At 35.7% G+C, this 143,222-nt stretch overlaps 5 protein-coding genes and 1 long non-coding RNA gene across 6 annotated transcripts; 5 read left to right on the top strand and 1 right to left on the bottom strand.

Annotated features, from left to right (window-relative positions):
• The first annotated feature begins 2,481 nt into the window (after window positions 1-2,481).
• On the top strand, window positions 2,482-11,307 carry LOC126968005 (keratin, type II cytoskeletal 4-like). The gene is made up of 9 exons (XM_050812781.1): window positions 2,482-2,630; window positions 2,773-2,946; window positions 3,029-3,183; window positions 3,446-3,706; window positions 4,135-4,227; window positions 4,755-5,137; window positions 5,367-5,546; window positions 10,017-10,179; window positions 11,179-11,307. Exons 2-9 carry the CDS (start codon window positions 2,937-2,939, stop codon window positions 11,272-11,274), a joined length of 1,341 nt encoding a protein of 446 aa, XP_050668738.1. The 5' UTR covers window positions 2,482-2,630; window positions 2,773-2,936; the 3' UTR covers window positions 11,275-11,307.
• An 18,702-nt stretch (window positions 11,308-30,009) lies between these two features.
• Window positions 30,010-37,831, top strand: LOC126968040 (lysozyme-like). Its single transcript, XM_050812826.1, has 3 exons — window positions 30,010-30,169; window positions 31,422-31,580; window positions 37,645-37,831. Exons 1-3 carry the CDS (start codon window positions 30,040-30,042, stop codon window positions 37,773-37,775), a joined length of 420 nt encoding a protein of 139 aa, XP_050668783.1. The 5' UTR covers window positions 30,010-30,039; the 3' UTR covers window positions 37,776-37,831.
• Window positions 37,832-42,482: 4,651 nt separating this feature from the next.
• Window positions 42,483-117,222, top strand: LOC126968017 (START domain-containing protein 10-like). Its single transcript, XM_050812799.1, has 6 exons — window positions 42,483-42,680; window positions 79,866-80,013; window positions 96,438-96,570; window positions 103,890-104,006; window positions 104,264-104,414; window positions 112,058-117,222. Exons 1-6 carry the CDS (start codon window positions 42,510-42,512, stop codon window positions 112,418-112,420), a joined length of 1,083 nt encoding a protein of 360 aa, XP_050668756.1. The 5' UTR covers window positions 42,483-42,509; the 3' UTR covers window positions 112,421-117,222.
• On the top strand, window positions 47,064-49,197 carry LOC126968025 (uncharacterized). Its single transcript, XM_050812808.1, has 2 exons — window positions 47,064-47,390; window positions 48,471-49,197. Exons 1-2 carry the CDS (start codon window positions 47,064-47,066, stop codon window positions 49,077-49,079), a joined length of 936 nt encoding a protein of 311 aa, XP_050668765.1. The 3' UTR covers window positions 49,080-49,197.
• On the bottom strand, window positions 47,183-49,840 carry LOC126968010 (putative nuclease HARBI1). Its single transcript, XM_050812791.1, has 2 exons — window positions 49,213-49,840; window positions 47,183-48,222 (listed from the first exon to the last, which is right to left on the bottom strand). The coding sequence occupies exons 1-2, from the start codon at window positions 49,618-49,620 to the stop codon at window positions 47,413-47,415; spliced, it is 1,218 nt and encodes a 405-aa protein (XP_050668748.1). The 5' UTR covers window positions 49,621-49,840; the 3' UTR covers window positions 47,183-47,412.
• A 3,513-nt stretch (window positions 117,223-120,735) lies between the features above and the next one.
• LOC126968046 (uncharacterized) lies at window positions 120,736-133,988 on the top strand. Its single transcript, XR_007730125.1, has 3 exons — window positions 120,736-120,934; window positions 132,335-132,448; window positions 133,579-133,988. It is a non-coding gene; the product is annotated as an uncharacterized LOC126968046 (long non-coding RNA).
• Window positions 133,989-143,222: the final 9,234 nt, after the last annotated feature.

Genomic DNA, 143,222 nt, shown 5'->3' with positions numbered 1-143,222 from the left:
TTACTTGTTCAATATTACTTTGTTGTGTTTTCGATAAAAAAAAAGCCCGCTGAGTTTGTTGCACCTATTCTTCTCAGGCCTGAGGCATTCGTTTTGGAATGGGTGGTAGTTTTTGACTTTCAGTAAGTGATGTCACATCCTATTTTGAATAATAATATTTGAATTTGAATTTATCCTTACATAAAAACCTAGGTGTGAGAAAGAGACGAAATAGATTAATACCAGGAAACCGTTTTAAAACAATATAGTGTCTAATAGACTCCTGTCATTGAAAACTTAGAGTAGTACTATTGTAATAGATGATCCCTCTGTGAAAGTGAGATAGCTATCCTTACTTTAAAACCTATTTGTTAGAAATACACGGAATAGATGAGGACCATGAAACCATTTTGAAACAGTTTAATGTCCATTACTCTCCTGTCAAGTTGGACTGTGTTTTAAACATTGTAATAGTTGAGGTATGATGATTGTAAATTTTAGGTTATCACAAGAAATTTTAGGCTAAATGCGTTTGTGTAAAGCATTTATCCCGATATCATGGGTGCTCAAACTTTTTTAAATAATTATAATAGTTTTTATTTGTATTATACGTTTCTGTAAGAAACATAAATAGCGCGTGCTAATTTAGAATAATTTGTAAATCATGTTTGTATTTAACTGTAATAATTGTATCAAGCCTGTGTAATTCGACGCTCACAGTAGTATATATAATATGTTGTCCCGCCTAGATCATAGATGGCGCTGTAAATGTAGTTGCTTAAGAATGAAACGCGCTTTTAGTATTTTATAGCTTTTATTAGCATGAAGCCTTAAGCATAAATATGGACGAATAAAAGTTTGTGATTTGACATGTGTGTGTGCGTATTATTTACATCTCGCGTTAACAAAGCCGAAATTCAAAATTCTGTCTCGATATCAACCTAGAAAATTTTGAAACCTTTTTATGAGTTCCCTTTATTTTTAAATCCGTCCAGAAATGACCGAGAAACAATTTAACACAAAATGAATTGGAGTCAAGCCTCGCTTCGCTCAATAAAAGTCATAAAGGAAGACGAACAGACTTTATTTATTATAATCAAAAACTGATTCTAATATTTATATTTCCATAGATTCGTCTGAACTACTACTGGAACTATCACCCTGCACACTTAAGATCAATGATTTTATCTCTTCTTTTATTCCATCCCTCGTTTTGTTCTGAACTTCAACATGAAGAATATGCTCTGTCATTATCATTTAATGATCTCTTTCAAAAGCATCTTTTTTGACTGTTTCCATTAGAGCTGCTGAAATGTATGTTTCGTCAAGTTCGTCTGGAATACAATATAATATTCAATGCCTTCTATTGAACTGAACTAATGAACGCAAATAAACGTTACACAGAAACAATACTGTGCAAATAATTTGTGAATTATGTGAAACACAAGAAACATAAAATTTTGATTTACTATCTTCCTTGTGCGGTATTTCCGGGACAATACGACATGGGTACCTTCAAAAAAAGCGCGTACACCTTCCTTAAAGGCCGGCAACGCTCTTGTGATTCCTCTGGTGTTGCAAGAGAATGTGGGCGGCGGTGATCACTTAACACCAGGTGACCCGTACGCTCGTATGTCCTCCTATTCCATAAAAAAAAAGCAACGTCAAGTTGAAACTGCTTTGTTTTGCATTGAGCATTCACGCGAGTTTGCCGGAGGTTGTAATTGTGCTGGCCAGCGATCCTATGTGACGATCGTATTAGATTTCATTTTTAAAAATTTTGAATTACGAAAAACAAATGCGGTGTTTTGTGGTAAATAAGTACACCAATAATAATTCAAATCTTATAAAAATAAAAAATAAATGACGCGGGACCTTAATATAGTTTAGAAATCAATGTAATAAATAAATTTTGTGTCCTAAAATTATACATTCTATAAATTTTTATGACTAACTGCACGTCACTATTGACAATGAAGAACAGTAATTTGCTCCTTCAATGTAATAAGTAATTAATTCGAAACTCCATGAGTGGACAAACGTCAAAGCAGCCATCATAGCGAGCCGTACAATAATTTTTCAAATAAATTTCGCGTACTTCTTGTCCTGGAAGTTGACAGAATGACACTGACGCGGCGGGAAACGTATGTGGTCATAAAAGACCACATTGAAACTGCTTCATTTTGCTTGGGCCTACTCACGTTCTAAGCGTTATTATTTTAAGGTTTTACCCATGTTGGCTTAGAAATAGTCAATAAACTCAATGTAAACAAACTCCGATGTGACAGCAAGACACTTTAGATTGTTTGATATTGTTAGACTCTATCTATTACGCTAGTATGCTAGGTTGATGCAGTTGGTAATAATTACAGTTTAGTGTTTACATATTATTATACTCTTTTGTGAGCCTGTCCAGATGGACGAACAGAACCAAAAAAAAAAAACTCTTTGGTGTTTACTCTTTGGTTGTCGTTTTTTGTCGACTTTTGTTTGAATTTTCAATTTTGTATTTTGTAACAGATTTTAGCTTTGAGTTTGAAATTCCATATTCTAATAATTAAAATAAATTAATAAATAGTGTGCAGTAAATATGATTGATGATACTGCAGCGAAATATAATTTGATAAAGAAATAAGAACCAGTATTTACAAGTAAGAACTACATAAATTATATTAATACACCTCTAAGAAACTTTTGATTGTTGTTACTTGGAAAGAAATGTTAGTGATTTTCGAATCTTTCTCATCCCAAATTTTGGATTGTAAAATTGAATACTCTTGCATGTTGTAACAGGGGAGGTACTTAAATCCGAATTCGCACCGTGTTGCCGTTGGTTGATGAATAATTGAAGAGTTGAAGACCGAATGTTTCCATTTTAAAATTTGTGCTAATTCGACATTGGATCAGATTTCCTCAACTTGGTTGCAAGAAATTTAAAGAAGTTATAAAAGTTTAAAATGGAACAAAGTACGTATTTTATTACTAATTTTGCGATTAGATAATTTTATTAACAGACTAAACTTAATATTGCGCATATATTATTTTTCAGAATCGGACATAACTGATAATTTAATTGAGAATTGGAATGAATATTTTCCCCATTATCAGTTGAAGACTGCTGATTTAAAGTCAGCACAGAGATTGATGGGAGCTGTTTTTGAAATTTTTCATAAGCTCGGTATAGATGCAGACGTTATAGTAAACGTAAATGTTATTTTACTTTTATAAATCAAAATGCATGAAATTTACAATATGTATTTTCATACATCATCTTATATTTGTTCACATTACAATGTTATCAATATTGTAAGATCTAGTTAAATTATATATGTACTAAAAATTCAGTGATGAGTACTTAGATACTCTCGGATTCCTGCCAGTAAGCAAGGTCTAATGGAAGGGTGAGAGGTAGCAATATTTGTATTGTGAAAACTTTTTTTTATAAATTTTATATATTTTATTTCAGCCCTCTGATGAATGTGTCAATGATCACACTGTATACTACCAAGATCTTATTCCTGTTCTAAATATGACCCGTGTGATCAACCACTTGGTTAGAGGAATGCCAGCAATGACTACACCTATCTACATAGGCCATATCCTGCAACCCATTCCTAAGAGATCACGAGCCATTCTCCTTTTGCTGTTTAATTTATTGGTGTTTCAAGATCATCAAATGAATGAGGTTGCTATGTTTGAAGAGGAATTATTCTCTAAAGCGGAACAGGTAAATCTTTATAGCTTCACACTTCCACACTGCAAGAGAAGTTGACTTCTAAAAGTTGTCAGCATCTGTATACAAGTATTACAGTTGGCTTACAGCCATCTGCTGGTGTACATGTGGATATCACTGTTGTTAAGACACTGTAAATGTTATTTAGTTCATTAGGGATATAATTACAACAACAATAATTACAACAAAGTATCCAAATATTGTAAGTTTTCTTGAGTGTTAATTCTGCTGTGCATGAGACAAAATCACCAAAATTTTATTATAAACAAAAGACTAAAGTCTCCCGCTTCTAGTGCCAAGCACTTAATACTAAATCTTTACCTCTATGTATTAACCAAGTACTAAATTTTTACCTATATGTATTAACAATAGAATATAATTTGAAATTTATTATTTATTAATAAGTGTTTATTATTTTTCAGTTGCGAGCATTAGAAGATAAAAAAAATCATTTGTTGAATATCATGAATGAACAAGCTGCGGAGAAGGGTAGGAGAACAGAGAGATTAGAAAAGGTAAGCAATATTAAATTTGTTGTTAGAAGGAATTAGAAGCAACTTAATATTATCATGTAAACATATTTACAAGCTATTTTCTGCAACTCGACATCTGATGTGCAGCTTTTTTGCAAGCCCAGTTTCACTTGCTTAACTATACACACAATCTGAATTTCTTCACAGATGTGTGTAGGAATCCTCACTGTAAGAGTGTCATATAAACATTCCTATTATAAATTCTAAAGGTGAAAACACATTAAATACAACCAATACATCAAATAGTGTCTCCCAGATGAGAGTCAACACTGCTAGGCTTTGCAGAGTATATATATATATATAAAACATGGAAGCAGTCTTGTCATACTATCTAACATTAATTATAAGTGCAAAAAAGTAACATATTACACAATAAAGACAATATAGTAAACTTCACTAGTAACACTGTAAATGGAACCACTGCATATAATTATGATCATAACACACAGTGTTGCTTAACCCCATATTCAATTGAAAAAATACTTTTCTGTTATTTTTTTTTATTGCAGATTAATCATGAGATTAAAGTGTTTGAAAATGAACTACATCAAGAAAATGAGAGTTTAAAAGATGAAAAAGAGAAGTACAATATAGCACTAAAGGCTCATAATCAGATGGAATTGGTCTATGAACAGAAGAAGACCAATTTGGAATCACTGTTGGCTGAAGTAGAGAAAAAGCGCGCATTAATTGTCCATGATGAGGAAGATGTGAGGAGCCAGTTAGCAAAAGCTTTAAAGAATCAAGAGGAGATGGTAGAGAAGACAAAGTCTCTCAGTGCCACACTGATGGAGAAAGAGAATTGTGTGAAGAATTTACAAACAACTAAAGCCAATCTGGATTCAGCATATACTGAATTGGATGAGATTATGAAACTTACAGAGTCTTTAAAGTGAGTTTTATTACTAAACGGGAACCTTATGTTATTTTTTACTCTTCCAAATTTAAATGGGGTCCCCATATTGAAGCTGAATACTTAACAGCTAATCTAAGTGTGCATCTGAAATCAACCTCTAGTGTGGTATAATGATATTTTTAATATTATAATAAGATGGAATGTTTCACCTCTTGTTGTAATGTATAATTATAAAATACATTAAGAAGGTGCAATTTCATTTCAGTGATCAAGAGAACGATGATTTTGGAGGTGATGCTGAAGAAGGTGAGCTGTGTGTTCTTAAGGCAGAGATTAGCGACTTGGAGGCACAGTTTGCTGAGCTGAAGGCTACTCGGGAAGAAATTAATGCAAGGCGACAGGATACAATGTCTGCAAGATTGCAAGTGAAAAATCAATTGAAGAGGTAGACTTTTTTTGTTTTTTACTTATGTGTGTAGCTATAATCAGATGTATTCAGATTATATTTATTTATTTATTTATTCAATTTTACAATAAGCATATTTTACAATGCTGGGAGAGTTTCTTGCACCGTTTCTTCTCTCTCAGAGCGCAATTTGTTTTCGAGGCGGTGGTAGTGATTGAAATGACATCAAAAAGAATTCTAAAGAAATGAAGTTAAAGAAATTAATTGCGTTTTACAATAAATACCAGGCAGAATACTAGGACTCACTGAGCTCAAATTAAGGAAATATATAAAAGCTTCTTTGACAAAGAAGGCTTAATATAGTATAGTAGATTATATTACAGAAGTTGTATGGTTCCCGACTGATCCTGTGCAGGCTTCCTAAAATTTTATAATATTTTATTATGTAGGCTAAGAAATTAGGCTGGGAATTTCTTTATAGTTCTCCCTGTGTCTAAGCCCCTTTTACGAACTGATGTAGCTTCATTTTATTTACACAAGTGTTGTTGCAATATATATATGTTTTCCTATTATCGTGCGCAAAGTTCGAATTTGCGCATGCATTTGCGTTCGCAAAGTACCACTTTCCCACACGTTGACAAGAGAGCACAAATTAAGGAAATATATTAAAGCTTCTTTGACAAAGAAGGCTTAATATAGTATAGTAGATTATATTACAGAAGTTGTATGGTTCCCAACTGATCCTGTGCAGGCTTCCTAAAATTGTATAATATTTTATTATGTAGGCTAAGAAATTTGGCTGGGAATTTCTTTATAGTTCTCCCTGTGTCTAAGCCCCTTTTACGAACTGCTGTAGCTTCATTTCATTTACACAAGTGTTGTTGCAATATATATATGTTTTCCTATTATCGTGCGCAAAGTTCGATTTTGCGCATGCATTTGCGTTCGCAAAGTACCACTTTCCCACACGTTGACAAGAGAGCACAAATTAAGGAAATATATTAAAGCTTCTTTGACAAAGAAGGCTTAATATGGAATATTAGATTATATTACAGAAGATGTATGGTTTCTGACTGATCCTCTGCAGGGTACCTAAAATTGTATAATATTTTATTATGTAGGCTAAGAAATTTGGCTGGGAATTTCTTATCAGTTCTCCCCGTGTCTAAGCCCCTTTTACGACCTGATGTAGCTTCATTACTTGTTGCAATATACAGGGTGTCCCAAAGTTATGGGACATGAAGGGGAAGTACCTTAAATATCGTAGATAGGGTAGTTTACTGAAAGGAGACTTTATGTTATTTTTAAAAGTTAGTAACTCTGCATTCAAAGATTTTCTAAAAATTACTTGCCTCGTCTGGGACTCGAACCGACTTAAATGTACAAAAAAACATCCCTACTTTTATGATGCCAATCGAAAGAATGGACAAAAACTAATAGCTCTTCTTAAGTAACATAGTATTTTAAAAGGAAGGAGCAACGTAAAATGTTTGAGTCAAATTTCAAGAAAGTTATTTATTGCCGATGACGATGTTCGAAAAGTAGAGATCATATCATTCCATAGATAGCATTGATTATTCGTAAATAAGTAACCACTTTATAATCAAAATACTTTATAGCATAGTTTTTTTTGTTTAGTTTAAAAGCGATATGAGTATGTGGGCAAGTTACAAACAGAATTGTGCCATATCATATCGAGTATTCACCATAAATTTATAAGAAAATCAAAAAGCAGTGGACTCATTGCTTCGATTTGCGTAAGACAGGAGGGACCACATTTTGAGCATTTAATTAATTAATTTACAAAAAATACCCACTTAATTGACTACTTTCTCATATGTTCATATCATAAAAGTAGGGGTGTTTTTTTACATTTAAGTCGGTTCGATTCCCAGACGACGTAAGTAATTTTTAGAAAATCTTTGAATGCAGAATTACTAACTTTTAAAAATAACATAAAGTCTTCTTTCAGAAAAATACCCTATCTACGATATTTATGGTATTTTCGCTTCATGTCCCATAACTTTGATTCAACCTGTATATATGTTTTCCTATAATCGTGCGCAAAGTTCGATTTTGCGCATGCATTTGCGTTCGCAAAGTACCACTTTCCCACACGTTGATAAGAGCGTGCAAGAATGTAGCTGAGCTTGTTACTTTGCGCACTTGTATAATTGTATCGTAATTTACTTTATCTACACCCATGCTTTAAATCCTCTATTAAAGATTCTGAAACAGTTAGCTTATTGCCAACATTAAAACACCTAATGTTCTAATAACCATTACATCATCCAAAAGAGTGTTGTAATGTTGTACTGAATTTCATAACAACACTCCTATGTTTTTTTTTAATCCCTTCATGCGCAAACAGTTTCAACAGACACCGACATTCTTATTGCTCGATGCGTGGTATCTGTATGAATTTCAAAAAAAGAACATTTTCGTTTACGCGCGTTCCACACTACCAGAACGTCGCGCGCCGTAAAAAAATAGTAGGTTATTCGAATCCCCGCCATTTTTCTTCGATATTTTTATTGTTTAGTTTACAAAAAATGAGCGATTCATTTTACACGCTGCAAAAGAACATTATATTCGAGTGAATTTTAATTATTGCACTATACTAAATGTAAGTTCTACTAAAATAAAGAATTGTTTCATTAATACTTAGTTTATTTGTATATAATCAGTAATGAATGATATTAGGTTACTACTAGGACTGGCGTTTTAATGTTAGCAGTAAGCTAAATGTTCCAGAATCTTTTAGAGGATTCATATTCTGGGTGTAGATAAAATCTTGTATGCAACTGTTGATAATTAGGTATTAAAACACTCACCACATTCGTGTTTTAATACCCCTTATTACACAACAGTTGCATAAATAACTAATTCCATTCTTATTACAAGAGTGTAAACAACATTGAGGTTTGTCAACATTTGGTGCAAGTTCTCATTAATTAATTTTTTTGATCTATTTTTTCGTTCCATTTCTGGGATGATGTATTGGTATTTTTTATTTATTTTTGATCTAGCTAGATTTAGAAATTAAGATACAGGATTAATTGATGGATCACATAAAATCTAGATTCAAAATAATCTTAAACTAGAGATCGGCTGTTCGCAGTCTTTCTCAAAGTTGGTGATTTAGGTCTCCCAGAAAAAAATGGGGGGCATTGGCGGGTCGGGAGCGATGCTTGATTTGTAGTGTCATTTAGATACCTTATATTAAAAATTCGAATAATCGGCTATTGCAACTGACTATTATATATGTCGCAGGTATATTGCGACGATATTACAATTAAGTAGTGGTATTAGTGACATTGTAATGTCACGGGTACACTATTAGTGATATTATAATAAATCAAGGTATATTACAAATGAACTTAGCAGTGTGAGACGTAAAGCGTTGAAATTAAATTAAACTAGCAAATTATTAGTTTAAATTATATATTTTCAAAATAGTGACCATTCACTTCAGTTCATCACTGCATCCGATGAAACCACTGAGAAAGGCACATTGCCCACTCGCCCTTCGGGTTTCTTCGACGGTCCTTTAAAACGCATCCACAGCTGCCTCATCGACCATAAAAGCTTTTCGTCAAGTTTTTTATTTGTGGGAATAAATAAAAATCGTAAGGTGCGATGTTGGAGCTATACGGCGGGTGATCTAGTAATTTCATGTGTGACGTCACCAAATAGTCAGCCACGACCTGAAGAGTTGAACAAAGCATAGAAGATTTTATGACGATAAGTCACTCGAACGGTTAGCTCAGTTGGAAGAGCACTTGCACGAAACGGGAGAAGTCGTGCGTTTTGGCGTGGTGAAAAAGGATCCTACTGTCAGGTTGTTTCCCGAACATTTCCCTAAACCATTCTGAAAATCGGTGAGATTAGTGCTGCCATGTTTAAGCTCTTTATTAAAAAAATGCGGATTCATCGTTAAAGACCAATTGTAGTCTATCATAATAATTATAAGTCATATCACGAAAATTATCTCGCGTTAAGTTCATGCTAGCACGACAGACAAATTTCAATTTGCCGCCAAATTGAAAAACAAATGACAAATTAATAAAATACATCACCATATTGGCAGAGTTCCAATTGCAAATTTTAAGCTATATTTTTATTAAATTGCTTACTAGTGGCCAGTTCTAAAGACTTTCAGCGTTACCCTCGTAACTTAAAGGCCGGCAACGCTTTGTGATTCCTCTGGTGTTGCAAGAGAACAAAAAAAATAACTAAATTTAAAAACTAATAAACTAAATTCAAAAACTAATATCTTAAGTTTATGTGCATCGTTTTTTTAAGCAATATATCTAAGAACCACAGTGAGTAGCTTCTATATGATAAAAAAAATTTACGAAACCACACACAGATAAAAATAACAATTTTTACGTATTTCTCACTACTTCCAGTAATTTTTACAAAATTGTTAATGTACATATTATGTGAAAATCGTACGATTTTGTTGTATGTATAGATGATTGATAACTGATTTGATATTTGTTCCAGCGATGTCCACAACGCAAAAAAAAAGGAGAAGAAATGCCAGGAGGTATACAAAAGAGTGACAAAAGATATCGTTGAGATGAAGGAGTTATCGAAAAAAGCTGAGCAGGCGAAAGATGAATACTATAAAAATATTAGGACAGTTAAACATGAATTTGAAGAATCGGTGAGTTAACCTACTATTATTGTTCAGCTGATGGTCATTAATACGCCCTGCCCATTCCAATGCAATGCCGCTCAGGATTCTTGGAAAACCCTAAATTCTGAGCGACACTATAATTGTGCTCGTCACCTTGAAGAAGACATTCTGTCTGTCAATTTTTTGTATCATATGAACCGCAATAATAAGCTGAAATTTTGACAGATTGTTAATAATATTGCGTTTATTTTTAATAATACTAATAACACCATAAGTATAACAACAAATAATAAATATCAAGATTGCAAAATTTAATAAAGGATTTTTTTTTATAAAAATGTATAAAGTATATTATTGACTGGTTTTTGTTATTTGTCAAGGATGCTTCTTGCCTGATATTAAAGGACAATACTTCAATTTTCAAATATCTGTCGCCAATTATCGCATTTCCGAAGACAGCCTATGTCCTATATTCATTCATTTCATCATACGTATATAAATATGAAATTCGAAGTCAGTATTTTATTTTGATATCCTTCTGCAGTATATAGAGCTGTAAAATTTTTTCAAAATGACATCTACACCTATTCAATATGTATAATTTATCTAGCATGGAAATTAAAAATTAAAATACTTCTTCAGCCGACTTCTAAAAAAAGAAGTAAAAAAAACCTTCTTGATATGTAGGAAAATGAATATTTATCCGGTTATTAATCTTATCGGTTATAACTCTGTCTAAAATATCTAATGTGTTAAAAAAAACTATATAATGTTTTCTACAGCTTTACTGAAACACCATAAGCTTCAGAAAATTTTGAAAATAACCATTGGTTTCTTTCTTGAATGTAATAACAACTCTATATATATATATATATATATATATATATATATATATATTTCCAAGTCGATTGAGCAACTCATAGTAATCCAAGGACTGGTGAAATCCAAAGTTGGCAAATGTGTAATATCAGTACACAATAAAATAATAAGAAAAAAGAAACACTACATATATTTATTTTGTTTCAGCTGAAAGCAATGAATGAAGCTGTCATTGATCAAATTCTGAGAGCCGAGAAGAGAATTACAGCCCAAATAATGAACAGAGCTAATAATGATAAGTAATAATATACTGTAAATAAATAATACCAATTGTAATTTTGTTTTATTTTAATTAATTAACCTTTTAAACGTAGTAGTTTTTATTTTTTTATTTTTGTTATAATATAAAAAAATTGAAATTAAAATGGGAGTGGGCTGTCCATGTCGCCCGCAAGCATGGCTCGTTTTGCAAGGCAGTGATAGAATGGAGACCGTGGGGTGAGAAACGCCCGAGAGGAAGACCGCAGATGCGTTGTTACGACGATATCAAAAGACTGGCGGGAACAAAGTGGTTGGAAACTGCTCAAGACCGGAAAATATGGCATAAACTGAAGGACGCCTACACCTTAGAGGTTGAGAACGGCTAAAGAAGAAGATGAAGCTTATTTTGGTTGACAGTTAGTCGTTACATTTAAATAAAAAATTATATTACACTAGTTACACGCGTTTTATTCCTTTAAAAAGTACACAAATGATTTAAGTTTTCTTTAGTGTTAATTCCGCCAATATTTGTTTTTAAACAATTCGACACGTGTTTCGCCTCTACACGAGGCATCCTCAGGACGTGTTGTCTCGCCGAATTCTGGCACGAGTCGACTGTGTTGGCGAAACACATGTCGAATTGTTTAAAAACAAATATTGGCGGAATTAACACTAAAGAACACTTAAATCATTTGTATAATTATGGATTTCCGCAAAGTACTTCAATAAATTTTCCTTTAAAAAGTGTTTTATTTAAAAATATCATAAGTTGCAATTTTACTATCAATCGATACACGATTGTTAGAAACTTACATAATACGTCTAGATAGAGCCTCTTGTTGTTAGAAAACATAAAAACAGGTCAGGTTTAAAAGTTTAGTTTGCTTGCATTGTGCTACGTCTTACACTCGCGATTTGTATTACACTTTGTGTTAGTGTGCGTGCATTGCGCAAAATAGAGGTTAGTTTAAACTCAATTTTTTTCGACGTTTTCACAGCTGTCATAGTCTATATAGATGTATAAATGATCTAAGGTTAGGAATAAGGATGGCTGGTTTTAGTATTTCCACGAACGAGATAATCACACTCATGTTAGTCCGTCTACAATGTCCTTCTACTACGGAGCAAACATAAACTTGTTATGCCTACTACTCGGTTGGGTCGAGTTAGTAAGACTTTTGTTGGGCGATGTATATGCTTGTAAGTTATGATCCCAGAAAATGTACAAAACAAATGTGTTACGAAATTTAAAAGAATTGTTAAAAAACGTTTGTGTGGGAAAGGTTATTATAAACGATTTTCTTAATGACACCACGGACTGGGAATAAACCGAACACCCTCAGGCTCTTTATAAATGTTTATTGTACGATATTACATTGTAATCCATATTTTATTTTTAAAAAAACCCCTTGAGTTTCTTGCGCCCATTCTTCTCAGGTCTGAGGCAGTCTCTTTTGAATGGGTGGTAGTTTTTGACGTTCAGTAAGAGATTTTAAATCCTATTTTGAATAACAATATTTGAATCTATCGTTGCATACTACGATAGTTCCACCAGCGTATCTTCACGTCTCGCAAGCAATTCTTTTGACCACCACGGTTTGTTGCGCAATTACAGTGTGGGAGTTTCACGACGAACGTCAAACAAGAAATTATTTGAAAATAGAAATAATTATATTTTTTGAGTACGTGTTAAACTTAACTGAATCTGATTTAGGTTGGGTTGCACGAACTAGCTTTAGCAACAGGTAACAAATATGTTAAAGTACCGGTTAAGCAAAAAATGAGTTGCACCATTTAACAATTTGTTTATAGCTACTGTTAATGTTATTAGCTAAATAGCGAACTGTCAAAAGTTTCTAATAAATAATTGATATTGAATTGATACTCGTATTTCACTTTTTAACTTTGACTATGTCAAGGAATATGATGCTGCAACACATTCCGCAGTCTATGTTAAAGCCAGCGTTACATTTGACTTGAATCGTAACTATAACTGCTAATATGATGCAAATATAGATTCTAGCGTAAGGATTGCCAGCAATAAATTATGTTTCACCACACACAAACCCTGCTTACTGTGCTTCTTTTTTTATGGATAAGGAGGACAAACGAGCGTACGGGTCACCTGGTGTTAAGTGATCACCGCCGCCCACATTCTCTTGGAACACCAGAGGAATCACAGGAGCGTTGCCGGCCTTTGGTATACGCGATTTTTTTGAAGGTACCCATGTCAAATCATCCCGGAAACACCGTACAAGGAAGCTTTGTAGTTCGTGGATGAAAGCTCATTGAAAACCGCACTGTGGAGGAACGCCACACATCGAGATGGTGGGGATGATGTCCTAATTTGTGGCTTGTTATGCGATGGTAGAATTCGGCAGGAATCAGGTGAACCAGCTCTTCGGAACACCTCGCCACCTTCGCCATGATAAATGCGGTAGAAATTATACAATGACGTCTCTACGCAACAGGCTAACTGCCAGACCTTGCTTACGATTACCGCCTCCCATCTGTGTTAGGTATACCAGAATATCGCCTGCCGACCGACCATAGTGAAAGTCGTATTGTCGGTCGTTGATCAACTGGTAAACAAGTTGTACCAAGAGCATGCGGTTAATTATGCTCTCCATGATTTTGGAGAGCAGGGAGATAGAATCCAATCCAATCTAGTTTCGATTTATAAATTGCAGAATGATATAAAACCAAATCTACTTAAATTTATATTTAGGTACAAAGTGAAATGAATGATGCTTTAGGACGCATTATATTATTATAGGACGCATAAAACAATGCCGAGATCTATCTGAAATAAAACAGATTTATTTTCTTGTGTATAAGGTCCGGTTTGTTTCTGGCGCTCGCCGGCTGCTACCGCGGCACGCTACGCTCGGCTCGTGCATTGTGATTAAAAGTCTAAATTTGTGTTCGGGACCTATCAGTGAACAAGGGCCGACTCGGTTCTTTAATGACTAGGTTTTGAACGTACGAAATGTTTAAAAGTATCGCGACAAAAGCTTATCCATTTGAGTGAATATGTATTATATCGTACTAGATTTTGTCTGTGTATTTTCGTTGAAAATATCAAGGTATATTATGACTGTTTATTGTCAGTACATTTATGAAAATTTAATATATGTTCACAAAAATCGTCACCTTTTTGCTCTTAATAGTGATTTTCATTATAATAACACTAGAAATAAGGGATTGCTTGTAACTAATTCTAGTAGGCTTCATAAGATACATAATAGCTTTAAGGGTAAATGTATACACTTCTACAATAAAGTCCCAGCCACTGTTCAGGCATTATCTATAAATAAATTTAAATGTTTTATAAAAAAATGGCTCTGTCGTAAATCCTATTACTCCACTGCTGAATATCTAAATGATCGGACAGCCTGGGACTAGATTGTGATTATTTTATAGCGACTGTACAATATTGTATATTTTTATTGAAAAGAGCGCAAAAAAAAGAATGCTGGGAGAGTTTCTTGCGCCGCTTCTTCTCTCTCAGAGCGCCATTTGTTTCCGAAGCGGTAGTAGTATCTAGTAGTGTAAGAAATGACATCAAAAAGAATTCTAAAGGAATCAATTTTGAGAAAATAAATGCCTTTTATCCATTTGAGTAAATTTTTACTGAGATATATTAGGTATTGTCGAGTAATATGCATAAACACAAGCTCATCTATTAGAGTCTGACTCATGACTGAAATAGTATGTAATATATATACTGTGCTGTCGCCTGCATAGCAATGAATACTGCCGATATGCAGCATATCATTGATATGCTGCAAATTTTTGTTAATATGTGTTCTATATTATATGAATATTTAACTGCTTTGTTAAATGAATCTTATTTACAGTAGTGAGGTAATTTGTATCATTAGATGTTTACTCAGAGCAATATTGATGACGAGGTAAACAATGCACTCTCAAAGATAGTGCGTTGGTTCGAGACGATTAATCTGCACTTAAACAGTAAGAAAACAAAGTGTTTACGATTCATTACACCAAACACAGAGAAGGTACAAACCAGCGTACTTATGAATGTCTTCTTGGGTATCACGATAGATAAAAAGCTTCAGTGGGGTCCACATATTGCCTAATAAAATTTAGAGAAGTACACGACCGCTGCGACTGCTAGATTACTCGTGTAGTTCAGTTATTTTCACAGCATCATGACGTCCGGTATTTTACTGTGGGGTCATGCTGCTGACATTGATACAGTGTTTGCTCTGCATAAGATTGTTGTTCGTGCTATATATCAGCTTGGCTATAGACAGATTCTCAAAGAACAATTATCATGACTGTTCATTGTCAGTACATTTATGAAAATTTAATAGGTTCTAATCTAATAAGTTCACAAAATCGTCACCTTTTTGTTCTGAATAGTGATTTTCATTATTATAACACTAGAAATAAGAGATTACTTATATCTTATTTTAGTAGGCTACATAAGATACATAACAGCTTTAACCGTATTTATTAGGGCTTTCATAATAAAGTCCCAGCCACTGTTCATGCATTATCTATAAATATGTATAAATTAGTCGTAAATCCTACTACTCCACAGCCGAATATCTAAGTGATCCGACAGCCTGGGACTAGGTTATGATTATTTTATAGCAATAGCAATGAGAGTACAATAGTGTATATTTCGTTAAAAAGAGCACAAAAAAAAAGAATGATGGCAGAGTTTCTTGTGCCGCTTTTTATAATGTTGATGCGGACACTTTGTATTCTATTCTTCTAAATTATTGTGGCATCTGTGAAAGGTGCACGATAAATCAGCCAATGTCACGTTCAAGTAGACCACCAAGCTTAAGCCCGCACCACATTCAAGCGAGATCCTCGCCGATACTCTCAGCAGGAATCTTAGTAACATTCTCGGCGAGAGCTTCCTAGGGTCCTACACCCAAGGTTCTCAATACAGTTCTCTCGTTCGATGACGATGGGCTCAGACGTAACTGCAGTGACAAAACGTAAGACGTAACGGCCTTGAAGGCCCTGCCCGGCTTCGCTGCAAAAGCCTTTAGGGCTATCAGCACAGAGGGGTTTTAAGTCGGTAGGAAGTGTTTACGCCGGAGATATGGGGTCTATGGGGATATGGGGACCCCGTTTCGGGGTCTTCAATACATAAAGGTATATTCCTTCTATCGAAGAAAAAAGCTTATTTTTTTGTTTTTTTATGAATATATGGGTAATTCCGTCAAGGTACTAATATGTTTCCACGCATCGTGTATTTTTAGTTTATTTTTATAGTCTTTTAAACTTTTATTTCATAACATCCGTTCTGCTTGAGAATATTAAGTATAAGGGTGGAGTCAATAGAAGTTTTCAAGTTCTCAGCTCTTTTGTCTCGAGCCAAAAAACCGAAAAAAATTGGAGAACAAGGCGAGAACCTGCGAAGATTATGTGAATCGGTTCCACATTCGCAATTCTTGTGTTTTTCTCGCTTTTTCGCGAGATTCTTGCGTAAAGTGGAGCGGTCTTTTAGAGTAGGTATGTTGTTTGATCGGTGTAAACAATTAATTTATAAGTGTTTACGGTTAGTATTGGTGCCAAGATTGATTGTTAGATTATAATGGACAAACATATTTATTTATACTTCAAACATTTATTGCGTTAGTAAAACTAAATATTATTTTGTTTAATATTTTACGTAGAAAATTTACAAAAGCAGTCAAAACTAGGGAGAGGAGGAATTTGAAGGAGGTATGGCGGTGGATTTCAGGAGGTATTAAATTTTACTAGGAAGATTTTATTAAAAGGCAGGTAAAGAACAAATGGTCCACATATCTACAGTAGACATCCCCCATCTATCTGTCATACTAATAATAATCGTTTATTATACATTGCAGCAATTTTATATGAGTGTAAGATAAATCTCAGATGGATCATAAACTACGTAAGTAAGTCCCATCACCCATATGTTAGTGCCTTAAACAATAACTATATTTTCAATTTCAATTTATTTAATAAAAGATTATTAAATTACAAGTAAACACATACAAAGTATATAATATATAAAGTAAATTTCAAATTATGTTGCAGACAATATGGCCACGATTCCAATTCATACGTAAATTATTAATTGTATGAAACAAACGTATTATGAGACATTTCCCACTTATGAACTGTCACGATGATGTAGCTGTTGACAAAGGATATGAAACAGTACAAGTCCTCTGAGGTATTACATTAACAATCAACTTTTTTGCAGTCGGCTCTTGGTCTAAGTACGAAAAGAAAACACAATCATTGAACCTAATTAGTATATAGTCCGGTCAATTTAGACAATTGAAATACAGAAAATTCCGACAGAGCCAAATCTTCGTACAGACCTTAGGTTTACCACAAGGAATAAAGTGCCAAAAGTCACCATCAGTCCCATGTGAGCTTAGGGACTTATTCGGGGCCCAAGGTCAAAATTTTAGATTTTTTGGATTTTTCTCGAAAACACTAAGTTTTATCGAAAAAGTACCTCAGAGCAAAGTTGTAGATCTTAAAATTCTCTGTAAAAATGGTCTCTATGATTTTTTCTCTAAGACCCACTATTTCCCAGATATTGCGCTTGTAAGAATCATGTTCTACATAATATGCACACATATGCCACGTATATACATATTTAGCAAGCAATCAAAAATGCCTACTTGTGTCTCTTTTATGTATACATTATACTATTTTAAGAAAGTTTACTCTAAAATGACCGCCGGTCCCTTACCGAATCCCCTCTACTTGAAAAACATCTGCCTATTCTTTTGTCCATGTGGTGTCGTTCACGTATACTGCTTCTTTTAGAGTTGAACGAGCAGTCCGAGTGACTATACGTATTTATAGCAAGCGTCTACTATTGTAGTTAGTGCTGATTAATATTTAAAAAAAATGTCACAATTTTGCTTTATTTGTAATAAACTTTTGACTGAAGATGAAACTGTTGTGGTCAGTCGTGGAATGCCAACTTTAATCGATGCAAGTGTCGCGAGAAGTGATGAGTTTGCTGATTATTTAAGAAGCCAAAAGTCCGTTACAATTCACGTGGATTGCAGAAAATCATACACCCGGAAAACTTCAATCTCTGCATCAAAAAGACAACGTGAGGAAGAACAGGCCAGTACTTCAAAAGTAAGTTCACCTCATACTAGAGCGCGAATAAGTGAATCCAGCTTTTGTTTTAAAAACCACTGCTTATTTTGTGGCGATGAAGCGGATGAAGAAGCAGAAAAGAAGAAAGTGAAGATTTATCGCCGAAAAATTTATAAAGTTTCTACACTTACATTCAAAGATTCCATTTTAAAATTAGATAAAGATCGTTCTGATGATTTGTCAATAGCTGTCTTTGCGCGTATTAATTTTCAGAATGATTTAGTTGCTGCATAAAAAAAAGGCATAAAAAGGCATTTATTTTCTCAAAATTGATTCCTTTTGAATTCTTTTTGATGTCATTTCTTATACTACTAGATACTACTACCGCTTCGGAAACAAATGGCGCTCTGAGAGAGAAGAAGCGGCGCAAGAAACTCTCCAGCATTCTTTTTTTTTTGCGCTCTTTTCAATAAAAGTATACAATATTGTACAGTTGCTATAAAATAATCACAATCTAGTCCCAGGCTGTCCGATCATTTAGATATTCAGCAGTGGAGTAATAGGATTTACGACAGAGCCATTTTTTTATAAAACATTTAAATTTATTTATAGACAATGCCTGAACAGTGGCTGGGACTTTATTGTAGAAGTGTATACATTTGCCCTTAAAGCTATTATGTATCTTATGAAGCCTACTAGAATTAGTTACAAGCAATCCCTTATTTCTAGTGTTATAATAATGAAAATCACTATTAAGAGCAAAAAGGTGACGATTTTTGTGAACATATATTAAATTTTCATAAATGTACTGACAATAAACAGTCATAATATTTATTTCTTTAAATTTTTCTTTGAGAGACTGTCTATAACCAAGCTGATATATAGCACGAACAGCTCTCTTTTGCAGAGCAAACACTATATCAATGTCAGCAGCATGACCCCATAGTAATATACCGTACGTCATGATGCTGTGAAAATAACTAAAGTACACTAATCTAGCGGTCGCAACATTCGTGTACTCTCTAATCTTTCTAACTGCATATGCCGCAGAGCTGAGTCTATCTGCTAGATGGGTAATATGTGGACCCCACTGAAGCTTTTTATCTAACGTGATACCCAGGAAGACCGTAGTGTCCACAAGTTCCAATCTCTGGTCATTCATAAGTACGTTGGTTTGTACCTCCGCTGTGTTTGGTGTAATGAACCGTAAACACTTTGTTTTTTTACTGTTTAAGTGCAGATTATTCGTCTCAAACCAACGCACTATCTTTGAGAGTGCATTGCTTACCTCGTCATCAATATCCGCACGTCGCTTCACTTTAAAAATAAGTGAAGTATCATCAGCAAACAATACAATCTCATGGCTATCATCTACCCCAAACGGTAGATCGTTAATATATATAAGAAACAAGAAAGGACCGAGAATAGAACCCTGTGGAACACCTATTCCCACAGGTTTACCCGAAGACCGTTTGCCATTTACATCGACTATCTGAACTCTTTCGCTTAAATATGATTTTAACAGATTTAGGGCTCTATTTTTCACTCCATAATGCTTTAGTTTTAGGAGTAAAGTTTCATGGTGGACGCAGTCAAATGCTTTTGACAAATCACAAAAAATGCCCAATGCATCCTGTGACTCTTCCCAGGCGTCAAAGATGTGCTCAATGAGTCTAGTACCCGCATTAATTGTTGATAAACCCCTAGTGAAACCAAACTGATTTTTGTTCATTAATTTACAAAAATGCATTTGTAGCTGTTGAAGCAAAAGTTTTTCAAAAATTTTACTAAAAACAGGCAGCACTGAAATAGGTCTGAAATTAGCAGGGTCAAAAGAACTGCCCGATTTAAACAAAGGTATAACTTTGCTGTATTTCATGAGGTCAGGGAACACACCCTCATCTATGCATTCATTAAATATTATTGCTAATTCAGGTGCTATAATGTCAAGTATGTATTTAACAATATTAGTGGAATGGCCCCATAGGTCTTTTGTATTTTTTAGGTTAATTAATTTGAAGATTTTTATTATATCGCTACCTGTAACATACTTAAATTTCAAGTCAGTAGAAGATACTGGTACGTGTAATTTAAGCATATCATATGCTGCTTTTGGCGAAGAGTTAAGGTATTTGGTCGTGACAATCGGGATTTCGGAGAAGTATTTATCAAATGACGCTGACGCTGACGCTAAATACCATTACAGTTGTTACAAATCCTGAGACCTAATACTGGCGGTAATATTGGCCGTCCTGAAAGTGAGGCTATAAACTCTGCAATGGAGGAAATTTTCAATTTCATTGAAAGTAGCGATGACTGCCAGTTTTCGTTAGATGAACTGAAGAATGTCTGCCAAAATGTAGCTTTAGAAAACGGGATTATAAAAATACTATTGAAATTAAAGTATGGTAGTAGAATTATTATTACAGAGAAGCCTGGAAAATAAACATTTTTTTTTGTAGACAATTACCAAGACATTTTAAGTCAAGCCTGGTCTGATAACAAAAACTTGAATGAAAAGGAAAAACGGTGGAAAACTTTAAAAGCTGCGGCAGAAATTATTCGAGAAGATATTCAATCTTGTGTGTTTGATAATACTATGTACCCGCCACCGGGTAGAATGTTTGAAGATATATTATACAAATTGTAACTCCCAAAGATTCAGTATTACTAGAACAGCCGATGCCGCGAGTAACTGAAGTCCTTTCAGCTAAAGATTTTGCAGCCAAGGCTCATGTACCTATACAGGTTTATCAAAATACTGGCGTAGTAGGATATAGCAAAATAAATGTGCGAGATCTTGAATACGAAAATGAAACAAAAGTATCTTTTCTAAAAAAAGTTGATGTGATATGGTTCTATACCACGTTAAGAAAAACGCGCCGAGAACACTACCTCACAGGTGGTGTGGAAATGTGTGCATATTATGTCGAACGTGATTCTTACAAGCGCAATATCTGGGAAATAGTGGGTCTTAGAGAAAAAATCATAGAGATCATTTTTATAGAGAATTTTAAGATCTACAACCTTGCTCTAAGGTACTTTTTCGATAAAACTTACCGTTTTCGAGAAAAATCCAAAAAACCTAAAATTTTGACCTTGGGCCCCGAATAAGTCCCTAAGCTCACATGCGACTGATGGGGACTTTTGACACTTTATTCCTTGTGGTAAACCTAAGGTCTCCCTACGAAGATTTGGCTCTGTCGGAATTTTCTTTATTTGATTACTATTTTTATGTCTAAATTGACCGGACTAATAGTAAATAGGCAGCTATCATGAATGGTATTTTATAATAATAAGGTAATAGTCACTGTAAATTAGATTGTTTCAGCGTCTTTAGGAAGCATGCAAATTGAATTTGGATCGCAACGACCATAAAAGAGGAGAATGGAGAAACATAAAAAAGCAAATCATATTAAATGCTTTGCTTTTTTATGTTTCTCCATTTTTAAAAGATCGGTCGGATCGGTGAAGTAGGTGATGAACATGGCTCGCGCTTGCGTCACTGCTCGCTCGTAAGCAAAGAGTATAATAATATTATATAGGGAAAAGAGAGTCCTCTCTACGCATTATGAGTTGTCTATTTGAAAGCTGGCGCCATCTGGAGATTGGCCCCGAAAATAACTCTATATATATATATAAAATAAGCTATAAGCTCGTAATTATAAAATTCATTTTTAATGTTCTGACGCAATTAAATAACTACTTAACTCTACTTTTTAATGTAGTTATTGCAATTTTTTACCATGTTGAAATTGCTGGGCAAATGAGACTTGACATCTTATGTCTCAAGGTGTCGAGCGCAGTTGTAGGGCCGCTCAGAATTTTTGGGTATTTTAAGAATCCTGAGCGGCACTGCATTTTAATGGGCAGGGCGTATCAATTATCATCAGCTGAACGTCCTGCTCGGCTTGACCCTTATTTTCATAAAAAATGAATTATCTACTTAGAACACCATTAAAATATGGATTACCCAAATTTTCGGGTAATGTCCCTGTTTATTTTCCGGTCACACTAGATGTTACTATCACGCGTTGTGGAGGTTTTGTGTTCCAAACATCGAATTAATTTGTATTATGAAAAGAACAAAAAAAGTGTGATTTCTACTATTTTATCTGTAAAATGTAATTCCTTGACACATTTTATGTTTCGTAGTATTGTTTTTACATGTTTACACAACGCGCGACGGCATTTTTAAAATAATGTATTGAGATGACAATTCTCATAATGGCCGCCTGTCGGCTTGTATTAGTGTAAGTGTGTGCGTGGGGCTATGTATTTACACGTTAATCGGCTTGTTTTGCTGCTACATTGTTATGTAAGGTGACACGGAGTCCTTATCTTTTCACTAGTGACCGTGACCTTACCATACCCGGCATTTTAGTTTCAATTATTATCAAAGTTTAGCAGAACATGTGGCACATCAACGTCACACATTGTTCGAGACTGGCTCGAATACGCCCACTTGGGCGTAGCATTAGTTGCCGCACTTTCGGACTATCAACTGCGGGTTCCAGTTGGAGCGCAGCGGAGACCAGTCCTAAATGTTAGAGTCTGTCATATTTTTCTTAGCAGGATCTTCAGGATAAGCGATTTTTTTATGTCTTATACCCGGTAGTGTCTGTGCCAACTGTCGAAGCGTGGCGTGTTCCAAAACATCGATTATTAGTTACTATAATATAATTATTATTGTATTAAGGTATGGAAGGTAGGTTTAAAACGCATTTTATTTTAAACAAGCGTGGGGTTATTTTGAGATATCTTCTTGATTTTAAGACTGTACAACACTATATATTTAACAATATATTATAAGATGCAAATAAAACAATTGTAGCAAAAGTACATCTAATTCACCCCACACCATATGCTTTTTTTACTTAGTTTAGCTTTTTTTTAAAATAGTTTCTACTTTTTCGTTCTGGTTACCATAAAAGTTGCTGGTTTTGCGTTAAATCCAGTAGTTCCCCTAAAAATGTGAGCCTGCAGTGGTCACGTAACGTCGGCTTAGATAAATAAAAAGATAATATAAATTTAATATTAAAAACCTAATGTAATAACACAGTAACAACTACATGCGTTTTAATTCTTTAAAAAGTATTTTATTTACATGAATGAGCGTGCCAATAAAACATATTCTTCTTTTCCTTTTAGAAAACCATTTTAAGTGTCCCGCGACGCCACTATAAGCAAGAGTAGTATCATAATCATATCACTAATAATTAATTAATTAATCCCTACTAAAATTATAAATGTGAATGTAAGTTTGTTACGCTTTCACGCCTAAACCACTTAACCGATTTCGATGAAATTTAATACAGAGATATTTGAAAAGAACACAGTCTACCTTTAAATTAGAAAAAATATAAGGATGGGTTGGAATAGGGGATGGAAGTTTGTATGGAAATTCGTCATTATCGAAAACTATACCATTTAACTTTGTACCTAGGTCCTTGATAAGAAATAAATAAATATTTAGTCTAGCGTTTTTAAATTTCGACCTGTATAGGGTTGCAATTCTTCTCAATCGTTCACTCTTGTCAGAGTGGTCGTGGTTGCCAAGATGACGCAACATTAGTCGCCGTTGGTCTCCACAATTATGGGTCGCACTGCCTCCCTCGCGATGTTCTTCCACTTTTGACGATTTGCAGCATTGCGGGAGCACTCCACAACAGGTGTCTGGGTCACTGTTTTGATAAGGTCCGTCCATCGTGTGGGTGAGCGTCCACTCGCTCTTTTCCCCTCCACCTTGCCCTGCACTATCGACCGCTCAATCGATCCTTCATTTCTGGAGATGTGACCAAAGAATAGGGATGCAATAGGGGATGAAAATTCGTATGTACCTAAGTCCAAGTAACGTCTCGGTTTCAATTCGATTTTTATTATATTTGGTACAAAAATAAGCTAGACCTTGAGAAAGGACATGAGCTACCATTTTTTGTAAAAAGGACCTGAATGGGTTGAAATAAATGATGAAAGTTTGCATGGGAATTCATCGTTTTCGGAGATAAAACCATTAAACTTTGTATTAAGATTTTTGATAAGAAGTAATTTATTAAAATACGTTTGACCATTTTTGAAACTTTGACCTACATGGGGATGGAATAAGAGATTGAAGAAGAAGCAGGGAAATACTACTAAAGAGACTCCACATTGACCATGGACATCCGCTGTATCGTAAATGAGCACCACCAGCAGTGGAAGAGTTAAGGAAAGTTTGTATGTGTATTACTCTTATTATTTAAATGCTATCCAAAGTAACTATACCACGCGGACGAAGTTGCGAGTAAAAGCTAGTAAATTCATAAGGAAATGGGCCACAGTTTACTCATTGCATAGATTAATTGTCACGTTCCAGCTTAAATTTTACCTTTTTCAATGACTCAGTTATGCTGGCCTTATGTATTCGACTGCCAATTAATTATATTGATGTCATGGAGTTATCCAAAAAGGAGTGAACTTCACTTCTTTCAGTCATTTATTTATTTATTTATTACACTTTTTTGACACCACATTAACAAAATATAACTTAATTACTAACATACATAATTACATGATATGGTGCAAATGGCGGCCTTATCACTATAAAGTGATCTCTTCCAGGCAACCATTTGTAATACAATAAAAGAGAAAGGCAGTACATTAAAAGGGTAAGAAGTGTCAAAAATATAGACACACATAATATATACTACACTAAAATATAGATAAATTTATAAGAAAGTAAAATATGTAAAAAGTAGGAACAATAATTAACATTTCAGAATTGTTGAGTTATGTTGGTGGATACATACAGATAGATACTATCAAATAGAGGACAGATAATGTTTTTTTAGTTGATTTTTAAAGGATGCTAATGATTGTGCTTGACGGATAGTAAGCGGCAGTTGATTCCAAAGAGTGATGGCATTAATAGTGAAAGAAGAGTGATAGCTATCAAATTTATGGAAAGGAACATTTAGTATTTGTTTCGCGGCAGAGCGCAACGAAAGCTCATGCTGAGACCCTAGTAGCTCAAATCTGTCTTTAAGGTAAAGTGGAGTGTTTTGGTGAAAAATTATGGAGTAAAGAAGGTGTAGAATGTGGGAATTGCGACGTAGACGTATAGGAAGCCAGTTGAGTTTTTTTCGGTAGGAGGAGACATGATCGTATTTACGTAGGTTAAAAATGAAGCGAATACATAAATTTTGTAGGCGTTCAAGTTTATCCAGCTGAACCTCGGTAAGGTCGGGATAGCAAATATCTGCATAATCAAGAATGGAGAGCAGGCAAGTCTGCGCAAGACATATTTTACTAGGTACTGGGAGAAGATTACGTAACCGGCGCAGGGATCCATGTGCGGAGAAAACCTTATTTACTTAATTCATTCAGTTGCGTCTGCCAAGAAAAATTTGAATCTATATGTAAGCCTAGATTTTTGACATTACTACTAAAAGAGATTAAAACATCATTGACACGAGGTCTATGCAGTACATCCCAGTCAATTTTAGAGATCAGATGTTGCCTGCCTATGATAATTGCCTGCGTTTTTCCTGGATTTTTCATTACACCATAATTTTTACACCACTCGCATATGGTTGCGAGATCCTTATTAAGACTATGAACTGTAGATTGTAAATCAGATAACGTGGAGTGCCTATAAATTTGAACATCATCAGCATATAAGTGGAAAGAAGAATTTAGATTGCTAGTGATGGAGTTTATAAATATTGAAAAAAGCAAGGGAGAAAGGACACCTCCCTGTGGAACACCGGCAGAAACATGAACCCAGGATGATTGTATATCCGCAACTTTAATACGCTGTCGTCGCCCTATCAAATAGCTATGGAACCAACTTTTGGCATGTGCTGATAAATTTAAAGAAGATAGTTTCACTAAGATGTCGAAATCGACAGAACCAAATGCGTTACTAAAATCAAGTAAGGTTAAGATAGTAAGCTGTTGGTTATCCATAGCGAGACGAATATCGTCCGTAACTTTGACCAAAGCGTTATTCTTTATTACATACATAAAAGTTTAAGTATTGATACTTTATACTTTTTTTAAATAAATCAAATTGCAGTGTGATTTGTTAATATACAAGTAAAAAAGTCAAAAAAAAAATTAGTTAGCTTCACAATTGAGCCTCTGGGCCCCACGGGCCAAGTGTCTTGACACCAAACGACACTTTAATTAATTGATTAGATAATTTTTTTAATTATTTATTTATCGCGTTCGCCAGTCTTTAGCATGTCATTGACCCATAAGATTTTCCCCTACCAAAAAGTGCTCAACGAGACGAGTTTTCATTCAAAAATACAAAAAACACATGGAATCAATTAGTTTATTAAACAGGTTAGTAACATGTTTCGGTCTTTCATTCTCTGATATCTTTGAATGTTATCAATGTTTATATTATGTAGGTATGTACTTGAACCATGTTATGAACTCATGATACCGCACGGGGAACAAAAGTATTGATTATGGCAACTTTTACATGCCGGGGAATCCCGGTGACGACACCCTCTACAACTACAAGGGACGATCATAAAATATTAATTAACAATTAACAATAATTTATTTTTCAAATTTTTGAAGTCAATGTGTTTTGGTATTTTACACTTTTAAGTATAATATTGGTAGAGTAAATAACAAGTAGGCACAATTTTTTTATCACTATTTTAATTGTTAATGTTATATTTATTCGTCATTGCATTTTTTTTTGTATTAAAAATCCTTACTACTCTACGAATATTATAAATGTGAATGTATGTTTGTTATGCTATCACACTTAAACCACTGAAAAATTTCGATAAAATTAACTACAGAGATAGACTAGAACTTGGTAAAGGATATAAGCAACCTTTTATCAACCTTATATATATAAGAGGTTTGATGGAGTTGAAATAGGGGGTGGAAGTTTGTATGAATGTTCGTCATTATCAAAGGTTATACCGTGAAAATTTGTATTTAGGCACTTGATAAGAAATAAATAAATATTTGTTCTAGCATTTTTGAAATTTCGACCTCTGTGGTGTTGAAATAGGGGGTGAAAGTGAACAAAAAAGAACGCTAAAAAGTATCTAACAGGAGTAGGTGCTTTAAGAAAACAAAATTTTTCACATGGGATTTATGTGGCGAGTGTCATACCCACAATTTTTTTATGTTTTAGCAAAGGATGGAAAAGCAAAATAAAGTAGTTATTAAAAATGTATTAAAATAAGCAATTTCTAGTTAGCCGCAGCAATTTGTATGCAAATGTGTATTATTTGCAAATTATTCTAAAAAATGCAAGTTGCTGCCCAATTGAATTCGAATTGTTACAATTCCACGCGGACAAAGTCGTGGGTAAAAGATAGTTTTTTTTAATATAAAGTTAAGCTTTAATGCATAATATACATTTATGTATGTATAGACTGGAAAGCCAAAGGACTAAAAGTTAACAACAGCTATTTAAGTCATCTCAGGTTTGCTGATGATATAGTTATCCTGTCTGAAACATCTATGCGAAATGCTATGCACACTTGATCAAGAAAGCTCAAAAGTTGGATTACAAATGAATGCTACCAAAACCAAAATAATGACAAACAGCATCAAATTACCCACCAGAGTCAAAGAAAATAGTATAGAATATGTTAACAGCTACATCTACCTGGGTAAGCAGGTATCATTTAATAAAACAAATAACGAAGACGAAGTCGAACGCAGAACAAAAATAACCTGGAAAAAATTCTGGTCACTCAAAGAAATCTTAAAAGGAGACTATTCGCTGAATTTGAAAAAAACAGTATTTGATACCTGCATAATACCCTGTTTGTTATATGGCTGTCAAACATGGGTATTCACGACAAGAGCTAAACAGAAGATCAGGACAACACAAAGAGCCATGGAGCGAAGCATATTAAAAATAAGGAAAATACACAAAGTCAGAAGTGAAGAAATTAGACAAAAAACTAAGGTAACTGATGCCCTCATGCAAGCCCTTAAATTGAAATGTCAATGGGCTGGTCACGTAACTCGCTATAAAGACAGCAGGTGGACACTCAGAATCACGCAGTGGAAGGGACCTAAAGGAAAACGACGAGTAGGCAGACCGAAAAGTAGGTGGGCTGATGAAGTAATGGAAATAGCCGGGAACGACTGGCAAATAACGGGTAAAGACAGAGACGCGTGGAAAAAGTTGGAGGAGGCCTTCACCCGAGGAGGGGTTCATATCCAAATAAATAAATAACCCATACAAATAAGTAACACGTACTAACATATAGATATTAAGAAAAATATAAACTAACACTAAATAACAACATTTGAAATGTACATATATTAAGGATATGAAATAAAAAAAGGCTTTATTATATTATTATTATTATTATACATTTATGTACTTAAGCACATGAGCAAATTTTCTAGAAAGTGATAATTATAATATTGACACCAGAAACAAACAACAATTTGTTATACCTTTTAGTCGATCATCATATTAAGTTAACTTAGAGTAGTTATTTAGTCTTTCTTCTTCTTATTTTACAACATGATCCCAGAAGATGTTCAAAACTAATGTGTTACGAAATTAAAAAAAATAAATGTTAAAAGTCGTTTATGGGCGATGCGGGACTCGAGCTCATGATCTCTCACGTTCTGTGCGAGTGTTCTTCCGACAGAGCTAACCGTTCGAGTGACGATCGTCATAAAATCTTGTATGCTTTGTTCAACTCTCAGATTGAGGGTGTGTGGATTCGAGTCCCGCATCATTCATGACCGTGAAGGTTGGCGACCGAACTCAGGCCATTGTAAATTTGCCTGAAATTAAATTTTATAATAAAAAAGAAGAAACCCGCTAAGTTTCTTGCGCCCGTTCTTCTTAAGTCTGAGGCATTAATCTTAGAATGGGTGGTAGTTTTGACGTACAATAAGTGATTTCATATCCTTTTTGAATAAAAAATATCTGAATTTGTATTTCAGTTGAAGTACCAAGAGTATACAGAACGTCATTGGCATACATTCAAAATAGATTGAAACGGCATGGCCGTGAAATAAACGCGTGGATTTCAAAAAATTAAAGGAAATATACTTAACATTAGCGCCATATGATTTTGAAATTAGTGATTTAATCTATTAAGTCAATTATTTTACATTTCTTTTATTAAAACTCAAAATTTATCGAAGTGGTGCTATTTGGTAAAAAGTAATTATTTTTGACAATGTTCATAAATGTCATTAACAATCATGGCAATCAAGAACATAACCCAATTATGCACAACCACGATACACGGTTGATGTCCTTTGGGCATAGATTATAGAGAAGTACTTAGTTAAGGCACAGGTTAAGGTGACAAGTAATAGAGTAATTATAATAATATGATTTTATAAAAAAAAAATGGATATCTAGCCCACATCAAGATGTTTTTAGCTCATAAACCTAACGGGGGTATATCTTGTAACCGAGTATATTGTATTTTTTTAATATTCTTATTTTATTGTAGTTTGGTTTATGTTGATGGTCTTCTAACCAATGCTCTAAATAAATAAAACAACATTTATTTACAAATTACTCAGGTTAAAGATGCACCTAACCACAAACTTGACACAATGGACACAAAAAGTCCCTCGATAACAAGGATTCCCCGTCTCCCCGTAAAATACATAATATCTACATTGTAAACACACTCCCAGCTTTGTATATAAACAATAATCTGCTATAGTTTCTTCATAATATCCCTCACTCTCGTCGAAGTAACTTGACAATTGATTAAAATGAAGTGTATTGTTTTATTTTTCCTTATCGTGGTTGCCGCTATCAGCACAGAAGCGGTTACCTTCACGAAATGCCAATTAGTTCACGAATTAAGAAATCATGGATTCCCAGAGAACAAACTGAGAGACTGTAAGTTATTTTTGAAATTATACTTCTTGAAAATTTATTGAGTTAGGCGTGACTTTTCGGAAATCCATAATTATACTTCTTTGTCGCGTAAGGAAAAAATAGAGTGAATTTTTAACATATGCACGCACTCTGACACCCGAAATCGACACCCTGACGTTAGTTGGGCAACTAGATCATTTTTATCATACATCAGTTACCATAAGCCTCTTGTAACTCGTATATCTAATCCAACTCATTCGAAATTCATGCCTCACAAGATACTCTATATTTTTTTAATCATTTTAAATAGCCTGAGCCCTGAGGGCGATCGCTCCATTCTCAATCTGTGGTATCAATAAGACAGCCATATTTTATGTTATAGTAATCTTTACCACATAATATATTTGTTTTTGTCATTTTCTTGGATAATGGAAAAACATATATATGGCCTGACAAAAGTAACGCGACTTAATTGAGTAGTAGGCATAACAAGTTTATGTTTGTTTCTCTTGTCAACATTTTGATTATCACAGTTTCTAGAAATTTTGCATATTTGGCTCTGTACAAACACAACATTATCAAGAATATATTATTATTGAGAGGCTTAAAATATTTGATTGCTAGCTGGGCACTTTGTCATTTCATTCTATTCAAATAAAAATATTTTTATTCAAATTGAACGTCAAAAACTACCATCAATTCGAAATAGCTACCTCAACGAGTTACGTTACGTTTTTTAACAATCATTTTTAATTTTATAACACATTTGTTTTGTACATTTTCTGGGCTCATGTTGTAAAAGCATATACATTAGCCAATAAAAGACTCACTAACTCGACTTAACCGAGTAGTAGGCATAACAAGTTTATGTTTGTTGGTCGTGTTAACATTATGACTGTCGCAGTTTTTTGTAGGAGTGGGAGGCTCCTTTGCACAGGATGCCGGATAAATTATGGGTACCACAACGGCGCCTATTTCTGCCATGAAGCAGTAATGTGTAAACATTACTGTGTTTCGGTCTGAAGGGCGCCGTAGCTAGTGAAATTACTAGGCAAATGAGTCTTAACCTCTGATGCCTCAAGGTGACGAGCGCAATTGTAGTGCCGCTCAGAATTTTTAGGTTTTTCAAGAATCCTGAGCGGCACTGCATTGTAATGGGCAGGGCGCATCAATTTACACCAGCTGAACGTCCTGCTCGTCTCGGCCCTTATTTTCTTAAAACAAAGTTTCTAGCAAATTCCTTAATGTGCATTAATTTTATTATATGAAACAGGGGTGTGCTTGATCCAAAATGAGAGTGGTGGCACCACAAGTAAGGTGGGGAGAGTAAACAAGAACGGATCCAGGGACTACGGTCTGTTCCAGATCAACGATAAATACTGGTGCAGCAACACCAGCACTCCGGGCAAGGATTGTAACGTCACCTGCGCACGTGAGTATTAAGGACTTTATTTTTTTGAGAGATTTTTCCGAAATACGCATTTTAATTAGAATATTTATTAATTTTTAATTACGCTTGATTGCATCGGATGATTTTTTACGACTATCATTGTTTGTTTTATTTAATTTAAGCCTCTTTTCTCGAATTCACAAAAAAAAAATGCAAAAAAAATTAGTTCAACCCCTCGCCCCGGGCGTCTAGTGAATAATGGAGGGCCCCTCATAAAAAGAAAGGCTAAATGATATAACATTACCGGGACATAAAAATAATATCGAAGTCCCATGCCCAAAGCTGTCGTAAGAGGCGACTAAGGGCATTCACCAGTGGGAGGTTCCTTTGCACAGAAAGCCGGCTAGGTTATGAGTACTACAACGGCGCCTTTTTCTGCTGTGAAGCAGTAATGTGTAAGCATGCAGGGCAAATGAGACTTAACATCTTATGTCTCAAGGTGACGAGCGCAGAAGCCATTCAGAATTTTTGGGATATTTAAAATTCTGGGCGGTACTGCATTGTAATGTGCCCATTGTAATGAGTGTATGTACATTGTAATAGGCGTATCAATTACCCTCACCTAAACGTCCTGCCCGTCTCGGCCCTTTTTGTATAATTATCTTTGTTTTTTTATAATAGTTTTAAAACTGGAAAATCTTAGGATGAACGGCAGACGATTAAGGAAACAGATTTAATTAATACGGAAGAAGCCGAGACGTACATTTCCCAATCAAATTCAAAGTATTCGTAAGATGAGGCGGTTCTGTGGAGAAATGAGGGAAATTAACAATTTCAACAGCAATATTTATAAGAAATGGATTTGTTTTGGTTTTTGTACCTTAGAGCAGATTACTTTTTTCTTGCCAGCTTTGAATGGGGCTTCGGTTCTACTAGATTATTGATTACACCGACAATCGAGTTTATTATAAGCTCGAGCCCTGTAAAAGTCTACAATCTGACGCTATAACCACCTTTTCACATATTTTTATCGAATTTGAACAAATGTCTCGGACTTGAGAAGAACGGGTTCAAGAAATCAACGTGCCCCTTTTTATAGAAGATCACATTACATTAAATTATTTTTGCCTATAGCCTATACACCTTATGCCTCCATGCTCAAGGCATAAGGTGTATGTATAATTTACACTATAGTGGTAAGCATACACTTCGTCTTACAAGACTTACTAACTCAATTTATCATCATAGTAGCCGGAAGACGTCCGCTGCTGGACATAGCCCCCACCCCCCCCAAATATCTCCACGATGATTGATCCTGCGTTATCCTCATCAAATGTAATCCGGCGATGTTAGATCATCGGTCCATCTTGTGGGCGGCCTACCAACACTGCGTCTTTCGGTACGTGGTTGCCATTCGAGGACTTTACTGCCTCAATGGCCATCTATCCGTAGAACTATGTGCACTGCCCACTGCCACTTCAGTTTTGGAATCATTTGGGTGATGTCGATGACATTGGTTCTCCTACGGCTCTCCTCATTTCTGATACGATCTGGCAGGGAAACTCCGAGCATAGCCCTCTACATTGCCTTCTAAGCGACCATGACCTTTCTCTTCAGGCCCATGCTTAGTGACCATGTCTGCGTATCGTAAGTCATCACTGGCATCACACCCTGATCACTGGCATCACACCCTGGTTGAAAACCTTCGTTTTCAGTCACTTTGGTATATGGGACGAGTGACCTCTTTCACGAAATTAGACCTTCCTCACTGGAATATTTGTCCAAGGTAGATGTTCTTGTCTTCAACTTCGAGAGAAAAGTTCCCAACTGTAGGTGTGACATGGAAATGAAACATGATCTTCCTCTTGTACTTATCTTGTAGAAGGGATAACTAAGTATATCTGTTCTTGGTATTACATAATGATAATTACGGTGTCTTATATACGCTAAATGAATATTCCTACAGCCCAGACTAGACTAGAATGAGTAAAAGACTTGTACAATTTCAATCTATCTAGTGTGAGTTTGCACAACCACAAAGACAATATTCGACAAACATACTCGCCTAATTGTCTTGAAAACAATATTTATTACGAACCAAAATTATTGTCTTTCAACAGCTTATTAGTTATTTAACACAACTATCTGTTAAGTAAATACAGAATCGAATAGAAATATATTTATTAACCGTAGAGAGTCATTCAAATTCAAATTCAAATATTTTTATTCAAAATAGGATGTGACATCAAAAAAACCACCACACATTCCAAAATGAATGCCTCAGACCTGAGAAGAATGGGCGCAACAAACTCAGCGGGCTTTTTTTTTCATCGAATAAATATGTTTACAAAGTAATATTATACAATTAAACTTATTATTTAATAGCTTGAGGGCGGTCACTCCATTCCCAATATGTGGTATCATTAAGAAAGTCATTTATGTTATAGTAACCTTTACCACACAAACGTTTTTTAACAATTCTTTTGAATAACGTTATACTTTTGTTTTGAACATTTTCTGGGATCTTGTTGTAAAAGCATATAAATCGCCCCACAAAAGGCTTACTAACTCGACTTAGCCGAGTAGTAGGCATCAAAGTTTATGTCTGTTCCTGGTGTTAACATTATGGTTATGACAGTTTCTGGCAAATTCACTTATGTGCCTATGAACATACATTACATTATCAAGAATATATTGAGAAGCAACAGTCAAGATGTTAATTTCTTTAAATTTTGCTCTCAATGATTCTTTAGGACCTAGGTTATAGGCGCGAATAGCCCTCTTCTGCAGCACAAATATTGTATTAATATCGGCAGCGTTGCCCCATAGCAATATACCATAGGACATAATACTATGGAAATAACTAAAGTATACTAGTCGCGCCGCATCTATGTCAGTTAATTGTCTAATCTTTTTAACCGCGTATGCTGCAGAACTAAGTCTGTTCGCCAATCCTTCAATATGAGGGGCCCCATTGTAATTTGGAATCTAGAGTTATGTCAAGAAATATAGCAGATTCCACCGGTTCTAACACCTCTCCGTTTAACAAAACATTTGCATTTACATTTTTGACATTTGGTACGGTAAATTTAATGTATTTAGTTTCTTGCTATTTAACGATAGGTTATTAGCGCTAAAACAGTACACGATGTCAGATAAAATATCGTTCACTTCGTCATACATAGCTTGGTTTCTTTTCACTTTGAAAATCAGTGATTATAACGTAACATATTGTAGCAACACTTGGTAAACGTCATTAAGCTATATCAGTTCGGAAAGGCGCATTGACACGGGGTGAAAAACTGATAAGAAACTCCCAGCCCATCTTTTAAATCGAATGACATCTTAGGCTAAGATAACTTCATATAACATTATACAATTTTATGTTGCCTGCGCAGAACCAGACAAGAACTACCTATAATACTGTCAACTGTATTACAATAAAATACCTTATCGTAAAATTGAATACGAAGATCTATGAAGGAGCCTTTAACTCTAGGCAACTTATGAAACAGCACGGACAGTTTATAATTTCTGAAACTGAACGAAATACTGGATTTGTGGCGGTCCTCCACAGTGCGGTTTTTGTCCTCCTTCTCCATAAAAAAATAGTAATGTTTTGTTAAATATATACATTATATTCATATATGTATGTATTATGATGGAAGGGTTAGGTTGTTTATCAACTCGAATGTTTCCCGAAGAAAGTCTCTTGCTAATTATATCCTATAGAAGATCGCAGTTTCGTGACATAGCCGTAATGATGCTAAACAGGAGGCTCCAATCACGAATATTATTGTACACATTTATTGGTAACGAAAACAAAAATTCTTGGATTTTTTGTACAGTTACTCGATCAAAGGAGATTCGAGAAAGTACTTTTCCAAACCCTAAGTATTAAAATGAAGTGTATCTATTGTTATCATCTGTTGGATGTTCTGTTTAATTTTGTTGGCTGTTTCATTTTGCGCATTTAAGGTATATTATAATATCACGCTTTAAAATGTCTCAGTTTTTCAAATCCGTGGTAGTGTCATAATGAAAAACTGATTGACTGGTTAGCATTTAGCCAGAAGACTTTCGAATGAGCAGTTGATATAATATAAATTTACCAAAGGAAGAAACGAAATTGGTGTAAATCGTTTAACGTACTATATTTTTTTATAACAATCTAAGCAAATTAAGCATTTTAGTCAGATTATTTGTTATAGATTATTAATTTAAACAAAACAATGCTTCCAATTTTATTAACAATACTATGATTAGATTAAATTAAGACTGTGATTACGGGGAAGGGTACCAAGAGTACTGGCAGCATTTCCGTATTGGATAGCTAGGCTGATCCGTTGACCAAATTAGCTGTGAGCGCTTGGGTTTCCTGTAGCCTTATTGAGGCGCGTAGATGGTACTTTGTACATTCTCCGCACCTCTGAGCCCCACGGGCCAAGTGTCTCGACACCAAATGGCACAAGGTTGTAAGACTCACTGATACCGACATATTTGCAACATTTGCTGTCTTTAATATATTTGCTTTCTTTTTGATCGAAGACACAATTCCGTTGTTTATACATATGTAAGATTATAATTTATTAATTAACAAGGTAAATTATGGCCAGAGTAAATGTTATTCAGGCTTAGAGTTATTGAATTAACACTATTCATTTGGCGACGACGATATATTGCATAAAATGCTTAAAGGTAGATTTTGTCTTGTCATTGGGCAGTGTTATTTTATATCAAAGCCGAGTAATACATGATTTATTGCGCAGATTGTCACTGGCCGTATATTACTTTTTCAAAAACTCATAAATCATACGTACAGCCAGGGTACAGAGCATGAAATATTGTTTTTGGATATGCTATTCATCATAATGTTTAAGTAAAAATTAAAATTATTATTTTTTTATGGCAATAAGAGTTGAGAAGAGCAGGACGTTCAGTCGATAGTAATTGATACGCCTTACCCATTACAATGCAGTACCGCTCAGGATTCTTGAAAAACCCATGTTTTTTAAGCGTCGCCATAATTGTGCTCGTCACCTTGAGACATAAGATGTTAACTCTCATTTGTCCAGTGATTTCACTAGCTACGGCGCTCTTCAGACCGAAACACAATAATACTTACACATTACTGCTTCATGGCAGAAAAGACGCCGTTGTGGTACCCGTTATCTAGCCGGCAACCTGTGCAAAGAGGCCTCCCACTGGTAAATGCCCTTAATAGATTTTTACAACACCCTTGGGCCTGGGACTTCCCTATTCTTTTTATGCCCCGGGGAAGCACAGGACAATCAATTTATTTGTGTAATTGGAAGGACTGCCAATTGTGCAGGTTTTTTTTATCTATGCGTTTGTGAATAATCGCAAACAATTTTCAATCGCGCTCAGTAATTTTATAAAAGCTTTATTCAAAATAGGATTGTTAAATCACTGGCAATTTCAGTCGAATCAATGGCTTTTTGATCACTGGCAAATTTAGTCTAAGTTGGTCCCGATGTTAAGTTTAGCTCGTCCTCCCATCTTTAGAACTGACTACCGATGCAACATTGTATTTGTTGGGTGCCATTACTAATTCTGACAGCAATCACGACCATCATGTTCACGAAGCATCTTTACACCAACAATGAATGATGATGCATCCATTATACGACAATTTATATTTATACAGTTTATTCTTTATTATTATTTGATATTATTTAAACACTATTCGTATATTGTTTGCAGCACCTTACTAACTAATTTGTTTTGTATATTACAACCATTGTAAAATACTCTATTTAATTAAAAAGAGCGGCCGCTGAACTTCTTGTATGTTCTTCTCACGAGCTCTACTTTTTCCGAACATAATAATATGGTAGATCCAGTGACTTTATTTTTAAAGTGACTATTCAAAAGCCCTTAGTTTAAGCCTAACTGGATAAAGTTTATTTGACTTTGACTTTTAAATATTGCTTTGTTCCATTCGTTCTTTCCTCTTATTGTGTGTTTCGTCCACCACCATATAATTGCTTTGAGACGCCTTCGAGATTGCATTTTTGAAGCGTAATTGTTTGAATCTATTGATTTAATATGATTTTATTTTATTTGATTCTTTTTTCTTTTACAGAGGTACTCACAGATGACATCTCGAAGGCGTCTGCCTGCGCTAAGAAGATTTACAAACGTCACGGCTTCAATGCCTGGTACGGCTGGAGGAATCACTGCCAGGGATCACTGCCTGACATTAGCTCATGTTAATTAAAACGAAAATAAATATCACCTTAATAAACCATACCAACCATGAATATACTATGTTTTTGTGTTTTTATTAAGTCCCTAAAGAGCCCTCGCGTCTTTTGACACAAGTCTCGCTATGGTATCGAATGTGGATATGGCTGTAGAGTTTAAAGGGCCTTTCAAGGATTACGTAATTTTTTTTTGCTGATTTGGGGATGGGAACGGTCTCGAAGTTATGTTAGCAATATTAATTTGATATTTTTTTTGGTTTATTTTTTATAAAAAAAAAATATTCTGATTAAAAGACTTGCCTTGTTTAAGGACTCAACAACGAAGACATGTATCGACTCCGAGTGATCTCTGACTTTTATCACAAAACCCACTAAAGTAAAAGTTTCTAGCTACATAACTTGAAGATGAAGGTGCATAGTTGGCAGGCTTATCACATGGGGGACCGACGAACTAGTAAAGGTTCTTGAACCAATACGACTTATGGAAAGAAATAAATAAAAATGTTGTTTTGAAACATATAGTAGATACACATTTTTTTATGGAAATTAACGAGCGTATGGGTAACCAGGTGTTAAGTAATCACCGCCGCCCACATTCTCTTGCAACATCAGAGGAATTAAAGGAGCGTTGCCGGCCTTTAAGGCAGGTCTATGCGCTTTTTTTTAAGGTACCCATGTCGTATCGTTCCGGAAACACCGCACCATGAAGCTCATTCCATAGCACTAGTTGTAGTATGTAGAAGAAAGTTCCTTGAAAACCGCATTGTGGAGAACCGCCACGCATCCAGATGGTGGGGATGATATCCTAATTTGTTGCATTTCGTGCGAAGGTGGAATTGGGCGTCAGGATTAATTGAAACAACTCTTCGGAACACTCTCCGTGATAATCACAGTGAGGCAACGTCTCTACGCAACGCCAAGTGAACCAGCCGTTCGCAATACACAACGCAATTCGGGCAATTCGAGCCGCTCTGCGTTGCACGCGGTGAAATGAATCGCGCTGGTACTGGGGTGCTGCAGGCCAGAGATGACACATAAATATAAATAGGCAACTTAAAATAAACTTATGTAAGAGACCAACAATACACCAAAAAAAATCTCAAACATTTCAAATCAACTGATCATGTTTGCTGGTTTGAAAACCATCGCTTGTCTTTCGTTGGACTTGCTTCAAAATGACTCTTAAGATAACAACATTTTCTCAAAATCTGCAAGTGTTCTTCTAAAACCTCAGGTGTTCTAGAAATAACAGCCAATCCATAGAATGAGCTACCTGTATCTTCAAAAAAGTGCAAATCCCTTCCAAAAAGGCCGGCAAGGCTCTTCTAGTTTTACTGCACAAAGTGGGCGGCGGTGATCACTTAACATCAGATGACTCGTACACTCGTTTGTCCTCCATTTCTTTAAAAAAATATTAAGGACATTAATAACCGTATTACGTTTTTTAATATGGAGGGAATGGTAAGCCCACAATAATTTGATACTTTTACGAATTTTCACCTTAAAGAAAGCCTGTAAGTGATGAGTTTTTCTATTCAATAGATGAAACGTGATTACCACAACTGAGTTCTAAAGTGCTAAAGAAACTATTCAATATCATAACTAATGAAACCCAACTGCAATAGATAAACTATGCAATAGATTATCTTCGACATAATTTCGCGAATATTATACTGATGAGTTAGTGTTTCGTGTCGCTGATAATCCGAGCTGCTTAACAAAGGCCGTGTTTATTTAACATATATATATATATATATATATATATATATATATAGTCGGCATTATATACCCACCACAGAAGCCGAGAAACTTGCGTGGAATCGTGACCAGGCAACGACGTATAAGACATTTATTACCAAAGTTTTAAATATCGTTTGCTTCAGAGAACTTCATCTTCTTCCCCGGTATAGCATTGAGGAGAACCGAAACAAACTTGTATATGAAATTGATTGCAAAAATTTAGTCCAATTCAACCCTAAGAAGATATAAGTTTGTGCGTTCACCGCTAAAAGGTCTCCCTCTGTCGTATCCCCTCGATTCGAGATCACTTCCCTAACTGGCACAGTATGTATCAGCGTATTCGACGTCGATATATCGAGTGATGTTCAGTTCCGTAGTCACTTGAACGTTTTGTGGGTTTTAACTGAGAGCCACGCTCTGTAAGGCTCGTTCGGGTAAGTCACAAAGTTCAAGTCAAACTTAAAGTCAGTTCAGAAAGTTTAGATGAGTTATTTTGCCTCTTGCTGTTAAGTTGGCTAGCCTTAGCGTTGTATTGCCATACATTAGAATTAAAATTCAAATATTTATATTCAAAATAGGATAAGAAATTACTTATTGAAAGTCAAACATTACTAACCATTCAAATTATATCGCCATTGTTTCGTCACGCAGTATTCACCAGTGGGTGGCTTCTTTGCACCGGATGCCGGCTAGATTATGGGTACCACAACGACGCCTAGTTCTGCCGTGAATCAGTAATGTGTAAACATTGCTGTGTTTCAGTCTGAAGGGCACCGTAACTAGTGAAATTACTGGGCAAATGAGACCTAACATCTTATGTCTCAAGGTGACGAGCGCAATTGTAGTGCCGCTCAGAATTTTTGGGTTTTTCAAGAATCCTGAGCAGCACTGCATTGTAATGGGTAGGGCGTATCAATTACCATCAGCTGAACATCCTGCTCTTCTCATCCCTTAGTTTCATAAAAAAAAATATAAAATAATAAAACATCGCGTCGCGATCGTGTCGTGAGGTTTAAAAGGCCGCATACTCGGCAGTAGGATAACTCTGATTAATGACATTCTTAACGCGTTTAGAGATCCTGTGTAGTGTGTAAATACACCTATCTTGATGTAAGTAAACGGATTAAGAGGCGAGAAAGTCGAAATGAGATTCTGTAATAAAAGAAGGCTTTATACTTTCGAGAAGTTTTCAATTACTTCTTAATTGAATACTGGCGATTTATATTATATACATACTATTACTTTTATTTAGAATAGGGTTAATTATCTGATTTAAAGCTACAAAATAGAAAAAAAAAAACAATAATAATAAATAATAACAAAATTCCACAACAAAGCTATGGAATGAGTTTCCTTGTGCGGTGTTTCCGGGACGATACCACATGGGTACCTTCAAAAAAAGCGCATACACCTTCCTTAAAGGCCGGCAACACTCCTGTGATTCTTGTAGTGTTGCAAGAGAAAGTGAACCGAGAAGGTTACCCGTACACGCGTTTGTCCTCCTATTCCATAAAAAAAATATATAATTTAAACAGTCTGCCCCACTTTATTAGCTTGGTATGTATGTAACGAAATCTTTTAAAATCATTTTCCCGTCTGTGACCATCCTTCTGATGTCAATAGTCCCAATTAGATAGCACCTTCTATGCTATGTCCCAGCGGATACTTCCAAGGGAATGCTGCTTGTGCCTATCTATCCCCAAGAGAAGGTCGCCTCCGATGAAGCTTGTCATAAAAAAGGCATAAAATGCATTTATTTTCTCAAAATTGATTCCCTTAGAATTCTTTTTGATGTCATTTCTAATATACGAGATACTACTACCGCTTCAGAAACAAATGGCGCTCTGAGAGAGTAGAAGCTGCACAAAGAACTCCCCCAGCATTCTTTTTTTGCGCTTTTTTCAATAAAAATACACAATATTGTACAGTCATTTCTATCACTATAAAATAATCATAATCTAGACCCAGGCTGTCCGATCACTTAGATATTTAGCTGTGGAGGCTCGGATAGAGGCAAAGAACAGTGGCTGGAACTTTATTATAAAAGTGTTTACATTTACCCTTAAAGCTATTATGTATCTTATGAAGCCTACTAGAATTAGTTACAAGCAATCCCTTATTTCTAGTGTTATAATACTGAAAATCACTATTAAGAGACAAAAGGTGACGATTTTTGTGAACATATATTAAATTTTCATAAATATACTGACAATGAACAGTCATAATATTTATTTCTTTAAATTTTTCTTTGAGAGGCTGTCTATAGCTATAATATATAGCACGAACAGCTCTCTTTTGCAGAGCGAACACGAGGTATATCAATGTTAGCAGCATTACCCCATAGTAAAATTCCGTACGTCATGATGCTGTGAAAATAATTGAAGTACACTAATCTGGCGGTCACAACATTCGTGTACTCTCTAATCTTTCTAACGGCATATGCCGCAGAGCTGAGTCTATCACTTGCCCAAAGCCAACCTCAGGTAGTATTTATCTAAATTTTCCCTCTGGTAGGCACGTAAGCCCTTGCATCGTTATCCCGGAGTTGTAGCACTTCCTCCTTTGGCTGGGCGCAAAAAAAAACCTGACGTTTGACCCCTTCAAATTCTCAGATTATGGTAAATACCCTTAGTCGCCTGCCTTTGGGATTTCCCTATTTCTTTTATGCCTCGGAGAAGCACTGGGAACCCTAAATTGACTCATCTATTGTCGACATCAACGCCACGCCGTTACTACAACTTTTGGTGCAATTTTTCAAAGTGTATCGATTTTGTTGTTTTAATAAGTCGCGTTGCAGAAACGAAACATGAATACCTTTGTTCTCTTTTAAAGAGATTAAGTCCATTATGATAACTCTATCATTTCGCATTAGTAACCAAACAAAAGCTGTAGGACGCGGTCGAAAAAACTATAAGGCGCATGCGCGAAATAATCCAGGCAACAACCAAAAGAGTTCACATCCAGTTGGTGCGTGCTCGTCGCCTCGTGCGGTGATGTGGAGCGAATGGGCGCGAAGGCTTGGGCGATTGGTGAAGCGCGGGTTGCCGAGGATTCTGACTTCGAGACGCTGAAGACTCTCTTAGCCTCCGACCATGGATGGAACCTGGAGTACGAGAGAGACGGCGTCAAGGTCTGGACGGAGGATGCAGCTCACGGTGCCCTGCGAACTGTCAAGGTCTCGTGCGTTACCATAGCTTTGTGACATAACTTTTGATAAGCTTTCACTTATAATATGTTTAATAACTTACGAGCGCTTGTCAATTTTTGACAATTCGAGTAATTGCATCAATTATTTATAAGTATACGCTGCAACACGAATATATTTACATTTATTTATTTACATCGTCTTTTACAAGAGTTTTTTGTATTTCAATAAAAGTTTTCTATTCCACCAGTTTCAGTGCCTATAAGACCGGAACATAAGAATATATTCTTTAAACGAAAACAGAAAAAATAACAGTTTATACGTTTCGTGTTTCTTCCACAAGGCTTTATCAGGTTGGCATTTCTTCACCTTACTTTTACCACTTGGGAAAAACCCAATTTTATATCTAGTACTGTTTTTTTGTTCTAGTATTTATGTATTATTTTACTACGCCGTATCAGCTTAGAATTAAAATATTTTTTTATGGAATAGGAAGACAAACGAGCGTACGGGTCACCTGTTGTTAAGTGATCACCGCTGCCCACAATCTCTTGCAACACCAGAGGAATCACAGGAGCGTTGCCGGCCTTTAAGGAAGGTGTACGTGCTTTTTTGAAGGTACCCATGTCGTATCGTCCCGGAAACACCGCACAAGGAAGTTCATTCCACAGCTTTGTAGTACGTGGAAGAAAGCTCCTTGTAAACCGCACTGTGGAGGACCGCCACACATCCAGATGGTGGGGATGATATCCTAAATTGTGGCGTGTCGTGCGAAGGTGGAATTCGGCGGCAGGAATCTTTTTTATATATTCTAATGCAAAACTCAAAAATATTGATTTTTTGAATCGTCGTAGATGTAGTAGTTCTCGAACTCGTAGAGTAGGTGAGAAGGACCCACGTGAGGTGATTATTATTTTTTTGAATATTTAATTTGTTTGTTTGGTCCATATTCCAATTATTTACTTTAATTTTTATTATGATTGCGGTGAAGCATCCGTGTGTTCATTTAATATGCTACAATTACAACGCTGTATATACTATATATATATTGCTATCAGCTAATTATATATAAGTAAAAGATTTCCACCTATGTTTTAACTCAAAAAATAAATACATAAATAAAACGATATCTCTGGAACCATAAGGCGTAGAGACTTGAAATTTGGTAGGAATATTCCTTACGCATGGTAGAGGTCAGCTTAAAACGGATTTAAAGAAATTCCAATTGTAAGAGTTTTTTTTTATTATGAACAGAACAATGTCTGTCGGATCAGCTAGTATTGTAGATACTTACACAAAATATACATGCTTAAACATACATAAATACATATAAACATCCATGAATCAGAAACAAACATCAATATTTATTGAATAAACATTTGCACCTACCGGGATTTGAACCTGGGACCTCTAGCTGAGTGGGGTCTGGGTCACAAACCACGGGGTTACACGAATTGTCGTAAATACTCGTACGCACATGTAAGTTCAAATGTTTAAAAACTTAGATAATACATTAATAAAATTTCAAATCAAACAGATTTTGATCAAGAAAGCCTTAATAAGTATTGCTAATGCAATGCAAAATTAACAGCAGATAATTTTTCGAATGAAATCTATACATTTAAATAAAATTGGAGTGTCTTTTTGTAATATTGAAATAACCGTTTTTTACTACATGTATATGAATGTATAAACACCAAAATAACATACACCAAAATAACATTTCTTACAATTTTTGTCTGTCTGTCGGTCTGTTTGTTCTGGCTAATCTCGGAAATGGCTGGACCGATCTTTGCGGGACTTTTATTGCCAGGTAGCTCATGTAATAAGGAGTAACTTAGGCTACGTTTATTTTAGAAAAATATTTTATTTTAGCAAAATAAAGTAATGTTGCTATGTCCAAGAAACGGTCTAACTCTAAAAATAATTTATATGGCAATACAACGTTTGCCGGCCCGCCGGGTCAGCTAGTGTATAACAAAAGAAATGAAATATCCTACGGCCGTTCCCAATATTCAGTCTATCTCCGATTGTGGCCTACTTGAGATAAAAATCGTAACTATCGTTGACTTTTCTGTCCTTATAAACTAATCGACGGTAACTCACCTTATCCGTATACGCTGTCTGTCAATGGGAGGACGTATAGCTTACCAGCGATAGAAGTTTGTATGGAAATTGCAATTCACGCACCACATTTCGAAGGCATCGGACTAGTTTTCGGTCGGTTTTCTTTAAAGTCCATGTTTCAGCGCCATATATGAAAATGGAAAACTACAGTGATCGCACAAGATTGGTCTTGGTTTTTATGCTGATGGTTCTACTCTTCCATATCTTCTCTAATAGTGACATGGCGCCTTTTGCCATGCCGATCCTACAACGAATCTCTCCCTCGCAAGAACTTTCGTTGCAGATTTCAGAGCCCAGGTATTTGAATCTGTTGACCATTTCTAATTGTAGTGTTCCGGTAAGCTCCAACCTGCCAGACCGATCCACAACTTCTATATATTGGGACAGCTTCAGATTATTGACAGCAGAAGGTAGTAATTTATCTCTATCTATAGATAGTGAATATAATATCCCAATAGGGAACGGCTGTTAGTCTATTGTATAAAAGCGGTAGCTTATAAAAGGCCTTCCGTACCATAAGATCTTACTGACCAAGTCGCTAGGTTTAAGTTTCCGTGAATAAAATAAAATAAATAAAAATAAATGAACAACCGGCGTCTGGGTTAGTCGTAGGTAGGCTTGAAGTAGAGTCTCACTTGAAGTATGAATGAATCCCAGTTTTTTTCTGAGCCATTTTGTGTTTGCCTTCCAATCGCTCAAGATTTCGAGACTCGAAATTCCAACACAAGAAAGAGCAGTGATACGACCAAAAGGGCTTTTAGTGGTTAGCTGGCAAGCTTGCCACCTCCAATATCTTTCTATCTAATCTATCTACAGTTCCTGCGCGAGTTAAATGCAGTCGGGGACTGAGGTAAACAGCGGGAGTATCTCCCCCCGCTGTCCGCACACTTCGCCTCGCGCTCTTGCAGTGTAGTGCTGTGCCGTTCTTGTTAATTATCGTACGCTTACCCTTAATTACCTTACCTACCACCTACTAATTACTTACCATTACCTTATCACGGTAATACTGAAGTTGCGATCGCATGTTATTTTTTTTACTTTAACTGACTGATCCGAGTCCATCAGGCTCCGCTCCACAAGAAGCGAATTTTTATTTTGTTAAAATGATTTAGACGTGTGTCTTGAAGAAATGCAGAATGAATATTTGAGATTTAATGATTAATGAACAAATTATTTAATTAATTTTTTCATCATTTTAACCTGACCTAAGACGGTAAACTTAAAGCATTGTTTAAATTTATCGACACATTAATGTTATCGTCATCAATTATAATTGGATCACATCACTATCGCCTACTTACCTATCTCATAGTTGGCACTAGTATTACACTATACTAGCGTAAAACAAACGGACAGACAGCTGAGCCAGAGATAAAAAATATTTACCTGAATAAAATTAATATATAATAATATATGTCAGTTAATTGTCTAATCTTATTAACCGCGTATGCTGCAGAACTAAGTCTGTTCGCCAATACTTCAATATGGCGGCCCCATTGTAATTTGGAATCTAGAGTTATGCCAAGAAATATAGCAGATTCCACCGGTTCTATCACCTCTACGTTTAACAAAACATTTGCATTTACATTTTTGACATTTGGTACGGTAAATTTAATGTACTTAGTTTTCTTTTAAATATATTTATGACCATAAAATGGTCACTTATCCGTCGCGACGATTACTTGAGCTCCCGTCAAAAGGAGACAGACTTTTCTGTAATTCAAAACTCTCTATTAGCGTCATACATTGTAAAAAACTTAGACATAAATGGGTGTTACAAATAGTTTTAAGTGTCGTCATGTTTAGCTAATTCATATTTTAGCGTCCAAACTAGTGTTTTCTTAGAAAATATTACGTATGTCAATGAAAAAATTTATATTTTATAAGTCAGTAAAAAATAATATAATATGAAAATTATATTATTAGTAAATAATAATATAATAAGGAATTTTTTTAATGAACAAACTCCAACTAGATACCGCACTACGTAATGGTGCTCCCACATTGCCGTTAGAAAATGTTTAATAACGTTAGTAAACATTTGTTAGCAAACATTTAATCACAAATAAATTTTCATGTTAGAAAATGTTTAGTAATGTTAGTAAAATGTGTTATCTTTTGTTTGTAAACATTTTATAAGGGTGATGGCGGGATAGGCGGTGCGGTGCGGTGGGGGTTAGAGTACGCAGGTCGCTGCGCGTGGTGTCTCGCTTGTCAGTTCCTTTGTGTCAGCGTGCATCGCTGTGCGTGTGTATTAGTGGTTGCGCGTGCGCCAAGCAATAAAATATGTCCGGTAATTGGAATAACGATGATGTTTACAAACTGATTGAAATGTTTCAAGCAAGAGAAGTACTATGGAACACGATGTCAGAGAGCTACAAAGACCGAAATAAAAAACACGATGCTTGGATGGAAATTGCCAGTGAATTTAATATGGATAAAAAAGTAATTGAAAAAAAGATTCGATCACTCGTAGGTCAATTTAACCGAGAATGTAAATCTAATAAATCTGGTGCAGGAGCTAATGAGTCAAGTAAATGGTTTGCATTTAAAAAACTCATGTTCCTTAAAGGCAAAAATATTCCAAGTTTAACTGTCGATGGAGGGTTGCAGGTGAGTTTTATTTTAACGTCTTTTAATAATATTTAGATGCCCAGTCCAAAAACCCTTCATTTGAAAAATATTCTGCGAATTCTTTTCTTATTTCTTTCCCATCATCTGTCAGGGATTCACATGCTTCAAGTGGTGTTAATTGCTGCTGTTCTAATCTCCATTGTCCATCGATACGTGTACCAGTTACTATGTCATCTCCATCATAGTATTGAGATGGAGCGTAAATCATGCTCGATTCAGTTTTTCTTATAAAATTATGCAGTAGCACGCATGTCATAATTAAAGTAGTAGTTTTTTCTGGATCTAATAATATTGTAGTTCGTAAAACTCTAAATCTGGCTGACAAAATCCCAAATGCGTTCTCTACTGTTCTCCTCGCACGACTCAGTCTATAACTGAAGATTCTTTCCTTAGAATTGCTATCCTGTGGTCCTGGAAAAGGTTTTAATAAGTGTTTTTGTAAAGGGAACGCATCATCTGTTACGAACACATAAGGAAGAGGTTTGTTTCTGCCTGGTAGTGAGCTGTCACTGGGTATTTTTAAACTATTGTCGTTAATTTTATTTCGAAATTTTGTGTTTGCGAAAACTCCGCCATCACTTATGCGTCCTTGGCAGCCAATATTCACGTACAGAAAGTTGTATTCTGCGTCCACTATCGCTAAAAGTACAACGCTGTAAAATCCTTTATAGTTGTAATATTCACTGCCGCTATCAATTGGCTTTTGTATGGCTACGTGCTTTCCATCGATACTTCCTAAGCAATTTGGGAAATTCCATTTTTCTTCAAATGAATTTGCCACGTGTAGCCACTCTTGAGGTGTTGTTGGTATCTGGAACAAAAATAGAAGATTAAGAAATAGGCGCGAAAAATAAATTTATAACTCGTTATTCTAACAAATTTTATTGGATATTTTTATTAAGTATGAAATATTAATAGAATACACTATAAAAAAATATGATTTCAGTTAAGGGTTGTTAAGTAATAGAAAAAGAAAATCGCGGTTATAGATTTTTTTACAATTTTAGCTAATTTGACGCGCCTATAACTTGAAATTATCGTTTAGTTCTATTCTTTCAGGGTAACGAAGAAAACAGAATTGCTTCAGAAAACACTCTCAGTTTGAACGAAACAGGAAATACTGTCACTGATGAAACTACGGGCACGCCTTTCGCCACCCCAAAACCATTTCGGAAAAGAAGACGGCCTGAAGTAGAACAAGATCCAACACAACAAGAAGCTGTAAATATTTTACAAAGAATGTACGAATCTAGAAAAAGCAGGGATGAAAATGACGCATTTGGAGAGTATGTCTCGATGAAACTGAAACAAATAAAAAACAGTCATGCTAAGAATACTGCTCAACATCACATTAACAATATTTTGTACAATGCGACAATGGGACAATATGATTTTCCAACAACCTTTACAGACCCAACCGCTAGTAGTTCCTGGGGATACAACTCTGAACCAAATCTATCCACTTTTTCGGAAAATAATGCTGACTGTAGCTCGAGAGGATACTACACCGCACCGAGTCCCTCGGCTTCATTTGAAACCAGTTCTTCGGATAACTCCAGGACACATACTCGTACCAGCGCAAGAACACAGAGTCCGTCTAATTTATCGGAATCAAGCCAAGATTCGACCCAATCATTAAACGATTTGTTGGAATCAATCAAAAATTAAAAAATACATGTTTGGTTTGTTAAGTATTAAAAAAATTATTAGTAAGGTAAGATAGGTACCTACCTAAAGTATGATTAGATTAGATCATATTAAAAGTAAATAAAAAAATAATTAAAAATGTTGTTTGACTTACCTGTATGTATTCCTTTAAAACCTCATTGAGAGCCTCGCACACTTCTGGTACGATAATAGATATCACTTGGTCTGACAACTTGAACACATTTCCAAGACTTTTATAACTGCTACCAGTTGCCAAAAATCTTAACGTTACCGCAAGTCTTTCCGTCACACTTACAGATTTTCTAAATGTAGTGTCTCGTTTGCCTATTTTTGCCCCAATTAAATTTTGTAGATATTCAAATTCGGAACTGTTCATTCTTATAAAATCTTTTAAGCAACCATCAATACCTAAATCCTTGAGATAGTCTGTGGCACTATATTTTCCTCTAGCTTTTAGCGTTTGGCGCATCCAATAAGAGCGCTTTTTCTTCTTTTTTAAACAAAAAATAAAAGCTATTCCAATGAGCAAATCTTCTTCCATTTTCGTGTAGACGTCCTCAGCCCTCAGAAGGCGAAACCAAACTGCGAGCCAATACTAGATGTTATAAAATGTTTAAACATTTTCCATCAATGTAGGAGCACTTATAACATGTAACAGTTTCTAACAAAGTGCAACAATTGTTAACATTTGTTAGTAAATGTTTTGGTGTTATAAAATGTTTACAAACATTTTATAACGGCAATGTGGGAGCACCATAAGAACAATAGCTCTTTTATTGCGGCAACTATTAGATGCTTGTGTGTGTCTTGACACTCAATGGCATCTTTCAAATTTTGTAACATACGCTTCGTGTTATTTTACATTGAAATTAATAAAATACAAAATACTTACTGAAGTTATGTGAATCCAGTGTTTTTAAAATTTACTGTAGTATTATTTTTACAAAGTTTTACTACGCAACCCGGCATTTTAGTTTAAATTATTAGCAAAGTTTAACAGAACATGTGGCACGTCAATGTCACAGATTGTTCGAGCTTGGCTCACTGCCGCACTTTGCGACTTCGCCTGTGGTATCCAGGTGGAGCGCAGCGGAGACCAATCGTTAATCTAAGAATATATTTTACTATTATAGACTTATAAAATTTTATCGGAATTACCGCTTAGGTAACTTATAAAATAAACTTTTTTTTATGAAAATAAGGGAAAAGACGAGCAGGAAGTTCAGCTCGTGGTAATTGATACGCGCTGCCTATTTAAATGCAGTGCCGCTCAGGATTCTTGAAAAACCCCAGAAATTCTGAATGGCACTACAACTGCGCTCGTCACCTTGAGACATAAGATGATAAGTCTCATTTGCCCAGTAATTTCATTAATTTCACTAGCTACTGCCCCATTCAGACCGAAACACAGTAATGCCTACACATTACTGCTTTACGGCAGAAATAGGCGCCGTTGTGGTACCCAAAATCTAGCCGGCATCCTGTGCAAAAGGGCCTCCCACTGGTGGTTCCTGTACGCATCTATTTTGCAACGTCACAGCCTTAAAATAAAATATTTTTAAAAACCATATTATTTTATGACTGTGTTTTATAAAAGGTCATTATGGCTTGCACAAGTAAAACTTTAATGAATTTCACACTTAATTAACTTTACTTTACGCTTAGGTTCCCGACGATGATAAACGAGCTAAAATGAATAAAAAAAAAAGGATTGTGTGGCTTAATGAAACCACGGTAAAACTGAAACTTTTTTTCACATTAAAATAGCGTGGAGCACTGGCACAAATGAGTAATAGTCTATACACTACACGGTCAGCTGCTGCTAACTATAGGTGCCGCCCGACCGTCGAGCGACATGCAACACAGAGGTAGGAAAAGACGATGTAATAAAAGTTTCACTTTATTATATTATTAATTTTAATCAATGTTGGGATGTTGGACTTATATATGAATAACGAAACAAAAGTTATAATATATCCACTTTATATATTATTATGTATACATTTAGAGCTCGATGGTTGTGTGTTCAGAACTATACAATTTCAGAAAAGCCATTAATTTTCTCAAAATTGATTCCTTTAGAATTATTTTTGATATCATTTCTAATACTACAACCGCTTGGGAAACAAATAATACTCTGACAGTGAAGAAACGGCGCAAGAAACTCTCCCAGCATTCTTTTCTTGCGCTCTTTTAAAAAAAATATACAATAATATACTGTCATTGCTATTGCTATAAAATAATCATAATGTAGTCCCGGCCTGTCCGATCGCTTAGATATTAGGCTGTGGAGTAGTAGGATTTACGACAGAGCCATTTTTTAATAAAACATTTAAATTTATTTATAGATAATGCCTGTACAGCGACTGGGACAAACGTAACATTTGAAATTATTGTCCTCAATTATTGATTACCTGTAATTATGTATTACCTAGGATATTAAATACATTACCTGATGATCTAATAGACATATATCTAGAAAAGAAAAATTTCAAAGTAAAGTTGTTAGTCTTGTTCAGACAGAAAACTGTTCGGTGAGCTCTGTTTTCGTTGGACGTCAGGAAGTCGAGCGGGCCGGATGGCATTTATATAATAGCCTGGATATAGCGAAGGCCTTTGATCGCGTATGGCACAAGGCACTCCTCTCAAAACTTCCATCATTTAGGCTTCCCAAGTGCTAATGCAAGTGGACCTCCAGCTTCCTCACTGGGCGCAGCATACAGGTCGTTGTCGATGGTTATTGCTCGAATCCCAAGCCCGTGAACGCCGGAGTGCCCCAAGGCTGTGTGCTATCTCCCACGCTATTTCTTCTGCATATCAATGATATGGTGGACATCATGCACATACATTGCTATGCAGACGACAGCAATGGTGATGCCGTATACACGGGCCATGCAGGTCTATCGACCATTGCCGGGAGAAACTTGTGTCTTCTATCGAGTCCTCTCTCGAGAAGGTCGCGGAATGGGGTAAATTGAACCTTGTCCAATTTAACCCCCAGAAGACTCAAGTTTGCGAGTTTACCACTAAAAAACCCCATTTGTCGTATCACCGATCTTCGACAACACTTCCCTTAAAGCCTCGCCTAGTATCAGAATACTGGGTCTCGAAATCTTCAGCGATTGCCAATTCCGTGGCCATCTGGAGGGCAAAGCCAAATGGGCTTCAAAGGCCCACATTCTAGCGCTCTACAAAGCGCAGGTCCGGCCACACATGGATATTATATTGCTGTCATCTCTGGTCTGGCGCACCCCAGTATCAGCTCGACCCATTTGACCGCGTGCAACGCAGAGCAGCTCGAATTCGGGGACCCAGTGCTCTGTCAACGGCTGGATCACTTGGCGTTGTGTAGTGACGTCGCTTTATTGTGTGTCTTACCGCTCGCACATAAACCTTAGCGGCCTTACAAATAAAATTGGCATAAAATTTTAACTAAGCATAAACCAAGAATATGTAAAATGTTTACAAATAGACAGTTTGCTTACGAATAGTTTGTTCGGATGTATAACGTTTCCCGCGTTTATTTGCAAGGCAGTTTTTCATTAGGAAAACTTCAGAATTATCATTGTATTGACAGTGTTGTCAACGATACTGTAAACATTTTGTATTTTCTTTGTTTATCGTCAGTTATAACTTTATACCAAGTTTATTTGTAAGGCCGCTAAGGTTTATGTGCGAGCGGTAAGTTCGCATTACAATAATTATTTTAAATACTTAAGACTTAATATAACATATAGTAGTAATATTAAAAATATACATCATAGGTATTCCTGGTTTTTTTATGGAATAGGAGGACAAACGAGCGTACAGGTCACCTGGTGTTAAGTGATCACCGCCGCACAGTGCGTAATTTTCATAATCTAGAGAGACAAAAGTCTTGGACCCATACTGTACAAATTTACTACGCGATAAAATGTATAGAATCAAATTGAAAGACATTGTCAAGGTTTTAGACATATATTGCAACATTATTATATTATAACATATAACACAAAAATGACAATACACAACAAAAAAACACGTAAGTAATTATTCGAATGCACAAAAAAATACAGATTTATTAAAAATAGAGATTCGTTTGAAGAATCACGAAGACCCTGAACACGAAGGAATTTAGTCAGAATAATGGGATTCTCCAAACTCATGGGTATCAGAATCTGAATGTTCTGACTGAATTTTTTCGTGTTCAATGTCAGGAGTTCTAATGTCTAATAACTCACAGACTTCAAGAGACATTTTGCTACGTCTAGTTTTGGGAGCAGCACGTAAGCTTGCAATGTAGGGGTCTGAAGATACAAGTAAACGATTTATTAAATCTGTGTTCGTATCCACTCTTGAAGTTTTTCGCGTAAATAATTCTCTAAATTTTCTGTTGTCCTTATTTCTAGCCTCTTGTGCTTCTTCCGAAAGTTGGCCTATTGGAAGAACACAAGAAGCAATAATATCTTTTCCGTGAAAGAGTATTTTGTGGACACTAACGGGCATTGGGTACCATGAGTACTCTTTGATGTATAGGTCTCTCGTTTGCTTAGCGAATTCCTGAAACTTATTAATATTAATGTGAAATCCGCTGTTTATACATTCTAAGATAACATGGAAGCGCTTGATAAGCTCAACATTAACACCTGTTATTTCAGCGGACATTTCAGGATTTCTGAAAAACTTACGGGCTGTATTACCATCATTGGTATTTGTTTATTTTGTTGTTTAGGCATATCTACTAATAAGCCTAACTCCCTCCTGAACTTTTCTTGTACTTGCTTCTTTTTCTCGGCAACTTTATTTTTATTCTCCGCTCCTCGAGCCTGCCACAATTTTATATCAAGTCTATATGAAATGTGCAATATGCATTCAAAAAATCTAATCCATGAATGTAGAGGTGACAGGCCCAGAGAAAGAAAATTGCTGTTTACCGGCTTTTCTAAGATGCGACTTTCATTATTCATGTCCTTAGGCTTTGCACCACATAAATAGCAAGTTTGTGTGGACGAACATGATGCTACTGCGTTACAAATTTTGCCGTCAATCATGCAGAATATCAGTGTTGGCTTAACCAGGACTTCCATGTCATTTACAACAATTTTAGTAGGTGAGAGTGAAGTTACTTGTTGCTTAATTTTATTCACCTCCGTCGTTATAACATTTACGGTTTCCTTGGCAAACACGAACTTGATGGGACGACAATATCTGGTCGAAGCTGGCGAAGGGTTTTGCCACACAATGTTTTCAACATTCTGGGTATTTATTGAATTAATTTGAATAGGCACCATCGATACGCTGAACAAACTTTCGTCACTGCAATGTTCTTCAGAAAATTTCTGTTTGAATTTATTTTGCTCCGCTCCATCACAACCCCATTTCACAATTATATCTAGACCTTTTAAGTCACTTATAGTTTTCAGTACTTCTTCTTGCACTTTACATAATCGTATAATCGTGTGATCCATAAGAGTTTGCAAGTTAATTTCGGCGCACGTTTCTGTGACATTAATGCCACCAGGATAGCACGATTGTTTTGCCGCTTTAACTCTGTAGTAAGGTGGATATATTTTCTTGTTAATGCCTTTAACTTGCTCTCTTATTAAACAATATTGATGTGTCGAGAGATTCGCATCGACCATTAATGCGAGAGCTTGATCTGCCGAAAGCCCGACGGGTTTTGAGCTCTCTAAAACCTTCCGCGCTTTTTTAATTACAGTACCTCTTCTAGGCGAAAACTGACAAAGTTCTTTTACAATTGCCGCCGAATCTTTTTTTCCTTCCTTGCGAAGTTGTACTTCGGTTGCCATTGATATCTCTTGTAGACTTGATGTTTCAAGAAGATGTTGAATGCGTCGTCTTTTTGTTTTAGTGCTCAAACTTTCAAAGTCTTTTTGCGGTCTTCCGAGCGAACCCGAACTCGTTCCAGGTATTGACACACCTCCGAGCGCTTCAGTGGAAATATCAGGTAACGGTACGTTTCCTTCTAACCACGCAGAATTTGTGTTTAGGAATCGATCTCGATGTCTTCCTGACTTCGACCATTTTTCTTCGATTTTTTGGCAAAAACTTCTGATAGTCACTTTTAAATTTTTTATAACGTCATCCTGAATGAACGGGTTACCAAATTCCTGCAATATAAGATGTAATAAAGCATCCGTTCTTATTTCTTTTGCGTTAGCAAACCAAACGTCGAAAAATTTTCTACGTGATATTTGCGTTGGCATTCTGAAAATAAAAAAAAGTTCTATGAGTGTCGCAAATATTCGCAAACAAATTAACGTTTTTGTTGTTGCTTATAAATAGTTCTTTCGAATAAATATAATAAGGGATCTGTATATTTCGATATAATGCACTAAAACTCAACAACAAATTGACTTTGTAATATTTCGACTAATAAATAACCTCTGTCAATTCAAATGGCGCTTGTGACAACATTTTAAGACTGATTAAAACAAATAAATATGGAAACTTACCTCAAAACTCAGAAGAAAACAATAACAACTCACAATAACTAGTAGCGCACATAAACACAGTATATTCAACGAGCAAACTCAGCCGAATAACGCGATATGTTAAGCGTTTGGTCCATGCAACTCAGGTAGGTGGCTCTTCCGACCCTTTTTCTATTGCGTGGTGCGAGTTCTTGGAAAATAAACTTTAGGGACGCGTAATATGGTTTGTCTTCTTGGAATATAAATAACAATTTGACCAGGATAGACTAGTGTGGAATTTGACTTTTGTCTCTTTAGATTATGAATATTTCACACTGTGCGCCGCCTACATTCTCTTGCAACAAGAGGAATCACAAGAGCGTTGCCGGCCTTTAACAAAGGTGTACGCGCTTTTTTTGTAGGTACCCATGTCGTTAAGGTTTTGCGAGTATGTCTTTATTATTATATATATTAAGATAATTTAGTTCATAGAATAAATAAATAATTTATTGATTAATGTGTGTGAGCGCGCGTGTTTGTGAGTGCGCGTGTGTGTGTGTTTTTTTTATTAAGTCTATGTTAGCATGTCAAACTGTGCACAAGATGAAATAAGTGTTAGTAATTGATGCTTATGTTTTAATTTTAAGAACGTTGTCTGTATCATCGTATGTTAATAATACTAGCCATGATTTAAAAGATTTTGTTAAAGTGGATTTGTTTATTTTACTAATATTTTTATAAAGTTTACTAAGGTAAGTAGTTATAGGCGTATGCCGAATAAAACTCATATCATAATCAACAAAACCAGGTTTCTTAGGCTGAGATCTATAGAGCTTAGATAACTTTGCTCAGACTTTACTTACGTAAAACTTAGCTGAGTGTAAGCTTAGCATAATATTTGGACTAAGGAACCGAAAAAAAAATATAACAAATGTCGCAAACTTCACATAATTTCAGAAACCAACTTCACCCTGTTACTTTTGTGTTACAGTGATGCGCGCCCATCTAAAAATTTCACACATTTTTTCATAACGCGGCTAAATGAGTATAACTTTAAAATAAAATTACATTTGCTTCCGTTTTTATAGTCATTTGACAGCTGAAATTATATTGGCCTTAAGCTGTTCATTGCAAAAGTCAAGTTCGCGTTTTATAAAACTCAGATAAGTTATATGTAAGTACAGTTTCAACAAAGTCTAAGTATGCTTTATACATCTGCTTAATGGCCCTTTCCAATATTCAGAGTATTTCTTACTTGAGATAAAAATCGTAACTATCTTTGACTTTTTCTGTCCCAAAAAAGTTATTGACGATAACTCACATTATCCGTACACGCTGTCTGTCAATAAGACGACGTATAACTTACAAGCGATAGAAGTTTGTTTGGAAATTGAAATTAACGCGTCCCAAGGCCTTAAGAATGACTTATCGACTATATTGGGAAGCTTCTATTATTGACAGCTAATTACTGACAGTAGAAGGTAGTAATATATCTCTATGTGTAAATAGTATATTGGGAATGGCCGTAAGGGACTACATGCAGCGATAGTTTACGAGCATGACTCAAAGACTAGCCATTGCTTCAGTAGCCTTTATTTAGTTAAGAACGACTATAATATGTAAACATAATATTATACAAAAAAGTAAATTTTTCACTTTGTTTTATTTGTACGGAACCAAACTTTAAATTAACATGGTATGGCCGTACATAATATAGCTCTGTAAAAGTTGAAAGACTAATTAATCCAACTCAGTTGAGTGGTTGCAATAATTAACATTTTAATTGAACAGGCCAAATACGGCTCTTTATATTATGTTAGACGCGGTAGTACATTTAATTATGTAGTTTTCTTTATTACGCTAGTAACTATGTAATGATCATAGTGTGAAGTGATATATTAATTTAGGAGATTGTTGAGATGCGATCACTGCGTAGTATGTGTGGGGTAAGACTGACGGATAGAATTCCGAATGCGGTAATACGAGCGCTGTGGTTTGAAAGAGGATGTTTTGACAAGGACTGAAAAAGGAATGCTGAAATGGTTTGGACACGTGGAGCGAATGAGTGAAGAAAGAATGACGTATCAAATACATAAGGCAAGTGTGTGTGGGCAAGTCGGTCGCGGGAGACCTCGTAGAACATTCGTCGACCAAATTGGTGACGTTTTGAGAAAAGGAGAGGTCCGAAGCACCCGCAACCGGCGAGCATGTATAGGAAGCGCGTGAGGTTTGTAAGGATAGAAGCAAATGGCATTCTATTGTCTCTGCCTACCCCGACGGGAACAAGGCGTGAGTGTGTGTGTATGTATGTATGTATATTAATTTTGTGGTTAATGAAACTGGGTTGTAACTCTGCGCTTTGTTACTCTCGTTCGGAAGCGCTCATTATTTAGAGCGACTTTTACCAGTGTAATTAACAAAGAAATATAATTGTAATTTTAACAGATAGTGTGAATATTATTACATTACGAATATCAATAAAAATATTACAATTTACCCTTCTGCCATCAGCACACAGAGCTTTGTGTGTCTAATATGCTTTATGTCTTCACAATAATCTCATTTGTTAATAATTTCATAGGCTTCGTTTATTTTCCGCCGAAATCATTGAAGTTATACTTCGTTATTTAGCGCGTGATGAAAAAATGATGAGAGTGAAATTTTAAGATACGCCCGCATCACCGTAACACAAAAGTTTTCAATGATTGCGTCATTCGTTACTTTTTTTGGTTTTTTCGTCCATTTGGACAGGTAAAGGCAAAGGTTTCAAGCCCATACAACCGTATTCATTATTTAATAATTAATTGTCAAATCCATCTTTGCAAGATTTTTACAAAAATGTTTTTTCAAAAACGAAGAATAGCATGAGAAATAAATCATTTTAATGATTTTGCTTCGTTAGTCCAAAGAAGTATAAGTTCTTGCGTGCATACATAAATACACACATACTTTTTTTTCTATAATTAAAGTAGGTTAGTTCGTCTTATAACATGAGCTATGTGCCAGTGAAAGTGCCATCAAAGTTAAACCAGATATTTCGGAGATTAGCCGGATCACTCATAATATACTGGCGTTTAGACGACCTGCGGGCCTACCATGAACTCTTATTGCGATTCAATTGACAACCTAAAATGAACTGCTTTGCTATTTCGTACCACGACGTGATTAGAGCTATCTGACTTAGGTTTTTTAAATGCAATTTTAGAATGTATTTTTAGTATTTTCTACGGATAAAACCGCTTCAATCATATCATTTTAGGTTTCGAAACGCTACGCATATGGTTCGAGTAAGATAGACAAACTTACGCAACGACTGTAGAGCGTCGTCTCTTTCTCACACCGTGGACCACGGACAAATTTATTTCGTTCATTCTTCATAAGCGATCCAAACGCCATTTAGTAAAAGGCACTTCATAGTACGAATTTTAGCGATTTAGTTTAGGTACCTAAACTGAACTGCATCGGAATCGCATCGCTTATTAAAAGTTGATGGTAGGCCCTCTGACAGCCAAAGTGCGCGTTAGCTATTGGTGTAAAATACTAAGGACCTAATGCCAAGCGTGGCAGACTTTTTATTACTTGTCAATCAAAATCGGACATTTTCAATCAAACAGTAACAATAGACAACCCATTTCTATCTTGTTGTGTCTCCATTAGATATGTTCTTCACTCTTGCACGCACTGTTTGTCAATAAGCTAGTATTTATTTATTGGTTCACCGAAAGATATACCTTAACGACAATAATTGAGAAAACTTATATGTCGGGGACCCGGTGGTCTGTGAACGGCTGGATCACTTGGCGATGCGTACAGACGTCGCTTTATTGTGTGTCTTCTACCGCATTTATCTCAAGCGAACATTCTCATGCTCTTTAATTTTAAATGTTTATTGACGATATTACATTGTAATACACATAATTTTTTTTTCAAAAAATCCGCTGAGTTTCTTGCGCCCGTTCATCTCAGGTCTATTTTGTTTTTGATGTTCAATAAGTGATTTTGTATAAAAATTTTGAATTTGAAATTTGAATAAGCTAATAACATATATAAACGAAATGCTTTTTTTAATGCTAGACCTAAGGATTAGATGTTATATGTAAATATTGTAAGTACTCTATTGTAGGCTTGAACATACAGATAGACGAAAATTTCATAGACGGCATTCACGTATAAGTCCCGTGTTCAAATAATAAAAAGCTGCTATTTTGATATAACTAACAAAACTAAATATATTCGTATCATAGAATGACAATTTGACTGTTATATTTAGAATACTATGACTACATAATATTAAAACTATCATTACGTGGAAGCGTACCTAGAATACTGGCAGAATTTCCGGGTTGGATAGCTAGGCTGATCCGTTGACCGAGATAGCTGCCAGCGCTTGGGTTTCCAGAAGCCTTATTGAGGCGCGAAGATAGTATTTTGAACATTCTCCGCGCCTCTGGGCCCCACGGGCCAAGTGTCTCGACACCAAAGGGCACAAAGATGTATCACTGAGACCAACATATTTGCGACGCTTGCCGTTTTCGGCAGTCGAAGCAGCAGCCCCAGCAATAACTGACGTAACTTGGACATGAGAAGGAGCCAGAGTGTCGATGAAAGTCGCGACTGACTGTTATATAATATGTATATGGAATCGATCATCGCAATGAAACAGAAATTGAAATTATTCGTTCGTTCAAATGAACACAACAACGAAATAAACAAAATATTAATTCCACAAAAGAAAATCTTGTTTCAGTTTCTACAATGCCCTCATTTTTTCAACAGCAGTAAACCGCAACGACAAACTTTTGGGAGAAAGCTTTAAAGCGTTTGTTCTGTTCAAATTATTTTCTGTAAAAGCAAAATACAAAATGAAAACTGGTCAACTGCGTGTTTGGTTGCTGTTTAGAGGGTTCTGTACCTTTTATGAATCATTTAACTTGTTTTGGAAAATTGATATTTAATTTCTAGTTTTATGGATACTAGTGACGGCCCGATTGTCTCTCGCGGGTCTCCTCGCCGTGTATGCATTAACCAGGCGGTTAAGCAAATGTAATTTTATTTTGAAGTTATACTTCTTTAAGCGCGTTATGAAAGAATGTGTGAAATTTTTAGATACGCGCGCATCACTGTAACACAAAAGTAACAGGGTGAAGTTTGTTTCTAAAATTTTCTGATGTTTGCGACATTTGTTATATTTGTAGACATTGTTCTTTCTACAAACGTAGAATAGCACGAGGAATAAATAATTTTAAGGTATAACTTCTTGCGTGCATACATAAGTACACACACATTTTTTTATTTATTTTAGAAACAAATGGTATTAATAATAAACAGAATAGAAATACATTATTAAAACTTAACCAATAACAGTTCAAATTAGTATTAAAAAGTGTTTTATGTGTACATTTATATTATTGATTTTTTAAGTTATTTTGTGTGTAAGTATTTTGTGTTTTTTCTTGCGTTGCAAAAATATTATGTTGCAATCGGCAGGCCCGTCCTATGTTATTCGAACGACTGATGAATATAATACAACTCTGTTAGTATGCCCACATTGTTCTCCAGCTCGTCATTATAAAGGTCAACGGGGTTTGAATATTCACATTGGTAAGGCACATAAGGCACTCTCCCAATGCGACCAGTCAAGTCCCCCTATTCCCAGCTTAACTTCAACTAGTCATTTAATTTCTCAAACACATTCTCTGTCTCAATCGCAACAACAACCATTTTGGCAAAATATTTCACAATCAAAACTAAATACTCCAATAGTAAAGGGTATTCCTCGTGGTGCGAGGATAGTTGTAGCACAGAATTTATCAATTAAAATAAAAAAAGCCATCAATGAAAACTCAGAATGTGCTTGGGAGCAGCTGCTATACTTTCCCTTTCAGGTTCTACATGCCAATTCTAAACATAAATCATTAACATCCACACATAAAAATAATTGTACAACCACGGCCCCACAGAACATAAATTTTACTTCCCCAAATACTTTTAATAAGAAAAATTATAGACAACCACCGACATCAACACGCTCTTTTTCCCAGAAAGTCGAGAGTAAAGTGAGTGATGGAGACCTGAAAGGTGCAGCACAATTATTATTCTCAGACGACATCATTGCGCCTGATTCGCAAGAAACGCTAAACGCCCTAAAAGAGAAACATCCTTTATCAGCAGCACCTCCTCTCTTCCAGCCTGCTTCACCTCAGTTACCTTTGCAGGTCACAATTAAAGACGTTAAGACAGCGGTGATGTCTTTCAAGAATGGTTCGGCTGGAGGCCTGGATGGCCTTACACCGCAACATATTAAAGATCTCGTCTTCGGTTCCACTGGCGATACCGGCCGAACCCTCCTGTCACATATCACCGCTTTAATAAATGTCATGCTGGCAGGCAAAGTACCCAAAAATATTGCTTCCATTCTGTATGGTGCCAACCTATGTGCTTTTATAAAGAAAGATGGTGGCATTAGGCCGATTGCTGTAGGTTGCACCTATAGACGATTAGCTTCGAAAGTTTGTTGTAAATCTATTATGACTAAACTTGCGGAAAAGTTTCAGCCACTGCAGCAAGGATTTGGTTCGAAAGGCGGCTGCGAAGCTGCAGTACACGCGCTCCGTTCCTTTTTGAAAAATGATGGAGGTGAGGTAGTCTTGAAAGTGGATGTAAAAAATGTCTTCAATTCTGTAAGTAGATCAAGCATTTTAAGAGAAATTCAAAATTCGGAGTCAAAATTATTTTATCGGGACAATGTTATCCAGTCTTCTACTGGTTATCAACAGGGTGATCCACTCGGACCGGCAATATTCAGTCTCGCTATACACCCAATAATTAATTTACTAAACTCTAAATTAAATATGTGGTACTTAGATGACGGCACTTTAGGAAGGGAAACAAATACAGTTCTAAAAGATCTCAGTTTTTTGATAAAAAAGTTTTATGAAATTGGTTTAGAGCAAAATTTTTCAAAGTGTGAACTTTTTATCCCAGATTTGGTACCTTTTGATAGGAGAGATGCGATAATTAAACAATTCAATATTATTGCCCCATATTTAAAAATTATAGAAAAGCAATCTCTTCGCCTTTTAGGTGCACCAATTTTGGAAGAGTCTTTCTCAGCATATATAAATGAACAAAATTCAAAATATTGAACAATATTCAGACCGCTTACTATGCATACATTCCCACATGGCCTATCATATAATTCGGTTTTGTCTTTTTGTCCCCAAGCTAACTTATGTTCTCCGATGTTGCCCTCTTTGGAATCATGAGATACTTTTGTCAAGTTTGGACGATTCTCTACAAAATTTACTATCAAAAATATTAAATTGTTCACTGTCTGATATGTCTTGGTGCCAGGCTTCTCTGCCCATTCGTTTTGGTGGAATTGGCATCAGAAAAATATCTAGTATATCCTTACCAGCATTCTTATCTTCTGTTCACAATGTCAGCACTATATATGATAAAATTATCTCCCCGTCATTAGGGTATGCCACTGGTGTATGCGGAAACTGCTAAAAATGCTTGGAAAGTTGCCTGTCCAAATGAAAATTACCCTTTAAACATGCGATCACAAAAGCTTTGGGATGAGCTACAGTGCAAAATCATTCACAAAAGGATATTATTATCAAGTCACAATATTTCGGATCAGGCTCGTTTTATTGCTGTTAGCGAACGAGATTCAGGGTACTGGCTTCAGGCCACTACTTCGAGTAACATAGGGACACTTCTCGATAATTCCAGCTTCTCAATCGCAGTTGGTTTACGCCTGGGCATCGCTAGAACAGTTCCCCATATGTGCCGCTGCGGAGGCAATGTAGACAGCCTTGGTCACCATGGCTTATCTTGCCGCCGCAGTGCGGGCCGACTCTCACGCCATGTCGCCTTAAACGACGTCTTGCGTCGGGCCTTTACTACCGTCAACGTGCCGGCTATCCTAGAGCCGAATGGAATTTCACGTGACGATGGTAAGAGGCCTGATGGCATGACGTTGATTCCTTGGAGTCTTGGAAAGCCACTGGTGTGGGATGCGACTTGTGTGGACACGCTAGCCCCCTCTCATCTAGAGCGGGTGGTGCAGCGGCGGAATCTGCCGAAAACCTAAAGCGGAGGAAATATGCATCACTCGGTGATGGATACATATTTGTTCCCTTTGGGGTGGAGACGATGGGTCCTTGGGGTTCATCGGCACAAAAACTCGTAAAAGAGCTATCCAGGAGTCTAACCGATTTAACAGGTGACCCAAGATCTGGTACGTATCTCTGTCAAAGGATAAGTTTGGCTATACAAAGAGGTAGCGTTGCCAGCTTCATGGGCACCTTACCTGCTGATAGCGATCTTAATGATATTTTCTATTTGTAATTAGTTAATTTTGTTAAATTATTTAAGTTTTATTTTATTATTATTTATAAAAATAGCGTTATTAATTATTAAGTCTTATGTAAATAATTTGAAATATACTAAAAGCTGGAATATTTAATTAGTATAAAAATAAATATATCAAAGTTCAAAGAGAAGATGCAAAATATAATTGAATTTATAATAATATTGATAAAAACCAACAAATTAAAAATAAATGGATTGAGATACAATAATCAAACAATAAATTACTAAGAATATAAACAACTTAACAATATAAACAACTAGTTAATAATCATAATAAATACCTAATACAAATTGTACATTAACTTCAAATTTGTTAAGAGATAGATGAAATATGTCACAATTTATAAAAAGTTTATTGTACTGCGCGAAACTTCTATTAATAAATTCATTTTTGGCACTTTAAGTTCTAGTTGCAGGAACATAAAAATTGGGTATTTCATTGGGTCATGTATATGTATATACAGTTTGTCCCAAAGTTATGGGACATGAAGGGAAAGTACCTCAAATATCGAAGATAGGCTATTTAACTGAAAGAAGACTTTATATTATTGTTAAAAGTTAGTACTTCTGCATTCAAAGATTTTCTAAAAATTTCTTGCCTCGTCTGGGAATCGAACCAACTGAAATGTAAAAAAAAACACCCCTACTTTTATAATGCCAATCGAAAGAATGGCCAAAAACTAATAACTCTTCTTAAATAACATAGTATTTTAAAAGAAAGGAACAACGTAAAATGAATGTTTTCCTACTTGGATTGGTACGAATGGACCGATTAGATGGCCGGCCAGATCCCCGGACCTTACACCATTAGATTTCTTCTTTTGGGGATACGTGAAAGATATGCTATACAAAAAACGATAAGAGAACGTGGGCGAGTTACAAACAGAATTGTGCCATATCAGTGTGCCATACTCGATAGAGTATTCACCATAAAATGACTTATCATTTAAGAAAATCAACAGGCAGCGGACTCATTAAAAGATTGGCGATTTGCGTAAGACAAGAGCGATCACACTTTGAGCATTTAATTAATTAATTTACAAAAAATACCCACTTAATTGACTACTTTCTTTTAAAGTACTATGTCACTTAAGATGAGTTATTAGTTTTTGGCCATTCTTTCGATTGGCATCATAAGAGTAGGGGTGTTTTTTTTACATTTAAGTCGGTTCGTATCCCAGACGAGGCAAATCTTTGAATGCAGAATTACTAACTTTTAAAAATAACATAAAGTCTTCTTTCAGTAAAATAGCCTATCTTCGATATTTAAGGTACTTTCCCTTCATGTCCCCATAACTTTGGGACATCCTGTATAAACACTCGGGGTGAATACTGATTCAAGACCAAGAGTAACATTGAACATTTAATAATTTTACGTACGGATTGTACAATAATTTTTAGCTGTACTATTAAAAGTCTAATAATATGTACAGAAACAAGCAACGACTTATAAAATAGGTCAAAACATAAAGAGAATTTCTTACGGAACAGCACACGAATTAGTGTTTTCATGAGCACAAGTTGAGACTAAAAGCATTCGTGAGTCGAGATGATATAGTGACGCGTCAGCAGGGGAGAGTTCTCATGAAATAATTACTTCTTTGCAAGTTGGGGAAGCTCTTAAGAAACCTGTTAGCACTCGCTTATTTTATCTTGAATAAAAGTTTAATGTTTGAGAGAGCGAAAAGTTCTTTTTCTATGACTTAATTAAGACGGTCAAATGTGTGCCGGAGTTTTAATCTATAACTTAGGAATGTTCTTTTTTCAGCTATTAACACATAGATGGATTTGTTCCTGTTTCGCCTCAAGTTTTCATCCCACATTCCTGTTTAGTCCCACGTTTATATTTATTCCTGTTTCGGGGTCACTTTATTAGATGTTATTTTGAAGAAGAGGAAATAAAGGGAATTACAACAATATTCTAAATAATAATAAATAAAAGCAATAGCTTACCCGCGGCCAAATGACTTTACGTTATGACTTGCATTGTAAAGGTAAAGTCATAAACTTGCTTGTCTAGCGCGCACAAATTGTACACGTTTTTTTCAAGATATTGAGTTTTAAAACATACACACGTACGGCCTTACAAATAAACTTTGGATATAGTTATAACTTAAACAAAGAAAATGCAAAATGTTTACAATATCGTTGACAACACTGTCAATACAATGATAATTCTGAAGTTTTCCGAACGACAAGCTGCCTTGCAAATAAACGCGGGAAACGTTATACGTCCGAACAAACTATTCGTAAGCAAAATGTCTATTTGTAAAGATTTTACATATTCTTGGTTTGTGCTTAGTTATAACTCTATGCCATTTATATTTGTAAGGCCGATAAAGCATATATTGTAAGTATATATTGTATGCATTTAACGGTAAAAAAAGGCTCCTGTTGTCATTAATTGATTTCTGGTATTGAGTACTACCCGACGCGAATAAAGAACAATAAGTGTGACTAAACAAGAATAAAATAATAAATTATTAATTTTTTTTTTCGAGACTAAATAGGAATAAAATCTAGGTCGAAATAAGAATTTTTCGTGTGAGACGAAACTTTGCGAGGCGAATGAGGAAACAAGCCTTAAATGGACGCCATTTTTGAAACTGTGGCAAGATAATTATATTTGTTGTTATAATATAGTTGAAACACTAGGCATTGACCACAAAACAGTTTTGACCCATTTAAAAAAAGCTAGAGTGCTTCCAGTGCCTAGTGCGCTGGAAAACCAATGCACGCCCCACAGCTAGACATACAAAAAAGCTTGATATACCTATGAGTTCCACAGGAGCTTGAATGAAAGGAACCTAATAGGCCATGTACACCATTGCGAGTCTTTATTGGGACTTAAAGAAACTGAACTGTTTCTCAATGAGATTGATAATTGGCACAAGTAAATTACGTATGACAAGAACGTGCAAGGTCGTTCAGGCTTTTTTTATGAAAATAAGGGACGAGACGAGCAGGACGTCCAGCTGATGGTAATTGATAGTCCCTGCCCATTACAAGGCAGTGTCGCTCAGGATTATTGAAAAACTCCAAAAATTCTGAGCGACACTACAATTGACACAGTAATTTCACTAGCTACGGCGCCCTTCAGACCGAAACACAATAATAATACTGCAGAAAAAGGCGCCGTTGTCTGTACCCATAATCTAGCCGGTATCCCGTGCAAAGAATCCTCCCACTAGTAAACTGGTAGCTGGTTTCTCTCGAGATTCAAGAATCTCGACTCTTTTTAATGATTCCTAGGGTATTTGTAGTGGATTTATTTGAAATCAGCTGTGAATATTTTAATGCTACAGTCAGTACAGCTATCGTATATTATATTGTCTGCAGCTTGAAATGTGTTAGTTTAAATAAAACACTTTCAAAGGATTAAATCGCAAGTGATATTGTAACTGTGTTTTACTTTAGATTTTTGCGTAAAAGTTACATTTTCATTCTAGTTCGGATTAACTAACGTTTCAAGACCTATCCAGATCTCGTTTTGTAACTAAAATATCAAAATGTAACTTTAACACTAATATCTAATGCAAAAGAAATTACAATTACACGCGTTTTAATTATTTAAAAGTGTTTTATTTAAATGTAACACTCGCGTTAATTAAAGAAAATACTATGTGTTCGTTGCTGCGGAGAGTTGAAAGTAAATGAGAGTTGAGAAGTTGTTCGTTGAAATCAGAACGCGTCGTCATTGTCCTGTCCTACCATTATTCTGTAATGTACTCACTCAACTGGTGTGGACTGTTTATTTAACAATAGTATTCGCTAAACACAATGGACAACCGCTATTAAACCAAGTGGTGACGGCTATGATGACTATATACTAGATAGGTAGAGCCTCTTACTCAACAACTGAAAACTTAAGTGTTTGTGACAAGCTACGTCTTACACTCGCATTTGTATGTCAATTTGTGTAAGTGTGCGTGCGTTGCTCAAAATAGAGGTTAACTGTCAGCCGATGTTTTAACAGCTGCCACAGTGTATTGAGACGTAAAAGTGATCTAAGACTTATATTATATCAAAAGCTTGGATTAGGTCTCGGAGTTGCCGATGAATCAGTAATGAGAAGATCCGTAAGAGAACCAAAGTCAACCAAAATAGTCAACCTCGATTTTTTTTGACGTTTTCACAGCTGTCACAGTCTAGACGTAAAAGCCTTTAGAATATACTAGCGTATATATACATAATACCCAGCGTAGCTGACTGTTTACGACTTCACGATCAAAATCACTTACAGTAATAATAGACTCGCTTTTCTTTTCTATCTTGCTATATCTTCATTAGAAATTTTCTTTTCTCTAGTATGCTTTGTTAGTGTATATGCTAGTATATTGTTAGTATATGATCTATAGTATAGAACGTCATTGATAGTACTAATATTATAAAGGGCTTCTCCCTTTGTTTTGTTGGAAACATATTATAATCTCTGACACTGTTGATATTTTAATTAATAATTTTAAATTTAAAACAACATTTACAGCGCCATTGTTTTACATTATTTTAATTACAATAACAGTGAAGTGATGAAATATAATAATGTTTATAACTTACATGTTCTATGTTTTTTCCCAAATAATTCAGCCATTCAATCGGACTTTTTTAGAATCGTAGAGTTGTCGTCGTCTTATTTCAGACTAGATGACCCGGCAAACGTTGTTTTGCCATATAAATGATTTTGCAACACTACTATATTTTTTTAAGATAAAAGATTTTTTCTAAAATAATCGTAGCCTAAGTTACTCCTTATTACATCAGCTACCTGCCAATAAAAGTCCCGTCAAAATCGGTCCAGCCATTTCCGAGAGTAGCCGTAACAAACAGACAAAAATTGTAAAAAATCTAAAAACGGTTATTTCAATATTACAAACAGACACTCCAATTTTATTTATATGTATGTATGTATAAAGTGTTGACAATGTATGTTTTATGTTACTATCTTAATATATATTAATTACGTGACACGTTGTTTGTCCGCGATGGACTCCTAAACTAATGAACGGATTTTAATGGGGATTAATTCATGGAGTGCAGTTTGATCCAACTTGAGAGATAGGATAGTTTTTATTTCGATTTGGGACCCATAATTATTTTTATTTTCAATATTTATTTTGTATGGACATATTTTCTATGAGAGAATTTAGTGACGCACGGTTTGACAGTTCCGCTGTGAAACAATTTCATTATAACAACAGGGAGCATTTCTTACGATGTTTTGAAATGTTATTGGCAAATTCTTTTTTTTTATAATTTACGGAACAACTTCTGTCGGGTGAGCTAGTTTTATATAAACTGTAAATGTATTATGGATAATAAGAATTCTATGGAGGGTAGAGGCAAGGAGAATCATCTGTGTATGTGAAAAAGTCTCCGTCAAAATGCATTCCATTAGGGTGTCGCCACTGTAGCATCAAGGTAAGTAAAATAGTAATCACTCTAGGTTCACGTTTCCCTATAATAATTCTTTAAGGTTATATTTACTACATTATTCTGTACAACGTAAGTTGTTGAAATTGTCAATAATTTATCTTTAGTCGACAATAATATAAATTTTTTTAAGTCGGCATACTTCACTTCGTTAACAATTGCTACATTCACCATACTTCATACCATACCCTGTGCTGACACCAGCGCCACTGTGGAAGCTTTTTGAACTGTTATTTACAGCATAAGCTGGACACTTTTTCAACTTTTCTTCCATATGATATGATTCTCTTTGCCTCTATAGAGAATTTTAGGTTCGCGATTCATTGTCACAGCTCACTCGTAACAGCTGGGACTTGCGGCACGTTTCTATGAACAAGAAGTGTACTCAAAGTCGCTACTTAGCCAGTTAGACTGCTTCACTCTTGAGAAGCCCTCATTGGTACACTTCCAATATCGGAGTCGTTGAACTTTCTAGAACTTTTTTACATCAACCGACACCGATATCGTTGACTACATTTACCGATATGTACATTATATGGACTTTATTTATATAAGCATTAAAATTCTTACTTTATAAATGATCATTCTCTGTTACTTGCTGTGTGTCCAATCGAGTTCATTTATTTATCCTTCAAAGTTCGTCAACGTTTGTATATTCTTAGAAAAAAATACAATGCATTTGTAACAAACATTACCAGAGTAATACAATTTTATAAAACACAGACAGGTACATGAGTATTTGATACGTCTACACAGCTGTGAAAATGTCGAATAAAATTGAGGTTGATACATAGGCTGCACTAAAAGTATCGGGAATGGAATATTTCCACTGTTCCTGTCATATTAAAATCTTTTTAATTTAAAACTCCTTGGTTTTGAAAATCGAATACCATTTATTTATTTAAAAAAAGATTCTCGGTCTTGGCACAAGGTCTTGTCAAACTTGTTTAGTCGTTGAGAAAATGGAATTGACTCGAGAAAATTCTAGAGCGATGATTTATTATGACTTTCGAAGTGGTTTAACACAAAAACAGTGTGTTGACCGGATGATTTCTGCATTTGATGATGAAGCCCCATCAAAAACCACAATTTATCGCTGGTTTGCTGAATTTCAACGTGAACGTGTCAAGCTCAGTGATGATTCCCGTCAAGGTCGTCCAAAAACTGCTGTCACCAAAGAAAACGTTGATGCTGTGCGTAAGTTGATTGAGGAAGATCGACATGTGACATACCGCAAAATTCAAGCAACTTTAGACATTGGCATGAGTCAAATACAAATAATCTTGCATGAACAATTAGGTGTAAAAAAGTTGTTTTCCCGATGGATACCGCATTTGCTCTGTGAAGAGCAAAAAGCGGCTCGCGTTACTTGGTGCGTCAGAACTCTCGAAAGATTCCACTCAGGATCCTCAAATGCTGTATACAACATCGTATCAGGTGACGAATCCTGGATATACGCGAGTCAAGCCACCCAGAACCTTAGAGTTCATTTTAAGAAGAAACATATCACAACACAAAGATAACAATATAACAAGTCCTTATAGACATAAAGGTCAGACAATTAATTAATCAATTAATGGAACACAATGAAGTAATTTTGGGTATTGGTATTCAACAACATCCTACACAATGGTAACCCTCTTCCTGCGTTGCAGTACCGCACCACTGTATATGCACAGTAGCATTGGCAAGGAGCATCATTCACATTACCATACAATATTGTATATAATATCATTGTTACCATAGCTTAAGTAATACATTTGTTAAAGTAAGATAAGAATTTTGTAATTATTAAATAAAGTATTTTTTTAAATATCTTAAATTCAGATATTTTGACTCGCGTACGATCCCGAAACAAAAAACCAGTCACGAGTTTGGGTGTTCGAAAATGAGTTAAAGCCAACAAAAATTGTTCGTTCACGGAGTGTTGCAAAAAAAAATGGTGGCTACGTTTGTCTCCGAAACCGGCCATGTTGCGACTATTCCTATTGAGGGACAAAGAACGGTTAATGCAGAATGGTATGCTAGCATTTGTGTGCCACAGGTCGTTTCTAAACTCCGCAAAGAGAACTGCAACCGCCGCATCATCCTCCATCACGACAATGCGAGTTCTCACACCGCGCACAGAACAAAAGAGTTTTTAGAGCAAGAAAACATAGAAGTATTAGACCATCCGCCGTACAGCCCCGACCTAAGCCCTAATGATTTCTATACTTTCCCTAAAATAAAGAATAAATTGCGTGGTCAGAGATTTTCATCACCTAAAGAAGCTGTGGACGCCTACAAAACGGCCATTATTGAGACCTCAACTTCCGAATGGAATGGTTGCTTCAATGATTGGTTCCAACGTATGGCAAAATGTGTCAAATTTCGCGGAGAATACTTCGAAAAGTAATAAATAAATTTTTAAATAGTAATGTTGTGTCACTTCCTTGATTCCCGAAATTTTCAGCAGCCCTCGTAGTAACCTTTATTTCGAGTAATACACGCACACTAACACAAAATGACATACAGATCGCGAGTGTAACACGTAGCTTGTTATGCACACTAAAGTAATAAACCTGGCCTGTTTTCATCGGTTGTCTAATAGCAAGAGGCTTTATCTAGACGTATAAATTATCTAAGGTTTACACAATACAAAAATAGGTCTTATATATTTTATTGTATTATATTCCATAGTATCTATTCTACAGTGGGAGGCTCCTTTGCACAGGATGCCGGATAGATTATGGGTACCACAACGGCGCCTATACCTGCCGTGAAGCAGTAATGTGTAAGCATTACTGTGTTTCGGTCTGAAAGGCGCGATAGCTAGTGATATTACCAGACAAATGAGACTTAACCTCTTATGTCTCATGATGACTAGTGCAGTTGTAGTGACGCTCAGAATTTTTGGGGTTTTTCAAGAATCCTGAGCGGCACTACATTGTAATGGGCAGGAAATATCAATTGCCATTAGCTGAACGTCCTGCTCGTCTCGTCCCTTATTTTCGTAAAAAAAAGCTAGCTAGTAGTAGTTCGTACAATATGTTTTGATTACCTGAGCAATGAGCATTCAGAACCCCGCTCCCGCTCACCTTAGTTGGTTGATTGAATTGTTTGCATTGCGAATATGTATTAGAATACTACCGGGCTATACCGTCGGTGTTGCTGCTGGAAACAGTTTTGCGTAGGGTAAAAGGGAGAAAGTTTAGTACGGGGATGTCCATATTTAAACTTTTATCATCATTATTTTAACAGGTACTCACGATATGTATTTTATTTATTTGAAGCCGATATTTCGATCTATTTTTTTTATAAATAATGCTTATACATTACTGCTTCGCGGCAGATAAAGCCGGCATCCTGTGCAAAGGAGCCGCCCACTTGTAAATGCCCTTAGTCGTGTCTTACGACACCCTTGGGCCTGGGACTTCCCTATCCTTTTTATGCCCCGGGAAAGCAGAGGCTATGAATTGTAAAAATAGTGGTCACGGCAAAACTGCAGAGGCGGCGAGAAACTTGACTTAACAAATTGCCTGTTATATTTTTTACAATCAAAAAGATTAGATTCATTTTGTCTGAGATTTACTAGTCATATTCATACAGGAGCTAAATAATGTTGCTGATTCTGATTTTTCTGTCAAGAGTTGCTATTTTGTATTACGAGGATGAGCAGCTAAGCTTGCCATCTTAATTCCCCCAACGAGAGAGAGAGTGTGATTTGTGTAAATTCTATTCAAGTGGGCACCTCCTCATTTTCATTTTAAATGTGTATATTACATCTGTCTGTATGTTGCACTGTCTCATTTTAACACATTTTCACTACAGCTCTATAATTTGATAGCTATGTTCTGCACAAATATATGATATAAAGAGCTAATATTCCTGATTTTTATTTATTTTATAGAAGTTTTATAGAAAACATCTTCACGTCTACTCCCATGACACTTGCGAACTGTACCATCGAAATTTTTGGCGAGTACGTTTGCTTTGGACAAAAAATCCAGTTAGACAGGTACAATTTCGGGAAAGAGGTCTCTCGTCGAACCCAACTCGAATAGGCAGCGTTTGGGAAGCTCCGTAAAATCTTCTCGTTCCAAAATACCACAGTATCTTACGATGAAGGTTTTTAACCAGTGTGCTCAATGCCAGAAAACTCATGGTTGCTCAGAGAGCAACGGAGAGAATTTCCCTGTGAGATCAAACCAGAAATGGGGAGATCCGTTGTAGGAGGATCCGAGGAGATCCGAACCAAAGACACTGACATAGCTCAAATGATTGCGAAACTGAAATGGCACGACTATAAGACGCAGTGTTGGTCGGCCCCCCACAAGATGGACCGACGATCTGATCAAGATTACCGGAACCGATCATCGTGGAAATCTTTGCGGGAGGCCTTTGTCCAGCAGTGGACGTCTTCCGGCTAATATGATAAAAACATTTTCACGATAAATAAGGTGCCGGTACAGCAGTCGGAGTAAGCACTTCTGAGTATTAAAATTATAATAATAAAATAATTTTAGTAGACGCAGACGTAGAGAAAATGTTCTACTTCAGGACCGCGCGCTCTAAGTGCTTTGTTGAAGGTATATTGTCAAAACAGTATGGTACGATAATACATATATTATGGCTATAGCCAACGATATATCACTATCATGTCGACCGCTGTAATATGCCTCAAGGATTTTCATACGCATTTGTATGCGAAAAGTGTCCCAGACGAGCTTTTATGTATAGCTTGTACTTAGGAAGGAAAGCGGGCATGCGGATAAGCATTATTGATAAATGTAGGTCAAATACATTTTAATGTTATTGTACTTTAAGGTTTTTTAATACAATAATTATATACAATGACCTAACTCGAATAAGATATATATAAAAAAGAAGAGACAATAAGGGAAGTAAGATAAAAAACTAGCCCAAAACCCTTTTAAAAGTTACCCAAAATTCATAACATAAAAATAACTAAAACTTAACAAAATTAAGATCTTATAATATATTTTTTATGATAATAAGGGACGAGACGAGCAGGGCGTTCAGCTGATTGATACATCCTGCCCATATCAATGCAGTGCCACTCAGGATTCTTGAAACCATAAGACATAAGATGTTAAGTCTCATTTGCCCAATTATATCACTAGCTACGGCGCCCTTCAGACCGTAACACAATAATTCTTACACATTACTGCTTCACGTCAGAAATAGTCGCCGTTGTGGTACCCATAACCTAGCCGGCATCCTGTGTAAAGGAAACCTAATATAATTCTGAAAAAATCTTGTTCATCATAAAAAAACGCTAGCACGGGGATTTGAACCCGGAACCCTATCTTAGCAATCAGTTAACGAAGAAAAAAGAACTTAGAACTTCATATCAACTCTATAAATTGCTCCCTCTGTCTTCTTTAGTTTGTTTTCCCGTTTTATGATCTACTGTCTTCTGCGACCTCTTTTTCCCTCAATTAGGTACCGTTCAGTACCCACCATCTTGATCTGTGGCGTTCCTCCACAGTGCGGTTTTCAAGGAACTTTCTTCCACGTACAACCAAGCTGTTAAGATTCCATGTGCAGGTTTCGGGACTATACGAAATGGGTAGCTACAAAAAAAGGCACGTACACCTTCCTTAAAGGCCGGTAGCGCTTCTTTAATTCCTCTGGTGTTGCAAGAGAATGTGGGCGGCGGTGATGACTGCAAATTAAACCCACCGTACACTCCTTTGTCCTTCTTTTCCATAAAAAAGTAACTACCTTACTCTGCTTTCCATAATTACCTGAAACATATGTCCTGCTAACCTCCCCTATCCATGGCCAGTATAAGTTGATACTTCTGGATCTTTTCATGACGTGTTTTCCAGCCTACTTCAGTTCTTTTATTTATTTTATCCTTCTTAAGTGTTTCGTTGCGAATTTTTGATGAAAGTATTGGAGATTCATTATTTATGCAGGAAAGGCACTCAAAGCTTACTGTTCTTTAGAAATATTGTTGGCGGTGACTGGTGGACGGGGTGAAGATGTCTTTAAAAGGCGATGTCTCCATGGAGTCGACTCTCGACACACGGCGAGTGTTTTCTTCTCGGCGAGTGTATTCTTCTCCCTTTTTCATCTTTCATCTTCATCATCATCTTGTGGGAAAAAAACTCCATCCCACAAGCACACAGCCGGTCCGAGGTTCGAGTCTGCTAAGGAGACGTCCTGCGACTATTGTTGCGTAATTTTTGTGGCATCCACGGCCCACGTCCTATGTCAGCGACATAAAAGCCTTCAGGGCTGACAGCATAGAGGAGATTTTTAGTCCGCTTACGCTTACGCGAACACACCCTTCCGAGTCCGACATATAGGCCCCGTTTCGGGGTTTTCAATACGTCAATGTATTTTCCTCCTCTCCGAAAAATAAGAGTTGACACTTTCACTGCAACCGTTGACGAGTTAGGGCGTTACTCTGCCCAATTTCTGTTCGAATATTAGATATTGTGTTATTCGTAATTTATTCTTAGACCCTTAGCAATTTTTTCTATTTAATTTTCCAGTAAATTATTTAGATGTTAGACGATTTGTGAATTATTTACCTATATCAACAGGCTACCCGAACAAAAAAGAAAAATATACAATACATAGAATATAATGGAAGGGTTGCTACTCAATATATAAAACAAAATATTAAAAGCAATTTAAACAACCCTCCATAAATTACGTGTAATAGATTTAGTTTGAGTGACGTCATGACATGGCGGCGCAGCGGTGCCGGAACTTGTAACTACAACTTGAAGTTTTAATTATATTATATTCAACTTTATCAGACTCGTGCTTTAACTAGTTACCGTATTTCATTAGAATATTACTCTTTCAATATAATACACACATTTAAATAAAACTCTTAAAGGATTAAAACGTGTGTAACTGTAACTGTGTTTTTACATTAGATTTTTGCGTAAAAGTTACATTTCTTACACAACATTTCCAGATCCCCCTGAAAATGAGATCTATCTGATTTCTAAAATCTAATGTAAAAACAATGTTACAATTACACGCGTTTTAATCCCTTAAAAGTGTTTAATTTAAATGTGTAACACTCGCGTCAATCAAAGAAAATACTATAAATACATAATACTATATATATATACAATTTTTCAAGTTGCAGTTGTAATTTTTCGGTTTGAAGAGCGTATTGGCAATGCCACTTAGAATTCAGGGTTTATCAAATCAATCCTTTTCGGTAGTGCATTGTAATGTATTCATCGCCCCGTCATATTTTTATATCCGGCAAACGTTTTGCCACGAAAACTAAGGTAGCATACGTCCGCTCATTTGTTGGATTTGTCATTTATGTGAGGAAATGTCATTACCGGAATTATTTGTATTACGAATAAATAGGTTTTTCTAAAACAAAAAGTATTAGTTCCGGATAAGTAATAACAAACAAATATATACTAAAACCTTCTCCGAAACACGCTGCATCTTATGGTATAAGTATTATTTCGATCGGTTCAGTATGTTTGGCAGTATAACCGAAGGAAAAAACGGCTTTCCATTTATTAGTATAAAGATAATACGAATCTTAAGTCTGAGACATGTCATAAACATTTTATAAATGTTTTAATTCAATTCAATTCAAGGAATTCAAGCCAAAAAAAATCTTAACTATATAACATTTTTTTGCAATAATACAATTTGAAAGGAATGGCATCAATTTTAAATAAGGCTACTGGTAACCCAAGCGCTGGCAGCTATTTCGGTCAACGGATCAGCCTTGCTATCCAACGCGGTAATTCTGCCAGTATTCTTGGTACGCTTCCACGTAATGATAGTTTTAATTTTATGTAGTCGTAGTATTGTAAATATAGTTATAAGATTTTAAATTATTTTTGATTAATATTAATTTTGGAGAAACAATAATATATATTTATTGATTTATTTATAACTCACAAGTCATCGTCACAAAGCAATTAAATTAGTTGTTTCAATTTATTTTTTATAATTTATTAACCAAACAAAAACACTATCTCAACAATGCACAGAATATACACATTGGACTTTTCACTAAATCTATTCAATTTCACTTATAATATACAGTACTCATTTTTACGGTCGAACCAGTAAAACGTCGTCCTTACAATAAGCGCTTTATTAGAATTTACAATTACTTCTAATATTACTTCACTTAATGTACGAATATGGTATTAGAAGGCAACCATGCCAGGTGACTGTTGTAGCTCGACTGGCTTGCTGATCGTTTGTGTTAAACACGTTAGTAACCGATTGACAACTTACTGAACAAAGAGGAGGTTAAGTTGTCAGAAGGCAGATTAGAGAGAACCAACATTGTCTATGGAATTAAAGTAAAGTAGACTTAAGGTTTTAATATTTGTAACATAATGTTGCACAATACGAATACTGCTTTAAGCATTTCGTTAACGCAAACTCAGGAGATTTGACCCATCCCAAAAGTGTCTTACTATATATATTAATTTTTTAATTGTTTATTTATCGCGTGATCGAAGTTGTTGACGCGAACCCATAAGATTTTCCCCTTCCTACCAAAAAGTGCCCAACAAAAGAAGTCTACATTTCATAATATAAAATCGATGTAAAAAAATAATCCCACCAACTAAAATATAGAATATTTCAATGGCTGTGATGGAGTACTTTCGTACAATTCACAATGTTATTAATTTTTTAATTTTTTATTTTATTAGGGTTGACAACAGCTTAATACAAAATAATCACTTATAGTTAAATACAAAAACATAGCCAATTCATAAACCGCCATTTCTTACTATTTTATTATTCCTGCTTTGACACCTTTTTTAACCATTAATAAGATAGCACATACGAGTGAGTATTATCTCCATAATTTTGGGCAGGGTTGTACATGATTTACATGTTATATACGTAAATCATTTATATTATGCCTTTACCTATGAAATTGCCGTTCTGCAGTATTGGCCATTTCAAATCAAAATAATTTTTGTTTGACTAATAATTCTAATTTCAAATTAATTTTATTTTAAAAACATAGAATTCTTTTTCCAAAAGTAGTAATTTGCTTACTGATTTGTAATAAATTTTCATCGCATTTCAATCTTTTTCGTCATCATTGATACGTTAAAAATTCGAGTAATTATGGAATATGAGTACCGTCGTTGCAGCAACGCGTCACAAGCGGCACGCAACATCAACGACGTTTACGGAGCTAACATTACAAACCAACGCACCACCTGTTATTGGTTTGCTCGCTTCCGTTCTGGAAATTTCAACCTGTAAAATGAACTCACAGTCGTCCGAAGACTTTGGTCGACAATGACGAATTAAAGGCGATTGTGGAAACTGGTGATTCACAATCTACGGCTGAATTAGCAGCAGCTTTGGACGTTAGCTTCAAAACAATATTGGTCCATTTGCGTCAAATTGGCAAGATAAAAAAGCTTGACAAATGGGTGCCCCACAAACTCAATGATCACCGGCGCGAAGTACGTGTCGAGACGTGCCTTGCACTACTTAACAGGCACACAAATGAACGAATTTTGAGCCGCATTGTTACCTGCGATGAAAAATGGATTCTGTTGATAACCGCAAGCGCTCAACAAGTCGGTGGGATCCTGGTTCAGCACCTAAACAAATATAAACGAAAACTTACCCTAGAAAATTGATGGTCACTGTTTGGTGGTCTAGCGCCGGTGTGATTCATCACAGCTTCTTACCAAACGGGGTGAGCATTACTGCACATGTATACTGTGAAGAACTGAACACAATGATGGAAAAGCTGGCACATCTCCAACCAGCATCGGTCAATCGATCGTGTCCGCTGCTCCTGCACGACAACAAGCGACCTCAAGCTGCACAGCAGACGGTCTCGAAGTTGAAGAAGGCAAGAACTGGGGTTGGAAGCTCCGCGTCATCCGGCTTACTCACCAGACCTTGCGCCTACAGACTATTACATTTCCAGAATTTGGATAACTTCTTGGCGGGAAAAAATTTCAATACCGAAGAGGCAGTACAAAATGACTTTGAAGAATTTGTTGCCTCCTGTCCAGCTGATTTCTAGCTTGCAAGTGAAAGCTAGTGGTGTATTTTCTTTTTCCTTTTAATAGTGATTTTCATTATCATAACACTAGAAATAAGGGATTGCTTGTAACTAATTCTAGTTGGCTTCATATAATACATGCTTAAAGGGTAAATGTAGACACTTTTATAATTAAGTCCTAGCTATAGTTCAGGTATTATCTATAAATAAATTTAAATGATTTATTAAAAAATGTCACTGTCGTAAATCCTATTACTCCACAGCTAAATATCTAAGTGATCCGACAGCCTGGGACTAGATTATGATTATTTTATAGCAATAGCAATGATAGTACAATATTGTATATTTTTATTAAAAAGAGCGCAAAAAAAGAGTACTGGGAGAGTCTCTTGCGCCGCTTCTTCTCTCTCAGAGTGCCATTTGCCTCTCCGAAGCAGTGTAGTGTCTAGTATATTAGAAATGAAATCAAAAAGAATTCTAAAGGAATAAATTTTGAGAAAATAAATGCCTTTTATGCCTTTATCCATGTCTGCAGCATTATAAGAGAGGTGTGTTGGTTGGCAGGTGGTGGCTCAGTTCCCGGATGTGGAGCCGGAAGCTCTATACGATGTGCTGCACGATCCTGAGTACCGGTCCGTGTGGGACACACACATGCTGGCTGCGGAGGACGCGGGACACATCAACGTCAACAACGACGTCGGATATTACGCCAGTTTGTATAACCTTCACGCTCTAAACACTCTTTTCTTTAATCTACAACCTTAGGGATTGGTCTCCGCTGCGTTCCAACTAGATATCGCAGGCGTAGTCGCACAGTACGGCATCTAATACTACACCCAAGTGGGCGTACCCGAGTCAGTCTCGAATAATGTGTGACGTTGATGTGCCACATGTTCTGTTAAACTTTGTTAATAATTGAAACTAAGATTGCCGGGTTGCGTAGTAATACTGTGTAAAAATAATACTACAAGAAAAAAAGAAAGACACTGGGATCAGTATCAGTAAGTTCAGTATTTTGTATTTTATTAATTTCATTGTAAAATAACACGAAGCGTATATGAGTTACAAAATTATAAAGCATCTTTACAAATAGCCAATACACACATACACACTATAATTACAATCTAAAGTTGTCGTAATAAGAAAGCTATTGTTCGTAGGAATTACGGTATCTTGTTAGAGCGCAGCGGAGACCAAGACTTAATGTAAGTCTACAACGTACATAAAAATTTGCTATGGCTAAACAATAGATAGACATACCTGAAGTTCCGAGGAGAGATGGTCTGCTGGGGGCTCTGCTAATCGTCTAAGAACTCCCTGGCATAGGTGCTAAAATGTGTGTCCGCACGGCGTTTGGTAAATGAATGCGTTACACAGAGTACTTTGATTGGTGGTTAACTGGCGTAAGAGTCACAATTGTCATTAGATCAGCCAATCAAATACTAATTCGTTTGTTGTCTATAGGTAGCTCTCTATTACCTACAGGAATATAACAGCACCATAGTTTGTCATAACAAAAAATTACAACAAAGAAAATAGACCATTGCTGCGCAAAAAGTACAGCTTCACGGAAAGAACTACTTAACCGCAATAAAAAACAAATACATAATTTGATGATTGTGATTTTAAGACTGTTTTTTATTTGCTATCGTGATCAACGCCCGCAACAATGGACCATGGAAACCCTGACCATGTGACCAGCCTTCCACCGTCATATATAATTTGTTTGCTTGTAAATTATAAAATTTAAATTATTTACTTTTATTTTTAGATTTTTTTAAAGATCTAACTAAAGACACAATCGTGCCGTGTCGGTACATTCAATATAAAAACGTTGTTCCTTTGTTAATGACTCGACAAACTTTTTTTTAGGTTTATGAGCTGTTTGTCAGCTCAATATGCGCAATCTACATTAACTTCTTGTATTCACTGCCACAAGATAACATCCATATTTTGTGTCTTCGGTAATTTTTTTGTACAAGCTAAACACTTTCTACACAAAATACTTATACACAACGGCCTTACAAATAAAATTGGCATAAAGTTATACCTGAGAATTAAAAATAAAAATATTCAAAATGTTTACAAATAGACATTTTGCTTATGATTTTCAAGTGTAATGCAATTTTTAATTTGATTTTGTTTTGATTTGATTGGTTTATTCGGACGTATAACGTTTCCCGCGTTTGTATGCAAGGCTGCTTGACATTCAGACAACTTCAGAATAATCATTGTCAGCGTTATAGTCAATATTTTACATATTCTTGGTTTATTCTTGGTTTATGCTTATTATTAGGTATAATTTTATGTCAAGTTTATTTGTAAGGCCGTCAAGGACGGTGATACTATTACTAACTGTGAATAAGATTTATTACGACTGAATCATTTCTTTGTGTTACTCTAGCCTTAACCAGTAATAATGTTTTTTTTTTATAGAATAGGAGGATAATCGAGCGTACGGGTCTCCTGTTGTTAAGTGATCACCGCCGCCCACAATCTCTTGCAACACCAGAGGAATCACAGGAGCGTTGCCGGCCTTTAAGGAAGGTGTACGGGCTATTTTTGAAGGTACCCATGTCGTATAGTCCCGGAAACACCGCTCAAGGAAGTTCATTCCACAGCTTTGTGGAACGTTTGTGTGTCTCTAGCCTTATCAAGTAATGGTTCTATTTCATGGTGTAAGTGTTTCAGTGAACTACTGAGGTATTTTATTGAGCGTAACTTTTACTGTTAAAGCCTCGTAATTCGAGGTAACGATCGCCTACTAATGATTTTTATAGGTGCTACAAAGTAATAGATATTATTATAACAAGCGCGTTGTGTTCTTGTCAGAAACATTTATAGGCGGTGGAAATATCTAATTTACAAAGTAATAATTTTTATTCATTGAAGTGATAACTTCTTATGGTAGGGCAATCAGCTTCGTAACGTAACGCGTAACGGCGCCAGTCTGTCTGGCTTCCCTTTCTCTCACTCATACGGCAGCGGTAGGTAGGATCCTCCTCTCTCACTCTAAACAATTGTTACTTTTATTGGATTTAATAATATAACTATGAATAAAGTATTTTTTCAGATAAATTAAGGTGCTATGCCATAAGAGTTCAGTTCGTTTTTAGTTTTTTTTAATTCTCTCAGTTCTTGAAGTTTTCATTTTACCAAAAATGCGATAGCGCGTTGTTTTGCTTTGACATTCATAAGTGTATTTTTTTAACCAAAATGAATAAAATGATTTTGTTTTGATTCGATCTGATTTCATACAACTTTTCCGACATGTATACTTGTACGAAATGAACGACACAGTTTAAGCTCAGTTAGTCAGTCACATAAGGAGGAAGGCATCCGGGAAGTGGTACTATAAAAATATATATATTTATATTCACCAGGAGCCTTAATTGTCCAGGATGCCGGATTATCGTAACATTTCAAAATAACATTGTATTTCGGTGTAAAAAGAAACAAGCAATTTTTTTTAATCAGGAGTATCATTGAGGTCAAAACAGAGGGAAGCAGGGGTAGAGGCCGTAGAAGAAATGCAGGACATGACAACATCTAACCCTGGATGGGAATCCAGACAACTGACGAGTTAAAAAGATAGGCTGAAGATGAAGTAGCGTAGAGAGAAATGATCATCAACATTTTTTAGGGGGATATGGTGCCAGAAGTAAAAAAAATGAGTCGTAACATCTTATGTCCCAAAATGACGAGTGCAATTACGATGTGGATTAGAATTTTGTTATTTTATGGAAGAAGAAACGAGCGGACTTATCACCTGGTTTTCACAAGTGCAAAAAAATCACAGGAGTGTTGAGGCATGATATGGGCAGTATCACTTACCATTTTGCTTGATAAGTTTATATAAAAACAGACCATCCTTTACACCAAATAAGGGTCAAAACTGGGTAAGAGTATAATGTGTCTAACGACACACTCGAAGTAGGAGTTGTGTAAAAAATAGCGAATATAGACACATTCGAGTGCGGAAGGTTCTTGCCATTACTTCCCATAAAAAATATTTCAGCTGCGATGTATTTATTTATTACGTAGGAGACGGAAAGTCTAAAATAAATAATATTTTTCGATCAACAAAATTGCATCATATTTGAGGCGGCCCCGATATATGAATATTTCGCGCGTTTCATTTCGTCGTGTGTGAATTAGGGCGGAATTATTGGAGCACTGCACAGCGCCCAATGCAGCTTGGTACAATACAACATAACTACAGAATGAAACAATTACGTAATATTTAGAACTGGGTTACATTTTATGATACAGTGTAAATTTTTTAACTGGGACAGTTTTTCGAAATCCTTATCCAGAAGATATAAAGTAAAACTGTCTTAAGAACAATTTGCTCTTTTTTTGTGTAGATATATTTTTTTGTGTATTGTGTTAAGTGATCACCGCCGTCCACATTCTCTTGCAACACCACAGAAATCTCAGGAACGTTGCCGGCCTTTATCGAAGGTGTACGTGCTTTTTTTGTAGGTACCCATGTCGTATCGTCACGGAAACATCGCGCATTCCACAGCTTTGTAGTATGTGGAAGAAAGCTCCTTAAAAACCGCACTGTTGAGGACCGCCACACATCCAGAAGGTGGGGATGATATCCCAACTTGTGGCGTGTCGTGCGAAGGTGGAATTCGGCGGCAGGAATCAAGTGAAATGGTATGCCAGGATATTTGCTCTGACAAAGTATATAAGTAGGGAGAATTAACGGATTCTCGGATAATTTCGGTGACTCTGTTGACGTAGCCCGTAGTGTATCCAAAACAGGTCAGATGTTGGCTCTAGGCTGGTGACTGCCGCCTTCAATGTATCTTCAATTCCTGCCATCAGAGGTACCAACATCGGTTGAATGTGGGTGCTGCTGCTTTATATAAACATACAAGATTTTACGTTTAAAATCAGCCACTTTTCACTGTCACAAAAATATACTTCACAAGTCAGAGGTAACTCATCTTTCTATTAAAAAGTTGTAAGTATTTCTTATAAAATGTAGTTGACGAAGTTAAGTATATCATTATTAAGAGTGGGAAATGTTGCAGTTTTCAAAGTCAAAGTCAAAAAAACTTTATTATATTAGGCTTAAACTTAGCGCTTTTAAATCGTCACTATAAATCTTTAAAATGACTGAATTTACTTTATGTTCGGAAAAAGTAGAGCTCGTGAAAAGAACATTCAAGAAACTCAACAGCCACTCAAATCTTTAGATCTATAGTGGCCTTTGCATGTACTCAGACGTACGCTCTGATGATAACTATACCCGTCGTGGCGAGGAGGTTCGAGCACACATTTAGAGAAGCCTTCCCTTTCAAAATCGGAGTTCTTTGTGTATCTAAATCACGTGCTTAAGGCCTCGCAGAATACTCAGGGGGCTCAAGTGTGCTAGGTCCTCTGCCTGCATTGTGAGGGCTTTAGGGCTCTCACTGTGGCAATGGCGACACTCTAGCAGCATGTGCTTAAGGTCTTCGTAGGCCTCTTGTCAGATCTGCATACACTAGATTCGTTGAGGCCAATTTTGGCTAGTTTTGTGAGTTGTCTTCGTATCATTATTAATAATTTACTTTTGATATTTAAGAAGTATATATGTACCTACCTCCTATGAATATCAAATATATTGCTTAGATAGCTTTAATTTCATTTAGGAAGAAACTTATTTTAAAACAATATTTAAATCTTCATCATTTTCCAATCTCAATACTAAAATATTTTAAATATTTATGTATGCAAAGTGATGCAACAAATATATCCAAACGCTTAAACTTACTTAAGTTTGTTAAAAAAATTAAAATATCATATATTATAACATTAAAAACCTCGAGAACACTTATTAACCGCTGATTTTTTTTTAAATGTTTTATTATATTATGTACATGGATTTATAGTTTTTTTTATTTATTAACATAAGGGACGAGACGAGCAGGACGTTCAGCTGATGGTAATTGATACGTCCTGCCCATTACAATGCAGTGCCGCTCAGGATTGTTGAAAAACCCAAAATTTCTGAGCGGCACTACAATTGCGCTCGTCACTTTGAGACAACGTGTTAAGTCTTATTTGCCCAGTAATTTGACAAGCTACGACACCCTTCAGACCAAAACACAGTAGTGTCTACTTTAATTACTGCTTCACGGCAGAAATAGGCACCGTTGTGGTACCGATAATCAAGCCGGCATCCTGTGCAAAGAAGGCTCCTACTGGTAAAAGGTTTAAATGAAACACAAACGTAATTTAGGTAGACGGTTTTGAGCTCATGTATGGCAGTTGTTGTAGGAGTGCTATTTGTTCACTCTTCCGAGTGAAATAAAAAGCCTACCCGTTTCTCAAAGCCTTGTGCAGCCTTCGTAATTCCTTTTGCGTTGCAATAGTGGGGCGGTGTTAATTTATTACTGCAGTCGTCGGTGATGTAATGCATCTTGTACTGTGTAAGACGACGCTTTATAACTGAATTTGTATTCGAATAATTTTACTTTGCATACAGTTTAAAGTACGACAAACATTTATGTTTTATTCTTTTTAATTACCAATCTGCAACATATTAGTTTTACTTACCAGTACTTTTCTAAGTAATTGCATTACTGTGCTGTAATTATAGTAGGTCCTAAAACAAATTTAGACTGTTAACCAACGGCACGAGCCAAGAGTATCGTGCCGCGGCAGCAGCCCGCGAGTGCCAGAATCGAATCGGTTCTTGTTTACTATATTAATATATTATTTTCACCTCTCCAGCAGGAAAAGGGCGCTATTGCTCCCTGAAAACTCGCAGCATAAACGCTTTTTGCTGCGAGCGTGAGGCAAAGTGATTTAAATTTCGAACCTGTACGTGACCATACATCCGGGAATTACTCCGCGTTAAAAAAATAAACAATGCGATCCGGTGCGTTCCGAAACTCATTTTAGCCTAGCGTATTATCTCATTGTCACAAAAATTTATATGTAACTTATCGAAATTTAGATTTATAAATTTTACTATTGCCTTTTTAAAGACTTAATATTTAAAATAAATACTAGTAAAATAAACATTGTTAAATATTATCTTAATTGTTTCTCTTACCTAACCTATAACAATTTTCTCGTTAGTCGAGGTGAAAAGTTGTATGTTTCACACGAGAGCAAATATTTTTTTGCCTCGTGCCTTTAAATCACTCACTACCTCTGTAGTCTATATTAGATTCTAGACGTCTTCGCCAATTCGTGATTAAAAGTCAGCACTCGCAGCAAAAAATATCTTTGCTCACTTGATGAACAATTAACTATTTTCAACAATAAATTCAGATGAAAAAATGCATACCTGTTGTTTACTATTTTGCAAATTCATATGAAAATAAATTAACCAATCAGAATGCTCGATGTCTCACACTGCTAACTTCATTTGTAACAAACCTAGATTTATTATAATATCTTTAGTGTCCTACCCGTGACATTATAATGTCACTAAAACCAGGCCGTTATTATATTATCACTTATACAAATGATTTAAGTTTTCTTTAGTGTTAATTCCGCCAATATTTGTTTTTAAAACAATTCGACACGTGTTTCGCCTCTACAAGAGGTATCCTCAGGACGTGTTGTCTCGCCAAAATCTGGCACGAGACTCAGACTTTTCAGTCTGAGAACACGTCCTGAGGATGCCTCGTGTAGAGGCGAAACACGTGTCGAATTGTTTTAAAAACAAATATTGGCGGAATTAACACCAAAGAAAACTTAAATCATTTGTATAATTATGGATTTCGACAGAGTAACGCCTCATTCAATAATTTTTTTTTTCATTATCACTTGTAAAATTATATATAATACCTACATACAGATGACCATGAAATAGAGTAAATATATCATAGAAATAATATTGCACTTAATCTTTATAACTCAATGTTTAACTATTAAATGTTGAACTCTTTCACCCATGTTTTGTCATGCACGGCGCGCAAAATTTTGAAACGCAGGTCTCCACGCGATGCCGCTCGGTTCTAGATTTGTGACCCCGTAACCCAGTGTTTCCCAACCTTTTTAGACCATGCCCCACCTTAAAATTACTAAAATTTTATGCCCCCATACATAATTTTCAACCTTTAGTTTTTTGAAGAAATCACTATTAAATTGTTACCATCACATCGTAAGTAAAATTTCAAAACATAAAATGAGAAACTGAAATTTAAAATAATTTTAATATTGATTTTCTATATTCATTTAGTGCGATTCTTGCTCTTGATGTTTGCTGCACAGAGACCTAATATTAGGTTTACTTAGCTTTAATATCAAGATTCGCGTTGCGTTATATCAAGTCGATTTATTTTTTTATCTGTAAATGATTTACTGCACTAAATCCACATTCAGCTAATTATGAAGATGGAAACGGCAATAAAAGTTTTCTTGCATATTCTTGGAATTTGCCTTATTCATTAAATTTATCACCGAAATCTAGCATTGCATATAACCCAAAGCCAAAATCAAGCCAGGTCAAAGTCGTGTCTAGTCCATTTTTTTATTGCTCCCCTGTGGGGCGTGTGCCCCACGTTGGGAAACTCTGCTGTAACCTGTTTAGTTGATTCGCGCGAGTTGAGACGGACATACACATAGATGCAGGTAAAATGATTAGCAAAGACGACATTATATCCATCGATTTGCTTATCGACGAAATTTAAAAAAGATATTTGGAATCTTCACTCGAAGGACTGTTCAAATAATAGAACTGTTTTAGAAGTGGGAGAGTCACGCAGCCGTCTTTTGACGTCAGCACAATCGGGCCAGACTCGTCCGGGTTAAATACCACACTCGCACAGAATACCGGCGTGAAGTAGCGGCCTAGTGCCGCTATGTTTCGCATAGGTTAGTGTCGAGGACCGGAGGCCATTCCCCAAAACAAAGATTATGAAAGCGGTCCCAAAAGAGATAGTACCCCAGGAGGGTACCGGCTCTACCAGAGTCGGAGAATCCCTCCCCGAGCACTCTAGCTCGGGCTGCCCTTCGTATTCTGGGGAGGGCACAGTACCGCGCATGACCAAGGACAAACGAGGCAGTAAAACCACGGCACCCCGCTCCACACTCAACGTGGACTTTTGCAATATCAGGGGAATTCACTCCAACTTAAACGCCGTCCACCACCACCTTGAGACGGCGAAGCCGGCCTTGTGTTTCCTTACGGAGACGCAGATATCTCGACCTAGCGATACGTCATATTTAACGTACCCCGGGTACAAAATTGAGCACAATTTTTTGCCTCATGCCGGGGTATGTGTGTACGTTAGGGAGGATATCTGCTGTCGCCGTCTCGGCAATTTTGAGGGTAGGGACCTGTCCACTCTCTGGCTCCGCGTAGATTTAGAGGACCGCGTCCTCATCTATGCGTGTGTGTACAGGTCCCATAGTGGTAACGCAGAAACCGATCATCTCATGGGCTGCGTACAAGCGGCAATTGACGATGTGCTTGCACAGATCCCCTCCGCTGAAATCTTATATGAATAGTCTTGGGTGATTTCAACGGGCACAATGCCGAATGGCTTGGATCACGTACCACAGACTACGCAGGGCGATCTGTGCCCAATTTTGCATTGGCGTACGATCTGTCCCAATTGGTTGAGTCGCCAACGCGGCTCCTGGATGTGGATAGCCACATGCCGTCCTTATTAGATCTTCTGCTGACTACACATCCCGATGGTTACCAGGTCATTGTAGACGCCCCTCTCGGAACGTCCGACCATTGCCTGGTCAGGAGTGTAGTGCCTATACAACCGGCGTGTGCCTCGTTCAGGTCGATCGTGCGCGCCGTTCTGTTTTAATATTATTTCAATTTAATTACAAGTTAGCTCAAGGGATTATCAACTTAACACAAAGATTATAGTGACCAGTGTTGCGTGATAACAAAGTGTCTATCGCAGTCGCACTCGATAGTAACGCGTTCGTGGGTGAGTGAATAAGATATACGTAGTGCTTACTTCAACTCATCATCAGTGATAAGGTGTGTACGCTATTGTGTGTGTACCGTGTATCTATTACCTACACTGAGTTGGGTTTTTAACGTATTGCATTCTCAAACGGTCGGAGTAGTTTTCTTATTTGGTTACAATGGAACGTACACCGCCATCCAGATACGGGTCGGACCCTGACATTGCTCGCCACAACATGGACATAAGTAACGTTAACCTACGTAAAAGAAAACAGCATGATATCGGATGTCACTGTGAAACTACCATGTTAAAATACCAAAAAGATCTAATGGACTCCATCTCTGATATCATAAAGTCGTCAGTCGAATCCGTTATATCAAAAAAAATGGAACAATTCTCATCTGATTTCGTGTTACTTAAAACGGAAGTGACAGCTTCACTTAAAGATATTAAGACTAGATTAAATGAGATCGAGTCCGGAGCCTGCTTTGCCGCTGATCGTCAGGACAAACTGGACTCTCGAGTATCCGTCCTGGAAAAACAGTCTGAGCTTATTAGCCAACAGGAAAAGGATATAACTATATTGAAAACTGAGTGCGCTCGTCTCAGCGCGCAAATACAGAATAAAGAGCAGTGGGACAGACTATTAAATCTAGAAATAATCGGAGTTCCAGAACACAATAACGAACAGCTCAATAGCTTAATTATCCAGTTAGCCAAGTCTATCGACGTCACCCTAACCACACAGGATATAGAATTTGTAAATCGCATACAACCGAAGCAATCGAGGCCCGGTGTACCGCGCACTATTATCGTCAAGTTCAAAAACCGTGCTATTAAGGACAACATTTTAGCGGGCGTACGGCGCTGTCGCGGTATTACTCGTAAACACATGGGACTACAGGGCGACCAGCGCGTATTTGTCAATGAACACCTCACGCTTGAAAATAAAAGTCTGTTTTATAAGTGTCGAGAGCTTACAAAATCAAAATCATACAAGTATATATGGATTCGAAATTGCCAAATTTTTGTGCGAAGGGACGACAAATCTCCGAAAATACCTATAAACAAAGAGGTAGATCTCTCAAAAATAAAGTGATTTGTTGTCCATCACTTTCAGTACAGATCTGCATATTTACTTTTGCGATAATTACAGTTAACTATTGTATACATGCATTACACACCAATGCAATCACCCAGTCATATTATCATGTATATATATATTCACACTATTTTTACTCGTATATTAACAATACATATTATAATAATCACCAAGTAACAAGGAACTCAAACACAACAAAATTTATTTATCACTATACTGCTACCACAACTATTATACTTTATACAAAATATTACATTATACAATATTTAACATTATTATGCTTTTACTGTCGATTATGTCTGATAGATAATGTAATGATCATGCTAAAGCTATATAGCACTCTGTTCATACGATATAATAACGCATTATGTTTTTGTTTTATTATTACACTTTTTTTTGATTTATTATTACACTTACTTACTATAAATTTTGATAGCTGTATTAATTTAATGGCGTCTAACACTAGTAATTTTTATTTGTATTTATCGTTGCATCTTTTTTACACAATTTGTAATTTTGAACTAAATAATGACTCATAAATCGTTAGTTATTTTTTACCAAAATATTAGGGGCCTACGTACAAAGACTTTAGAATTTTACAGGGAATTAAATAAACATAATTTTGACTTAGTGTTAATCACAGAGACTTGGTTACACGACGGGATTTTAGATAGTGAATTCTGCGATCCTAGATATGACGTGTTTCGAATAGACAGAGATTTAGCTCTTACGAATACATCCAGAGGGGGTGGAGTTATGATACTTGTACGCAGTGAGCTAGGGGCATTTCTTTTGACTAACAACAATGTAGTGCAACCAACCGAAATGATATGGGTTACTATTCCGGCTAGTTCTTTCAATATTTCAGTTGGTGCGAACTTACATATCGCAGTAATATATGCGCCACCTAATAATAACTTACCTCATACTTTAGAAAATGTTACTTCCAGTATCACATATGTCATGAATTCACATAAAAATGATAATTGTTTGATTGTAGGTGATTTCAACTTGCCGTATATTAATTGGGATAACTGTCTAGGGCCAATTTTTACTAAGAAGGGTTCTGTAGAAATTCAAAATGCAGGGCAATTATTACTAGATGAATTTAATTTATTAGGTTTAGAACAAGGAAACTTTATTAAAAATTCATATAATAATAATTTAGATCTTGTATTTAGTAACTTTTCTGCCTCCACCACTCGTTCGTTGATCTCATTAGTCAGTGAGGATTCAGCGCATCCATGTCTAATAATTGATGCTTCAAATATATCACTTAATTTCATGGAAGAAAATTCAATAGAGAAGTATAATTTTAAAAAATGTAGTTATGATAAAATTATAGATTACCTAAACAATCTTAATTGGCATAATATTTTTGAATCATGTGACACGGTAGATTGCGCATTAAAATGTTTTTATGATGAAATTTATACATGCATCAGCCTGATGGTACCTAAATATAAAATAAATAAGAACAATCACTATCCCATTTGGTACAATAATACACTCAATAAAATTATCAGAGAAAAATCTAAAATGCATGCTAAATGGAAAAGATTTAACAACCCACTAGACTATATTGAGTTTTCTTTACTTCGAGCTAGATCGAAAAATTTAGAATGTGAACTTTATAACAAATTTATAACTAAAATTCAAAAAGATATTAAAACTTGTCCTAAAAACATGTGGCGTTACGTGAAACTCATGAGACGAAAATCTAATTACCCGAAGACATTATCATTGAACAACCAAGTCTTTAACAACGGCCCGGATATATGTAATGGTTTTAATACTTTTTTTAAAAGTGTTTTTGTCGAACCCGCCTCAAACTATAACCTTGACAGTCTTCAATTACCCAAATGTAATGACGCATATGCAATTGGTAAGGCTGGCGTCTGTAAAAATAAATTATTACGATTACTCAAAACGATTAATATTAATAAATCCAGCGGACCCGATAATATTCCTCCTATCTTTATTCATAATTGTGCCAGAGTGTTAGTTAAACCTCTCAAATATATTTATGACAGATCTTTATCAGAGGGCATATTTCCATCTAAATGGAAAGAGGCTAATGTCATACCTATTCATAAAAAAAATTCGAAATCCAAAATTGATAATTATAGACCTATCTCAATGCTTAATACATTTAGTAAAATATTTGAAAAACTTGTCTACGATCAAATTTATCCCACAGTTATGAATGGAGTAAGTCATTCACAGCACGGTTTTCTTAAACATAAGTCAACCCTGACGAACTTAGCTGAATTTATACAGTTTGTCCTTAAAAATATGGAAAATGGTGGTCAAGTTGATGTGGTTTACACTGATTTCGAAAAAGCCTTCGATCGCGTAGACCACATCATCTTGCTAGCCAAATTAGAAAGTCTAGGTATACATGGGGATCTGTTAAGATGGATTAAATCATACCTGTCTAATCGATCTCAGGCAGTGATAGTAGGTGGGTACAGATCGGATTTTGTGAAAATTCCATCAGGTATTCCACAGGGATCTCACCTGGGACCATTGCTTTACAACGCATATATTTATGATATATACAGATATTTTAATCCATGCAACCATCTTTTATACGCAGATGATAAAAAAATATTTTACAAAGTACACAATCATAATGACTGCATTGAATTACAAATTACTCTTAATAATCTATCTGAGTATTATAAAAACAATTTTATTTCAGTTAATGCACCTAAATGTCAACAGATATCGTTTAGTCGTAAGGTAAATAAGATACAATTTACATACTCGCTAAATGGAATTCCTATTAATAAAGTAGGTGTTGTTAGGGATTTAGGTGTTATTTTTGACAGCAAGCTAACTATGTCTGAGCATATTGATTACGTTGCGAATAAAGCGTTCAAGAGCTTAGGTTTTGTGATACGTACCTGCAAACCATTTAATGACCTTGAATGTATTAAATCTGTTTACTATGCATACGTGCGTAGTGTCTTAGAGTACGCAAGTTGTATCTGGTCGCCCCATTATATGACATATATTGAAAAACTTGAAAAGATTCAAGCTAAATTTATAAGGCACCTTAACTTTCGTCATAAAATTTTTTCCAACTACAAAGATGGCTGCATGCATCATAATATAATTTCACTAGTAGACAGACGAACGTTATTAGATACAATGTTCTTATTTAATATAATAACTAATCTTCTGGACTCCCCAACATTACTTGCTAGTATTAACTTCAACGTACCACTAAAACGAACGAGAAATACGCCTCTTTTTTCATTATCATTTTACACTACGAACTATGGTAAAAATTCTCCCATTAACAGAATTTGTAAGCATTACAACGAAGTTTTTTCGAATGTCGACATTCATAATCGCAGTAAAAATAGCTTCAAAACAGAAATTATTAAAATATTAATGAATAGACTAGATACAAAAAATGTTACTGGAGCAATATAAACCGAACAAATAGGTACATTAACACACGCACATATACACAAACCACACTACACGCACACATACACATCCAAACATAAAATAAACACTATAACCGATAATAACATAATATAATAATAGATATATATATATTAAATTCGCATTCATACGCATAATATTATTCTTTTAATGTTTAAACTATACATATTATTATGTTAAAGTAAATTAAGTTGAAATTCATTTAAGTCGATCTTTTTTGTTTATAAGTTAAAGTAATTTAAGTTGAAAACTCATTAGTTGATTTTTGTTTATATAGAGAGACCTGTAATTGGCTATTATATGTACATTAATTTTTAAGACTAATTTGTAATATTTATGCTGTTGGTCTTTTCAATAAATAAATAAATAAATATACGACGCCCACGTCGCAGACCACCAGCGACCCGCCGCGTTTGGCACTACAAGTCAGCAGATTGAGATAGGATGCGTTCCTTTTTTACATCCTACCCTTGGAGCAGGGTTTGTTTCCCTTCGGATGATCCTAGTGCCTGCGCCGTTGCAGTAGCCGATGTGATACTACAGGGCATGGATATTTTTATACCAAGCTCTGTAGTACAGATCGGTGGCAGATCACAGCCCTGGTTCGATGCGTCAGTTAAAGCAGCATCTGACTGCAAAAACCAGGCGTATCGAACTTGGGTTGCGGCGCTGGGCACAAAGGATCCGAACTGCATAGTTCTAAAGAGGAAATACAACCGTGCTTCCAGATTTTTTAAGCGGCAAATCGCCCGTGCAAAGTCAAAACACGTCGTCAAAATCGGCGAGCAGCTTTCCAGTTACCCGACCGGAACACGCAAGTTCTGGTCGTCGTCGAAAGCTGCTCTTGGTAACTTCAGCCAGCCGTCCATGCCGCCGTTGCACATGAGGAATGACACCCTGGCCCATACGGCAAAAGAGAAAGCCGATCTCCTGTGCGCTCTTTTCGCCTCCAACTCGACTCTTGACGACAACGGAAAAACACCGCCGACCATCCCGCGGTGTCAGAGCTCTATGCCTGAAGTACAGTTCAGACAGAAAACTGTTAGGCGAGCTCTGTTTTCGTTGGACGTCAGGAAGTCGAGCGGGCTGGATGGCATTTCTCCAATCGTGCTTAGAACGTGTGCCCCTGAGTTGACGCCGGTGCTAACGCGTTTATTCCGGCACTCTTATTTCAAAGGCGTAGTCCCTGACTCATGGAAGTCAGCCCTTGTCCATCCGATCCAAAAAAAGGAGACAGTTCGGATCCGGCAAACTACAAGGCCTATTGCTATTACCTCCCTGCTCTCCAAAATCATTGAGAGCATAATTAGCCGCCAGCTCTTGGTATACCTAGAGGGTCACCAGTTGATCAACGACCGACAATACGGGTTTCGCCATGGTCGGTGGGCAGGTGATCTTCTGGTATACCTAACACATAGATGGGCTGCGGCTATTGAAAGCATGGGGAAAGGCCTGGCAGTTAGCCTGGATATAGCGAAGGCCTTTGATCGTGTATGGCATAAAGCGCTCCACTCTAAACTTCCATCATTTGGGCTTCCCGAGAGCTTGTGCAAGTGGACCTCCAGCTTCCTCACTGGGCGCAGCATACAGGTCGTTGTCGACGGACATTGCTCGAACCCGAAGCCCGTGAATGCTGGAGTGCCCCAAGGCTGTGTGCTATCTCCTACGCTGTTTCTTCTGCATATCAATGATATGTTGGACACCTCCAACATTCATTGCTATGCAGATGACAGCACTGGTGATGCCGTATACACGGGCCATGCACGTCTCTCTCGGGAAATCGTCGACCAGTGCCGGGAGAAACTTGTGTCTTCTATCGAGTCCTCTCTTGAGAAGGTCGCGGAATGGGGTAAATTGAATCTTGTCCAATTTAACCCCCAGAAGACTCAAGTTTGCGCGTTTACCACTAAAAAAACCCCATTTGTCGCATCACCGTTCTTCGACAACACTTCCCTAAAAGCCTCGCCTAGTATCGGAATACCAATTGCCAATTCCGTGGCCATCTGGAGGGCAAAGCCAAATTGGCTTTGCCCTCCATTCCATCCTGGGCGTCATTAATAGAGCACGGCAATACTTCAAGCCGGCCCACATTCTAGCGCTGTACAAAACGCAGGTCCGGCCACACATGGAGTATTGCTGTCATCTCTGGTCTGGCGCACCCCAGTATCAGCTCGATCCATTTGACCGCGTGCAACGCAGAGCAGCGCAAATTATCGGGGACCTAGTACTCTGTGAACGGCTGGATCACTTGGCGTTGCGTAGAGACGTCGCTTCATTGTGTGTCTTCTACCGCATTTATCAGCTGTTTTACCTAATTCCTGCCGCCGAATTACACCTTCGCACGACACGCGACAAGTTAGGATATCATCCTCACCATCTGGATGTGTGGCGGTCCTCCACAGTGCGGTTTACAAGGAGCTTTCTTCCACGTACTACAAAGCTGTGGAATGAACTTCCTTGTGCGGTGTTTCCGGGACGATACGACATGGGTACCTTCAAAAAAAGCGCGTACACCTTCCTTAAAGGCCGGCAACGCTCCTGTGATTCCTCTGGTGTTGCAAGAGAGTATGGGCGGCGGTGATCACTTAACAACAGGTGACCCGTACGCTCATTTGTCACTTCAAAACTACGTTTTGATATTTTGGCTTTATATTCTATCTTCAGGACTTGACGCTATTTATATGGTTTCAGTGTCATGCCCGGCACCGCTCAAAAACCGAGACTTCGTCCTGCAGCGCTCATGGCTCGACACCGGTGATGAGAAGATGATCCTCAACCACTCAGTCTTCCACAAGGACTACCCTCCCAGGAAGGGCTACGTCAGGTAATTATTCTGACCTATATGATAGGTCGATCTATAGGCTTACTTTTTATGGTGAACACATGTCTTTTACCTGTTCTGTGGTGAACACATACTTAAGTGGACAAAAGTTGATACTTACGCTACATTAGTATTATGTATTAGTAAAATTGCAAATAACCGCAGTCAGAACTACTTAATAATGTGTGATAATAATATCACATGAGTGTGTGATAATAGTATCACAAGACTATCTTACACCCATAATATGAATCCTCTATAAAAGATTCTGAAACAGTTAGCTTACTGACAATATTCTAAAAGCCAGTCCTAGTAACCATGATATCATCTAAAGGAGTGTTATTATGAAAACGGATGATATAATGTTGTACTGAATTTCATTACAACACTTGTTTGGATGTTATGGTTATTAGAACATTGGGTGTTTTAATCTTGGCAATGAGCTCACTGTTTTAGAATAATTTAATAGAGGATTTAAAGCATGGGTGTAGATAAGAAATATTAAAGCACTAACGTAGTTTACTTCTTTACTGTATTGTATTTTCCCGGACTGGAGTTAAAATGACCAAAATCTATATCATTCTATATCTCTATCTAATAATCTATTTTGAAGGTATGTAAATTTATTCAGTTCCCCGTAAAATTTTGTGTTATTGGTCGTTTCACTAAACGTTTGTGGAATATGATTCTTGGGTTATTTCCTGAGTGAGCTTGGTCAGTAATATTTTAGATAGGCGTGTGGGTGTTACCTGCGACACAAATGACGCAGCGATAACACAACGCACCTGATTACCGCGATCGCTACACTTCACCATCACCTGATAAGATTACCAATGCGTCAAACCTTAACGATATCTCGAACCTACGTAGCTAAAATATTGCTGGTTTATGCCAAGCTTACATAAAATATCCCCATTTCGTGGTAAACTGATGTAGCCTTTAAGGTTATTAATGATCTAGTAACTGCCGTTTTCAATAACCTATCTATCCTTAGTTTAAGTTACTAGAGGTAGACAAATCTATCCTTTTACGCTTACTTACATTTCAATAACCTATCGGCATAAAGCATTGGACTATAACTATATTGGACATAACTATTGATAGATAAGGTCTTGTCATTAACGGCCGTTCCCAATATACTATCTACAGATAGAGATAAATTACTACCTTCTACTGTCAGTAATTAGCTGTTAATAATCTGAAGCTGTCCCAATATACCCGATAAGTCATTCTTATCGCCTTATATTGGGACGCGTGAATTGCGATTTCCATACAAACTTTATATCGCTGGTAAGCTATACGTCGTCCCATTGACAGACAGCGTGCACGGATAAGGTGAGTTACTGTCGATAAGTTTATTGGCACAGAAAAGTCAATGATAGTTACGATTTTTATCTCAAGTAAGAGATGGGCTGAATATTTGAACGACCGTAAACTGTGACAGCACGGTATCCGTAACTAGAGATACGTTATTGAAAACGGCCAACAATAGTATTTTTATATTTTCTTTGATTATCGCGAGTGATACACATTTAAATAAAACACTTTGAAAGGATTTAAACGCGTGTAGTTGTAACTACTTTTATATTAGATTTTTGCGTAAAAGTGACATTCTCTCTCATGATCTGATAAAAACGAGATCTGGAAAGGTCTTGAAACGTCGGGTTAGCTAAAATAAAAATGTTACATATACGCAAAAATCTAATGTAAAAAAAGCTACAATTAAACGCGTTTTATTTCTTTAAAAGTGTTTTATTTAAACAGTCAACAATACTTAGGTATTTATCAACGTAAGTTGCTAAGAGTTTTTTTAAAGGTGACTTAAGCTATATACTCTATTATTTATTTGTTAATTTATTTTTACATAATCCACAGCTCTTAAAAATATTTAATTAACATATATAAATATGATCTCACAGCCAAAAGGGATTAACATTTTAAGCAATCGACACAGTAAAACACCATGAATGTATTCGGATAGGTGCTAGTCAGTTTACAATTATATATACATGTGTGTGTGTGTGTATGTGTGTGTGTATTCGTTTTAATGTGATAAAAACACAGGATTTAAAGTATGAAAAGATACCTAACTAACATGAAATGAACTAACTATCTTACTTAGATTATTATAAGTATTTATTATTATTATTATTAGTAGATTTTATGACTTCCAATAAGTGATTTCACATCCTATTTTGAATAAAAATATTTAAATTTGAATAAAAACATAAAATAATGTTTCAACTTATATTCTTAATATCTCACTTTTTGAATTTGATTTTATTGAGGTGGAAAATATCAACCGAACTAAACTTATTATTATATAGGTTTTATGTAACCGAGTTATTATAGAATGTTGTGCGTAATTTGAGGACACCAGAGGAATAGGAAATAAGCATGTGTTCCTAGAGCGTCTTTTTGGAGTACATGTTGTAGTTTATAGACATTCTTTTATTTTTATTTGTTTGTGTTCTTGTGACAGGCTTAGCCATGCTCGCTTAAATGCTATAACCAGCTTGTGGAGGCATCGTGGGGCGGGTCGTTCCTTTCCTTAAATATGTTTCAGAGAGACTATCGATGTGTGTCATGCCCGTGAACAGGCTCTTATTGACTTATGAACTTATTGACTTGAAATATCGCTCAATTTCCGAATATGCAATTTTTGGGGTTGAGCAGGTTATCAACTGTTAAGTAGATCCTATAGCTGGAGCCACAACCTGAGAGCTGAACAAGACATACCAAGATTTACGAACTACACGTCATTGGAAATCGGTTGGTTCAGTTGGTAAGAGCGCTGGGACGGAAACCGAGAGAGAGGTTGCGGGTTCGTGTCCCGCAACGTATAAATTTTGGTTATAAATTTTATTTGTATAATTAATCCAATAAATGGGGGATATCACTTTAAAGTAAACTATTTAGATCTGAAAGAGCAATATCTCAATAAATTTCCTAATTTGCAAGATTGGCATTTACGTTGAGCTGGTTATCCAAGTCAAGTTCTCGTTTTATCACATACAGCTTAGTTTCACGTAAGTAAAGTCTGAGCAAAGTCTAAGTAAGCTCTATAGATCTCACCATTAGACTTTTCTTTTCTTCCGTGACCGTTCCGATATTAAATTTTTATTTATTTATTTAAGAGTAAATATACATATTTGCTCCTATAATAATATTGATGGCAAAGTATTGCACTGTAGCTTTCATCTTGTGATTAAAGTAGGATTTTTTCTGCTACGTTATTTTCCAGCGCCATATGTTATTAGACTGTTTCATTACATTTACTACACTTTTTTTAATGAAAATAAGTTGAGAGATGAATGAGCAGGACGTTCAGTTGATGGTAATTGATATGCCTTGCCCATTACAATGCAGTGCCACTCAGGATTCTTGCAAAAACCCAAAAATTCTGAGCAGTACTACAAATGCATTCGTCACCTTGAGACAAGATGTTAAGTCTAATTTGCTCAGTAATTTCACTAGCCACGGCGCCTTTCTGACCGAAACACAATAATGTTTACACAATACTGATTCACGGCAGATATAGGCGCCGTTGTGGTACCCATAATCTAGCCGGCATCCTGTGCAAGGAGCGTCACACTGTCATACACTATTTTTATCTTTTGAAGTTAACTCCATAAGAATCTATTTTGACACAAATTAAATTGGAACCAAAAATATGAACTATGCCGAGTCGAATCAGTTGGTAAGAGCACTCGCACGAGAGGTAGCGGGTTCAAAGATTTACTTTAATTGGGCTAATGGTGCTTGAGTTTTAGGTGAACATACATTCGCGGCGGCCATTATTGTTTTAAAAATTGTACATTAACCTAAGAAAAATTATTCATATTGTTAGTATAATAGTTGGATTTCAAAGTAAGTAAATAAAAATATTTCATTGCGAAGTAACGATGTAACGCACCACTCATAAGCAATCAATTTTCCAAACGGGTGGCTAAAACTCAAAATATGTAGATTTAAACAATTTGTTATTTTTAAAGTGCTATCCTCACTACTGGTATTCATACATTTTAAATCACTCAAAAATTAAAATACACGCACTAGAGTTATGTTCGTGCCGGATAGGTGGCGCTGGTGGCAGTGATTTTTATCTTTTGAACCATTAGTCCACTGGCCATAAATACCACTGGACATTTATTTTTTATGGAATAGGAGGACAAATGAGAGTACGGGTCACCTGTTGTTAAGTGATCACCGCCGCCCACAATCTCTTGCAACACCAGAGGAATCACAGGAGCGTTGCCGGCCGGACATGCTGCTCCATATTATGTTTGACGGCAAATTTTTTGTGTCTATTTCAAACGCCACTCGCAAGCGTGCAGAGAACAAATTTTGACGTATAATACAAATGGCTGCTAAGGAACGTACAATATACTCTGAAGTATTTTTACATTTTGAATTAATTTCGATTGTTTTCCGTGGTATTTATAATTCAAGAATCAACAAAATAAAGTACATTTTGTTAGTAAATATTTCCCCACCATCTATGTTGTCCACTAGGTTTTCATCACTAGTTTTAGTACCGCAGACTCTCGCTACACGGCCAACAGCGCCAAAATAGCGAATATCAAACAGGCACAAATACACTTTGACAATCGCCAGTCCATTGGCTCAAAGTAGAGGTCAGTGCATTGGTCGATTTGAAATGTGTATATAATATACTAGCTGACCCGGCAAACGTTGTTTTGCCATATAAAGTATAATTCACGCGATAGTTTTATAAGTTATAAAATATTGCCTATATTATAGCCTGTACATCATTTTGTTCTATTGTCAATAGTTTTTGCAGCGCACGCAAAAATAGGTTTTCGATTTTACACCTTGTGTTACAAAATAGCAATTTTATGACGGATCCCTAATTTTGAAAAAAAAAAACATAGCCTTTAGCCTTCCTCGATAAATGGACTACCCAACACTGAAAGAATCATTCAAATCGGACCAGTAGTACCAGAGATTAGCGCGTTCAAACAAACAAACAAACAAACACTGCAGCTTTATAATATTAAATAGTATAGATGTGTGCATGCGACTGTATCTAACACCAATTAAAATGGTACACTATTATTATTATTATTACACTGGATATAGTTTTGTTACATTTAGTCTCAATTAAATATGTCTTAACAACTATTGTCACTGTCATGATATTGACACTTGCGCTCGTCACCTTGAGACATAAGAAGTTAAGTCTTATTTGAGAAAATTTATTGAATAATGCGTTACTTTGCGGAAATCCATAATTATACAAATTTAGGAACAAACGCATTTAGGAATAATCATCCCGAAAAATCACACTTTGCGAAACATTTAATTGATACAGGTCACTCACTCGAAAACAATAATAAATTTAATATTTTACATACATGTGAAAAAGGATTTCGATTAAATGTGTAAAAGAGCAATTAGAAATAATAAAACACAAAAATAACATGTTTACATTGTTGAATGAACAAACAAATTTAATTAACACTAAAGAAGACTTTAATCATTTGTATAAGTTTTCTTTGCCCAGTAATTTCACTAGCTACGGTGCCCTTCAGACCGAAATACAATAATGCTTCACGGCACGGCGCCGTTGTCGTATCCATATCTACCCGCTGCAAAGAAGCCTCCCACTGGTAAATTGATTGGATTAATCAATTTGTGTGATAATGTCTAACCAAGTGGCACTTCTGACAAACATTATTTTATTTTATTAAAGCATAAAATGCCTTAAACTTATATATTTTGAATACTTTTGAGGCCATTTAAAAACTGCCACCGTTTTGAAAACATATTTTCTCAGTACCCTCTTACAGTCTTAAAAGATACAATATATACAATATTGCATTATTGTTATGATATAATAATAATTACTTGATTATCACGATCGGATATCGTGACACTACCCACGATCGGGTCCGGTGGCTTATTTTTCCGCTGTTTACTAATAAGATTTATATTTTTATAATAACATTTTTCAATGTATTTATTTATACAAGTTATGATATCATCTCCACCATCTGGATGTGTGGCAGTCCTCCACAGTGCTGTTTTCAAGGAGCTTTCTTCCACCAAACTCTCACCAAAGTACCTTTGAAGCATATCCTTTCCAATAAAGAACGAAGAAGAAGCATCGAAATTGGTTGGCGCGATATTAAGTTACTCGTAAAGTTGTCGTGCACATACACACAGCAAATTTAAGACTTTTATTTTCTGATCTTCTCATGGTTGCCACTATCAGATCTGGACCAAATTACAATGAGAACACACGGGAAGCACAGCATCTTTCAAATAAAATTATCAAAATCGGTTCACCCAGTCCAATGTTCTGAGGTAACAAACATATAAAAAATAAAAAAACATACCGACGAATTGAGAACCTCCACCTTTTTTGAACTCGGTTAAAAATTTAAAGAAATTTAGATTTTAACTTTTGCATACAATGACGTTATATACATAAGAACGTCATTGGTTGCATATCAATATTATATTCTTGATGATGTTATGTACATACATAACATACATATATTCGCACATCAGCGACTATACTTTAAACAGTGATAATCATAATTTTAACACTAGGCAAAAACATAACCTTATTATCCCAGAAAATGTACAAAAACTATGTAAATTTGATTTAATATATCTTATACATATAATAAAAATAAATTAATAATAAGATGGACACTTCCAAATCCTTTTTTCTGTTAACACCTTCTGTTATCTAATCTATAACATTACTTACAGACTTAAGCCTAAAACACATGGTCGGATTTGGTGCGGCTGAACCATCGGGCGGTGTCTGGTAGCGGTGGTATATTCCATGTCGTATTGTCCATCGCACTAAATTATTATTATAACCGTCCGGACCGTGCCGAGTACGACACCGGACCAATCGGTACGAGGCGTCAATTGGACCGTCCGATGGTCCTACCGTACCAAGTCCGACCATGTGTTTGAGCTATTTTTTTTTATGGAATAGGACGACACACGAGCTTATGGGTCAAGTGATCCTGGTGTTAATGATCGTGATATGTGATCACCGCCGCCCACACTCTCTTGCAACACCAGAGGAATCACAAGAGCGTTGCCGGCCTTTAAGGAAGGTGTACGCGCTTTTTTTAAAGGTACCCATGTCGTATCATCCCGGAAACACCGCACAAGGAAGCTCATTCCACGGCTTTGTAGTACGAGGAAGAAAGCTCCTTGAAAACCGCACTGTGGAGGACCGCCACACATCCAGATGCTGGGGATGATATCCTAATTTGTGGCGTGACGTGCGAAGGTAATAAAAGATATAATGATTGAAACAAATTATTTGTCAGGGCTGTATCACTTCTGACGGGGTTCGTGGTCCGGACGTGTCAGGGGCCCGGTAGTTGGCTGGGCTACGTGTCGCGTTCAGATCCTCGAGGAGCTCTACCTGCCTGGCTCGTTAATAAGTAAGTCTAACGTATTATATTGGTCAAACAACATTATTTTCTTGAGCGTTGAAGAAGATATGTCTTGCAATCCAAGATTTACGAATCATACGTCACTCGAGCTGTTGGCTCAGTTGGAAGAGCGCTTGGACGGAACACAAGAGGTCGCGGGTTGGAGTTTTGCATCGTTCGTCTTGACCTACATGAATAAAGTGATTTTGATTTGATTTAATTGGATATCTTAGTGTAGTAAGTATAAAATTGATTATTGTTTCCAGGGTGACTGCTCAATTAGCCCCAAGGTTGGTGCACCAGCTCCATGCGGCTGCTCGCAGGTACCCAGGATGGAAGGCTCTCACTGATTACCCCTACCACAAGCCTTGGAGACATCCCGAACAAGTGCCCTCATATCGAATTAAACTGGAAGACGTAAGTTAAGCCAATTAATTTCGGTGTGTCTTTATGTAAGAAATCGGTTGGTAAGGGCGTTGCGAGATTAGAACCGAATTTGAATGTTTCTGTATATATTTTTATATTATAAGTTGTATAAAACGCTATTCTATATTATATATATCTATATTTTGTATAATATAATATATTCTTGGTAATATTTTTTATGTTCATAAGCACATTAACGAATTTGCTGTAATAGAATCTGCGAGTCTTATAATTACACATTATTATTATTTGGAGAGGGTGGCTATTTCTAATGAGTTCTAGTAATACCACGTCCAGAATTGAACTATTCAATCTCGTCGTCAAGCCATGCCGAATTTACGGACCGCAGTATCTTAACGCGAGCATCAGCAACAGCATCTGGGAGCAGGGTGTAGTAGATGGTGATACTCTTATGCATTAGTGGGCCGCAATCGCAGAGGAGATGAGGCGTTTCATCAGCCTCAATTCCGTGCTTCCACAAGACTTAATTGTTCATCCAGTCATCCCTAGAAGGCAGTTACACAGTGTGGTGTTTGACAGTGGTTAAATGTGGAGTCATTTGACCAGGTATGATGCCTAGTATGTGGTCTTGCAAAACTGAGTTTTCTTTAGAATACTTTAGTCCGTTTGTGACATCCAGTTACATTACCCCCTCTGGGCGATTGCCCTCAGTATTATCGCCTTCGCCTCTTATTGTATAAACAGTGGAAGAGGCGGTAGGTTAAACATCGCCTCAATGGCCGCACCTGGAGTGGACGTCATGGCCCTGGTCCATATAAGCAAGTTTCTGTAGGCTGTTTAACTTATCTGCAGTTGTTTTCTGGCTGGCTTTGTAGAGGCGTAGGTGATTTTTGGCCTCACAATTGCTGTGAATAGGAGGAGCTTTGGGTGTGCTCCTAATGTTCCTACCAGACGTTAAAGTTGCGTCAACAGTATGAATAGAAATAGCTATATTCAAATTCAAATATTTTAATTCAAAATAGGATTTAAAATCACCTATTGTACGTCAAAAACTACTTACCCATTCCAAATAGTATGCCTCAGACCTGAGAAGAACGGGAGCAAGAAACTCAGCGAGCTTCTTTTTTTAATTTCGTTGAATAAAATGCTGTACAATTTAATTTATTATAAAATAACCTGAGGGCGGGTGCTCTTTTCTCAATCTGTAGACACAAAGTCATATAAACAAGTGATTATATAATAATCTATAGAGATGGGGGTTTTGAACCTACCGCATCGTCTTTAAATTTTGGGACAAATGTATTCATTCATATTTCATTCCACAAGTGAGGAGGCTCATTTCAAGTAATAATAAGTTGTTTAGTAATATATTTATATATGATTAGTAATTATTCTAAATGTCTGTTTCACAATGAAAAATATATAGTAGGTAGTGATTGTCATTGACAAATTGCTTAATATGCACACAAACGATCTGTGGACTTTTGCGTTTCACAATCATTTTAAATACATATTTATTTGTCAGATGTCATCTAGGTCGGTTTGGCAACCTCGCATTCCACACTTTGATAAAATGTTAAAAACATATTTCCTAGTATTAATCAACGAATTAAGCTTTTAATCCTAATTTTCATCCTAATCTTGCATTGATATATCTTTAAATAACTCTTCTACAACCATTTTCAGGATATTTTTATGACAATAATGGACGAGACGAGCAGGACGTTCAGCTGATGGTAATTGATACGCCCTGCCCATTACAATGCACTGTCGCTCAGGATTCTTAAAAAACTCAAAAATTCTGAGCGGCGCTACAATTGCGCTCGTCACCTTGAGACATAAGATGTTAAGTCTCGTTTGCCCAATAATTTCACTAGCTACGGCGTCCTTCAGACCGAAACACAAAAATGCTTACACATTACTGCTTCACGGCAGAAAAGGGCGCCGTTGTTGTACCATCTTGCCGGTATCCTGTGCAAAGAAGTCTCCCACTGTTAAACGACCTTAGTCGCCTCTTACGACACCCTTGGGCCTGGGACTTCCCTATTCTTTTTTATCCCCGAGGAAGCACAGGTTAACACATAATTGTTTTGAATTTTCATGCAGATGGACCTATAATAGCTGGTGGGCCAAAAATATAAATCAACAAGAGTTATTCTTTGTAAATTAATAACAATTAAAACAATTCATAAAATGCAGCAGAAAACAAGAAAATATGACAACCTATTAAGAAAACGGAATTTATCTCTAACAGAACAGAAAAAAAATGAATTTATATTGTTACTAGCTGACCCAGCAAACGTTGTATTGCCGATATTAAAATCGCGATACAAAAGTAATTGTTGATCGTAGATAGGTGAAAATTTTAAGGTGTATGTATTTTTAAATGCTGACTCATATTCAAACGAATTTAAAAAAAAATGTCAAAAAAATTAAAAAATAAATTTCGTGTGGACCACCCTTAACATTTAGGGGGATGAAAAATAGATGTTGTCCGATTCTCAGACCTACCCAATATGCACTCAAAATTTCATGAGACCAATTCTCATGCCGTCAATCAGTTTCGGAGGAGTTCAATGTTTAACACCATGACACGAGAATTTTATATATGAGAAGATAGATGTTTTTGTATAGATTAATAGAGAAAATTTCAGTCATGATCCATAGTCAAAAGCTTCTAGAAATCGCATTTTGTTTTGTCCGGTGTTGAAAATCGGCCACTGGTATCAACGTGAACAACTCCTCCGAACACTTCCCGTGATAATTTTGAAAAAGAACGACGAAAGAATACATCTCTTTGCAACTCACCTCTGGGCGGGTGCTCCCCAGTACCAGCTTCGTCCATTTGACTGTATACAACGAAGAGCGGCTCGTATCATCGACAACCAAGTGATCTCCGATGGACTCGGATTATTTCTCTTATTTGGCGTTGCGTAGAGATGTAGGTTCTCTCTGCATCTTCTATCGCACTTATCACGGGGAGGGCTCAGAGGAACTGCTTAGGTTGATTCCAATGGCCGAGTTCCACCACCTAACATTACGTCAAAATGCTAACTACCACCCGATCCGGTTTACGTCTGGTATTCCACAACCGAGCGTTTTGCAATAAATTGCTTGCCTCGCAAAGCTACAAAAGAGCATATTCCCTTGACACCACGCATCTCTTGACACCTGTTGTTGCGGATGTCCATGGCCAGTTGCCTCACAACTCTCCATCGCGTGGGCCTCTTGCTCGTTTGACCCCTCTTATATAAAAAAAAAACGCCGAAACTAGCAAATAAATCTGCGAGAATCAGTTCGGCTCCAAGTCCCCAATGGCTGCGACATGGAAACATTGTTACAAGTTGCCGTTTTTCCCTTAGTTTTACTTTCCCGTTTGAGAATTATTAATTTTGTATTTATTGGCAATTTTCTCAAGGATCACATAATAATATAATATTATTATACATTCGTTTTCTTTCATTAGCTGATGAGTTGATGATGAGCCTCTCCAGCACGAAAAGTGTGCTATTACTACGTGAAAACTCGCAGCAAAAACGCTTTTTGCGTGTGGCAAAGTGATTTAAATTTCGAACCCCACGCGACCATACATCCCCGAATTACTCCGCGTTAAAAAAATAAACAATGTGATCCGGTGCGTTCCGAAATTCATTTTAGCCTAGCGTATTATCTCACTGTCAGAAAAATTTATATGTTTCTTCGAAATTTAGATTTATAAATTTTTCTACTTATGAGTCTTTTTATGAGGGTTTGATATTTATAATAAACATTCTTAAATATTATCTTGATTGTTTCTTTTACTATAATATATATATATCACTTACCAAATGTCACGTGGACTGACTCCGGACCTACACTGCAAAAACGTGGCCCAGTGGAATTGCAAAATGCTTTTGTAAATATTTTAGATATTTGTAACCTCTCTGGTTTGAAACAACAAAACACTATCTCGACCAGTAAGCGAGACACCTTAGATCTATTATTTAGCAACATTGACTTTGAAGTTCACCACTGCCTTACTCCCCTCGTTACAGAAGATGTATATCATCCATGTCTAGAATTTAATCTCTCGAACTCACTAATTCGTAATATTCGTCAGAAACCCGTCAATAGGCCCAATTTCTATAATGGGGACTATATCAAAATTAATGAATACTCATCTTTGTAAAACCAGCAAACTCGTACGATGAACCAAGTTCTCTAAACTTGAATCATAATGAAACCATTTGCAAAATTACTATAAGTGTATATGAGGTTCGTAAATTGCTTAAAGCTTTAAAAACTAATAAGGGAGCTGGCAGTGATGGAATCCCACCGATTTTTTTAAATAAGTGTGCTAACAATTTAGCCTTACCGCTATCCATAATTTTTAATCTCTCCATTAACGTCTTCAGTAGTTTCCCTGATGTGTGGAAAGAAGCACTTATATTACCGTTACATAAAAGCGGATCAAGAGCCCAAATAGAGAATTACCGGCCCATATCGATTCTGAACGCAATGAGTAAGTTATTCGAAACAGTTGTCTATAGATACATATGCCCCATTATAACTAGATCTATTCCCTACGAGCAGCACGGATTTATGAAGAACCGTTCTACCGTTACAAATTTAGCTGTTTTTACGGATTACGTAGTACAGAGCATGGACGAGAAATATCAAGTGGATGTGATCTACACGGATTTCGAAAAAGCATTTGACCGAGTAGATCACGTAATTCTACTGCAAAAACTAAGCGTGCTAGGCGTAAATGGGAGCTTACTTCGGTGGTTTACTTCATACATTAAGAACCGTATGCAAGCAGTTGTGACGGGTAGTGCTAGAAGTAACTTTGTAATAATACCCTCAGGAGTACCACAGGGGTCCATCCTAGGTCCGCTTTTATATAACGCTTACCTATTTGATATTGGAAGTTGCTTCCACCTTGCACAGTATTTAATGTTCGCTGACGACACAAAAATATTTGTCAAAATACGTTCACTTGACGATTGTCATAAACTACAACATGACCTAAATGCATTGACAGAATACTACGCAAGGAACAGAATTATAGTTAATGTTAAAAAGTGCCATCATATTACTCTGACTCGTAAAAAAAATATAATTGAATTTAACTTCAAAATTAATGGCACATGTATACCCAGAGTGACTGCGGTTAGAGACCTGGGTATCCAAATCGATGCTAAGTTTTCAATGAATGAGCACGTTGATAATGTAGCAAATAGAGCTTTCAAACAACTAGGTTTCATAAAACGAGCGACCCGTTCCTTCAGTAATCTGGAATGTATAAAGGCACTTTACTTTGCGTACGTCCGGAGTATTCTTGAATACGCATGTAATGTCTGGACACCCCAATATATTATACATATCGAAAGGCTTGAAACCATACAGAAACAGTTTATTAAATACTTAACTTTTAAAGATTTTAAAGAATTCAACAGTTATGAGGAAGCGTGTTCTCACTATGGTATCGACACACTGGAACAAAGAAGGAATCAAAGTGACATGTTACTTCTGCAAGCAATTTTGAGTGGCTCCATCGACTGTCCTAGTCTACTGTCAGCCTTTTCATTAAACGCTCAATCTTTAAGATCGCGTCACACGCGCCTTTTACATGTTCCCAAACCTAATACAAATTATGCCCAAAATTCCATAATTCCGCGTCTGTCACGAATTTATAATAAACAGTACGCTGAGTTTGACGTATTTCACTTATCAAAAATTAAGTTAAAAACAGAAATAATAAAACATCATCGTAAAAAATAACAATAATAGGTAACGCAACACACTCAAACACACACACACACCACACACGCATACACACACCACACACGCACACACACACCACACACGCACACACTCACACAGACACGCGCGCGCTATTGTAATCTTTTATTTGTTAGTATATATAGTACATTTTTAAGTCTATTCTGTTAATATATGATTTCTTTTTATAATTTAAAATGTATGTAATCCTTAGTGGCTTTATGTAAAACCTAGGTTAATTTTGTAAAAATAATTGTTGTGTACGCTGTTGATTACTTTTATAATAAAAAAAATAAAATAAAATAAAAAAACACTTTTCTCGCTAGTCGAGGTTAAAAGTTGTATGTTTCAAACGAGACCAATTTTTTGTGCCTCGTGCCTTTAAATCACTCACTACCTCAGTAGTTTATATTAAAATCACTCGCTACGCTCGTGATTCAATTCTAGACTACTTCGCCAATTCTTCATTTAAGGTCAGCACTCGTAGCAAAAAATAACTTTGCTCACTTGTTGAACAAATAACTAGCCATTTGTTTCCGAAGCGGTTGTAGTGTCTACTATATTAGAAATGACATCAAAAAGTATTCTAGAGGAATCAATTTTGAGAAACTAAATGCCACTCCGACTCGACCACGTTAGATGGTAGGGTTCGTGGTTTTTTTGTACATCCCGAAACAGAGCTTCTACTTGGCCTTTCAAGCAACGGAATAAGGTATAATTACAATACAACCTCTCTTTAATGATCGTATAATACAACACCTATATTTATTCGGTTTTTACCAAAAACGCTTGGGTAATACTAGTTACCTCCTATGCGCTCATAAAATTATTAGCCAATTTAAAAAGAATAGTGATGTACACAGTGTCAATACTCGAAACAAACATAAACTCGCAATTCCATCTACTAGGCTCCGTAAAATTGCTAAATCTTTTAAAGTGGATTGTGTTATATTTTATAATAAACTCCCAAATGAAATTAAAATATTACCTATTAAAAAATTTAAATGTTTCGTAAAAAATAAATTAACATCTAAGGCCTATTATAATGTGAAAGATTATTTGAATGATAAAGATTGTTGGAATTAATGTTCTAAATTTTATTAATAAATATTATTGTAATCTTTGAATGCTATTGTAACTTTTCTACTTCATCCTGACTTGCACTAAATAACTTATAAAGTTTTACAGTAAATAAAGATTTTTTGACTTTGACTTTGACTTATTCCAGGGTAAACTTAAGTTTAATCAACCTTCTAACACTATCCGTAACATGTATATAAGCTTATATAGAGAGATAGTGATTAAATTTCGAATAGGTAGGCACATAACAGTGATTAAAATGGCCACAGCGAGAACAGCCATCGTATGTTCGAAGCTCAGGTGTGCCGCGGGTTAGATATTTTCTGGCCAGGTTGTTGAGTCAGGTCCTTGGGTAGACTATTATCAATTTCTCGTCGATAATGGTCGTGATTTTATAACGCTATTTGAGTATTTATCTTATATATATGATTTTCTTGTCCCGGTGTTTATAATTTTATTATGATTCAGCATTAAAAAATACATACTACTTCAAATTTTCACCCGTCTACGATCAACACCTATTTTTGTATCGCCATTTTAATATTATTCTATTCCATCCACTGATGCGCATAAGAGTTACAAAATGGCAATCGAATATAATGATTATTGTAATACGATAAATTTTGTGATCGATTTTTTATAATATTTGGTAGGTCTGAAAATCAGTCGTCATGTATTTTTTAAACCTTAAAAATTTTAATTATTGATTTTTTTTTATTACTTTATATGGTAATACAACGTTTGCTGGGTCAGCTAGATTTTCCATATTTGTGTAGTTAGAAAGAAATTTTAATTACAATATCCATACGTATTTTCTTTTGTCATTTCAGTGTATAGACCCCGATGCCCCGCCACCTTTGACGATAGAGCCCAAACCGAACACATCCAAAAAAAAATCTCTGCCACAAGTCCAAGTCAAAGAAGTGGAAAGTCAAAGCGTTGAAGACTTGGGAGATATATCGTCAGAGTTCAGCGTCGAAGTAGAAGAACTATCCGATTTAACCCTAGACCCTGGCAAGAAGAAGGGAAAGTTCTACAGACTCGTTAAATCTATGAAGAATAGACGGAAAAGTGTTCAAGTTGCTAAAAGTGCTGACAACTTGGTGGATCCGAAACCAGAGGAGAAGCCAGAGAGGAAGAAGTCGTTTAAGTTTCATCGCAGATTTAGTTTAAGCAGAGGTCGGGAAGATTAACTTTTATATTCTAGGCCCACTTTCACAATATAAATAGAACAGCGTTTAACTAAAACATCAATTGTAAGACGAAAGCTGATTTAGATTACCATAGATATTTTAAATAGCTAAATCGATTTTATGTAATATTTAATATGTTCACCAGAATCATTTATGACCATATCTACCATTTATGTGAAATTTCTAATAAAATAATACCCTACAAAAGTGAAAAGTAGTACAATGCGATCTTATATTTTATTAATGTTTTTTTATTATTGGGAATAAGAAACGTTATCATCAGGTGGACTTGAGCACTTGATTATACAGCGTCATCTAACATTAATAAAATCTGATTTAATCGTAACACTTTTGTATTACTAATAAATATGTATTCTTAATGATGGACCGTGTTACAAACGCTATAAATTTATTTACAGAAGTGGGCATTATTAACATAATGGCTTAGACACATATTTCATAATATAAAAATAAATGTTATATCATGTTAAATTAAAAATAGAATTCGAATCTTCTTGATGTTTTTATAATATGTAAATCGAAGGTCAGATGAGCTCGTTGGACAGTTGGATAGTGTTCGGAGGAATGGATGTTTACTGCTTTTTCTTCGTGTACATATTCCTTAACTAATGTTTTAATGATTGGGAATGCAAAAAAGTTCATTTAATAAGTATATTACTCAGTAGAGCTGATTACAATGCTCATTTACTCTTCTTTTTAACCGACTTCAAAAAAGGAGTAGCTTCTCAATTCGACTTTTTTAAATTCCAAAAAAAACTTATTGTATTAAATAATATTATATATTAACGTAATAATTTGGTTACTTTTAGGTACTCAAATGTTATTCAATTCATTTTACACTACTTCTTAGTGCATATTTTATTGTTTTGGAATAGTTTTTTGAAGTCGGTTGTTTTTTTTTTGTAAATTAAGAGAGAGATTCTTATGAGTGTGTGACAGTATCGTAGGATATTTCCGTATGTCATACAAATGTTATGCAGTTGGTATGGGATTGCAGTTAAAAGTTGTATTATCTTTATATTATGTGTATAGTCGTAAGCTGTTGACTTTACATGTGTATTTTTGGGCCAGTTGCATTTGAATCACTAATGTATAGTACATTAACAGTAATGAAGGTTTTAGAATATTTCTTTGATAAAGACATAATATGACTCTATGGTATTATAAAATATATTTGATATATTATGATATACATTATATATATTTGGTATATGTATTATGTTAATTTATAGCTTATGGTAATATATTATTTAAAAAAATATTAAGAAATAAGAGATTGTTGGGGAAATGCAGATATTTGGCCGAATACCGCAAACTTTAAGACTATGATGTTCTTTTAATAAAATCAAGAATATCAATCATGTTTGAGAGGGAAATCGTATAAAATTGACCAAAGATGTATCTTAAATTATGAACACAATATAATATAAAGAACATTGAAATAAGAACAAGGGTAACAATTTACCACTAAAAAATTTGAGTGATAATTTATATTTTTAAAATTACACAATACTTGTAATAATTCTTTTGTTGTTTGTTTATTATATATTGATAGTACTTGCGCGATACTGAACAATTATGCGTTTAAACATGTAGAAATCCAACCTTGTAGCTCTAAGGATATTCGATATCTGATACCCGGACTAACATCTGTCTTAATGGTAATCAATAAACACATAATATATATAATTATTGTATCAAAACTAGTTGGATATTCAATAAATAGGCAATTAAATATAATAACAGTTATAATATTAACTCAATCACAAACATATTTTGTGTATGCATACATACAGTACCGACTCAAAATATTTTTTCTTTGAGATCGCATGCCGTATGTAAATCGTACTACAAAAAATTGTTGTACGATTCAGATTATTTTGCATGTGTATATCTGGTTAGAAAATTTGTGTTGTAAACTTCATTATAATAGTCATAATATTACTGGTAGCTAGCAAAAATTCTCAAGCCGATAATTTGAAGTCGCCTCGCACTTAAAGATGAAATTTATTATTAATTGATAATAATTGATGCTTAAAAAAATTAATACAACCACCTCATGTAAATTCCATTCTGTGTTTTTGGTAACAAAAATTATTTTATTTGGAGTATTCTAGTAATATTCCGAGGCAAATTGTGATTTGAAATTTGAACTGAATTTAACTATTAACGACCATATTACAATGATTAAACTAAACGCTTAGTTAAAAGTGTAGTGCAACTGGCCCCAAATATCAAACTAAGACAATAGGTTTATAATACCAATATGTGAGATGGAGAACGTAAGAGTTGAAGTAAATATGGTTGTTAACAAAATAGCCTTTGCTAGAGTTTTCGAGATGTCGTTTTGTATTTACGAGAGAAATAGAAATGTTATTAGAAGTTGGATACGTGTTAATTGTTGACGTAGTTACAAGTAGCTACTTGTAGTGTAAGATCTCTTATTTCCTGATATAACTATTACATAATATGTAGAAACAAAACGATTTTATTAAGGCCTAGAAGACGATTCTAAACCCATAAAACCATAGACTTAGAATATACTAGGGTGTAGACAACGTGACAGTTCGATAATACGTGATGAATTTTGATGTGTCAATGTTTTTTATGACACTAAGGGAAGAGACGAGCAGGACGTTCAGCTGATGGTAATTGATACGGCCTGCCCATTACAATGCAGTGATTCTTGAAAACTCAAAAATTCTGAGCGACACTACTCTTGCGCTCGTCAACTTGAGACATAAGATGTTAAGTCTCATTTGCCCAGTAGTTTCACTAGCTTACGGCTTAATAATGCTTACACATTACTGCTTCAGAAATTGGCGCCGTCGTGGTACCCATAATCTAGCACGCGTCCTGTGCAAAGGAGTCTCCCACTGGTAAAATGTGGACGTTCAGGCTGGTTTGCATCATATTAGCTTTTATAGTTAAGGTTTAAGTCAAATTAAACGTTAACAGTAACGCTGACTTTAACATAGACTGCGGAATATGTTACATCATCGTATTCTTTGGCATAGTTAAGGCTAAAAGTGAAATATATTAATATATTTGAAAATTTTGTCGAGTCGCTTTTTAATTATAGATTTAGCTATTTAACACTAACAATAGCTTTGACCAGCAAAGATTGGTCAGTTACGGTTAACAGTTAAAGTTATGACGTGATCTAAAAATTGTCAAATGGTGCAACTTTATTTGCTTAACAGGTACTTTAACATGTTTATTATTGTTAAAGTGGCTGACTGCTTACGACTTGTCAACCAAAATTGGTCACAGTAACAATGGATTCGCTTTCCTTTTCTATCTTGCTGTATTTCCGTTACAGATCTTCTTCTCCCTCGCATGCCTTGTCGACTATCCGCTAGTATATTGTAAGACTATGGTTAAAACAGTTATCATAACAACATGTGGCTGTAATTACTATTCCAATAATTTTTGTTTCAATGATAGATAAAGATTGTCGTATAAAGAGATTTATATGTTTATCTGTGCATATATTAATACTTTTCTTCGATATTACTCTTAGATAATTTATACGTCGAGATAGAGCCTCTTGCTGTTAGACAACGGATGAAAACGGGCCAGGTTTATTGTTTTAGTGTGCATGGCAAGCTACCACTTACACAATTGTTGAAATAGAGGTTAACTGTTCGCCGCCTTTTTTGACATGTTCACATCCGTCACAGTCTAGATACGTATAAATTATCTGAGCTCTTTTTCATTGATAAATATGTGTGCGTTTAAATAATTTAAAAAAGAGAGGCTTTCGCTTTAAGTGAAGATTTTAAGAAATTGAAATATTTACACACAATGACCTTATGTAGAATCTGTGAAGACATAATGTGTAACTTGACACAGCATCTTTAATGTCACACTCAGTCGTTGTATAATGAACCCACTGAACTCTACTATATACCACTTGACTGGTGGCTGTCAAAGTGCCTTTGTGCCTGTTTGATATTCGCCATTTTGGCGCTGTTGGCCATAGCGAGAGTCTGCGGTACTAAAACTAGTGATGACAACCTCAGCAAACATCGATAGATGGTGGAAAACTATTTACAAAAAAAAATATGTTCTTTATTACGTTGATTCTTGAAGTATAAATAACACAGAAATCCAACGAAATTAATTAAAATGCAAAAATACTTCAGAGTATTGTACGTTCCTTCGCAGCCATTTGTATTATAACATTATACATATACACATTATACATTAAAATTAGTTCTCTGGACGCTCGCGAGTGGCGCTTCAAACAGGCACAAAAATTTGCTTTCAAACATATGGAACAGTCTGTCCAGTGGTCAGTGAATTAACCGTTTACTAAAAAAAATTAAATTTTGTTTGAAATAGTTATTACAATATGGCGAAGAAGTATAATTCGGCTAAGTATGAAAGCGAACGTTTGCTTAAATCGTAACGGACATAGGACTCGCCGTCATCTGTCAATCTATCAATGACTGCACGTTTCATACAATCGAGTGAATCGCTTTTTTCTTATAGTGTTTCGCTAGGACGCCGTGTACTGAAGTAATAGCTGCATAATGTCGAATATCTTTAATTTATTTTGATTTTCAATGTGTCGTAATATATAAAACCTTCTCTTCTTAACATTAACACAGATGGCTGTAAAATTTTCGCCTGCAGTTGCATACGTATATGTAAAAGTGATATCTATAACTTAAACTTAATTGGATCTACATATCTTGCATAAACTTTTATACTGATATTTATTATTCTATATAAAATATTGTATCTTCCTTTTCTTAAATATAATCTGCATTTGACGCTGTTGTCTTTCCTTTACTGTAAATGATTTTTGTGATGGTCGCGGGTGTCTGATGAAATGTTTTAACCATCGCGTTATGACTAGCCTTGTTTATAAGTCGGTTGCTAATAAAAATGCATTTTTTTTTCATGATGTTCTACTAAATGTATTTACATACTCAAATGTCACAAATCCTCCATGATGTGTTCAAGAACCCCACATTATGACCTCCATAAAATAGTCCGTAATGCAGACCTCTAATCTAGAAAAGAATATAATAATTGACGTAGTTTACTATTCCTAGAGATTTTTCATGCGAATCGACGTCGGCGTGTCGCTTAGAGTAGGCCATGTCTTCTAAAACTGAACATTTTTTTATGACAATAAGGGACAAAGTGAGCAGGACGTTCAGCTGATGATAATTGATATGCCCTGCCAATGCTGTGCCACTCAGGATTCTTGAAAAACCCAAAAATTCTGAGTGGCACTGCAATTGCGCTCGTCACATTGAGACATAAGATGTTAAGTCGCATTTGCCCAGTAATTTCACTAGATACGGCGCCCTTCAGATCGAAACACAGTAATGCTTACACATTACTGCTGTGGTACCCATAATCTAGCCAGCATCCTGTGCAAAGAAGCCTCCCCATGGTAAACGACTTTAGTCGCCTCTTACAACACTCTTGGGCCTGGGACTTCGCTATTATTTTTAAGCCCCTGGGAAGCACAGGGCAAACACATAATTTGTAGTAGGTACTAAGTGTTCAGATCCGAATTAGACGAGGGTCAGTATTCAACACTTATAAAGTCCGAAACGGTGACTTCCAGCCATGCTATGCCAACCATGCTTGGGTAGTATTTTCCTTGTGACCAGCTGTAGAGTCGTGCTGGAATATCTTTCATCATCAACTTGCTAAGAGGTTTCACAACGCGATCTAACGGCCGTTTTCAATAACCTATATATCCTTAGTTTAACTTACTAGACGTAGCATAATAATGAATAAAATAAAAAAACTATCCTTTTACGCTTACTTACATTGACAGATAGCATTGTACTATTACTATTTCGGACATAACTATTGATAGATAAGATCTTGTCACTAAACGGTGACAGCAATGTATCCGTAAGTTAAACTAAGGGTAGATAGGTTATTGAAAACGGCCGTAAGACAGTCACATAATCCAGTAAGTTGCATTTATTTATCTGCTTTGTGAGTCCTTGAGACAGTCACATGAGCCTCACCAAACCATGGCTGAAGCAGGATGAAACCATCTCCTAGTGCTTTTCCGACTAGCTTCTTTGGAGCTATGAGCGTACACTTTGTCAATGTGTTTGTTGTGCACTTCAATTGTGAAGTTTTTTACAGTGAAAAGAAAATGTCTTTAATTTTCACCCGCAATTCATTCGCGATAGAAAGCATTTTGAACGAGTCATTCTATTTAACGGTATGGATTTAATTTATGGTGTGTCCTGTATATCAGCGATAAGCTCCATACCAACTTTTTGCAATCATTGCAATTCTGTTTACATCCCATTAAATTATTGTGATTTATTATAATTACTCGCATGATGTGTTGTACCGTTTATTCAGATAATGTTTCATCAAAATTCTCTTATTCTCTTGTACTAGACACTAAATATGCCGTATCTACTGATTCCAAGTCCCGCGACCATCGTGACTAATTTTACTAAGGCGCAATATACAGATAACGCGCGAGTTGAGTGCAGAGTTCAGGAATACGATAGTGATGTGACCTAGTTGAAAACCATAATCATAAATGTGTCGATAAATTTAAACAATCCTTGAAGTTTACCATTTAACACTAGGTTGAAAACATCAATAAAATATTTTTTTCATCATTTTAACCTAACAATTAAATCTCAATCAAGATTTTTGTTCTGCCTTTATTCAACACGAATATCATAAATATTCTTAGAAATTTCTCGTGCTTGAAGATGAATAAAAACTCGTTTTTTTTTGGACTCGGATTAGTTATTATTAAAATCAAAAAATAACATCGGAGCGCAACTATAGTAATAACGCGATAACAGGGTAAGTGACGACTACGGCACAGCACTACACTTCCACTCTTTTATCCCTGGCCCCGACTGCATTCAACTCGCGCGTAACTGTACCTATGTAGCGTACATACGACATGCGCATGCGTCTTAAAATACAGCGAATAATGTAAGACGAACTAAAAGCTGAAACGCATATTTAATATTGTAGTTAAAAGAGCGCTCGCAATTTAAGTCTGTTATGACATGTAATTGTGCGCGTTGAGGATGTTTTAATATATACAAAGTATTATATTTAACTTACAATTGATATATTGTTTTTATTTATTTAACCTTGCGATATATTTCTCATATACTTAGATGGGTTTACGACAGAGAAGACTTCTCTCGAAACTTCCATCCTTTGGGTCTACCAAGAATTTTCCAGATGGATCACTAGCTTCCTCACTAGATATCGCATAGAATATTTCAACAGTTGTTGCAGAGGAAAGATTAGCCTTTTTCAGATTTAAGGATTCTAAATCAAGATAGCGACGCGCTGACGCGGTCGAGACAATCATCGGTCCGATATGGACAACTGAAGTTCCAACTTAAAATTGTGAGATAAAACCTCACAAAACAGGGTTTCGTCCTCGGTAATTTCCTTTTCCAAAAATTATGCCACCACACCAAAATCACCATCATCATCAGCCGGATGACATCCACTGCTGGACAAAGGCCTCCCCCAAAGATCTCCACGACGATCGGTCCTACGCTGCCCGTAGTCCGGCGATCTTGACCAGATCGTCGGTCCATCTTGTGGGGGGCCCACAAACACTGCGTCTTCCGGTACGTGTACGCCATACTTTTCTGCCCCACCAGCCATCTGTCCGTCGAACTATATGCCCTGTCCACTCGCACTTCGCTATTATTTGGGCTTTGTCAGTGACTTTGGTTCTCCTACGGATCTCCTTATATCTGATTCGGTCTTGCAGGGAAACTCCGAGCATAGCCCTCTCCGTTGCCCTCTGAGCGACCATGAATTTTCTCATCAGAAACTTATAAGAAACCACACCACAATACAAGTAATAAAATAGTAGTGTAACTCAGCGGTCTCCTTGAAATTTATACCTTTGTCTAGGTGGTGTGCTAGGGTTGGTACATACAAAAATACCGTCGACACGGACGGCGCAGTGCAGCTAATTTAACTCGGACCCCGACCAGTCTCGGTGGCGTACTGCGTGGCACTCAATAGTTTTGTCTTCCCAAAATTGTTTACCGGCCATGTAAAGCGTGTGTATGTGTGCGTGGGTCGATTCTAGAGCTTTAGTATGAAGTTAAAGTATTGTTCTATGACTGTATTGTGACTACACTGTGGAGTAACGGCACATATGCAGATAGTGAGGATGATATAAAACTTTGTGGCGCGTTGTATGAAGGTGAAATAAGGCAACAGGTATCTGGTCAAACAGCTCTCTGGGACATTCACCTTAATAAATCGGCAAACGACACAACGAAGCGAAGTCTCTAAGCTTCTCCAAGTAATCGCATCGTTTTCAGAGCGCTCAATTCTCGACAATTCGAGCAGCTCTGTGTTACACGTGGTGAAATGGTTATGTGTCCAGAAGAGTATCCATAATTCGTAATCGAAGAGTGATTTTTGACTGAAAGCCATTTATTTGTTTGCCAAGAAGTGCGATGTAATTGCAATTGGAGCTGATCAATTGTTTGGGTTTGTATTTTGTATGACATAAAGAATCAAATTTTCAAAAATATAGATACATTTATAGTCATTAAGTTACTTTTACGTTTTATGCTTACATCTCCCCTATTTATTCTTCTACTCTCTCCCTTCCTTATCCTGTTTCTTCTCTCTCAGAGTACCATTTGTTTCCGAAGCGGTAGTAGTAATGACATCTAAAAGAATTCTTAAGTAAGGAATAAATGGCTTTTATGCCTCTAGATTAAATTAAACCAATATCGATGCAGGACTCGAAACTTTGACTCCGCGTTCCGTCCAAGCGCTCTTACCGATTGAGCCAATCGTCCTAGTGACGTATGGATCGTACTTGTTCAACTCTCAGGGTGTGACTTCATATACAGGATCTACTTTACAGTTGATAACCTGCTCAACCCCAATAATTGCATATTAGAAAATTTACTTAAGATGTTGCTCTTTCAAATCTAAATAATTGGTAAGAGCAGCTAGAGTAAATTTGTATATCTTATCACCACCCGTGAAATACTAGATGTGAAAAATTTCGCTGTTATTCATTGTCTGCTCCATCGCTTCCACTTCACCAACTGATACTTTCTCTATATTTGTTGTTGAAAACACCTAAAACTCTAAAGGTAAATCAACTTCATTTGAGAAGTTCCCCAGATACTCATAGAAATCACAATTAGGCTATTTCATACAATGGGACCAATTAATAGAGAGAGAGAGTTCAACTAAAAGTCGAAAATCGAATGTTGCACATTTTTTTTTTAAATAGTACTACTATGTCAATTCGAAGTACCTATTACAATAAAACGGCAAATTTATACTTTAACTCCTATTATTTCAAATTCAAACTTATCCGTCATTTATCAAAACTTAACTCACGAAAGTAAAAGATATTCATTTTAATATTTATAGTTATCATATAATTAGAACTGATTCCTGACATGCCACAAATTAGAATATCATCCCCATCGGGATGGATCTGGATGTATGGCGCTGTGGTGTGTGATTCCTGTGGAATCGATCTATGGAATATGGAAGCTTCGTTGTGCGTTGTGTGCAGGACTATATACGACATTGGTAAATGAAAAAAGCGCGGACGCTTTCCGAAAAAGCGGGCGATGTTCCTGTGATTCCTCTGGTGTTGCAAGATCAAAATCAAGTGACCCATACGCTCGTATGTCCTCTTCATAAAATCTAGGATATAGTGCAGATATTTCTTAAAATTTTCAAAACAAAAGTCGGGCCTTTGAGGAGGAATCATCTGGGCTCGGCCACTACAAGCAGCTGTCGTCCTCGAACATGACGCATGGAGCATTATACTTCTCGGATTAATTACACACTCGAACGGTTAGCTCAGTTGGAAAGAGCGCTCGCACGGAACGCGAGAGGTCGCGGGTTCGAGTCTCGCATCGTTCATAAAATTTTGTTTTCAAACTTAATTGTGTTAAATTTCCATGTTTTTTTGTATCCGAATTACAGACGGGACTGGGACGGAGTTCGTGTCCCGCGGCGTTCATTAATTTTCGGTTACATATTTAATTTGTATAATTAATCCAAAACTGAGGGATATCCCTATAAAAATAACAAATTGTCCAAATTAAAATTCATTAAGATTCTTCATTTTATTCAAAATATTATTTTTGAATCACTCATGAACGTCAAAAACTACCACCCATTTGAAAATATATGCCTCAGACGAGCTGTTAAAAGTGTACGTGTGAAATTAAATAAGAAATCAAAAGTTTACTATCAAATATTTTTATATTCAATTTATTATACTTAATTTTTTAATAATTCACACGTATTGCACCATATCTCACAAACCTGAATATAGCCCTCTCTATCTACTTGTAAATAATTCAACTAATAAAAGGCAGTTAATCTTTTATATTTGTTTTTGTTTATACTTTTATAACATTTCATTATATGACGAACATAAAATAGATATCTTGTGGATAAAAACACCAGAAACAAGATACAATAGACGATATAAATTCTGTCTTTGTGTTACGCGACATTAAGTTTTTTCTCGTTTTTTGATTTCTTTCCTTGTTATTTCAAGGCTAATCGATATACTGTAATTCGTCTTGTTTTTGCCGCCATTTTGAATAAATTTGTTTTACAAATCGTATTCTCCGATGCTTATTGTGTTAAATGATTAGCTTGACACTGGATTACGTTACGCTTAGAAATCTTAGATGTTTGCGTAGCTGGTAATCGTAATTATAAAGCACTTAGCATATCTTTGCTTGTGCAACAATGTTTATGCAGACATATTACCATTTATATAACCTCTATATGATATGAACTCATAAACCAATAAACATATCGTGATTTATGAACAGCTTAGCTCGTTTTCTGACATTTTAGATAAGGCTAGATTTTTCGCTGGAACGCTATGCCTTCAAGTATTTTCTTGAGGAGTCAGGAGACATAGGTAGCCTGTAGATTGTCAATCTCGTTCACGATGCAGATTGATATTGTACGAAGTAAATTGACGGTTTGATGCCAAATCAAATTATCAAGTCAATACCAGCCAATCCTGTTGTAGGTACCTAATTAAGGATTCTAATTGAGGTTACAGAAACCCATACTCTACCATTGTAGAATAATTTACTATGGTAAATAATAAAAGTATACTGCAGTAGTTCTAAAAGTTACCAAAAAAGTCGGGTAATCTAGAATTGTAAAGTGATCATCTAAAAGTTATTACTTATCACATTATTAAACATCTGCATCCTGCCTAAAATTATTAGTTGTCAGGTCGTATTTGCGTAAGGATCTATGAATAACATTGTGAATTTTTAGTACTTCTTATTATTGAAAAGATCAACATCTATCTGCACACAAAGTCATTGATATTTGTCAATGCTTTGCTATTTTCGTGGGATAATATTTTGGCATTTTTTTATAGATAATCTTAATATATATAAATCACATGACACGTTGTTTGTCCGCGATGGACTCCTAAACTAATGAACGGATTTAAATGGGGATTACTTCATGGAGTGTAGTTTAGTATAACTTGGGAGATAGATACTTTTTATTTCGATTTGGGTCCTATGATTATTTTTATTTCCAATATTTGTTTTGTATGGACATATTTTCTATGAGAGAATTTAGTGACGCACGGTTTGACAGTTCCGCTGTGAAACAATTTCATTCTAACAACAGGGAGCATTTTTACGAAATAATTCTCGATGTTTTGAAATATTATTGGCAATTTTCTATAAAACAGTATTTCTTTTTATTATCTACAGAACAACGTCTGTCGGGCAGCTAGCCTTAATATATATCAATTATGTGAAACATTGTTTGTCCGTGATGGACTACTAAACTAATGAACGGATTTTATTGCGGATTACTTCATGGAGTGCAGTTTAGTCCAACTTGAGAGTTAGGATAGTTTTTATTTCGATTTGGGACCCAAAATTATTTTTATTTTCAATATTTGTTTTGTACGCACATATTTTCTATGAGAGAATTTAGTGACGCACGGTTTGACAGTTTCGCTGTGAAACAATTTCATTATAACAGGGAGCATTTTTTACGAAATAATTGAAATCTTTGAAATATTATCTGCAAATTCCTACAATAGAGTATTACTTACTACGTCTATCGGGTCAGCTAGTATACATATAAATAATACCGTGTTTAATGATGCACTACCTATTTACATGACACATAAGTAGAAACTATTATATTATGTTTATCTTAGATATAGCGCAGGTCCAGCCACACATGGAGTATTGCTGTCATCTCTGGTCTGGCGCACACCAGTATCTGCTCGATCGATTTGACCGCGTGCAACGTAGAGCAGCTCGAATTGTCGGGGACGCAGTGCTCTGTGAACGGCTGGATCTCTTGGCGTTGCGAAGAGATCATTGTGTGTCTTCTACCGCATTTATCACGGGGAGTGTTCCGAAGAGCTGTTTAACCTGATTCCTGCCGCCGAATTCCACCTTCGCACGACACGCCACAAGTTAGGATTTCATCCCCACCATCTGGATGTGTGGCGGTCCTCCACAGTGCGGTTTTCAAGGAGCTTTCTCCCTCGTACTACAAAGCTATGGAATGAGCTTCCTTGTGCGGTGTTTCCGGGACAATACGACATGGGTACCTTCAAAAAAAGCGCGTACACCTTCCTTAAAGGCCGGCAACGTTCTTGTGATTCCTCTGGTGTTGCAAGAGAATGTGGGCGGCGGTGATCACTTAACACCAGGTGACCCGTACGCTCGTTTGTCCTCCTATTCCATAAAAAACAAAAAGATAATTTATCCGTCTAGATGCAGTCTCGTTGCATCGTTGTCTTGATGTAAGACAACCGATGAAAACAGGCCAGGAAAATTGTTTAGTGTGCATGACAAGCTACGTCCTACACTCGCGATTTTTATGACTTTTTGTTAGTGCGCGTGAATTGCTCAATAGAGGTAAAATGCGAACCAACAATTATTTTTTTTCGACGTTTTCACAGTTGTCACAGTAAATTTACGGCCATTCCCAATATACTACCTACAGGTAGAGATAAATTGCTAACCTCTACTGTCAGTAATTAGCTGTCAATAATCTGAAGCTGTCCCAATATACCTGCTAAGTCATTCTAATCGCCTTATATTGGGACGCGTGAATTGCAATTTCCATACAAACTTCTATCACTGGTAAGCTATACGCCGTCCCATTGATAGACAGCGTGTACGGATAAGGTGAGTTACCGTCGATAAGGTTATTGTGGGACAGAAAAGTCAACAATACTTACGATTTTTATCTCAAGTAAGAGATAGACTGAATATTGGGAACAGCCGTTAGACGTATATTTGATTTAAGCTGTTTACGTGTGATAAATCTTTTGTCTATTTATTAGAATTATCTATATATATTTAAATAAAATTGGAGTGTCTGTTTGTAATATTGAAATTACCGTTTTTTACTACATGTATGTGAATATATATACGGTACACCAAAATAATATTTTTTCAAATTTTTGTCTGTCTGTCTATCTGTTTGTTGTATAATATGACCAATGGCTGGACCGATTTTGACGGTACTTTTATTGGCAGGTAGCTGATGTAATAAGGAACAACTTAGGCTACGTTTATTTTAGAAAATTCTTTTATTTTAGAACAATAAAGTAATGTTGCAATGCCCAAGAAACGGCCTAACTCTAAAAATAATTTATATAAAACAACGTTTGCCGAGACAGCTAGTCTAATATATAAAATTCTCGTGTCATGGTGTTAAACTTTGAACTCCTCCGAAACGGCTTGACCGATTCTCATGAAATTTTGAGTGCATATTGGGTAGGTCTGAGAATCGGACAACATCTATTTTTCATACCCCTAAATGTTAATCCACACAAAATTGATATTTTTAATTTTGTTGACATTTTTTTTAAATTTATTTGATTATGAGTCAGCATTAATAAATACATACAACTTCAATTTTCACCCATCTACGATCAACAGTTACTTTTGTATCGCGATTTTAATATCGGCAATACAACGTTTGCTGGGTCAGCTAGTTGTTTAATAAAAGTACTTTTTAAAAACTTAATTCCCGACGCCCGATACATAACTACCGTCTTGAGCCAGTTTTTGTATTGTTTGATTCTCGAGAAGAACAATAAATTTTTAAATGTGTCATGTTAGCTGGTGGGAGACCGTTAACATCCAAAGATATTTGTTTTTCAAAAGTTTCATCTTTGAGAATGATGTTTCAATACTCGTACGTATGTCGAGCCATACATAATGGCAAAATTTATTGCTAGTTTTTTGCAATTTTCATATTTTTCTTTATCGTTATATGTATAATGGCTTTAAAATATTAATTCAATAAATAAAGGTATAAAATACAATACCTTATCTACGTATTAACATGTATCTAGTATGCAATATAATTCCGAAACTGAAGTGGGCAGGGCACATAGTTCGACGGACAGATGACCGGTGGGACAGAAAAGGCCTCGAATGGCGACCACGTACCGGAAGACGTAGTGTTGGTAGGCCCCCCACAGGATGAACCAACAATGTGGTAAAGATCACCGGAATACGTTGGATGAGGGCAGCGAAGGACTGATCGTCTAGAAAATCTTTGGGGGAGGCCTTTGTCCAGCGGTGGACGTCTTCTGGCTGATGATAATGAAACAATACATTACAATATTTGGCGGTCCGAGTTTCGACCTAGGTAATTAGATGCATCAATCTCTCAATCTACCGAATACATTTTCTATCTCAATCTTGGTTTTATAGATTATTGGTTCATCACATCTTCCCCGAAAGCATAGACGTGGTTCCGTATTCCAAACCACCGTAACTGCACACTTAGACGTGGGAGAACGGACTGCAAATATAAATAAAAATATTATGTACAATATGAAAGAGCCTATAGCAAGCAAGGTACTATGCGAATATAGCAAGATTTGAATTATATACGTCAAATGCTGGATAAGAATTGTACAGAGACCCAATAATTATTTCTTTTCGCTACTCAGTGCAAAAGTGAAGAGAACTGTCCTTAAGATTAGAAGATAGACCGACAAACAGTCCGATTTTTTTTGTTTGGCCTCGGCTACAAATCTATACGTTGCGGTAAGATTTTTATAGATGTCATAATATAGTTACTCACGAGCTCTACTTTTTCCGAACATAGAGTAGATTTAGTTATTTAAAAGAAATATTTATAGTGATTAAATAAAGTTTATTTTACTTAGACTTTGCTCAGACTCTACTTAAGTACATATAACTTAGCTGAGTGTAAGCTTAGCATAATCTTTGATTGCTGAAATATACTGAACTTAAGCTAAGACCACCCAATGCAAAAGTTGACGTTTTATCACACCCACCTAAGTTTGACATAAGTAAAGTCTGAGTCTTTACAACTCGTTGCGATCCTGAGCTTAATTTCTTTCGTCATTTGATCTTCCATAGAGATGACTTAGCCTAGGTATATGTAGGTATGAGGTTGAATTGCACCTTATATAGTTGCAGGTGGTGGGTTGAAGTGAAGTACTGTCTCGCCCTACTGAGTAGGTTCACCAAAATTGTGTATAAAAAGATAAATACAATTTATTTAAATAAAACACTTTTAAAGCATTAAAACGCGTGTAATTGTAACGGTTTTACATTATATGTTTGCGTAAAAGATACATTTTTATTTTAGCTAACCCGACGTTTCAAGACCTTTCCGGACTCGTTTTCAGGGCGACTGCAGATGAAGTGAGTCAAAGATAGTATTTGTCATAGTTGTCATTATGAAGTTTAGCGCCATTTATTTTCTCGGAGGTGGTATTTGTTGTAGACAGATGGTTTTTGGCAAAATTTACTGACAGTGTCCTCTTCTTTTTTTGTATGTGTAGTTATGGGTTTTAATTTAGAGATTATTGGATCCCAGGTGTTAGATAATTTTAAACCATCTTCTCTATTGAAATTTGGGTGCTTTTAAAATACAAATACAATATCGTTAATATTATTTCACTAGATTCTTCTAGTCACATTAATACTTCATGATGCTCATTCGTTATACTTAAGTATAGGTTATATATACGTTCCTGGATTATTATTAATAATGCCGCATAATGATATATTAATTGCTCATCAAAGTATGTGCCTGTACTACTTTCAAAGTTGTGTGGCAAGCAGTTGTTCCAGTCTTTCACAAGGGTGTCTAAAATAGCGTCTTGGAACGCATTCACCGCCTCTTCAGCTTGTAAATCGCTCCCCTAAGCTTATTATTGATTTACAGAAATAAAAAAAAAACACAAAGCTACAAAACCCGGACTGTGTTATAAGTTCTATGTTGTAGTTCTTCGTTTTTTCGTTACTTAAGCGGACTGTGAAGACGCGTTGCCGTGTTGAAGGATGATTTTGATGCGAGGACGTTTTCCGGACACTCTTTCAAAAACTCAGGCCACAAAAAAATGCACTTATTTTGCTCATCAATCTGCAATAGCTGCCTTTTGGTTTCCAATCGTTGCTGTATTGAAAAAACCCAATTTGCTGAAAAAAGAAGCAATAATTTTTTTACCTATACCTCGATTATTCTTAGCTTCATATTCAAATTTTCAAAACTTAATACCCATTCCGCCGATTGGCTCCTTCTTTCACTCTCAATGCAATACACAGGATTTGTCACTGGTATATATACCGATATTATGTTATTATACCTACTAATAACTATCCTCTGTTATATTTTTTATTTCTACAGCACTACGTATCCATGGTAAGTGCTCCCGAAACTTGCACATTGCAAAACATGTTGCACTTTGCTCATACCAATACAGTACATAGTAGATATGTCAGTAGATAGTCGTACGGTATCAACATTAATTTCCGTAACAGCAGTGGCAGGCTACCTTCACGAAAATTGTCACAGAGATGATCACGTCCATGTCTGAATCCACTGAACCAGGAATATAGCTACGATTTGAAGCCAAATCAACAATTGCGATTTATACAGGTGTCCCAGAATGTATTTTTATGACATGAGAATTTCCGTCATACTTTTCCACTGCAGCTTGATAGTGAAGTATTCTTCTGTTCTTTTCTTCTGCAGCGATTTTATTTTCGCGTGAGTGTAGCTCGACGGATGGTAGTCGAGTAAGTACTTCCATACTGAGTGTCTTATTGAATGTGCGACGCCCTAAAATACGTAAATCACAGTAGCAGTACATATTATGTTCTCAAAATTCTACCAAAATTATTAGCACCAGCCTTGCATGGCTTTTTTATGACAATACGGGACGAGACGAGCAGGCCGTTCAGCTAATGTCGCTCAGGATTATTGAAAAAGCCAAAAATTCTGAGCGGCACTACAATTGCGCTCGTCACCTTGAGACTTAAGATGTCAAGTCTCATTAGCCCAGTAATTTCACTACCTACGGCGCCCTTCAGACCGAAACACAATAATGTGTCGCGACTATTTCTGCTTCACGGCAGAAAGGCTGTTGTGAAATGAAACGATAATCTGGCCCTCGGGGAAAGGTCCTTTTATGATGAGCCACTACATAAACAAATCAGCGCTCTGCACACAGTAGTACTCGAGTACCGACCATTTTATTGAAAAATTAAAAATGGAATAACCCGCATTGGAACTTTTCGTTTAATTTTTCCTTCTACTAATAATGTTATGCATCTATACCTACTATATTGACTGAAAAGTTTGTCTAACATTAAAATAATTGTTATTATCTCATAATTACCTACATTAACATTTATTATTTTTACAGTGTGTTAGTTTAATACGTAAACATACAACAATTACAATATAAAAAGTTCATTCGAAGCGGTCTCCATTGGCTGCAATACAGTCCTTTCCAATACGTTGAGGGCAGTTATCAATAGATAGCATTGCAATGATATTACGAGCTGTTTCTGCTGCGTTAGTTTCGCATCACTCAAAATTTCGAAATATCCATCATTCTTGTCTAAGTTGAATAAAGAAACAACTGAAAGTCGATAATCGAATGTTGTACATTTTTTAAAAGAAGAACTAAATAGGTACCATGTGAAAAAATTTTCACTCAAAAATCTCAAACCATGAAGGTTCTATGTCAATTCGAAGTACCTCTTACAATAATACTTTAACCCCTATTATTTTGTTTATTTTTAATTGTAACAGTATTTATGGCCAGAATGAGTAAATACACTTTATCTACAGATAATACGTCATACAGAACATCTTTGTTCTGGTTCATTTTAAAGGTATGTTTTCTTTTTATGAAGTCTTAATGCTTCTATAACGTTCAAAACATACCTTTATTTATATACAGTATGTGTGGTTTTTCGCGGAACGTTCAACTGATTGAAAAACTCAAAAATTTCTGAGTTGCACTACAACTGCGCTCGTCATCTTGAGATATAAAATGTTAAGTCTCATTTTCTCAGTAATTTAATTAGCTACGGCGCCCTTCAGACCGGAACACAATAATACACATTACTGCTGCACGGCAGAAAAAGGCGCCTCAACGCCCAATAACTATTGAAGTTTTTTGATTATATTTAATATTAGAATTTTAGTAGATATACCTAAGTTCTTCTATTCAACCAGTGTGTGTTGCCAGTGATGACTTACGGTACGCAGACGTGGTCGCTAACTATGGGCCTGATGAGAATGGAGAGGGCTATGCTCGAAGTTTCCCTGCTAGATCGAATCAGAAATGAAAAGATCCGTAGGAGAACCAAAGTCACTGACATAGCCCAAATGATTGCGAAGCTGAAGTAACAGTGGGCAGGGCACATAGTTCGATGGACAGCAGGCTGGTAGGGCAGTGAAGTCCTCGAATGGCGACCAAGTACCAGAAGATGAAGTGGTAGTAGGCCCCTAAATGATGGACCGACAATCTGGTCAGGATCGCCGCAGTACATTGGATGAGGACAGCGCAGAACCAATCGTCGTGGAGATTTTTGGACAAAGGTCCATCAGTCTTCCAGATGATGATGATGATTACGGTACGAAGCTATGTCCCTGGGGATGTCTATGGAATTTTGGTCTGTTTGTGGGCTTGTAATTTTTTAACAGTCCTTTGTAATTGAATTGGCGAAATCACGTCCACTTCCTCAATTGTTATTAGATTTCATCGTCCATTTAGAAACTATACTAGTGCTATGGAATGCTTATGAATAAAAGCGTTAAGTTGGATGCAAATATGTATGTATATCTAGATACCATTATTATAAATACGGTTCAGCCCCTTAATAACACCATTTTCAATAACCAAGAATGGCCCTTTCTGTACGACTGAGCACCGGCTGATATAGTTTGATCAATACAATCGTGGTTAAGACGAATGTTTGGGACTTCATCACAGCTGTAGTCTGGGTGTCCTCTAGTTTTGATCTTCACTTGTTGGAATATCATTTATGGAAAGTTTTGGAGAATATAGCACGCTCAATTCAATTTTAATGTAAGCACTAACAGACAGTTATAATAAATATTTCATGCAAAAAAAAAAACTTTTTGAAGAAAACCTTCCTTACGCCGGACGTGTGCAAATCGACAAAGTGTTCTATGCTTTTGCTTCAATAATGGCATTTCGCGAAAAACAAAGAGGATGTAAATACTACGTAATAAGAGGCGCGACTGCCTAAGTAAAGTAGTAAATTGAAAAAGTAGTAATTACAGTATGGCGATTGGCAACGAAGTATAATCCGGTTAAGTTTGAAAGCGAACAGTTGCTTAAAGCGTTTGGATTTTAGTTATCTTTATTTTTCACAAGATTATATCCCTCATGTGTCAATTTATCAATGACTACACGTTTCGTACAATCGCGTAAAATGCTTTTTTCTTAGAGTTTCGCTAGGCTGGTGAAAACTGTTAATCCTTGCATTAAAGTGTGATAAAACGATACTTTTTATATCCTATAAAGTTTTATTGATATCTTGCGTATTATTGTTTACGTAAATCATGTTGCAGAGTGGTCGGCCCTGGCATTGTAACAAGCATAACAACTTTCTGGTATTAAAGTGACACAGGTCGTTCGTCGCAAGCTCGTTCTCGAGGTCACTACGCCACGCTGCTTGTGATGCGGTAAGTGTTCAAAGTCTAGATATAAGACTCAACTGCAATTTCCGGAAACGACGTGATCCACAAAGACTAATTCTACATGATCTTCCCAAACTTACTTACTTAAGTAATATATATACGTAAGAAAAGTAGTAAATTCAAGAAACATGTTAAAGCTTCTTTGAAAAGTGGTAAAGTAGATTAGCTTGGTTCTGCGCGGGCCACCTAAAATTGTATAATATTAAGAAGGCTAAGGTTGTTGTACGATTTAAAAAATGGGTTGAGAGTTTCTTGGCAGTTCTTTTCCCTGTGTCAAAGCTCCATTAAGACCTGATGTAGCTTCATGACGTATACCAAGTGCTGTTGCACTCCCAATGGAAAAATAAATACATTTCTATTTTATTATATTCTAGTAGATTTTTATCAGCTAAAATGTTATACTCAGATTTAAACTAAGTTCAATGGAAATAATTAATCACATCTGTTCGTTCTTTATATTTGATATTGTTCTGTAACATAATCAATGAAACCCATGACGTTCTTATGTATAGAACGTCATTGAATGAAACACATCAAATGGTGGTTCTAATAAATGTACTCATCTAAAACATCTTTCGTCGCTATCGTAGTGTTAATGGCTAGGTCAGTGGGAGGTTGCATCGTGATTGTTCTTGCTAAGCAATTTCCCACAGTTCAGTTGTCTCATTTACAAAGCTTTGATAATGAAGACCTGTGGTTATCTGTGTCTACAGGTTCTGGTAGCGTAAAGAAATCTATTTGCATATGTGCGGTCTACATTCCTCCACCTATTGCCCACACCGTGCTTGACAGTATATTGACCAATATTTGTCAGTCCATTTCACTAGCCAAAATAAATTTTAATCTTTACCAAACGTCAAGACTTTTTCCTGCTTCACAACCAATCATACCGCAACCTCGTATGTGTGCCCAAGGTACCAATGTGGACCCGGAACTTTTTTTTTAACAATTTAGTTGCTGCTATGCGTCATTCCAAAATCTCTCTTTTCTCAAAAATATTACTAGTCCCCCAGACTCACGTTCGTTGCAAGATGAACTTGATAGAATAGCTGGCTGTCTCTTAAAAATTAAACTGCTTCTTCACAATAAAAATGCAAGTCAATTTTATTTTGCAGGACAATGTATCCCGTCAAATTCGCCTAGATTATAGAAATAATAAAGATTAAACAATGATTTGAAATGATAAAGCTTCTGTATGGTCGTTGGTAAGTTGTTTTATCCACACAGCAATAATTGATCTACGAAGTGTACTACCAAGAATGTTATTTTTGTGCAAGGAGGTTTTAGTCATTAATAATATATAATAATAATAACTTTTATTTCTCACCAACAACCAAAATTACAATATAGCGAAAACTTAAAAATACAGGGGATATATAAGTTTTGGTAGTGGATCGCTGGTGCCTGTGGTAGGTAATAAAATACCTGTATTACTGGTCACCAGGATTTCACTTACACAGTGACTAAAAAGCTTGAAATTCTAAAAGATAGAGGTAAATGTGTGTGTGTGTGTGTGTGTGTGTGTGTGTGTATGTGTATTTTTTTTTCTGAGGGGAAAAATACTTTTACGTATCATAAGATCAAGATCGTATTGATCTCGTATGTCGGGCTCGGTTTGAAGGCCAATACCGACTAAAAAACCGCCTCTTCTTCTATCTCCTTAGCCCCCATGGTATCGCCGCAAGGCATTTCTTCACGGGGGGAGAATCTAGCTTTTGCTATTTCCAACTAAAAACTATAAATTTACTACAGTGGCTTTTCTTGCCCTCTCTAACCTACGCAAGTATTTTAGTATTTCTGCCGCGTATGCACTAGTTGCATCCCATGCTACTTCAGAAGTAAGCATTACGCTGATAAGGTTATCAGGTGTGATGTTTGTACCTACTGTCTTCTCGCACTTGTCCCGAGCGGTTATGTATCGATGGAATTTAAAAAATACATGATTCGCAATGTGTGTATGTGCATGTGTGTGTGTGTATGTGTGAGTGTGAGAGAGAGGGTGTATGTGCAAACATATAGGATAGAGTGTTTTCGGTTTATAGGTGTGCTAACTATCCAAGACCTCCAGAAGTCTCTCCGTGTGACAGTAGTCTTGCAAAAGGAGCCATTCGTGTGCAGTTGACCGACATGCATTGGATGTTCAAAGACGTCATAATAGAAGGTAGGTATTATACACGAAACAAAATAAATAGAATGGACATAATACATTAACGATTTAATTAAGTAACTTAATACAGTATAATTCTGTAGTTTCAGGGTTACAATCTTTGACAAGTGTTGAAACCGCCATACTAATAAGCAAGTTAAATTAACGTGAACAGATAGTTTAAAGTTAATTACATCGTACCTGTTTTGAAAGTATATTTATTGTTTCGCGCTCAATAGCATTTAAGTAAATACATAGTTCAGCCGTGTTGCTGTGAATGTGAATGGCTTTATAGTGTGTGGTAATAAATACATTTTATACAAAGGAAGAAATTATACATTCAGAAATCAAAAAGTTTAATCAGCCTTTACGTGGGTGCTATTCACCTACGACTTCTGATGGCTACGGATCGGCGTGGAAGAAATGAGTGACAGTGCTAACCCTAGCTCACGGCTACTAGATTATCTACAGGATGTTCCAAAATAATGTTATGATATATTGGTTAATTTAGGTAAGTTATGTATTTTTATTTTAAAAATTTTACGATTACAGTTAAGCTCTACCCTTGTATGTCTGTATATTGCACGCCTCATAAGCGAAGCGTGAGATAGTTGCTCTACTATCGACATGTCAAAAAAGTAGCTTCTCTTCTAATTGATTTATTATTTATATCACACTCACAGGTAAATCTGAGTGCATTTATATCAATTCGAATAATCTGTGAGGAGAGTACATAAAATATATTCCAATATCAATTATTCTGTTTTAATTACTTCGAAATTCCGAGTTCGATCAATTGAAACTCAAAGATTCTTTATGAGGATCAAAATACCACGTGTTATTGCCGTTAGAAAATTAAAAAAATAGTGTTTTAGGGCTCAAAAACATAGAACAGCTCAAAACAACACAACTTATATCAATCTTCATAAGTACAATTTTGAAAGGATGTACTTTAGGGTCAACCATTACTATTTTTACTATCTAAAGTAACACACTGTGGACTTTGTATATTAAAAAAAATTTAACAAAAAAATCAACTGACTTCAAAATATCTATTCCAAAACAATAGATATAATATACACTAAAAAGTATATAAATAATTGCGTATTTTTATACAATCTAATTAATTAATCTAATTGTACGTAATTCCAGAAAAACGTTCCAAACCACAATCATGTCAAAAATGAGTTAAGAACACAAAACTGGTCACGTAATTCATATTAACGGACTGACAAAATATGGCAGCCCTATTGTCACTCTTTAAATAACATCATAACTTAGTAGCCCAACCCGCATGTATGAAATACACTAATATTTATTAAACTTTAAACACGAATTCCTTAAAGTGTGATGTTTGTGGCTTGGAACGTTTTTCAGGAACTACGTCCAATTTTAGTTTCGAGTATTGTAATTTTTGGAGTCAGTGTCAAAATAGGTTTGTAACTACATACATAGTTATAGGTAAGATGTGCTTGAGTCGTGAGGAGGCGAGAGCGGGTCGCGGCGGAAGGACACCGACTCCAAAAATAACAATTATCGTAACTAAAATTAGACTAATTAATTCACTGTTATATAATTATTATTTATAAGACACTAAGATACAGCTGTTTATTTTTATGTACATAATATAATATCTATAGATGTTTTATAGTACTTTATAATATTTTTTTTCATTACCTTACAATATTATGGAAAAATAGATTATGAGGCGTGCGCACCTTTGGATTTTCCAAATATTGTGGGTTAACACTAAAAGTTAGATTAGAACTATACTTTGCTATTAAGAATATATTATGAGAACCGTATTTATACCTAAGAAATAAATTAAAATTAAAATAATTGACATTTGTGGCAGATACTTGAAGAAAGAATTTATTATGGAATTTTCACTGAAAGGTCTAATCTGACTGCCAAGGAAGTAAGAAATAAGTCACAGGTAAGCGTAGATTAATGTTAATTACCCTTATCATTGTATCAACTTGAAGTATGAATTTAAATTGAACACGCTTCGAATGTCCATTAGTGGCGTGGAGGCTTTGAAGCGAAACACGATCATTGAGACCGAAGATCAAATCAAAACAAAATGTTATAAACGCGAAGTGTGCATCGTGTGTTTGCCGAAAATTCGTGAATCATCATTTAGTTTGTGATATTATATAAACAGTATTAAAATAATTGCAACTTTACGGCTTGCCAAAATATTGAACATAAAGGTACAAAGCTATTCATTTGGGGAAATCATTCATGTCTGTTAAAATTCGCAAAACAGGGGCTTTAATGGAAATATCCAGAAAACTTATGTTGTTTTAACACTTTCAATTAAAGTGCCAGTTTTTTGGACAATTTATAGTTATTTTATTAATTTTAATAAATAATACTCAGCGTAATACCTTTGGAAAGGCCCTAAATTATGATTTTGAGTTGCGGAAAAAACTCATCCTATGGTTTGAACATGAAAAATATATTTCAGATGAAACCCAAAGTCTCAGAGAATCTGAATCCACAATTATCTGCGGCAGCACCAGAAAAACATCCAAAAGATATAGAAGAAAACAAGGATGACGAGGAACAAGAAAAGTCAACCTGTTGCGATAGAGTCCCGTATGCTTCAGGTATGTTTTGGCAAATGTGCCAAGATTTCCACTGTCATATTCTTGATTTTTTTAATTTTAAGTAAATATTTTATGCATGCAAATTTAAATTTGCCGAATAGAAGACATTACTAAAAGTTTAGGATCTAGAATGTACCTTTGCGGTATTCGACGCAATAAATAAATCCCATTTAATTTCTCCCTTGAACTCACGATAAGGTTGTCGGAATTCGATAAAAATTCTATTTTAGTTTCTTGATTTTAAAGATTGTTAATTAAAGAATTTTCCAGTTACAATCCGAAGAGCACTAAATCAACAAAAGACATTAGTAAAAAAGTTTGTTATTTTAACGTCTCATTATTTTATTATCAATATATTTTATATATATATTTCATTATAGCAACATTGAATATTATGAATTAACTTATGAGGGTACATATATACTTCTGTTCTATTCAGTTATTATTTCCTGTCAGATATTTAATCATTTTCGAAATTAAATAAAAAATAACAGAAAAGCAGTTTACTAAATTTAGTAGAATTCTGAAGACCTACGAGAATCAGAATCCTACAGAAAAATAAAATGTATAAAATATTTTATTATCGTGATATTTGGAACTAATTTACGGATGTCAATAATATTTACTGCCGAGGTTTATTTTATAAAAAAATTAAATTTATTTAGAGAGTGTGTTCAGACGAACACAGGATTGATCACAAAAATATATAAAAATGCCCTTAAATATATTAAGTATTTTAAGGTGCCCACTAAAATTAGTACATTCGTTAAAAAATACAGATTTATCCACCTTAATCGTAGTTGTCTATAAATAGTAAACGATTAATAAAATTACTTATTAGAAAAATAAATATCGATTTTAGATATAAAATGCACACAGAGAACATAGCAAATAATATATAACTTGTAGCACACTTAATATTAATTTATTTTTATTTATTTATTTATTTATTGCACCAACAGGGTGAACACCAATACAATTCCTTAAGAACTAACACAGATGTAACAATTTATGTGACACCCCAATTATAGGTGCAAATCGAGAACAATTAACAAACGAACACAAACAGAGTTTTAGCAAAATTAATAAGCAATATATTTTAAAAAAAACTTATAACTTAATTAAATTATTAATTAAAAACTTAAATTTATAACTAAACATTTGATTTATGACTGATTACTGATAGCATTTTTACAATGATCACCGTAAGGTAGTTACACAAGTGTCGTCAGCAAATTGGAATAGTTCACATTTTTATATTAATTTGCTATGCTATTAACATAAGTAAGATATTGTAATAATGGTCCGATTACCGAACCCTGAGCTGTGCCCTCTGACACAGATATTGGGTCACTGTACGTATCATTCATTTTTACAACGTATTCTCTGTTTTCTAAATAGTTTTTACTAACTGCTTGGTTGCTATTGAAGAATACTAAGTGATAAACAAAATAATATACCTATCTGGATGTGCTTATAAATGGCTGGTAGTGAAACTTTGTACAATTACAATTTTCGATTAAACTACATGTTTAGTTATATTGATAGCTGATCTGACTTAGTTCTGTTCATAATAAAAAAAAAACGGTTTGTTCTTAAGAATCCACATGACAGAAGTGAAAAGTATATAATTTCATATAATAAAATGTGCCCGTTGGCGAGCTCAGTATATTTTTGGTAATTTTGGGAGAAAGCTCTTTTCATCTAATAAATCGGTTCAAAATATTTTTATTTTGACGTCAATCGCTTGAGCAGTATATAATTTAGGCTTATTCTTTTTTTCGATATATTCCTCTGTCTTTGTAAAAAAAATAATAACAATGACAAAGTCTTAACGCGAAAAATAAAACGAACAATGGTAGTTTTCTATTATTTTAATCACTTCCTAAGAAACTCACCGAAATTGAATATTTTTTTACATATAGAAAAACGTTTTGCATTTTAAATGAACTAGATGCATGGTATGTGTCGTAAAATTATACCTATTACTTAGAACTGTAGTGGTACCTACATATAAACATCTTATACTTACAAAATATACCATCCCAGAAAATGTATCAATAATATCGTACATTAACGGCCTTACAAATAAATTTGGCATAAAGTTATACCTAGGAACAAACAAAGAATATTCAAAATGTTTACAAATAGATATTTTTCTTATGATTGGTTTATTCGGACGTATAACGTTTCCCGCGTTTATTTGCAAGGTTGCCCGACATTCGGAGAACTTCAGAATTAATTGTATTGACAGTGTTGTCAACGATATAGTCAACATTTTGCATATTCTTGGTTTATTCTAATGTAGAACTTTATACTAAGTTTATATTTTATAAGGCCGTGAAAGAATAATTGTCAAAAAAATTATATCACTATAAATACTTTTTCAATAGTATTAAAATGAAACTTATAACAAAAATTTTAGTTTTAGTTGTAGTCCACTACATGGATCTTGAATTAATTATTTAAAGAAAAGTAGGTAATAAACATTTAGATGAGATTTCAGCTGTCACACTTGACACTGCCAATAGTTAGAAGTAATGAAGAATGGTCACTCATTTTTTATTTTATTTTTTTGCGATTCGTATTCTGTATAGAAAATATAAAAATTGTGTAAAAAATATTTTGATACTTAAATTAGTTTCCGACATATGGAATTGTAATCATAATAATATGTGTACAGCGTAAGTTCCGACTGATCGGTTCCCGCTACGTGTGACGTCATATGTCAACACTCGCGCAGTTTTTTGCGCCCACCAGTACGGGTCACTAGAAGATTACGCAAATATTGTTTGAAATATTTAATTAAAATATAAGAAAGTCATGTTTTGTGTCGAAATGTTAAAGTAAAAACCACTAAATATGGAAAAATAAAGGAGTATATGTATTTGAACTTTAGATATGTGTAAAATCTATACTAATTGGTATTTTGAAATGAAACAAAGACCAGTGTATTTATACACATATGGACTATATTGTACCATTTCAAGCGCTTTCGCCTACCTATTAACATTCTTCATTATGGAAATCAGACAATATAACCGCTCAGATATCAATATCCGTACACGGCGTGAATACATTGACAAATCGAAATTGTATACTTTTTAGGGCAGCCATATTTAAGTTTAAATATTAATGATAAATCTGCCCCCACCGCAACACCCTCTCCCCCTCCCCGGGACATCTCTCTCCATTTGTGTCGCCTATTTATCACGAAGATGTTCTACTTATAGATTTCTACATACTTTGCCTCAGGTGTGCGGCATTTCTCTTTTTTTTATATAAGAGGGGGCAAACGAGGCTCACGGGATGTGGAGGGGTGAGGCATACGCCCAAGGACATGTGCAACAACAGGTGTCAAGAGATGCGTTGCCGGCCTTTAAGGTGAGAGTATGCTCTTTTCTTGAAGGTGCCTTAGTCGTATCGGTTCTGGAAAACCGCGGGAGGCAGACCGTAATTAATTCCACTAAATGGCTTGCAAGGAGTTTATTGCAAAACGCGCAGTTGTGGAATGCCAGGCGTAAAAGTGATGCGGGTGGTATTTTTCATTTTGACGTAATGTCTGGTGGTGGAATTCAGCCACTGGAATAAACCCGAACGGCTCGTTTGAGTACTTCCCGTGATAAATGCGGGAGAGGATGCAGAGAGAACCCACATCTCTACGCAACGCCAAAGAATCAAGCCGTTGGGAGATGACTTGATCGTCGATGATTCAAGCTCTTCGTTGTATGCGGTCAAATGGAAGAAGCTGGTACTGGGGAGCGCCCGCCCAGAGGTGAGAACAGTACTCCGTGTGAGGCCGAATTCGCGCCTTATATAGTTGCAGGCGGTGGCTTATAGTGAAGTATTCTCTCGCCTTACTGAGAACACCAAACATTTCACAGGCCACTTTGGGCTTCTCTTTTAATTGACCACGGAACTGAAAGTCACTCGATATATCAACGCCAAGAATGCCGAAACGAGCTGAATCTCTTCTGAATAGGTGGCACATTCTGAATTTCAGATTGTGATTCATAACTTTCAATTTTAAATAAAAATATTTCAATATAATTTTAGCAGAGCAATAACTCTCTTAAATGTAAGATCACAGATAAATAATGTAAATAAAATTATATAATCTGCGATAAAGCAGATGAAGCAAAGTTATGTCTGTCACGTAATTAATTCATACATCATATATAATATCTATTTATAGTTGTATAATAATTGACGTATCATTTAAATCCTCAATAAAATACAACTTTATTATGGCAATTACCCACGAGGCGGTTATCAGAGGGATAAATGGAAACTTATTTGCAAAGATTTAATTTAATTGAATAAAACTAGTGCACAGACTGACAGACGTATTAATAATATTTACTGCGCTAATGGGACTTAACAACTTATGCTTGAAAGTGTCGAGCTGAAAATTTGGGGTAATGGATAGGGCGTGTCTTAGCGTCTTGCTCCTAACGTCACTTTTTCTCACAAAGAAATAATAAAAAAATTCCAGTTGTCTACGAAAGTTTTTTTGACTGCCAATAGAGATGAAAACTTAGACCATTACTAGTAATATTTGAAATAATAATAATATTTCATAATATTTAAAAAATAATGAAATAATATTTCATAATATTTAAAAACAACGATTTACTTCAATTTAAAAGGCAAAATTGATTCCTTTAGAATTCTTTTGATGTCATTTCTAATAACTACTAGATACTACTACCGCTTCGGAAACAAATGGTGCTCTGAGAGAGAAGAAGCAGCGCAAGAAACTCTCCCAGCATTCTTTTTTGCGCTCTTTTCAATAAAAATATACAATATTGTACAATCATTTCTATCGCTATAAAATAATCACAATCTAGTCCCAGGCTGTCCGATCATTAAGATATTCAGCAGTTGGAGTAATAGGATTTACGACAGAGCCATTTTTTTTATAAAACGTTTAAATTTATTTATAGATAATGCCTGAACCGTGGCTGGGACTGTATTGTTGAAGTGTATACATTTACCGTTAAAGCTATTATTTACTTTTAAAACTTATTTTCAATAACATATTAATCAAACAAAAACGCTATTTCAATTATACATATTGAACTTTTCACTAAATCCATTTAATTTCACTTATAAAATATACCGGGCACTAATGTTGCACAATAAGTCAGCTGTATAGTTACAGATATACTGCTATAAGCATTTTGGTGACGCGAACTCACGAGATTTTACCCATCCAAAGAGTGTCTAACTCTATATATTTATATTTTTAAAAATTTATTTATCGCGTGCGCCAGTCTTGATCATGTCTGTGACGCGAACGCGGCTAAAGAAGCTTTCACTTCAAATATAAAAAAATCTGTGAAAGGGTAATCAAGTCAAATTTAAATAAAAACACTTTTTAAAGGAGTGAAACACGTGTAATTGTAATTATATTTCCTTAACAAGTGTTTCATGTAAATGTGTAACACTCGCGTTAATCAAAGAAAATACAATGAAGTTACAGTTCACAAATTAGCATTTAGCAAGTGCCAGTATTTAAAATTGATTGAGTTTTGGCAGATATTATATTGTTCTAATTTAAATTTCAGATATTTTACTGTCAGGGCCTGTTTTATGAATTTAGGCAGTTCATTTATAAGGTAAGGAACCAAGTAGTTGAGTTAACACGCAAATATGGTGTTTTTAGACAAGTTTTGTGGTGAAAGTATAGCATATTGAGCTATGAACACTACTTAATCCTGTTACACATATCCTTAAGTCTTATTTGTAGGTTGCTAATGCTTGCTGTTGGTTATAGTTAACACTGCCAAGCCTTTTTGAACTACCACTTTTCTTTGAAGTTAAACAAGTTTTTTGGCATAGCGTGACGCAATTTATTGGTACTTCTCTCAGAAAATTATTCTTATAGCTTTTACTTTTTTGTGTGGGTTCATTTATTCAGATTAATAGTGAATAACTAGGATTGTAAGCATATAAACTGTTTTCCACGCAAGAATTTTGAAAATATTGGCTTTGATAC

Source organism: Leptidea sinapis, chromosome 14 (assembly GCF_905404315.1).
Source record: "Leptidea sinapis chromosome 14, ilLepSina1.1, whole genome shotgun sequence".
In the NCBI taxonomy this organism is placed as follows: Eukaryota; Metazoa; Arthropoda; class Insecta; order Lepidoptera; family Pieridae; genus Leptidea; species Leptidea sinapis.
This window is presented reverse-complemented; position numbering and strand designations above follow the sequence as displayed.

Coding starts and splice junctions, on each gene's coding strand:
- LOC126968025 (XM_050812808.1), top strand. CDS start 47,064: ATGTCCGGTAATTGGAATAACGATGATGTTTACAAACTGATTGAAATG. Junction 47,391..48,470: donor CTGTCGATGGAGGGTTGCAG/GTGAGTTTTATT, acceptor CTATTCTTTCAG/GGTAACGAAGAAAACAGAAT.
- LOC126968005 (XM_050812781.1), top strand. Junction 3,707..4,134: donor TATTCTCTAAAGCGGAACAG/GTAAATCTTTAT, acceptor ATTATTTTTCAG/TTGCGAGCATTAGAAGATAA. Junction 5,547..10,016: donor GTGAAAAATCAATTGAAGAG/GTAGACTTTTTT, acceptor TATTTGTTCCAG/CGATGTCCACAACGCAAAAA.
- LOC126968040 (XM_050812826.1), top strand. CDS start 30,040: ATGAAGTGTATTGTTTTATTTTTCCTTATCGTGGTTGCCGCTATCAGC. Junction 30,170..31,421: donor AGAGAACAAACTGAGAGACT/GTAAGTTATTTT, acceptor TATATGAAACAG/GGGTGTGCTTGATCCAAAAT. Junction 31,581..37,644: donor TTGTAACGTCACCTGCGCAC/GTGAGTATTAAG, acceptor TTTCTTTTACAG/AGGTACTCACAGATGACATC.
- LOC126968017 (XM_050812799.1), top strand. CDS start 42,510: ATGGGCGCGAAGGCTTGGGCGATTGGTGAAGCGCGGGTTGCCGAGGAT. Junction 96,571..103,889: donor CCCAGGAAGGGCTACGTCAG/GTAATTATTCTG, acceptor ATTATTTGTCAG/GGCTGTATCACTTCTGACGG. Junction 104,007..104,263: donor CCTGCCTGGCTCGTTAATAA/GTAAGTCTAACG, acceptor TATTGTTTCCAG/GGTGACTGCTCAATTAGCCC.
- LOC126968010 (XM_050812791.1), bottom strand. CDS start 49,620: ATGGAAGAAGATTTGCTCATTGGAATAGCTTTTATTTTTTGTTTAAAA. Junction 48,223..49,212: donor TTTTAAAGGAATACATACAG/GTAAGTCAAACA, acceptor TTTTTGTTCCAG/ATACCAACAACACCTCAAGA.